We start from the raw sequence: 144,179 nt of genomic DNA on the forward strand, positions 1-144,179 counted from the left end.
GCCGAAGTTACGCTGTAGCGCAGACAGGCGAGCAGCAGCAGGATGTGAACGCCGGAAGCGCGAACAGACGGCCCGCACTTTATGCAGCAGCTCTGACATGTCGGGGTAGTTGTGAATGAACTTCTGCACCACCAAATTCAGCACATGCGCCAAGCAAGGGATGTGCGTCAAATTGGCTAGTCCCAGAGCTGCAACGAGATTTCGCCCATTATCACACACCACCAGGCCGGGCTTGAGGCTCACCGGCAGCAACCACTCGTCGGTCTGTTGTTCTATACCCCGCCACAACTCCTGTGCGGTGTGGGGCCTGTCCCCCAAACATATGAGTTTCAGAATGGCCTGCTGACGTTTACCCCGGGCTGTGCTGAAGTTGGTGGTGAAGGTGTGTGGCTGACTGGATGAGCAGGTGGAAGAAGAGGAGGAGGAAGCCGAGAAGGAGGAGGTGGCAACAGGAGGCAAAGAATGTTGCCCTGCGATCCTTGGCGGCGGAAGGACGTGCGCCAAACAGCTCTCCGCCTGGGGCCCAGCTGCCACTACATTTACCCAGTGTGCAGTTAGGGAGATATAGCGTCCCTGGCCGTGCTTACTGGTCCACGTATCTGTGGTTAGGTGGACCTTGCCACAGATGGCGTTGCGCAGTGCACACTTGATTTTATCGGATACTTGGTTGTGCAGGGAAGGCACGGCTCTCTTGGAGAAGTAGTGGCGGCTGGGAACAACATACTGTGGGACAGCAAGCGACATGAGCTGTTTGAAGCTGTCTGTGTCCACCAGCCTAAATGACAGCATTTCATAGGCCAGTAGTTTAGAAATGCTGGCATTCAGGGCCAGGGATCGAGGGTGGCTAGGTGGGAATTTACGCTTTCTCTCAAATGTTTGTGAGATGGAGAGCTGAACGCTGCCGTGTGACATGGTTGAGACGCTTGGTGACGGAGGTGGTGGTGGTGGTGTTGGTGGTACATCCCCTGTTTGCTGGGCGGCAGGTGCCAACGTTCCTCCAGAGGCGGAGGAAGAGGCCGAGGCGGCAGCAGCAGAAGAGGCCGAGGCGGCAGCAGCAGAAGAGGTAGCAGGGGGAGCCTGAGTGACTTCCTTGGTTTTAAGGTGTTTACTCCACTGCAGTTCATGCTTTGCATGCAGGTGCCTGGTCATGCAGGTTGTGCTCAGGTTCAGAACGTTAATGCCTCGCTTAAGGCTCTGATGGCACAGCGTGCAAACCACTCGGGTCTTGTCGTCAGCACATTGTTTGAAGAAGTGCCATGCCAGGGAACTCCTTGAAGCTGCCTTTGGGGTGCTCGGTCCCAGATGGCGGCGGGCAGTAGCAGGCGGAGTCTCTTGGCGGCGGGTGTTCTGCTTTTGCCCACTGTTCCCTCTTTTGCTACGCTGTTGGCTCGGTCTCACCACTGCCTCTTCCTCCGAACTGTGAAAGTCAGTGGCACGACCTTCATTCCATGTGGGGTCTAGGACCTCATCATCCCCTGCATCGTCTTCCACCCAGTCTTGATCCCTGACCTCCTGTTCAGTCTGCACACTGCAGAAAGACGCAGCAGTTGGCACCTGTGTTTCGTCATCATCAGAGACATGCTGAGGTGGTATTCCCATGTCCTCATCATCAGGAAACTTAAGTGGTTGTGCGTCAGTGCATTCTATATCTTTCACCGCTGGGGAAGGGCTAGGTGGATGCCCTTGGGAAACCCTGCCAGCGGAGTCTTCAAACAGCATAAGAGACTGCTGCATAACTTGAGGCTGAGACAGTTTCCCTGGTATGCATGGGGGTGATGTGACAGACTGATGGGGTTGGTTTTCAGGCGCCATCTGTGCGCTTTCTGCAGAAGACTGGGTGGGAGATAATGTGAACGTGCTGGATCCACTGTCGGCCACCCAATTGACTAATGCCTGTACCTGCTCAGGCCTTACCATCCTTAGAACGGCATTGGGCCCCACCATATATCGCTGTAAATTCTGGCGGCTACTGGGACCTGAGGTAGTTGGTACACTAGGACGTGTGGATGTGGCAGAACGGCCACGTCCTCTCCCAGCACCAGAGGATCCACTAACACCACCACGACCATGTCCGCGTCCCTTACTAGATGTTTTCCTCATTGTTATCGTTCACCACAACAACAAAAATATTATTTGGCCCAATGTATTGTATTCAAATTCAGCTGGATATAAATTTGAGGCCTAGTATTTAGGCGCTGGGTGACAGGTATGGGTTTAGTGACAGAATTAGACTTGGAAATGCACAGTAGCGGGTGTGTGAAGTTATTCTGAATGACCCTATGTGCACCTTCAATATGATTTACCCTTTTAGGGCTAGATTTCAAATAGCTCTGATACAGCAGAAACCACTAAATTTTTAAATTGCTAAATTGGGAATTGTATTTCAACCCAGAACAAAAAATGTGCTTTGACGGACACTAAATAACTTTCCCAGCCACAACAGGACAGCGGTAACGAGAGATTTAGCGGGATATCAATTTGAGGCCTAGTATTTAGGCGCTGGGTGACAGGTATGGGTTTAGTGACAGAATTAGACTTGGAAATGCACAGTAGCGGGTGTGTGTGAAGTTATTCTGAATGACCCAATGTGCACCTTGAATATTATATACCCTTTTAGGGATAGATTTCAAATAGCTCTGATATAGCAGAAACCACTAAATTATGAAATTGCTAAATTGGGAATTGTATTTCAACCCAGAACAAAAAATGTGCTTTGACAGACACTAATTAACTTTCCCAGCCACAACAGGACAGCGGTAACGAGAGATTTAGCGGGATATAAATTTGAGGCCTAGTATTTAGGCGCTGGGTGACAGGTATGGGTTTAGTGACAGAATTAGACTTGGAAATGCACAGTAGCGGGTGTGTGTGAAGTTATTCTGAATGACCCTATGTGTACCTTGAATATTATATACCCTTTTAGGGATAGATTTCAAATAGCTCTGATATAGCAGAAACCACTAAATTATGAAATTGCTAAATTGGGAATTGTATTTCAACCCAGAACAAAAAATGTGCTTTGACGGACACTAAATAACTTTCCCAGCCACAACAGGACAGCGGTAACGAGAGATTTAGCGGGATATAAATTTGAGGCCTAGTATTTAGGCGCTGGGTGACAGGTATGGGTTTAGTGACAGAATTAGACTTGGAAATGCACAGTAGCTGGTGTGTGTGAAGTTATTCTGAATGACCCAATGTGCACCTTGAATATTATATACCCTTTTAGGGATAGATTTCAAATAGCTCTGATATAGCAGGAACCACTAAATTATGAAATTGCTAAATTGGGAATTGTACTTCAACCCAGAACAAAAAATGTGCTTTGACGGACACTAAATAACTTTCCCAGCCACAACAGGACAGCGGTAACGAGAGATTTAGCGGGATATAAATTTGAGGCCTAGTATTTAGGCGCTGGGTGACCGGTATGGATTTAGTGACAGAATTAGACTGGGATATGGCCAAAAAATAACCACACTATTGCTGGTTAAATGCACTTGGTGACGGGCGCAGCTTGCCCCTGATGTAGTATATGGCCAAAAAATGAACAGACTATTGCTGGTTAAATGCACTTGGTGTCACAGCTTGACAAACCACACTACTGAGGGTTAAATGCACTTGGTGACGGGCGCAGCTTGCCCCTGATGTAGTATATGGCCAAAAAATGAACAGACTATTGCTGGTTAAATGCACTTGGTGACGGGCGCAGCTTGCCCCTGATTTAGTATATGGCCAAAAAATGAACAGACTATTGCTGGTTAAATGCACTTGGTGTGATAGCTTGACCAACCACACTACTGAGGGTTAAATGCACTTGGTGACGGGCGCAGCTTGCCCCTGATGTAGTATATGGCCAAAAAATGAACAGACTATTGCTGGTTAAATGCACTTGGTGACGGGCGCAGCTTGCCCCTGATTTAGCATATGGCCAAAAAATGAACAGACTATTGCTGGTTAAATGCACTTGGTGTGATAGCTTGACCAACCACACTACTGAGGGTTAAATGCACTTGGTGACGGGCGCAGCTTGCCCCTGATGTAGTATATGGCCAAAAAATTAACAGACTATTGCTGGTTAAATGCACTTGGTGTCACAGCTTGACGAACCACACTACTGAGGGTTAAATGCACTTGGTGACGGGCGCAGCTTGCCCCTGATGTAGTATATGGCCAAAAAATAAACAGACTATTGCTGGTTAAATGCACTTGGTGTGACAGCTTCACCCTGATGTAGGCTTTAGCCAAAAAACAACCACACCATTGAGGGTTAAATGCACTTGGTGACAGGCGCAGCTTGCCCCTGATTTAGTATATGGCCAAAAAATGAACAGACTATTGCTGGTTAAATGCACTTGGTGTGACAGCTTCACCTTGATGTAGGCTTTAGCCAAAAAACAACCACACCATTGAGGGTTAAATGCACTTGGTGACAGGCGCAGCTTGCCCCTGATTTAGTATATGGCCAAAAAATGAACAGACTATTGCTGGTTAAATGCACTTGGTGTGACAGCTTCACCCTGATGTAGGCTTTAGCCAAAAAACAACCACACCATTGAGGGTTAAATGCACTTGGTCGCAGCTTGGATGCACTTGGTCGCAGCACCGCACAAGACACAAAATGGCCGCCGATCACCCCAGAAAAAAGTGACTGACAAACGGTCTGGGCAGCCTAAAAACAGTGAGTGAGCATTTGAATTTCAGCAGCTCAATGATGCACAGCTGCAGATCGATCGATTAATCAAGTGAAGTCCTTTGGAGGAGTTAATCTGCCTAATCTCGCCCTACTGTCGCATCCGCAACCTCTCCCTACGCTAATCAGAGCAGAGTGACGGGCGGCGCTATGTGACTCCAGCTTAAATAGAGGCTGGGTCACATGGTGCTCTGGCCAATCACAGCCATGCCAATAGTAGGCATGGCTGTGACGGCCTCTTGGGGCAAGTAGTATGACGCTTGTTGATTGGCTGCTTTGCAGCCTTTCAAAAAGCGCCAAGAAAGCGTCACAAAAGCGCCAAGAAAGCGACGAACACCGAACCCGAACCCGGACTTTTACGAAAATGTCCGGGTTCGGGTCCGTGTCACGGACACCCCAAAATTCGGTACGAACCCGAACTATACAGTTCGAGTTCGCTCATCCCTATTGATAACCTTTAGTGATACCTTTATCCAAACTATGTGTCATGAGAATCCAATCCGATAGAGAGTGGTTGTGTGAAATAAAGCGAAAGTTTCTTGGGGATTGAAGTAAGTGTCTTATTCTTAGATACTTATAGAAATCTGAGTTGGGGATGTTGAACTCTTTGTGTAGGTAAGCAAAATCAACAAAAACATCATTTTTCCTCAACTGACCTATATCAGTAATACCCAAGGAAATCCAATTATTAATCCGTATGTCTGGAATGGCTAACTCACAAATTTCCAGAGGCAAGGAAGAGACTGAAGTGGTAATAAATTTTTCTATTCTAGCAATGGAATACCAGATGTTATGTATTGCATTCAGAGTTGATAGAGAAGAAATATTTTTGATACCAAAGACCGCTGTAGCAGAAAGACGTATACTTAAATCATGCGATCCCATTATGTTTTTTTCAAGTAAAACCCATTTTTTTGAAATGTCATTTTTAATCAAGTATCTCATTTGATCAAGTATAGAAGAGGCATAATAATGTTTAATAGAAGGGACATTAAGGCCACCTGTATTTGAGTAAATTTCCTCCAGATGTGATGGTTGATTAAGGCTTGCAGTTTTGTTATATAACCATTGGGAATAGCAATTGGGATATTACGGAACATATAAATAATTTTAGGTAGAATCACCATTTTAATTGCAGCTATTCTTCCTAACCATGAAAGCGAGTCCATTCTTAGGTTGTTTAAAGAGACGCTAATTTTATTGTAAAGTGGCCAAAAATTAACTTTAAATAGTTTGCTAGTAGGGAAGGCGAGTTGAATGCCTAGATATGTCAACGATTCATCAGCCCAGGGATATTTGTACGAGTTGGAAATCAAACGCTTGGTAGTTCGAGATAAACCCAGGTCAAGAATTTGGGATTTATTGATATTAACTTTATAAAAAGAAGCTTTGCCAAATTTGGAAATAATATTATTGATAGCATTTAATGCAGTAGTTGGGTTTGATGTTAAAATTAAAACATCATCTGCAAAAAGTCCTATGCGGTGATCTGTGTTTCCCACCGTTATCCCTTTAATAAGAGGGGAGGATCTGATATGTTCCGCGAAGGGTTCCATTGCCAGGGCAAATATTAAGGGTGACATGGGGCAGCCTTGTCTTGTTCCATTCTTGATATTGAATGGAGCAGACAAAAAACTAGATGAGTATATAGAGGCACTGGGGTTAGAATATAAAGACATTACTGCGGATAGGAAGAAATCTCCAAATCCAAACTTTTTCAAAGTTGCATGAATGTATTTCCAATGTATCCTATCGTACGCCTTCTCCGCATCCAAGGAGAGGAGCAAAGAAGGCGTTCGGCTGGCATATGCCACATCTAGAAGATCTATGAATCTCCTAGTACCGTCTGATGATTGTCTGTTAGGAACAAAACCAATTTGATCATTGGCTATTAAGGAAGGAAGAATGCTAGATAATCTCTTTGCTAAAATTTTCGCAAATATCTTTATATCAGAGTTTAATAGAGATATAGGTCTAAAGTTAGCCGGTTTATCTGCAGGTTTACCAGGTTTTGGGAGCGTAATTATCAGTGCATTTAACATATCCTTGGGGATTGAGTTTTGTTCTGCTATTAAATTGAAGGATCTAGTTAGAAAGGGGTTTAAAATGTATGAGAATTTTTTATAATATTCGTTTGTAAGTCCATCTGGGCCAGGAGACTTATTATATTTTTTTTTTTGTATATTCTTTATTTCTGAAGAATTTTCAATAGATAACAAACATGAAAAGATCTACACAGAAAAATAAAGCACATGAGATACATGAGATGCCTTAGGCACAATAAGATAGTCAGGTCACCGTTGGATTGAAAACAAGCATGACTCTAAGTGTAGAGAAGGAGAGCAATAAAAGCATATGTAGAGTAGATAAATTGACTATATTCTCATGAATCCTGTCCTGTAAGGCAAAATGTGAGTCTGAACGCCAAACCTTGTCTTGCTCATACAAGGGTCATTACCTGGTTTGGCTAACAGCAAGTATCTGCATAGTCTCTTCAAAACATAACACATAGAACTGAACATAACTGATGGGTTGTTCCAGCTCAGAATTAAAGGGCCGGGAGCACTCTAGTAATAAATGCGTAAGGAAAGTTGTAGGTCAAGTTAACCGAAGCCACGTTAGAGTGTGTTAATTGGAGCACGAGTAAGTAGGGGGAGGTGCTCTAAACGTAGCACTTTGAGGTATAGAGAGGAAATACCCTTATGTTTAGAAACTTATGTGTCTAAATATTAAGCCAGCGAGAGGGTGGTTATTAGTTTTATATACATGAAGGGTGGAAGCGTTCGACCTAACTATAGTTCTTATAGAAGTCCAGCCATGGTTGCCATGTTTTTAGAAAATGTTTCCTATTTCCCCTTACCCAGCCAACCATCTCTTCCATGAGGCAGATCTGGTGCACTTTTTCTAGCCATTCTTTAATGGTAGGAGGATCGGTATTTTTCCATTTAGTAGGAATAACCAACTTAGCTGCTCCTATCATATGCGTGGCTAAATTGTTGGGGGAGGGTTTAAAGCCTCCGTGCGGCAGCCATAGAAGTATGAGTGCTGGTGCTAAAGAGACATGGGAACTACAGACGCTGTTAATAGTTTGTTCCACTTCTGTCCAGAAGTTGGAGATAATTTTACAGGACCACCAAATGTGTGAAATGGTTCCACATTCGTCTTGACAGCGCCAACATTTGTCTGAAGGCGATAGATGGGCTCTATATAGAAAATCTGGAGTTCTGTACCACCTAGATACAATCTTAAAGGAGTTCTCCCGGATACGGACACACCTTGAAAATCCGTGAGAGTGCTTCAAAACCGTATTGACGTCCTCATTTGAGAGAGTCAACTGCAGCTCCCGTTCCCAAGCTTTTAAGTATGTGGGTTTATCACCTGAGGAGTCTGATATAAGTTGGGAGTACAGCTTGGAGAGGGTTTTTGTGGGAGGATGTGGAAGTAGGGTGTAATTCTCAAGCCAAGTAGGATCTACATGGGACTCCGCATGTATCTTCTTATATTTTTTGCAGCTGAGTTCTAGGTCTAATTCAACTAATCTAGAACGAAGGGGCATGGGAATGTAAGCTTGAATCTTAGTGAGAAACTCCTGAAAATCTTTGGCCTTAACCATGTCGGATATTTTGAGTTCTGAAAGAAACGACCAAGCTTTATGAAAGTCGCTTCCACCTCTGTTAAGAAAAAACGGAAGGACGGAGAGTGGGGCTACAGGGGATAGCTTGTTAGCTGACAGTGAAAGAGCTGTCGATCTGTTACAGTATTGGAGCATGCAGTATGTTAGGGCACTAAGAGGATATTTTTTCTTCTTAGTTGGGAGGGCAACCCAAAAATTATGAGTAACGTCCTCACCCAATAGAGCTTTCTCCAAAGTTACATGTAGTAGATCGTTATGGGGTCTGGCCAATTCAATCCATCTCTCCAACTGGATAGCATGTAGATAAGTCTTAAGGTCTGGTAATGACAGGCCTCCTCTATTGGTTTTCCTAACAAGTAAGGGGTATGCTAGTCGTGGTTTTTTATTAGACCAGAGAAAATTACTGAAGAGGGACCGGAAATCGGAGAAGAACTTGTTTGTTAGCGGAATGGGTAGACATCTCAGGGTATAAAGGATCTGCGGAAGAACATAAGTAGCTAATAGATTTTTCCTGCCCAACCATGAGAGAAAGGGTAGTTTGATAGAGGCCAGGAAGGACTTGAATTTACTAAATAATGGGATATAGTTATGTTTAAATAAATGTGAGGGGTTTGCCGGGATCATGATACCCAAATGTTTAATAGCTTCTTTGGGCCATTGGAAGGAATTGTGCTTTTTAACTTCTATCATATGTTTTTCCGGTGCTGAAATGTTAAGTATCTCAGATTTGTCATAGTTGACCTTGAAATTTTAAACTTCTCCAAAGTCCGTGAGAATTTTTATCACCTCTGGGATTGCAACAGCTGGGTTCGTAATAAAGAGGAGCAAATCGTCCGCGAAGGCTGCCAGAGAATGTGTTTTCCCCTTCACTTGAAGACCCTTCATGATTTCAGAAGATCTTAATTTGCAAAGGAGGAGCTCAAGGGTTAAGATGAATAGAGCCGGAGAGAGAGGGCAGCCCTGCCTCGTACCATTGGAGATGTTAAAGGGCGGGGATAGGGAACCATTAATTAGGACTCTGGCTGATGGATGCGAGTAGAGCGAGAAGACGGCAGAGATAAACAGAGGGGGAAAACCAAAATGGTGCAGAGTACTTTCGATGAAAGTCCAATTGACCCTGTCGAATGCTTTTTCAGCATCGGTTCCTAGCAGGGTCAAAGGGATCTTGTGTGTTTTTGCGTAATATATGGCATGTACAACTCTGCTAACGTTATGTTTACCCTCCCGTCCATTTATAAAACCCACTTGTTCCTCACCTATTAATTTAGGGAGTAGTTTCGCTACTCTAGAGCTTAAAAGTTTGGCCCATATTTTAACATCTACATTAAGTAGGGATATTGGTCTATAGCTGCTGCATTTAGCGGGATCCTTCCCTTCTTTGGGGATCACTGTTATGTGGGCGATTAGTGATTGCGGAGGGAGGGAGGTGCCCTTTAATAAGGAATTACATAAATCTGCTAGCTGTGGAGCAAGAGTTTTCCCAAACTTTTTGTAGTATATTACAGGTAGCCCATCTGGACCTGGGGATTTCCCCGATGGAGTGCTTGCTAAGACCTCTAGTATCTCCTCTACCGTTACCGGAGACAATAACCTTTCTTTTTCTATTGAGTCTAGAGTCGGAACTTTGGTTGTCTCGAGGTAGGACTTTATATTGGCCAATGTAAGTTCTGGGCTACTGGATTCCAGGTTATAGAGGGAGGAGTAAAATTTTGTGAATTCCTCTGCAATCGCTGGTGTGTTGGTAAGCTGATATCCCTCTTCGGACTTAATGCCCTGTATAAAGGTTTTCTCTCTTTGTCCTTTGATCATTTGGGAGAGTAGCTTAGAGCCCCTATCACCATGCATATAGATCTTATATTTAGCAGTCTTGAGGGCCTTGGCTGATTGAATGTTTAATATATCTTTTAGCTGTGTTCTTAGGTTTGTGAGTTCCTTGTAATGGGTATCTGTGGCATCTCTCTTAGAGATGTTCTCCAAAACAGAAATTTGGGTCAGAACCGAGTCCACTTGAAGCGTCCTTTGTTTGCACACCCATGTGCCCAAGGATATAAGCTCACCTCTCATATACGCTTTATGTGCCTCCCATATCATGGCTTTATCCATAAGAGGGGTGCAGTTCAATTCAAAGAAGGCTTCAAGTTTCCCCTCTAGTTTAAGTCTGTCTCTTTCATTCTCCAGGAGGGTCTCATTAAGCCTCCATGACCATGCTTTAGGAGGGAGGCCCTTCAGCTGGAACACCAGAGAGACAGGGGCGTGGTCAGACACTGTGATCTGCCCAATAGATGAGGATTTAATCCTCTCCAAGACATGATTGGAGAGAAAGAGGTAGTCAAGGCGCTGGAATGACCCATGAACAGCTGAATAAAACGTGAAGTTTCTGACACTAGGATGGGACAATCTCCAAGCATCTGTAATTTGATGGTCAGAGAGTGACCTCCGCAGTTTACAGAGTTGTGCAGTAGAGTATTTGGGGGCTCCGGAGGTAGAGTCCAAGGGGTGATCTAGAGCCAAATTCAAGTCACCTCCCAGTATCAATATTCCTTCTCTAAAGTCTTTAAGAAGCTTTAATACCTTAAGTAACCAGGGAATTTGTTTGGTGTTAGGGGCGTATATGTTGACTAAGGTCATCTTATTACCAAAGAGCGTACCCTTCAGGAATAAAAATCTGCTCTCAGGATCTACATATTGCGCCTGAATTTGAAAAGGAACATTGACACCAATACCTATGGACACCCCTCTGGAGGCAGAAGAATGGGAGCTGTGGATCCATTTTGGGTATTGTTTAGTGAAAAGGGTAGGGATATGGTTGTGCCTGAAATGTGTCTCCTGCAAGAACAGGAGGTCTGCCCTCTCTCTCCTAAGCATCTGATAGACCTGGCTTCTCTTTTGGGGAATATTAAGCCCATTTACGTTTAGTGAAGTTACCTTCAAGGAATCCATGAGGTCTGATAGGTTATGCCAGATGTTGCATCCCAGAGGATCAAAAATTGCTGAGAACAATACCCATCTGGGAAAACTATAAACAAAACATATAAAATCGAGATTAAGCATATTAATACTCAAAGAGAGCAGGTACTTAGTGGCCCTCTGTAGGAGAGGGTACTCAGAAAAGAATAAAGAGAAAGTTAGGAAAGAGAGGTAGGAAGGTAGGTAGGTAGGGGGGAAGAGAACTGTGAAATACACAAAGCCTGTATGGGCCTCTCACAGCACAGGTATATTATTGAGGCAGTGGGGTTCCACCTAAATAAAAGCTAGGTGACTCGTCTTAAATACGGGTCTCCCTTGCCATAATTAAGCAATGGGGTATTAACAGAAAGAGAAGCATTCCTGAAACAGGTAGAATGCTATTGTACAGTGACATATTAATGCGGTATATGGAGGTCCTGTGAAGATCAGAAATATATAACACCCCATTACCCCCTCACCAGTATTAGGACGCGCCTTGACTAAGGTCTAATGAGGATACCGCTTCAGGGGGCGCTATACCATAGGAGGTAAGTATTAGGTGAGAAGGTAATGGCAGTACTATGGACCTCAATATGGCAACCCAAAACATGAAAACATATACGATACTTGAAAGTCTATTTAACTGTCATTCGGACTAGTGTGGATGCCGGCTTGATCTCTGGACATCTCCTGAGGGGAGTTAAATATTCTTGACTGATGGTGAGGACCTTCAAGTGTCCAGAAGTTCCGCCTGCCGTTTCTTCGCTTGCGGCGATTTGAATTTTTTAGCTAGTTTCCATTCTTCAAGTGCGGGAAGCGAAGGTAACTTTAAGTCCCCTGTCATAGGCAGCCAGGAGGGGATATCCAGAGGGTCGATCTGTAAAGCGTCCCACATTTTAGTGAGGTCTGCTGGATGCCGGACCGTGACCTGTTTTCCATTTATGGTAGCACACAGACCAAAAGGAAAGAGCCAGCGCAGAGGGTGTCTTCTCTCCCTAAGGAGAACGGTAAGTGGCTTGAGTTGCCTGCGCTTCGCCAGAGTGCTTGCTGCAAGATCTTGGTATAGCTGTATTTTGGCGTTTTCAATTGTCAGGTCGCTTTTATGCCTGGCGGCAGCTAAGATGGCGGCTGTGTCAACAAAACTCAGCAGGCCGCAAACAATGTCTCGTGGCGGCGCTTCTGGCGGTGGCTTAGGTCTGAGGGCTCTGTGGGCTCTCTCTATAACTATTTTCTCTGCCCTTTCCTGTCCCAGTAAGGAGGAGAAGAGGTGACTGACCGTGTCTAAGATGTCCTCTCTTTGCACGCTTTCAGGAACACCCCTAATGCGAATGTTCTTTCTACGGCTTCTGTTCTCCTGGTCTTCCAGGTACAGGTAAGTGGTGTTCAAATGCTCTTGGATCTCTTCCACCGTCGACTGCATCGCTCGGCTATGATTAGTTATGGCGAGCTGGGAGTCTTCTAGGGCTGCAACTCTGTGTCCTGTCTGTTTAAACTCCGTTTTGATAGCGGATAGTTCTCTCAGGACTGGTTCAAAAGCGAGGGCCAGTGACTCTCTAAGGAAAGCCCTGGTGATGGGTGTCGAGCCACGCTCGCTGCGTCCCTCGGACATTGCGCAGGAGCCCTCATCATCTGAGTCTTCAGTGCAAGTAGCGGCGGCGGCGGCCGCAGCATCCAGCGCCATCTTGGATCTAACTGCCGGTGAAGATAACTTCTTCCTTAGGAACTTATCCAGGTCGGATTGTCCTCTGGCATGTTTGGGCGTCATCTGTGTCTCTCTAGACTTGTCTCTGTTAGATTTCCCCATCATAGAGCAGGGTGGGAACCCGTTAAATAGCTTTAAATAAGGTGCTGCTGTGAGGAGCTCTCAGCTCAGGCGGCCATTTCCTTCCGCGGCTAGCTCCGCCCCCCCGAGACTTATTATTTTTGAGGGAATGAATTGCTTCGGATATTTCCAGATGTGTGATTTTAGAGTTAAGAAATTGACTTTGGGATGAGGTTATAGACGGAAGGGAGATGCCATTAAGAAAGTCATTAATATATTCATTAGTTGGTTGAACAATGTCAGATGTTTTTTCCAGATTGTATAAATTTTCATAGTATTTAGCGAATTCCTCTGCTATGTGTTTGGGATTATATAGTTTTTGACCCTGATTATCATATAAAAAGGGGATTCTTGATTTGACTTCTCTTTTTTTAATTCTATTAGCCAAAATTTTTGATGCTTTATTACCTTGAGAATAATGGTCTGATTTGACTTTACGAAGGTGGAATTCATGTTTTTCATGAAGATGGAGGTATAGATGATGTCTGGCTGTTTTTAGTTTGCTGAGAATTTTTGGATCTAAAGAGGTCTTAGAGGAGTCCTCCAAGGTTTTGATATCAGCTAGTAATTTATCTAGGATTTTCCTTCTATTTTTCTTTTGAATAGCTGCATGTTTTAACAATACACCTCTTATAAATGCCTTGTGCGCACTCCGTAGTGTAATATCTGATACCAAATTATTGTCATTAGTTTTAAAATATTCTTTTAGTGAATTTTCTACGTCTATGCGTATAGAGGAATTTTGCAGTAAAGAATTGTTGAGTCTCCACGGGGAATATATTCTGTTGCTATACATGTCGTCTAGTGTAAGAGTAATGAACGCATGGTCAGACCACGTTATATTAGAAATTGTTACCTCTGGCACTTTTTGAAGAAGCCACTTATCTGAGACAAAGAGGTCAATTCTAGAGTAAGTGTTGTGTGGGTGTGAAAAGAAGGTGAAATCTTTTTCATTGGCACGATGAGCCCTCCAGATATCAAGAAGTCCTTCCTGAAATAAGAAATCTCTGAGGTGCGAGTTTTTAGGAGAGGGGGGAGGAGAAGGAAGCCTATCAATTGAGGAGTCAGGGCACATGTTAAAGTCGCCACAAATCAATAAGGATCCTTGTTTAGAATCCTGAGCTAATTTAATGGTACGTTTGATAAAATTTATCTGATCAGCATTAGGGGCATAAAGATTAACTATTGTGTATCTAGAATTGTTTATGTCACATATAATGATAATATATCTACCCTCTTCATCTAATGTTATATTATGACATTGAAAAGCAACAGAATTCTTAAAGCCTATAATCACACCTTTTCTTTTTTTTTAAGCTGGCGAGAAAAAAGTGTGCGGAAAGGAGGGATGAGAAAATCTGTAGGAGTCTTCCTCATTAAGGTGGGACTCTTGAATACAGATAATGTCAGCTCTCTGTTTCCTCACCTCATTCCAACATGCTGAGCGCTTAAAGGGACTATTAAGACCCTTAACATTTGCAGAGAAGACTTTTATACCTTTACTGGCCATCTTGAACTTTAAGGCAACATGCTAAAGTTTCTGATCTGAATTGATTAACTAGTAGTGTGTGAATAACATAATAAAGTACCCAAATGTTACCGTATAGTAATTGTGGGGATCGTAGAATTGTACCTTTGGTTTCAGTTATTTGAGAAGGTAGAGGTAGACCTTTTTTGTGTAACCTTGCAAAACAATAAGTTAAAACATAGAAAATAAAGTAAGTGATAAATAACAGTGACATAACAATGGTCTAACAGTGACCACAAGTTGTGATGTATCTCACTTAGTATGGGAGGCGTTAGGGAGACAATGGATTAGGGAATGTGAACACTTAGATGGACTATGTGTTCTGAAAGGTAGAGCAACAGGGTGTGGAACCCGGTAAGAATAGTATAACATGGAAGTATACTTAAGGTAATATAGATACTGTCCAGAATAGATATCATGGAGGATTTCTTCCTACTTTGGTCCACTCTGGAGTTAGATTAAGATGGCTTCTGTCCGAGAAAGGCCTGTTAGGAGGAGAGTTCATTGCTTTGTCTTTGACTTTGGCGCCCTCCGGTGGCACAGTAATGTTCCATTTGGCAAAAGCTTCTGACACTTCCTGAGGAGAAACTAGAACAGTTGATGAGTTTTGATATCTCACAATCAGCTTAACAGGGAAACCCCATTTGTAAGGGATATTGTTATCCCTTAATGCTTTGGTGTATAATTGGAAATCGCGCCTCCTGCTCAGTGTCGCTGGCGAGAGGTCGGTGAATAGGAGGACATTACAAAATCTTTCAGGTATATCCGTCCTCTTTTTTTGAGCTTCTCTCATCAGGGAGTCTTTTAGATGATAAAAGTGAATTCTGGCTAGAACGTCTCTGGGAATAGAGGCTGGTAGAGCTTTGGGTTTAGGAACCCGGTGTACCCGGTCTATAATTAACTCTGACCCTGGGGTATTTGGTAAATATGACACTATAAGATCCGCAATAAAATCTTGCAGCTGAGAGTCCAGAACGCTTTCAGGAATGCTTCTGAATCTAATGTTATTTCTTCTGGAGCGATCCTCCAGATCAGCGATTTTAAGTTTGATAGTTGCTATGTCGTCTTCAACCGCATTATGATTATCTACTAGTGAGTTATGCGCTGAGACAAATTCCTCCATTTTTTCTTCTAGGTGTGCGGTTCTTTCTCCTATAGCGACTATGTCTGCATGAATGACAGAGATTGTCTCTTTAAAGTCGCCATGGATAGATCTTTTTAGATCTGCCAGCATGTCCTGCATTGTGGCAACTGTTAATCCAGGATCTTTACCTGGTGAAGCAGGGTAAGTATCAAGGGGAGGGCTGTATGGCTGTTGTTCACTCACCCTCTTTTGTTTTTTAGGTTCCTGTGAAGCTGGAGAACCGGATCCTGCTGAAGAGGGAGACCCAGAAGATCACTGGTCGGGTGTCGCTGCAGAGGACGGACAGAGCTCTCCCTCTGTGTGGCGGGAGCCAGCGCCATCTTGTGAAGATCCTGGAGCTGGGTGGAAGAACGCCGTCATCTTCTGAGGCTGCGATCCCTTCTTCCTTCCTCTGGTCATCATCGGCAGGTCTGCCGGGTCAAGGTCCGTCCTGGGGTAGGTAAGTATATTAAATATTTGCTGTAATTAAATCGCTTTGTGCCGCAGACGGAGTTCCACAGCCCGAGCCCTGGCACTATGCGACCTCTCCTCCCGGCATCCGGCCACGCCCCAATCAATTTCTAATTGCAACCAGTCCGTCTTTTGACTGGGACAGAAACTAAGACCTTTGGACAGAATATTCAATTGATCTACCTCACAGGGTTTTTTTTTTTGCCTTCCTCTGGATCAACTTGCAGGTTAACAGGCCAAACTGGATGGACAAATGTATTTTTTCGGCCTTATGTACTATGTTACTATGATCATCTGATAAAACATGAGATGAGATATTTACCACTGTCTGTTGTTCACATTCTTTTTCTTTGTTTGTCTCTTGCTTCTGGTTCTTCCGTTTTCTATGTCTCCTTCGTCCGCCTCTCCTGGTTGGTTTCCTGTATCCACAGCTGGGGGAACATCTAAAAAAGTAGATGGTGAAAATGTTTCATTCCTGTCTCTAACATGTGTTTTCTTCTGGGTTCTTCTGTCCAGGTTGTTATTGTATTGTGGTAGGTTCTTTGAGATAGTCCAGTTGTACACAGCTCCGGCAGTATAATCTCTCTTGTCCCTTTGCCACTTGTTACGTTTGGTATCTTGCGTTTCTTTATGCAACTTCTCTAAATATGGGGTAAATTTGGAAAGATAAGCCTCAAAATCTCCCCCAGACAATAGTGACTTCAAAAGGGTTTCTGCTGTATCCTCTTGTTTGATGGTATCCATCAGATCTCGCTGAAGATATTCCATATTTAACAATATGAGGTCTGATGAGAATTTATTGGCAATTAGTTCATACTTAGAACGGAATTCATTATCCTGCATATACATAGTCGGTTGACAATGAGTGCGCAATCCTCTAGGAATGCAGTGGGCTTTATAGTACTCACTTAATGTTTATTATCCATAGTTGTCCAGCATCCTCATGTGTAGCAGGGATCCGAACCAATTTCTCCGAATCAGGTTGCAAATGTTCAACTATTGGTTTAAATCATGTTTTTTATTATATCACCTGGGTTTTAATTAGTGGTTTAATTAGTATGAAATATGACTTACAGTCTCTTATGTATATGTATTTTTATAGGATGCATTCATTCATGTCAATGCTTTTGTTCTATATGGGTCTAGAATCATGTATTATTGCTTTTTGATATACACTTTTATGAATTTTATCACAATTTTCACTTAATTATGTTATTGATTAATTGACACTGAATATGCTATATATATGCTGTGTGCACTCCCTTTTTGTATCACAGCATAAGAAAGGTTCCAGTGTGCGAACCGAAACGTTGCTACTGGTGAATAAAACGATATGTTTTACTGGAGGAAGTCTACATTTTCTTGCAATATATTGAGGGTAGCTCCTCTTTTAGACTGAACACGCCCATCTACCTGGGACTTCTGAGCAGAGTACTTTTGTAGCTGTTTCCTACACTGCCCTGAATATGTAGGTTTAAGTAAGTCCAAAGTGAGGCAGTATGTTTAGTGTTAGGGACCCATCTGCGAAGCCACCTTGACGCCTGGTAGATGGGCCCGACATGTATCTGTGCTAAGAGCTATCATTATTCATTTATAGTCGGTATTGTACCACTTTTATCTAGAATGACCCCCATTTCTTTCTATTGTTTGTATATATAATAGTGTGCAGCCATCTTGTTTTTTGTTACTGGAGGAAGTGCCGTGGATTTTCTGGGATTAATATATATATATATATATATATATTTGTGGACGTGGCTAAAAGTTAGACCCGGGCAGGCGTGCCTGTCTTGACACCTAACCGGCTGAGTTGTGCCTGAGCCGGGTATGAGGGCAGCCTATAAGGGGGCTGCCCTTGGGGAGAAGATTAGAAAAAGGGGGAATGGGAGGGTGGGTCGATGACCAGAGCACCTGCCGGGTAGCGGTGAGTTAGGCTGATATAGGGTCAAGCCCCTCCCACAAATGCAGGCTGAGGCTTCAGACTTCCTAACTTGTGGTCGTGGCTAAAAGTTGGACCCGGGCAGGCGTGCCCGTCTCGACACCTAACCGGCTGAGTTGTGCCTGGAGCCGGGTACGAGGGCAGCCTATAAGGGGGCAAAAAGGAAACTAATGCAGTTAATGCAAGGTCTTTATTGAATCACAATACCAGGGAACGAAATCTTGCAAAATCTGTGGGTTTGGTATGTACCTGGCAAAGCATGACGAGTGCCAGCGTCCCATTCTACCGATGACATGTGCGGGGACCTTGTGCTTAGAGGCTGCGGATGCTGCTCCGATACGGAAGGAATGGCCAGAAATTGTGCTAGGGTCGAAGCCTAAACCTGATGCTAGTGTACGGATGTGGAATATGAATTGTGCAGAGGTGAGAGGGGCATTGAGATGAGGTAGCAGTGGGCTGTCAGGAGGAGCTTCATGGATAGCATTCATGAGCTGCCTGAGGACTTGCACCGGGCACCAATAATTGCTAGTTTCGAAGAATTTCATCTCGACTAGAGGACCAGACTGGCTTGTCTTAGTGGACTATAACCTGAGCGTATAGTGATCCTGGCACCACACTAGTTGTTCATTTAACAGACCGCCGCGCCCGGCTGAGCTGCAAGTGAATTCACCTGGCCTAAGGAACCAGTAGAATCCAAGGTACATGGCAGCTTTGATGACCAAGCTGGAGAAGGGCCCAAAAGGGTTGCCATCAAGGGCTGATAAAAATCCTTCTAAACATCTCACCCGTAACCGCCTGTCTGTGGGCAGGGGGGGTTGACCCTGCTTTTATGGACCCCACGCAAGGTGGCCCTAACTGCATGCGCTAAAAAAATGGAGCCCCCTCCCGGGTTATGGAGCATGGCGTGGTGTTGGACGCCAACAAGGTACAACTTGATGGTGTTGTGTGAGAGATTTAGGTGATGATGACAATGAGCGATAAAGGCCATGATGTACGAGATATCAGCTAGATCGCCCTGCGGGTGGAGCCTGGAAAAAATTCTGGTAGGTTCTTAGGCCAGATTGGTAGTTCCTGGCCATATTTGGAGCGAGGGACTGCAGTGCCAGGCCTCTTGCTGAGGAGACGAGAGCACTCAGACCATGGTCAGGGAACTGAATACTGGGGTAGTGCCTTGGTGAACTGATCGAACAACCAAGGGCTGCTTTTGGAGCCGAAAGTGAGCGTGTTGGCGAAGTAATATCGTCCGGCCCACTTAATGCCATAGTACTGCCACAACTGAGGTTGGATGGGGAGGAGCTTGAATGCATCCGCGATGTCCGCTTTTGCCAACCAAGCGCCTCTGCCATACAACAGAATGGCTCGTATGGCCTCGTCTATGGAGGAATATTTCATGGAGAACTCCTCCGAAGGAATGAGTGAATTAAGGCTAGGAATTGCAGAAACATGAGGGGCAGACAGGTCGTAGATCAACCTTTATATTAGTGTTTTTCTTAGAGACCAGGCTGATAGGGTTGATGCGCCACGAATGAAAGGGTATGGATGGAAAGGGACCTATAAGAAAACCTTTATCTACTTCGGATTGTATTAACTCTCCTGCTGCTGCTGGATCCCCGGTGGCTGACAGAAGATACCTGCCCTCCCAAGAGACCTGCGGTAGTGTGACGAGCCCGGTGTGGAATCCTTCCGAGAAGACTGCCAACAGGAACGCCACAAAGTTCTCGTCGTGGTGGCCCCAGAGGAAAGCCGCCAGGAGGTCCACGTTAATGTGGGCTAGTGAGGATTGTTTAGCCGCCCTCTTGGGACAGGAGGAACGAGGTTGGGCCCTAAAACACAAGGAGCACACGTTAAGGGCTCTGCAACTGCAATAGGAGCAACCACCTGTGTTGAAATTATTACAAGCTTGGCTCCTTCCCAGGTAGATGATGGGGCGACCGAGCTTTTCGGTTGAAGGGGTGGCCTGCTGGGTCCCGGGAGAGCGTGGGCGTGGGCGGTGTTTGGACACCACTCGGAGGTATGAAAAATGGACTGACACACCGCGCCGGTGGGTGTCCTGAGCCCCGTGAAGTGACATCAGAATAGTTCTGTATCAATGCTTGCCCATCTGGTGACATACTGAAATTGAGCCAAAGCTGCTGCCGCTTTTGCCGAGAAAGATCGATGGTAATCGTAGAAGGCTGAACCCCCATACTTGTGACCCAGGTCAGTGACCAGGTACAAATAGGTGTCCAGTTCTTCCCTTCTCTCCGGTTGTGCGGTGCAGACAATGTCCCTAAAAAGGCCCTAAGGACCACAGACACATCTCCACAATTGATCACCCTGTTTTCGGGTACATCTTGGGCGGCAATGAGAACTGACGCAAGATTAACGTCTTTCCCTGCCAGTATGTCTCGTTTGAGATTTTATGGGATAAAATGCGAGGGGGCCACTTGGGGAATAGGCCTGGGTGTACCTGGCATCAGATAAACGGAAGTGGAGGGGGTGGCCGGTGGGATGGGTGCCGGGGGCACCACGGAGGCCCGTGACTCCAGTTCTGTTACTCTAGCTTGGATGTCAGCCACCGAGTCGACCAGTGTGTTCAAGGTGGACTGTAGCTGAACCAGCGAGAGCTGGATGAATTATGTGCCCGGCTGATCCCCGGAAGGTTTAGGGCTGGTCATGAGCAGCTTAAACAGTTCTGCCTTTCTGGCGGAGGCTGGGTGCGGGATGCCCCTCTTGTCAAGTCCCGCGATTAATTTTGGAACAGTCCAATTCCTTAGGGACGAAGCACCTGCTTGGCCTGAAACGAACGTTTCAGGGACAGAAAGGCTGTCATCTATATCAGAGGCTCGAGACATGCTTTACCCGAATACAGAACACCGTAACACGGACCAGCAGGAGAAAATCGACCTGCCTGGATAGATGAAGAATCTGATTAACCGAGAAACATTGACCTGTTAAGGTCGCCGAGGATGTCAGTGAGCATTTACCTGGACAGGTCTGACTGGAACCTGGAAATAGGCTAGAACCTGAAAGGAAAACAAGTGCTGTACGAGGAATGACCCCAGGCCTGTTGAGCCAGGCGTACTGGCCAGGATGGGGCGCACCCCTGGAGCCAAATAAACCATCTGAGCATATCAGATTGGCTATTGACGGAAGAAGGCAACCTGAGCGTACCAGGTGGTCAGAGAGAGAGATGCAGCGTTGCCATGTGACGAGACAGAGGCTGCGTGTAGCAGCGGCCCGCAGAGGGCCGGGCGACATTACATAACGGACCTGTGAGCCAGGCGGACAAAGAGCGTGGCTGAACCTGAGGACCAGACGGGAAAGTGGCCCCGTGGGCTGTGCTAGACCAGAAAGCACGACTGCCAGCTGGCGGAAAGGTGGGGAAGTGAGAGGAGACCCAAGTACCAATTGAAGGTGAGTAGGCATGGAGGACCTGGGCGTACCAGGAACGAAACTGTGCCCTGGGCGAACCAGGGGACAACAATGAGACAATGACAAGACAAGCGACCGTGCCTGGTGAACAATCCGAGGCCCAGGAAGTGGCTGAGGACACAAGGACAAGAGTGACCTGGGCATACCAGGCAGACGATGACAAGCCTGGGCATGACAAGGAGGAGAAAAAAGACGTAGAAAAAAGACGGCCTGAGCGTATCAGGGATTTTTTAAGGCAGGGATTCATCCGGCAGGAAAAAGCGGACGCTCAATGCGGTCCTCTGGTCGAGTCATCCCGGGCCCTGAGGAGTTTTTTTTTTTAAATGACTTACACGGGCTTACATGGCTTGCAGCTGCTATTGCTCCTAGGAGCATACTAGCTCATACCTGCTGCCCCTGTCTATAATGGGTTGTCAGCAGGCAGGACAGCAGGGTGAATAAGCGTAATGACATGCCCAATGCCACCACCTGCTGACAAGATACTCGCAGCAGACGCCTGAAAGCGGCAACCCGGAACCCAGCGCAACATGACCCCCGAAGGAGGCAACGAGTCCCACCAGCCACCGTGAGAAGTGCGGCGGGCACAAAATGTGGTGCGCGGGATCCGAACCCCTCCGGGAGTCAGCCCGACAAGCGGAATTACAGGGGTCAGGAGGCAGTGCTGCTGCCCCCCCCTGAATCCCTCCTTAGTGAAGGTGGAGCGCCGCGTGCGTTCCACAGTGGAACGCACTCAGAAGGCCGTGGCATTGGTGGTTCGGTGGTGCGTTACCTGCGATAGCTGGGGTGCTTACCCTCGTGAAATGCAGAAGCTGCTGCGTGAAGAAGTGGACGGGATGGCCGAGGGGAGCAGAGACGCGACTCCTCCTACCCGGAAGCGATGACCAGAGCGCCTGCCGGGTAGCGGTGAGTTGGGCTGATATAGGCTCAAGCCCCTCCCACAAATGCAGGCTAAATATATTTAATTAGGACCTAACCTGGGTGAGGTTATTTCACTAATTTATTTACAAATGCCTGACCAGGCAATAGAACCTATCTTAACCCAGGTGTAGATTAATACTTCACTTTTATTGAAATAAATATAAAATATATACTACATACGTGCGACGTGCACTCTTTAATTGAACTTGGACAGAACCAAAAAATAAAGGGTGTTAAAAGCACAGTGCACCACTACACTGATGAGAGTGTTAACTGGACAATTAGAAGGGATAAAGAGATGTGCACTATCTCTCACCCTGTGTGCCTACTGGCGTGTGCCCGCTAATATCACTAGGAGGGCAGATCACTACCGTAGCACCGTCCGTGGTGTAAGTGCCAGCTGAGAGTGGTTGTCATACCAACCATAAGGAATATGGGAGAATAGAGATATCAACCCACTATGCACATGGCGCATTAAGCGTCTCAATTAATCTCAGACTGGAATTTGTGGCAACTGAAACCGCAACAGGGACTCAGTGAACAGCAGCGAATGCCCAAACTAGCTTGATTATTGAACTGATCCAAGCACCGTCAGCCAAACTGACCTCTAGATGCTGGTTAACAGTGGAGTGGTGCGCAGCAATTTAAAAACTAACACTGCCCCCTGACATGTTTCGCCAGTATTCTGGCTTCTTCAAGGGTGAATGGGCAGCCATGAGTGACCCCAGCCACCTAGAGGTTTAAGTAGTATGTGAGCTGATTGACAGATAAACCATCCTGTCAGACGCAATGTACATCACACTACCGACCAATCAGGGCCATAGGCACTCCCCCACAACAAACTGATTGGAGTTCCTGACACCGTCGCCCACTGAACGCATCATTAGTGACGCGCTGCGCCCAAAGTAACTGCGCAAACACTTAGACTGTGTCCGCTGATACTACAGTACTACGCATGCGCTGCGCCGCATATGTCTGTGCACGGACTCTAACTATACCGAACGCCGTCGCCCGCTAGACATGTCATTGAAAACGCGCTGCACCCAAAGTGCCTGCGCGAACACTTGGAATCCATCCACTGATTCTGTGAGACTGCACATGCGCTGCACTGTGTGTGGATGCGCACGGACTCGGACCTAAAGAGGGAGAAGAGACCTGCCCGAATAGATGATGCGCCAAGACTTAGGGCTGAAAACTAATGTTAGTAAAAACTGACACATACCTCACAATACAGTGCTATGCAAGTGAGTGCCATACTATGAGTAACTGCGCATGTGCCTACTGATAGGCAAAAGATGAAACAAGACATAGTTACTCGTCTGCTCAGCTAATTCCTTTAGTGTGCAGACTAAGGGGCAGGAAAGACCCTACAGCGCAGGCATAAGAACTATTGGCCATAATACAGTATCAAGCATATCACTAGCTATAAATTGCCCAACTAAAGGTAGCATTACCTGGTAGTGATACGTCGTCTGAATAGACAGAACAAAGTGATTAGTGAGGTACATGTGTATTGGTGGCTGTGGATGTACATTTTGTCCAGGACAAGTGTCAGTGTTTATATTTTGCTGATAACCTGACACTAGGTGTTCCAGCAGGGCCCTTTTGATCAGATCAATGGTTGAGGTACACAAAACTTCTTGGCTCGATGTCTAGAAAATTGACAAATAGGCAAACAAAAAAACACATAACATAACAAGAAACTACAAAACCTCCTTAGTCATCAAAGAAAGGCAGTGAAGGCAAATCCTTCATTAAGCCCTTTAGGGCTGAGACTATCTAACCGATAGATCCACCTAGTTTCTTCTTGCAATAAGATGTCATCCAAATCTCCCCTTCTAGCACCCAGGGTTTTCCTACAGATTCCCCAAAATTTGAGTACCTTATAGTCACCACCATGATGGGCTCTAACGTGCCTGGAGATCGAAGTGTCTGCCTTAGTATTGATACTGCTAATATGCTGACAGATCCTTCTCCTGAACTCTTGGGACGTCTTTGGTCTTGCAGTTGATGTATTGCCTTATCTGATATTCTCTTTTGTCCACAGGATTAACGAAAGATCGACATTTCTTGACGAGAGGGCAGAAAACACAGTCCCCACAAGGGTAAGTACCCACTATGTTAGATTTAAGCCAAGTGGTTTTAGGCGGTTCTGGGCGAAAGAAACTGTGGGCCAAAAAGTCCTTCAAGTTCCTACCTCGACGGTAAGTTACACTGGGGTTCTGCGTGATAGCTGTCCTTAGATCGTTATCCGCCCACAAAACATGCCAGTGTTTCTTCAATATACGAAAAACCTGGTTGTTTTGGGCGTCATAAGTGCCAATACATCTAACAGTATGTGTTTTAGGGTCCTTAGATTCAGCTCTTAGCAGTTCCATCCTATTGGTGTTCTTTGCCCTAGTGTAGGCCTGATGCAGAACCTTCTTAGGGTATCCCCTAGTACGAAATCGATCGTATAGGGTGTTACACTCTTTGACGAAGCTTGCCTCGTCAGAGCAGTTCCTGCGGGCCCTAATGTATTGACCCACAGGAATTCCCTTCTTGAGGGGTCTTGGATGGTAACTTCCCCACTGCAATAGGTTATTCATTGCAGTGGGCTTGCGATGGATTTCAGACTGGATGTGGCCATCAGAGTCCAGGGTGAGTTTAAGATCCAGAAAAGTGATAGTGCTATCGTGTATCTCAGAAGTAAATACCATACCTATAGTGTTTTGATTAAGTGCTAAAACAAATTGGTGAAACTTGTCAGTGGGGCCTTCCCACAATATTAGTACATCATCAATGTACCTGCCCCAAAAAAGTATATATTGTGTAAATTAAAAAAAATCCGGTGTAAAAACAATAGTGTCCTCCCACCACCCTAAAAATTAATTTGCATATTTTGGTGCACACTTGCTTCCCATCGCGGTCCCGACCGATTGTAAATAAAATTGTCAGTCGAAAAGAAAGTAATTGTGTGTGAGTAAAAAACTGAGGAGAGTCAAAAGAAACTCATTATGTGCACGGAACTGGATGCTCTTAGTGGAAAGAAAGGAAGAAACTGCCTTAATCCCTAATTTGTGTCTAATATTAGTGTACAGTGCCTCAACATCGAGGCTAGCTAGTTTGGTGTCTGAAGTAACCTGAATGTCCTGGAGCCTGATGACCACATCCTTAGTGTCCTTAATATAAGAAGGTAAGCTGGGTACAAATGGTGCTATAAACATGTCGACATATTGACTGATGTTTTCAGTCAGACTATTATTGCCAGATATTATAGGTCTTCCTGGTACTGGTCATCTCTGTTTATGCACCCTGAGAATGGCGTAGATGGTGGCAATAGTGGGATGCATCTTAAAGAGGTACTTGAATTCCTCTTTTGAAATTAAATTGTCCTCTTTTGCTGTGGAGAGTATTTCTTTTAGTTCTCCCAAAAACTTTTCTGTCTGATTATGATCCAGTCTCTGATAGGTGTCCATTTGTTTAACCAGGTCATCAACCATTTTTTGTAATCAAGTTTGTCCATTAGGACATTTCCACCCTTATCCGAGGGTTTCACTACCAATTCATCATTAAGGCTGAGTTCATCTAATGGCCGTTGTTCGTCCAACTCAAGATTAAATTGTGTGGTAGGTATTCTAGTGCTCAAGGTTTTTAGATCTCCTGTCACTAGTTGGACAAAGGTGTCAATGTTTCCATACTGGGCAAATGAAGGTGTATACTTAGACTGTGGTTTCAGAGTCGACAGCGGTGCCTCAACTAAATCCTGGGCACCCTCATCGAGAGTGTCCAGTGACTCGAGAATGGCCAGAGCTTCTTTTTCTTTGGCCTGCACCCGCTGGAATTCCACACAATTCCACACAATCTAATACTGAATGATGTTTGCAGTTTAGGTATATGTTATAGGCAAATGGCTATTTGCCGCATTTGTGTGAGGGGAGGCGGGGCTATACTGCTTATAAGCCGCAGCCTCCTCGTCACCTTACCGGCTCGTTTCTGCGTCACTTCCGGGCGCCGGTCCGCACGTTAGTATATGGTTTCTGCCTCTCATCAGCATCTGTGTCTATATCCCAGCATTCACGTCTTCCAGCGGTAAGATGGGGGCCTTGCGGCTTCATTCCTGGGCAGGGGGGGAGGGATCGGCACCGACATGCCGCACGTTGTTACCTGTACTTCTCGGCGGGCGGCAGAGCTGACTTCCATGTGTTCAGAGCCGCGATCTGCTGCCTTAGGTTGTCCCAGCATGCAATCTGCTGGTCGGTGGTGTCATTACAAAAAAAAAAAAAGGGGGGGGGAGGCGTGTTACAGAAAAAAAGAAAATAATAATAAATTAAAGGGGTTAAAAATGATGAGGAGTGTTTTATATGTACAGTCGTGACCAAAAGTTTTGAGAATTACATAAATATTGAAAATTGGAAAGGTTGCTGCTTAAGTTTTTATAATAGCAATTTGCATATACTCCAGAATGTTATGAAGAGTGATCAGATGAATTGCATAGTCCTTCTTTGCCATGAAAATTAACTTAATCCCCAAAAAACCTTTCCACTGCATTTCATTGCTGTCATTAAAGGACCTGCTGAGATCATTTCAGTAATCGTCTTGTTAACTCAGGTGAGAATGTTGACGAGCACAAGGCTGGAGATCATTATGTCAGGCTGATTGGGTTAAAATGGCAGACTTTCCCTCTTGAACTTAGATTTAAAATTATGGGCCAAGATTTTAGCCTGCAGACTAAGTAAGTTGCTACCTGGCTTGATAGGACAGGAACAGTCTGGTTTTGTTCAGGGCCGGGAGGGAAAAGATAACTCCCGCAGGATATTCCATGCTATACACCTAGCACATGATAAGAAGATACCCTTAGCCCTGTTAAGTATCGACGCTGAAAAAGCGTTTGACAGGGTTAACTGGTTGTACATGAAACAGACGCTACAACGTTTCGCCTTTCCAGAAGTTTTTATAAGAGCAATATTTACGCTATATAAAAACCCATATGCCAGGTTGAAGGTGAATGGCACGCTTTCTCCATCCTTTGACATAACTAACGGAACTAGGCAGGGATGTCCCCTGTCCCCCTCACTGTTCATCCTGGTAGCAGAGTCACTCCTACAACTGGTTAGACAGTCTCCCGATATTCAAGGAATTAAATATGGAGAGAGAGAACTAAAATGTACCGCGTTTGCGGATGACTTATTGTTTCTGATAAGGGAACCAGAGAAGGGATTGACCGCGCTGATAGAGAGAATAGAGGAATATAGTTCTCTATCAGATTTCAAAGTCAATCACTCGAAATCAGAAATAATGAATATCTCTTTACCCAACTCCAAGATTCCCCCTTTGAAAGCTCGACTCCCATTCCAGTGGACCAAAGGTCCAATTAAATACTTAGGCGTTTCAATACCGAGTGACACCCGTGACTTATACCAACATAACTACGTTCCACTTTTGAAGGTCATCCAGAACTTACTACACACCTATAACCTCCCCTATCTCTCTTGGATGGGTAGGAAAAATGTCCTAAAAGCGTACGTAATGCCGAAAGTCCTGTACACCATGCAATTGGTACCGATATGGCTCCCGAAATCTTACCTGCAGAGTATTAGGAGTATGTTCTCCAGGTTCCTATGGAACGGTAGAAGGCCTAGGATATCACACGACATGCTAACTAGACATAGGGAGAAAGGAGGACTGGGGCTACCAGATATATCTAGATACTACAAAGCGATACAGATTAATAGATGGCTTGAAATGGTTGATCCCAAAAGACAACCAGATGTCCAAGCAATATGTAAGCATAGTGTAGGAAAAGGTTTCCAGAAACATTTGTGGCTACCAGATAGAAACATACATAATGACAAAACAATGGACCCTTTGATGTGTGGCCTCAGTAAGGTCTGGAAAGAACTGAAAGGGAATCTGGCCCCTGACCCATCCCCTTTGCTCCCTGTGAGCCTACTGCCTGATCTCCTAAATCATGACGACTTGGGAAAGCTGCACTTGTGGAATTCCCTAACATTAGTCAAATTAGGTGATATCACTCCAAACATGGAATCCTCTATTTTGGCTGCCCTCCCGCGCTCGACCATTGAATCCCCAGGTTTTTTCCTAGCAAAATCCCATATCAAAGCTGTGTGTGGGGAGTTGACAGTGAAGTACCCTTCCCAGAGATCCTTAACTGAATTTGAAAAACTGGTACTGTCGCCGCTCTCTTCTACAAAGAAAGTGTCGAAGCTCTATCCGGTAGTTGGAGGGGAGGGTGAACAGTCGAGACCTCAATATATTAAGGATTGGGAGAAGGAGCTGAACAGGGTGCTGACCGATGCAGAGGTGAGACAAATATTAAGGAATTCTCATGGTTTCTCCCGTTGCTCCCGGTTGCAGGAGAACCATTTTAAGCTCCTCTCAAGGTGGTATAAAACGCCTGAATTCCTGTACAAAAGAGGCCTGTCCCCTACCAGCGAGTGCTGGAGATGCGGTAATGAGGTAGGCTCACTCTCGCACATCTGGTGGAATTGTCAGAAAATCAAGGCATATTGGAGTGAAATAGAAGCGATGGTCAGAAAACTTACATCTCCCAGTTTTAACCTTACCTTAGAAATGGTGGCACTGGCACTCCCGACGCCTCAATATTCCCCTTCCAAGAAGAATCTGGTCTCACACGTTATAGCGGTAGCAAAAGCATTGATCCCCTTGCATTGGCTTGATGCCAACCCCCCTTCTGTACACGAGATGAAAGCTAAGATGGCTCAAATTTGTAAGTTCGAAGAAATGTCCAGTTGGATTGAGAGGACACATGATAAGTACGAAAAACTATGGAATCCTTGGAAATCTCTGGCGAGGGTGAGCTCTGAGTCCTGACCGACGTTTACTTTAACGCTAGAACTTGAACAGTGATATACCTATCCTCTTTCCCTCCCCCCCTCCCCCCCCCCCCCCCCTCTCTACACCTTTCTTTTTTTTTTTCCCCGCTTTTTTACTTTTTCTTCCTCCTTTTCTTCTTTTCTCTCTTTCTCCTCTAATCACTCTATCTATTACTGTATTGGACATACATAGTCTTGATAAAAGGCGCTCTGGATACCTTCTAGAGAAGAATATATATGATTTTACAAGTCTCCCAGAGCACGGAGAGAAGATAACTCTCCTTGCTGTTAGTATAACAGACTATTGTATGCTCATGCATTTGTAATTGAGTATTATGTTTGACTGTAAAGATACGACTTTACATTATGTAGTGCTAATACATACCTCTCTATTGTCATATCATTGCATATATGTTGTTTACTCTATAAAACTGAAAATAAAGAATATATAAAAAAAAAAAAAATGGCAGACTTGACCTGTTAAAAGGAGGGTGATGCTTGAAATCATTGTTCTTCCATTGTTAACCATGGTGACCTGCAAAGAAACGCGTGCAGCCATCATTGTGTTGTATAAAAATGGCTTCACAGGCAAGGATATTGTGGCTACTAAGATTGCACCTCAATCAACAATTTATAGGATCATCAAGAACTTCAAGGAAAGAGGTTCAATTCTTGTTAAGAAGGCTTCAGGGCGTCCAAGAAAGTCCAGCAAGCGCCAAGATCGTCTCCTAAAGAGGATTCAGCTGCGGGATCGGAGTGCCACCAGTGCAGAGCTTGCTCAGGAATGGCAGCAGGCAGGTGTGAGCGCATCTGCACGCACAGTGAGGCGAAGACTTTTGGAAGATGGCCTGGTGTCAAGAAGGGCAGCAAAGAAGCCACTTCTCTCAAAAAAAAACACCAGGGACAGATTGATCTTCTGCAGAAAATATGGTGAATGGGCTGCTGAGGACTGGGGCAAAGTCATATTCTCCGATGAAGCCTCTTTCCGATTGTTTGGGGCATCAGGAAAAAGGCTTGTCCGGAGAAGAAAAGGTAAGCGCTACTATCAGTCCTGTTGTCATGCCAACAGTAAAGCATCCTGAGACCATTCATGTGTGGGGTTGCTTCTCATCCAAGGGAGTGGGCTCACTCACAATTTTGCCCAAAAACACAGCCATGAATAAAGAATGGTACCAATACACCCTCCAACAGCAACTTCTTCCAACAATACAACAACAGTTTGGTGAAGAACAATGCATTTTCCAGCACGATGGAGCACCGTGCCATAAGGCAAAAGTGATAACTAAGTGGCTCGGGGACCAAAACGTTGACATTTTGGGTCCATGGCCTGGAAACTCCCCAGATCTTAATCCTATTGAGAACTTGTGGTCAATACTCAAGAGGTGGGTGGACAAACAAAAACCCACTAATTCTGACAAACTCCAAGAAGTGATTATGAAAGAATGGGTTGCTATCAGTCAGGAATTGGCCCAGAAGTTGATTGAGAGCATGCCCAGTCGAATTGCAGAGGTCCTGAAAAAGAAGGGCCAACACTGCAAATACTGACTCTTTGCATAAATGTCGTGCAATTGTCGATAAAAGCCTTTGAAACGTATGAAGTGCATGTAATTATATTTCACTACATCACAGAAACAACTGAAACAAAGCTCTAAAAGCAGTTTAGCAGCAAGCTTTGTGACAACTAAACGGGGCAGTACATAGGCTATATTCAGTCCCATCAGGCTATGTCTGGCTGCACAGGGACCTTGGTTGCATTGCTTTTCCTGATTCATGAATGTAAGTGACTTACTGCGGTCTTTCGTCCTCTCAGTCTGGCCGGCGGTGTGTCAGCTCCTTTAGGTAAGGGAGCACCACCGCACCGGAACGTTTCTGCCTGGCAGCATCGGCTCCCCACGCGGCAGTCTCTCAGGTTGCAGGAGTCAGCGTAACTCCGCTCTCGACACATTGTAATGTATTGCACGTGCCGCCGTGCTCGTAGTGAGGCAGGGGTGCATGCAAGTCTGTTTTGCTTCTGGTAGGCTCTTGATTCATCTGGTCTGCTGGAGCCTCCAAAAAAAAAAAGTGGGAGTTTGGGTTGTGGAAAAAAACAAAAACAAAACAAAAACAAAAGGGGCAGTTTGAAGAGAAAAAAATATAAAAAAAATCAAATACAAGGGGACTCTTTAAGGTTCTGCAGCGTGTGTCGCAAGTTTCCCATCATCTTCTCTAGTGGGGTCATCTCAAGCAGTGCATTACTTGTCAATTATTGGGTCAATTGTCTACAGGTTTTTCTTTCATATATGCGTCCATAGGTTCGTGGCTCCTTCTATCCACCCGATGCACGGCTTCGTACCAGCAGACGCAGCTATTCTTAGTAGACACATTTAGCATCAGGGTCAAAGTAAGCTATTGTGCATCACGGGAGTAGATTTAAGACTAGGGGGTTGGTACAGTTGCTAACATTCCGTTTTTAACATGTTCAGCTACGTTCAGTCATTTCATCAGCAAGGTAGCAGTTGCCAGGTACAGTAGCATTGTGGGTGCGTACTCACATTCCACTTACAAAGTTGGTTATGGCAAGTCTGTCTGTCGGACAAGTCTCTCACATATCTATTATATCCTCGGTTAGGCTCTAGCCTGTCACGGCCACAGACTCGATAAAAGTCCTGTCACGACTACAGGCATCAATTCGATACGTCTGTCACGTCTACAGACACATTTAAGTCCTGTCACGACTACAGGTATCAATTCGATCTGTCTGTCACGTCTACAGACACGTTAAGTCCTATCACGACCACAGGATACGGTCCTACACTGTATGCCTCGTCCACTCTCATGTCTCAGTCTACACTAGTTCGGGGCTTGCAAGGTTACTTAGGTCACATACTATTCCGCTATGTACACATCTTCCCATATTCAGTCACTTCGGGGAAGGGGTGCTCCGCATGCTGGACGGCATCTCATGTGCTGGTACGGTGGTTCTTGGCACATCAGTGGTCCGTGATACTGGTGAATGGCACAAACTGTTGTTGGGTATTCATCTTCTGCATTAATCATGTTGTGTTTTAGTAGGATGTCTCAAGCATCATTGATGGGCGATACATCATCATCCCGTGGGAGCATGGTGTCACATTCCACAAGAGACTCCACACCCTCATTAAGGTCATGGACTGCGCTCAAGTTGATGGCAGAGTTATCCAAAGAGGCATTCCATCTCCAGCTTCTGCAAGGAAGGCGGAACTGTTCCGTCTTCTGTCTTCAGTTCCGGAGGTCCAAAATCCGCAGGTGGTGTCCATGGACACTATTCAGACCTTGCTTACGCAACTGCACGTGACCATCAACTCAATGGCGTCATCAATGTTGAACCTTCAGGCCAGGCTAGAGTCGGTTGAGGCAGGCGATACAGCTGCTCGTTTGGTGTGCCAAAGTCCGGCAAGTTCTTCTAGCCTCCAGGCTAGTGTTGCTGGTGGGTCAGGTTCTTGTACCCCCTATCGCTCCATTCCACTTCGTTCCATCCAACATTTGACAGGAAATTATTGACGGCAAGGACGTGAACTTAGCGTCCTTACTCATAACAGCTCATGAGGTGCCAGACAACAAGCCCATAGTCTGTGGAGAGTTCTCGGTGGTCCTTAAATCTAAGGACGTGAGGTTGAATAGAAACTCAGAATACCAGAGTTTGTCTTAGCCTTTAGTCTGTACAGGGATGTTGTATTATCCTGTTAGGGTCCCATCCACATGCAGACTGGTCTTTCCGCAGGTTTCCATACAGGGCTATTGGCTCTTCTCTTTTTGCAGGTCTCTCCACAAGCAGACCGCGCACCATCACCAGTGCCCAGGCTTGACCAGCTAGTGATGGACTAACGGTTCATCTCGTCACTGCCAGGTCCCTAATGACTAAAGCCCTGTCCTGTAACACCCTGAGGATTTATAAGAAGGCATGGAACTCGTTCTGTAATTTTAAGAGAACCCATTCTTCGGCAGGAGTGGGCAACATCTCTTACCTACTGGCCTTTGCCGCATTTTTTGGCCACTCTCACCACAAGCTGTCATTTAGCCCTATTAAGCTATACCCGGCTGGGATTCAACATCATTTGCATCTACGGCATCCTAATCAACCCTCCTTGTTTTCAGCCCATCCGATTAGAATGCTACTGAAGGGTATCCAGAAGGGGTCCGCTGTGGCCCGCCCTATGCGACAGCCATTTACAGGGTCAATGTTTAAATTGCTTTCAGATAAACTATGCAAAACCCCTTCAGTAAGCACACTAGTTTATTGATCAAGACAACCATGTACCTAGCGTTCTACGGCTTCCTCAGACAAGGCGAGTTCACCTGCGCCACAACATTCAAGAGCTATCTGAGGAAGGATCAGCTGTCATGGGATGGGTCATGCTAAGTTCTTACTTTAACGTCCACAAAGACGAGCGGTTAGATACTTCCCCACTGGTAATAAGTGGTGCCCAGTTATGGCAGTGCAGGATTGGACGCGCTTTACCAAATCAACCCCAGGGGATGCTCTTCTGCTAAAGCTGGGTTCTGCGCCTTTGAGTTGTCAGAACTTTCTCAAATTCATCCGAATATTATTAAGGAATGTTGGGGTCAGTCCCAGTTCCATCACAGGGCATTCCTTTCGCACTGGTGCGGCTTCGCCGCCTCCAAGCACAACGTCAGTGCATGTTATTAAGAAGTTGGGCAGATGGCAGTCGGCTTGTTATGCACGATATATACCAAATCCGCAGTGTGATATGTTTAATGCTTTCAGGAATCTGGTATTGTAATTTTGTTAATAACACTATTGCCCTGAGCTATGTTTGTTATTTTTGGCCCCTTTAGCCTACCCTCCGTACAGCAGTCTCGGCATACCCCTACTGCTTAACATTGTAGGTAGGTGGGTAGATAGGCGTACTTATCTTGAGCCGACCCGAATACAAGTTATAGGCAAATGGCTATTTGCCGCATTTGTGTGAGGGGAGGCGGGGCTATACTGCTTATAAGCCGCAGCCTCCTCCTCACCTTACCGGCGGCTCGTTTCTGCCCCACCCTCCCAAGTCCCCTTTTTATTCTAACTACTCAATGGGGTGGGCCCCTTTAGCCTACCCTCCGTACAGCAGTCCCGGCATACCCCTACTGCTTAGCATAGTAGGTAGGTAGGTAGGCGTACTTATTTTGAGCCGACCCGAATACAAATAAACAAAAAGACCTACAGTATATATATTTATGTGTGTGTGAAACGTATGAAATCATCCGGTGACATCATACATCTGTACCGCGCTGTGTGTATAACTATATATATATACACTTACAGCGAGGTAGAGATGTATGATGTAACTGGATGATTTTGTACGTGTCACACCAGGTATTAAGTAATCATTTTTAAAGGAATGAAATACGGATGCAGTAGAGTTAACACACATTCTTTAGGAGATGTGTTATGTAAACTAAATGCAATTAAATGCTTTAAGCTATTTTTTAAAAATGGCTTTTGTTTCAACATAACGCGATGAGTTAAGAAATTTGAGTTAAGAGGTTGTGTGTTAACCCTACTACATCTGTATGGATTAGCAGCATAATTGAATATACAGGGAGTGCAGAATTATTAGGCAAGTTGTATTTTTGAGGATTAATTTTATTATTGAACAACAACCATGTTCTCAATGAACCCAAAAAACTCATTAATATCAAAGATGAATATTTTTGGAAGTAGTTTTTAGTTTGTTTTTAGTTTTAGCTATTTTAGGGGGATATCTGTGTGTGCAGGTGACTATTACTGTGCATAATTAGTAGGCAACTTAACAAAAAACAAATATATACCCATTTCAATTATTTATTTTTACCAGTGAAACCAATATAAAATCTCAACATTCACAAATATACATTTCTGACATTCAAAAACAAAACAAAAACAAATCAGTGACCAATATAGCCACCTTTCTTTGCAAGGACACTCAAAAGCCTGCCATCCATGGATTCTGTCAGTGTTTTGATCTGTTCACCATCAACATTGCGTGCAGCAGCAACCACAGCCTCCCAGACACTGTTCAGAGAGGTGTACTGTTTTCCCTCCTTGTAAATCTCACATTTGATGATGGACCACAGGTTCTCAATGGGGTTCAGATCAGGTGAACAAGGAGGCCATGTCATTAGATTTTCTTCTTTTATACCCTTTCTTGCCAGCCACGCTGTGGAGTACTTGGACGCGTGTGATGGAGCATTGTCCTGCATGAAAATCATGTTTTTCTTGAAGGATGCAGACTTCTTCCTGTACCACTGCTTGAAGAAGGTGTCTTCCAGAAACTGGCAGTAGGACTGGGAGTTGAGCTTAACTCCATCCTCAACCCGAAAAAGCTCATCTTTGATGATACCAGCCCAAACCAGTACTCCACCTCCACCTTGCTGGCGTCTGAGTCGGACTGGAGCTCTCTGCCCTTTACCAATCCAGCCACGGGCCCATCCATCTGGCCCATCAAGACTCACTCTCATTTCATCAGTCCATAAAACCTTAGAAAAATCAGTCTTGAGATATTTCTTGGCCCAGTCTTGACGTTTCAGCTTGTGTGTCTTGTTCAGTGGTGGTCGTCTTTCAGCCTTTCTTACCTTGTATGTCTCTGAGTATTGCACACCTTGTGCTTTTGGGCACTCCAGTGATGTTGCAGCTCTGAAATATGGCCAAACTGGTGGCAAGTGGCATCTTGGCAGCTGCACGCTTGACTTTTCTCAGTTCATGGGCAGTTATTTTGCGCCTTGGTTTTTCCACACGCTTCTTGCGACCCTGTTGACTATTTTGAATGAAACGCTTGATTGTTCGATGATCACGCTTCAGAAGCTTTGCAATTTTAAGAGTGCTGCATCCCTCTGCAAGATATCTCACTATTTTTGACTTTTCTGAGCCTGTCAAGTCCTTCTTTTGACCCATTTTGCCAAAGGAAAGGAAGTTGCCTAATAATTATGCACACCTGATATAGGGTGTTGATGTCATTAGACCACACCCCTTCTCATTACAGAGATGCACATCACCTAATATGCTTAATTGGTAGTAGGCTTTCGAGCCTATACAGCTTGGAGTAAGACAACATGCATAAAGAGGATGATGTGGTCAAAATACTCATTTGCCTAATAATTCTGCACGTAGTGTATATGCGCCATGCTCTTCTAGCCTTTAACGCGCCCTTCCTTTACAAAGCCCCTATGGCTACAATAGCCAATGGGACCATACAGGGTGCCCTCTATCCCTCTCGGTATTTATCTTAGTCATGGAGACCTTACTGCAGAGCCTGCGGAGTGACAAGCTATTGTGTGGCCTTGTTGTGGGTAACTCCCCTTCATTTGGCCGCCGCATTTGCCAATGGTTTACTTTCAATATTGGCAAACCCTTATAAGACTCTTCCTCACATACTCCACCAATTTAAGCTCTCTAATTTCAAAGTCAATTACTATAAAGTGGAGATTTTAAATGTTTCTATACCAGAGGACCACGTAGGACTTCTTGAACCCTCCACACTCTTTAAATGGCTTCAATCACCTACTTGGGCATTCAGCTTCTGCATTTTATTTCCTAAATGAGATGCAAGAGTCTCCTCCAAACTTATGTAATGCCTTATTTATTCTACATTATGCAGATGGTTCCAATCCATTTACCAAAACACTTTTTCTTGTCCATCCATAGAGGATTTTTCTCCTCTCTATGGAAACAGAGAAGATTACAGCTTCCCCTCTGCCTCCCAATGCAAAACAAAATGGTTGATGGCCTTGGGCTACCCGATTTGGAAGGCTATTATGAAGCTATACATCTTCAAAGATGTTTGGATATTGTCTCTTCTGTGCCTTCTGTATTGACTATCCTTTGGTTACATAAGCAGCCTGATGTCACCCTACTCACAAACCCCTTCCTCAGAGGCACCTTAGATGTCTGATCCCGCTTGGAGAAATCGCAGACCTTATTCCCACCATCCTCGCATTTGACTCCGGCTTCCTCAAATGGTGGGTGTGGACACTTAGTGAACAGGTGAAATATGGATTCTCCTTTCCACTCATACATTATCAGATCTCACTCTCTCTAATAATATGGCTACTGCAGACCTGGTAAGTACACTCACTGGCTCTCCCTCTGTTTCCTTATTACATATCGACCATTTATTTGGAAAGCACACAGTTAACTGGAACTTACAGTGTTTTGAAAAACTAATACTCACCCATAAGTCCTCCAGGCACAGGATTTCAACACTTTATGACCAATTCATGGTGCCTCCCCTTCACCTCACTTCCTTAGCCTTTGGGAGGAGGAGCTGGTGATTAGCAGAGCAGAAGACACTTGTTCTTAGTAGTAATTATGTTACTTCTCTAGATGCATGAAACTTTAGGAAAGTCATTATAAGTTTCTGTCCAGAAGGTATTGGACATCATAACAATTGTATCAACTTGGCTTCTATTACAGTCAATTATGCTGGAGATGTGGCTTGGGAGTGGGGTCATTGTATCATATCTGGTGTACGCTCAACTGTTCACCGACATTCACCACATCCACGGAAATAACAATAGGCTTCCCGACCACCATTTTGCCCTTCCATGTGTAACATAATTACGCACCTTCTGTCTAGAGCCAAATGTTTTATCCTATTGTTGTGGCTACAGAAGCAACTACCTTTGATTGCTTTATGGATAGAAAAGATTAACCAGATCTAACGCCTGGAGGAACTGACTAGCTATCAAACACAAACCCATTAGTCTTTTCTACATATTAGGGGTCCCTGGCAGCAATTTATCTTAAAAAAAATTATGATATACTCTTTCATAAACGTGCCCTTTCTCAGGTGACAGTTGGCCGGCCTGGTACACGCCTTTAGGAGTTATATAGTTACATAAAATTGAATACCTCACTTGTACACTAACCCTCCACAATTGTTCCTTGTAGTTTCATTGCTTCTTGGATTAATGTATGTTGTTGGCCTAATCCAACTTCATATGGGAAAATTTCAAAGTATACATTTCTTATATGCTTAAATCGTTTGTTATACACTGTAGAGGACTTCTCTAACACCTGTTTTTTTAACTCCTAGTACTGAGATGTTTGTTATGTACATTCTTATATTTATTTTAAATAAAGAAAAAAAGGTTTATGACTTTTTTGTACTGATAACCTATCCTGAGAATCATCAGTATCTGATTAGTGGGGATCCAACACCAGGACGCTTGCCAATCAGCTGTTTGAGGAGACTGCAGCACACCGTTGAGCGCCGCTGCCTCCTCACAGCACCTCACATTGTAAACTGGCTGTGCTTGGCATCGCAGCTCAGCCCTATTCACTTAACTGGGACTGAGCTGAGCCATATGACCAATGTGGCCTAGTGTTAGAGGGGTCATCAGTATAAAAAAGTTGGAGGGTCCTTTTAATAAATCTGCCCCTGTATATATCATGTGTGGTTCTTGCAATCAGTTCCAAAGTGAAACCATTCTGATAATTCTAAGAATGCTTTGCCTGTTTTTATATCAGTCAAGATTTACATACATACAATCCTACGAGTTCATATTTTTAGCCCTGCATAGAATAAGTGCTTTACATTAGTAGTGTAAGTGACTTTTTAATCATAATGGAGAAAGGCAAGTTAAAAAGTCAGTTTTAGCTATCTTTCATAGCAAAGTTGGCATTGGCATACCAGGCAAGGTGTCCCAGATAGTGGTAGAATAAAATGCTGGCATTCCATTCTTTATTATTCTGCATTTAACCGTTTTAGCATTTAGCTATTCTTATTTCCATTTAGCAGTTATTTCCCTTTTTTCTGACTATAAGACATACTTTATCCCCCAAAAGTGAGGATAAAGTGTCAGTAGTCTTATAGTCCAAATGCTAATGAGCATGTGCATTATGGAAGTAGTCATCAGCATGCAGGAGGCACGGGGAGCCGGGAGGCTGCACAGTACTCACCTACCCTGGTCTTCCTCTGGGCCCTGCTCTGTATTCTGTCCTGACGGCGTACAGGTCATAGTGCGTTCCTACATGCACTATGACCTGATGCTATGCAATATTAGGTCACAGTGCAGAGCGGGCCAGAAGAAAGACAGGGATCGGTGAGTGACAGCGCCCACTGGAGCAAGCGAGTTACAGTAATTTCAAAATAAACTTATTTCTCACTTTATAAGACGCACCTGATAAGATGCACGTAGATTTTTGAGGAGGAAAAGAAAGAAAATATTTTGAACCAAAAGGTGTGCTTTTGAACTAATGGTGGTCTGTGGATGACACTTATGGAGAGCATCTGTGGATGATGCACTGTTATGGGGGCATCTGTGGATGACGCATATTGTCACGGCCTCTGTGTTGTGCGTGTGACACCTTGCTGTGCATGCCGGTTGCCAGAGGCAACGCGTTGATGTTTGCTTGTACGTGCTTTTCTCCACTTCTCCTGGTTCCTCCCCTGTCTGGTGCTTGAGGGGTTAACTTCCTGTCTAGTTGTGGCCACTAGGGTTTTATATACTATGGCTCCCTGAATGGGGTCAGTTGTACTTCAGCTGTCGTTTGTGCTGGAGCTCTGCTGCAGTCCAGGGTGTTCCATCTGCCCAGTGCTTTGGGGCCACTTAGTGGGACATCAATGTATCCAGCGATGTCTTCCTTATGTTTCTTCCATGTTCTCTACCTTACCTGTGTTGATGTTTGGTGTGGGTTTATGTTTAGGGTGTGGTGTACGTCTTGTTGTTGTTTCATGTCTGGTCAGTTGGTGTTTTATGTCTTGCATGAATGCAAGGTGTTTCCCTGTCTGTTGTACCATCGGAAGGGGGTCTCAGGGTTCCCCAGCAGGGGTACCAAAAGTCAAGTCAGTGAGCTGTTGCTGGAGTGCTGGTTCCTTTGTGTTTCAGTACGTACTGAGTCCAGTGTTTGGATTGCAGTCCGTTTGCATAGGTGCCAGTTTACCTTTGTGTGTCTACTGTTGTGCCGTCCAGCAGCTGCAGCAGGTAAGTTACCATGCATTCCGGAGTTCTTGGTTCAGTGGTTATTCATACCATTGGATACTTACCTGCTGTTCCACTTGGCTTTTCTCTGCTACTAGGCCGGTTGAGACTCCTGTTCATCCGTTTCTTGGAAGAACAGGTCGTCTCTCCCCTGCTCCTATGTGAGGGATTATCAGGACAACTCAGGGTCCTAGGGTTCCTGGGTATTAGCCGTCCTACCATCAAGGTCCGGTCATACGGTAAGGAGTTAGGGTGTGGATCAGGGACACTTTAGGAGGTGACCTGCTCCCTGATCCCAGCATCCAGGCCTCGTTGCTTTCCCAAATTCCCGACATCGTACGGTGGGGAGTTTCCCCCACTCCCCACCGTGACACATATATATAGCATCTTATGCTATACGAGTCATCCACAGATCTCCCCCCCCCCATACCAGTGTCCCTGTGTTAATAGTGACCCCCAATACAGGGAGTGGAGGCCGGTAACTGCTGTTGGAATCGCAGTGGGGCCCGATGCAGTCACTGTACTCTATTACACCGAGCCCCACTCACAGCAGTCTTTATATGTAAAGTGTAGTCATGGGAGCTTTGTTAGAAGTAGGACAATCCTCTTTAGTACTCACTATTAAAACTACCGTAGCAGGCAGGCCGGCCGGCCGGCCGGAAGCGTAACTTCACTCACTCAGTCATGCGCCTGCTCCTCCCACTTTATTAATGAAGCAGGCGGATCAGGTGCATGACGTTATACTGCTGACCATGACTACACTTAACATATAAAGACTGCTGTCAGGCGGGGCCCGGTGTAATAGAGTACAGTGACTGCAATTCCAGTTGCCGACCTTCAGCCCCTCCTCCCTCCCCACTGATACATCTCAGGCCGCGCTGTGCAGCATAGCGGCCTGCAATGTACCAGCATCACCAGAGTACAAATGGCAGCATTCTCTTTATAAGACGCACTGCCATTTTCCCCCTTATAGTGTCTTATAAAGCAAAAAAGACAGTATTTATTTTTTACCATCCAATCTGAGGCCTGACAGGGGTCCGATATGAGGCCTGATGAAAAGTATTTCTTATTTTTCTCCACCAAATCCTAGGTGCTTTTTATAGTCCGAAAAATATGGTACACTGCACAATTCTTCTACACCAATTCTTTGTTATAATAATAAAAAAAATAAAAAAAAACACATTCAAAGCTAAGTAAGCAGACTGTTATGGCAAGGGAGAATGCCAGTAGGGGGAGTATGCCCCATATTTTTTGCAGAATAAAAAGACAATTTTCTACAAATCTATTCTCTCTTGTGGTATTTTTGGTCACTCCATACCAAAGGTATGCTGCATTTGTAAAAGAAAGGCCATGGATTAAAAAAAAAACTAAACAATATGCATGATACCTCATGCATAAAATGAAATCAGAACACAACACATTGAGTCAGCATATGGAAGGTCAAAAAGTTGTATTTGTTTAGCGTATAACTTTCTTCATGATCACATTAAGAAAATCATAATATCTTCTGAATGTACATATATTTGCTGAGTTTTTATGTGGTAATAACATGTAGGTATAAAGTTCTACAAGCAGTACTCAGGTTAACAGATGGCAGGACATAGTAATGTAAACTGTATACAAACATATTTAAACTTTTATAATTGCTTTGCCGGTATTCTCTCCACTGAGCATTCCTATGAATCCAGCCGGCATGTTCTCAAAACCTTTGGTGATGTGTTCATGGTATTTTACCTTACCCTAAAAGAAAATAATGAATGTTACTGTATCTTATAAAATAGTGTACATCTATATTAAACCACCATATTCGGTGATGTCTAAACCAACTATATGTAATGAATTTTGTAGTTTTATGTGGAAATTTCACATACAAAAATAGTTTTTTTTTATTTTGTTTGTTAATTTGTTAAATTTACATTGATAAACCCCATATAGAATATCACAGGTAGGGATAAGCGAAGCGAGCTTTGGATCCTAGATCCGAAGTTGCTTCGCTCAAAACTGCCTTTTAATGCCGTGCGGAGATCCGTCTCTGTACAGCATTAAAATGTATTGGCTCATGAGACTTCCGTGAACAACTTAGGCATTTGATTATTAAACTTATAAACCATTTTAAAACAGGTATTCAAAGTCAGCTTCAGTAACGATACCAACTTTGGAGCCAAGTTTAAGGCTGAGTTCACACGGGCGAGATTTCCGCGCGGGTGCAATGCAGTAGGTGAACGCATTGCACCTGCACTGAATCCTGACCCATTCATTTCAATGGGGCTGTGCACATGAGCGTTTTTTTTCATGCATCAGTTCTGCAATGCTTTAAAAATCGCAGCATGCTCTATATTCTGCGTTTTTCACGCAGCCCTGGCTCCATAGAAGTGAATGGGGCTGCGTTAATAACGCATTGCATCTGCAAGCAAGTGCGGATGCAATGCGTTTTTCACTGATGGTTGCTAGGAGATGTTGTTTGTAAACCTTCAGTTTTTTATCACGCGCGTGAAAAACGCATCAAAACGCATTGCACCCGCGCAGAAAAAACTGAACAACTAAACGCAATTGCAGCCAAAACTGACTGAACTTGCTTGCAAAATGGTGCGAGTTTCACTGAACGCACCCTCAACGCATCCGGACCTAATCTGTCACGTTCGTGTGAACTCAGCCTAAAGTGGTTTTTAAGTTTACAAATCAAATCCCGAAGTTATTCACCATATTCAGTCATATCAATTAAAGATGGCCATTTCTGCTACTACAAGCCAAGTGCTATTGAAGCTAGTATTACATGCTGGCTATTTGAAGGGAAGCTGTCACCACCACAAAATGCAGTGCAATCGGCAGGCAGCATGATATAGAGCAGGAGGAGCTGAGCGGATTGATATAAAGTTTTGTAGGAAAATATTCAGTATAACTTGTAACTTATACAACTGTGCATTTTCTGACTTCTGTTGCATACAGGGGAGATGTTCTCAGTGATAGCATTCTCTGTGTAAGCATGTATACAGAGATAGCTGTCAGGCACTGATAGCTGTACACAGCGCATTTTCTCTAGCGTATATGCACACTATCTACCAGAGCGCACTACTCCTTGTTTTCAATCTACATCTCTAAGAAGCAACAGTTTGAAGGAGGTGACCTGCTCCCTGATCCTGGCATGGTTGAAACGTCATGATTTGTACAGCCGCCTTCCAATAAGTATCACTTTGAATTGCACAAGTTATGTTTCGTTCTGGAGTTCTTATTGCATAGCTGTACACTGAAGCAGTCTTAAAAGGGGTATTCCCATCACATACAAAGGGGGCATAATGCTAGGATATGAACCCAACCTCTGGGACCTGCACCTACAATGAGAACGGAGCAGGGAGAGCTGTGGCTGGAGGACCCTGGATTTCCCAGTGATATGCCCCCATTGTCTGTGATGGTAAAACCCCTTTAAGTAAGAAAAAGCAGAGATAAAGGTATTAAATTACAAGTTTTACTAAATCTTTTCCCATAATGTTATATCGCAATCCAATCAGTTTATCCTGTTTAACATGCTATCTGAAAATTGTGCTGCATTTTGTGGTTAAAAGTTCTTTTTAAAGAGGTTGTCAGACCAAAAATATTCTGCAGTTTTCAAACCAGCACCTGGATCTGAATATAATTATATGCAATTATAAAAGTAATTTAGTGCAGCCACTGAGTTATTCAATAAAATGTACCTGTATTAGTGCCACCTGCTCTTTGCTTTTTTTATTTCTCTGTCCACCTTTCTTAGGTGGACACACATGCTTAGTTCCACCCTACAACTGCCTTTTAAACTGTGATAGGGAGAGAGTTACAACAGAAGGTACATGCTCCCTGAGCTGCTTGCTTGATATAAATCCTGCAGAGTGACTGGAACAATGAATAGGGAGAGCTCGGGATCCATGGGAGGTACAGGGCTGGTTCTAGTTTGATAGAAATAAATTGTCATGTACTATATGATGTCTGTTTTTTATTTTTTTACATTAACCATGGGATAACTCCTTTAACCAGCTCAGCTCCCCTAGCTTAGACCCTCTTAATGACCAGACCACTTTTTACAATTCTGCACTACACTGATTTCTCGGTCATACAGCTTCCCCCCTAAATGAATTTTACCTCCTTTTCTTCTCCTCACTAATAGAGCTTTCATTTGGTGGTATTTCATTGCTGCTGACATTTTTAAATTTTTTTTTTTATATTAATCGAAATTTACCCCCCCAAAAAAAAAAAAAAAAGACATTTTTCACTATCAGTTGTAAAATTTTTCAAATAAAACTACATTTCTATATAAATTTTTCTCTAAATTTATTGTTCTACATGTCTTTGATAAAAAAAAGAAATGCAATAATTGTATATTTATTAGTTTGGGTAAAAGTTATAGCTTTTTTCAAACTATGGTACAAAAATGTGAATTTCCGCAATTTCAAGCAGTTCTGACTTTGAGCACCTGTCATGTTTCCTGATGTTCTACAATGCCCAGACAGTAGAAACACCCCACAAATGACCCTATTTCGGAAAGTAGACACCCTAAGGTATTCGCTGATGGGCATAGTGAGTTCATGGAAGTTTTTATTTTTTGTCACAAGTTAGCGGAAAATGATTTATTTATTTTTTCTTACAAAAGTCTCACATTCCACTAACTTGTGACAAAAAATTAAATTTTACATGAACTCACCATACCCCTCACGGAATACCTTGGGGTGTCTTCTTTCCAAAATGGGGTCACTTGTGGGGTAGTTATACTGCCCTGGCATTTTAGGGGACCTAAAGCTTGAGAAGTAGTTTGGAATCCAAATGCGTAAAAAAAAATGCCCTGTAAAATCGTAAAGATACTCTTGGGCCCCTTTGTGCACATAGGCTGCAAAAAAGTGTCACATGTGGTATCGCCGTACTCAGGAGAAGTAGGGAAATTTGTGTATTTTTACATATACCCATGCTGTGTGAGAGAAATATCTCTAAAAGACAACTTTTCCAATTTTTTTTATACAAAGTTGTCATTTTAGAGAGATATTTCTCTCACCCAGCATGGGTATATGTAAAAATACACCCCAAAACACATTGTCCAACTTCTCCCGAGTACGGCGATACCACATGTGTGACACTTTTTTGCAGCCTAGGTGTGCAAAGGGGCCCAAATTCCAATGAGTACCTTTTAGGAGGGCATTTTTTGGCATTTGGATTCCAGATTTCTTCTCACGCTTTAGGGGCCCTAAAATGCCAGGGCTAGAGTTGAGCGGACACCTGGATGTTCGGGTTCGAGAAGTTCGGCCGAACTTCCCGGAAATGTTCGGGTTCGGGATCCGGGAATCGGGTTCGGGTCAATGGGGACCCGAACTTTTCGGCACTAAAAAGGCTGTAAAACAGCCCAGGAAAGAGCTAGAAGGCTGCAAAAGGCAGCAACATGTAGGTAAATCCCCTGCAAACAAATGTGGATAGGGAAATGAATAAAAATAAAAATAAAATAAATAAAAATTAACCAATATCAACTGGAGAGAGGTCCCATAGCAGAGAATCAGGCTTCACATCAGCCACCACTGCAACAGTCCATTGGCATATATTTAGGCCCAGGCACCCAGGCAGAGGAGAGAGGTCCCGTAACAGAGAATCTGGCTTCATGTCAGCAGAGAATCAGTCTGCATGTCATAGCAGAGAATTAGACTTCACGTCAGCCAACATTGGAACAGTCCATTGGCATATATTTAGGCCCCGGCACCCAGACAGAGGAGATGTTCATTCAACTTTGGGTTGCCCCGCAATATAATGGTAAAATTAAAATAAAAAGAGGATTGAATGAAGAAGTGTCCTGGAGTACAATAATATTTGGTTAAGGGGAGGTAGTTAATGTCTAATCTGCACAAGGGATGGACAGGTCCTGTGGGATCCATGCCTGGTTCATTTTTATGAACGTCAGCTTGTCCACATTGGCTGTAGACAGGCGGCTGCGTTTGTCTGTAATGACGCCTCCTGCTGTGCTGAATACACGTTCAGACAAAACACTGGCCGCCGGGCAGGCCAGCACCTCCAAGGCATAAAAGGCTAGCTCTGGCCACGTGGACAATTTAGAGACCCAGAAGTTGAATGGGGCCGAACCATCAGTCAGTACGTGGAGGGGTGTGCACACGTACTGTTCCACCATATTAGTGAAATGTTGCCTCCTGCTAATACGTTGCGTATCAGGTGGTGGTGCAGTTAGCTGTGGCGTGTTGACAAAACTTTTCCACATCTCTGCCATGCTAACCCTGCCCTCAGAGGAGCTAGCCGTGACACCGCTGCCTTGGCGACCTCTTGGTCCTCCTCTGCCTTGCCCTAGGGCTTCCACTTGTTCCCCTGTGAGATTTGGGAATGCTCTCAGTAGCGCGTCTACCAACGTGCGCTTGTACACGCGCATCTTCCTATCACGCTCCAGTGAAGGAAGTAAGGTGGGCACATTGTCTTTGTAGCGTGGATCCAGCAGGGTGGCAACCCAGTAGTCCGCACACGTTAAAATGTGGGCAACTCTGCTGTCGTTGCGCAGGCACTGCAGCATGTAGTCGCTCATGTGTGCCAGGCTGCCCAGAGGTAAGGACAAGCTGTCCTCTGTGGGAGGCGTATCGTCATCGTCCTGCCTTTCCCCCCAGCCACGCACCAGTGATGGGCCCGAGCTGCGTTGGGTGCCACCCCGCTGTGACCATGCTTCATCCTCAACCTCCTCCACCTCCTCCTCATCCTCATCCTCGTCTTCCAGTAGTGGGCCCTGGCTGGCCACATTTGTACCTGGCCTCTGCTGTTGCAAAAAACCTCCCTCTGAGTCACTTCGAAGAGACTGGCCTGAAAGTGCTAAAAATTACCCCTCTTCCTCCTCCTCGTCCTCCTGGGCCACCTCCTCTTCCATCATCGCCCTAAGTGTTTTCTCAAGGAGACATAGAAGTGGTATTGTAACGCTGATAACGGCGTCATCGCCACTGGCCATGTTGGTGGAGTACTCGAAACAGCGCAACAGGGCACACAGGTCTCGCATGGAGGCCCAGTCATTGGTGGTGAAGTGGTGCTGTTCCGTAGTGTGACTGACCCGTGCGTGCTGCAGCTGAAACTCCACTATGGCCTGCTGCTGCTCGCACAGTCTGTCCAGAATGTGCAAGGTGGAGTTCCACCTGGTGGGCACGTCGCATATGAGGCGGTGAGCGGGAAGGCCGAAGTTACGCTGTAGCGCAGACAGGCGAGCAGCGGCAGGATGTGAACGCCGGAAGCGCGAACAGACGGCCCGCACTTTATGCAGCAGCTCTGACATGTCGGGGTAGTTGTGAAATGAACTTCTGCACCACCAAATTCAGCACATGCGCCAAGCCGGCTAGTCCCAGAGCTGCAACGAGATTTCGCCCATTATCACACACCACCAGGCCGGGCTTGAGGCTCACCGGCAGCAACCACTCGTCGGTCTGTTCTATACCCCGCCACAACTCCTGTGCGGTGTGGGGCCTGTCCCCCAAACATATGAGTTTCAGAATGGCCTGCTGACGTTTACCCCGGGCTGTGCTGAAGTTGGTGGTGAAGGTGTGTGGCTGACTGGATGAGCAGGTGGAAGAAGAGGAGGAGGAAGCCGAGAAGGAGGAGGTGGCAACAGGAGGCAAAGAATGTTGCCCTGCGATCCTTGGCGGCGGAAGGACGTGCGCCAATCAGCTCTCCGCCTGGGGCCCAGCTGCCACTACATTTACCCAGTGTGCAGTTAGGGAGATATAGCGTCCCTGGCCGTGCTTACTGGTCCACGTATCTGTGGTTAGGTGGACCTTGCCACAGATGGCGTTGCGCAGTGCACACTTGATTTTATCGGATACTTGGTTGTGCAGGGAAGGCACGGCTCTCTTGGAGAAGTAGTGTCGGCTAGGAACAACATACTGTGGGACAGCAAGCGACATGAGCTGTTTGAAGCTGTCTGTGTCCACCAGCCTAAATGACAGCATTTCATAGGCCAGTAGTTTAGAAATGCTGGCATTCAGGGCCAGGGATCGAGGGTGGCTAGGTGGGAATTTACGCTTTCTCTCAAATGGTTGTGAGATGGAGAGCTGAACGCTGCCGTGTGACATGGTTGAGATGCTTGGTGACGGAGGTGGTGGTGTTGGTGGTACATCCCCTGTTTGCTGGGCGGCAGGTGCCAACGTTCCTCCAGAGGCGGAGGAAAAGGCCGAGGCGGCAGCAGCAGAAGAGGTAGCAGGGGGAGCCTGAGTGACTTCCTTGGTTTTAAGGTGTTTACTCCACTGCAGTTCATGCTTTGCATGCAGGTGCCTGGTCATGCAGGTTGTGCTAAGGTTCAGAACGTTAATGCCTCGCTTCAGGCTCTGATGGCATAGCGTGCAAACCACTCGGGTCTTGTCGTCAGCACATTGTTTGAAGAAGTGCCATGCCAGGGAACTCCTTGAAGCTGCCTTTGGGGTGCTCGGTCCCAGATGGCGGCGGTCAGTAGCAGGTGGAGTCTCTTGGCGGCGGGTGTTCTGCTTTTGCCCACTGCTCCCTCTTTTGCTACGCTGTTGGCTCGGTCTCACCACTGCCTCTTCCTCCGAACTGTGAAAGTCAGTGGCACGACCTTCATTCCATGTGGGGTCTAGGACCTCATCGTCCCCTGCATAGTCTTCCACCCAGTCTTGATCCCTGACCTCCTGTTCAGTCTGCACACTGCAGAAAGACGCAGCAGTTGGCACCTGTGTTTCATCATCAGAGACATGCTGAGGTGGTATTCCCATGTCCTCATCATCAGGAAACATAAGTGGTTGTGCGTCAGTGCATTCTATGTCTTCCACCGCTGGGGAAGGGCTAGGTGGATGCCCTTGGGAAACCCTGCCAGCAGAGTCTTCAAACAGCATAAGAGACTGCTGCATAACTTGAGACTCAGACAGTTTCCCTGGTATGCATGGGGGTGATGTGACAGACTAATGGGCTTGGTTTTCAGGCGCCATCTGTGCGCTTTCTGCAGAAGACTGGGAGGGAGAATGTGAACGTGCTGGATCCACTGTCGGCCACCCAATTGACTAATGCCTGTACCTGCTCAGGCCTTACCATCCTTAGAACGGCATTGGGCCCCACCAAATATCGCTGTAAATTATGGCGGCTACTGGGACCTGAGGTAGTTGGTACACTAGGACGTGTCGCTGTGGCAGAACGGCCACGTCCTCTCCCAGCACCAGAGGGTCCACTAACACCACCACGACCATGTCCGCGTCCGCGTCCTTTACTAGATGATGTTTTTCTCATTGTTATCGTTCACCACAACAACAAAAATATTATTTGACCCAATGTATTGAATTCAAATTCAGGCCTTTTTTTAAAGACAACTAACACTATCTGGCTATCTATTTAGGTACCGTATTACACTAATACAGGCACAACAGTAACGACAGATTTAGCTGGATATAAATTTGAGGCCTAGTATTTAGGCGCTGGGTGACAGGTATACGTTTACTGACAGAATTAGACTGGGATATGGCCAAAAAATAACCACACTATTGATGGTTAAATGCACTTGGTGTGACCGCTTGACCCTGATGTAGGATTTAGCCAAAAAACAACCACACCATTGAGGGTTAAATGCACTTGGTGGCAGCTTGTGCTGGCACACCACAAGACACAAAATGGCCGCCGATCACCCCAGAAAAAAGTGACTGAAAAACGCTCTGGGCAGCCTAAAAACAGTGAGCAATTCAATAGCAGCAGTTCAATCATCCACAGCTGCAGATCGATCTCTGAATTAAGTCTTTTGGAGGAGTTAATCACTGCCTAATCTCGCGGCTGCAACCTCTCCCTATGCCGATCAGAGCAGAGTGACGTGCGGCGCTACGTGACTCCAGCTTAAATAGAGGCTGGGTCACATGGTGCTCTGGCCAATCACAGCCATGCCAATAGTAGGCATGGCTGTGACGGCCTCTTGGGGCAAGTAGTATGACGCTTGTTGATTGGCTGCTTTGCAGTCTTTCACAAAGCGCCAAGAAAGCGACGAACACCGAACCCGAACTTTTATGAAAATGTCCGGACTATACAGTTCGGGTTCGCTCATCCCTAGCCAGGGCAGTACAAATACCCCACAATTGACCCCATTTTGGAAAGAAGACACCCCAAGGTATTTCGTGAGGGGCATGGAGAGTTCCTAGAATATATTTTTTTGGGCACAAATTAGCAGAAAATGATTTTGTAAGAGAAAAATCTAATAAAAATCATTTTCCTTAACTTGTGCCAAAAAATAAATATTCTAGGAACTCACCATCTCCCTCACGGAATACCTTGGGGTGTCTTCTTTCCAAAATGGGGTCACATGTAGGGTATTTATACTGCCCTGGCATTTTAGGGGCCCTAAAGCGTGAGAAGAAGTCTGGAATATAAAGGTCTAAAATTTTTTACGCATTTGGATTCCATGAGGGGTATGGCGAGTTCATGTTAGATTTTATTTTTTGTCACAAGTTAGTGGAATATGAAACTAAGAAAAAAAAAAGAAAAAAAAAAAAATCTATTTCCGCTAACTTGTGACAAAAAAATAATAATATTCTTCTATAAACTCGCCATGCCCCTCAAAAGTGATCTTTTTATAGCACCGCAGCGATTTTACTGTGTTTTTGCAGTGATCAGAAAAAAATGAATTCTGTCACTGCGGTGGGGCGGACTGAACGCAAGTGTGCGCACAAGATCAGGCCTGATCGGGCGAACACTGGGTTTTTTGTAGAGCCTATAGAACATGTCCTATTCTTGTCCACAATTGCGGACAAGAAAAGGCATTTTCTACATAGTTCGGGCAATGTGAGGAATCCGCAAAATGCGGAAAGCACATTGCCGGTGTCCGTGTTTTGCAGATCCGCAAAACACATACAGACGTCTGAATGGAGCCTTACAGGGGGGTGATCAGGGAGTCTATATGGGGTGATCAGGGGTTAATAAGTGACAGGGGGTGGGGGGGGGGGGGTGTAGTGTAGTGGTGTTTGGTGCTACTTACAGAGCTGACTGTGTGATCTGGTGGTAGATCCAAGCAAAAGGGACCACCAGAGGACCAGGTATATCAGACCCTGTTAACAAAACAGCGTCCGATATACCTTTCAAGGGTTTAAAATTATATATATATATATATATATATATATATATATATAAAAATCTACAGCCTGCCAGCGAACGATCGCCGCTGGCAGGCTGTAGATGAACTAGTTTACCTCCAGATCCTGTGGACGCGCGTTCACAGGAAATCTTGCGTCTCGCGAGATGACGCGTGGGAGCGTCAAGGAGGAACAAATAGACTGCCTCTGGAACGCAATCCTGCGTTATGCTGTCCGGAGGAGGTTAAAGAGGTTATCCTATGCTATGGTAACTGATCCTGTGAATAGGTCATCATAGATGTATCATTAGGTATCTGACACCCAGGACACCCTCAGATTAGCTGCTTACCATAGGCAAGTGACATCATGACCATCGGTCATGTGGCCTAGTCTCAGCTCAGCACCAATCAGATGCTGTTGACCTATCCAGAGATTATCAGTTACAGATAGCTGGATAAACACTTTAAGTGACTGGCAACAAGCAGTGCCGCTCTTTATTAACATCACTCAACTCTAGATCATAGTGTATGTTACCATGGAATAACATTATTTTAAATTACCATATATAACAACATTACCATATACCATATGTATAACTACCTCTAAAACCCATTGCAGGAGCTGTTTTTGTCCTTCTTGATATTTGTCTGACCAGCGCGTCACAAGGAAACCTTCCATTCGGAGTTGTTTGAAGAGAATGGTGGGTTGTATATAAGGTCCTATAAAACGCATGAAAAACAAATTGAAACTAAAAGACAAAGTAAAAAAAGTTGTCTGCAGATAAATTACACATTAAGAATATACATCATGGTGACTGCCATATAGCGTATGGGCACTGCAATGCTTGACATACTTTTCACTGTGTTCCTTTTGGGAACTGCTATGTGCTGATATTGTGACCTTAAATTATTTTAACCCCTTCGCCCATATCCATTAGGCACTTGTCACGGGGCGCTGACCGTGCAGTCCGCTTCCGCTGTGACGCCGGCGCCCTGTGAATAGTTCGGAGCGAGGACTCGCACAGCGTCCTTGTCTCCAGGACAATGAAAAGTGGGGAGGACCCGGCCACGCACTTCCTCTCAGTGTGGCCGGCGTCCTCCGCTCCCATGGGAATCATTGTAGGTCTGAGCGCTGAGCTGATCACTCGGTAGCAGTGGGATAGGTCATGTGATGCTGGCCACGTCACATGACCATTTCCGTCCTCTATTTAAAACTGGCAAACTGCTGGCCACAGGTTGCCTGTGATTTAGGTCCTCAGCTAGGTGATCATTTCTGTGGTCTCCTAGTCTAGGTGTGGAATCTCAGCTCGTGTTTTGAATTCTGGTTTTGCCTTCTTCTTGGATCTTTGCGTATCTCCTGGTATCGACTCACTTGGCATTTGGACTCCCTTTGTTTGCTTCTTTTGGTCTGGTTTGTCCCTCCTGGTTTTGACCCTCTGCTTGTCCCGGTTATTGGTATTGTATACTCCCTGGTACAGTCTTTACCTCCTGGCATTTGACCTAGCTTGTCTGACCTTGTTGTTTCTGGTCTGTCTCGTTTGTCGCCTCTGCACTTACTTAGATCAGTGACCGCCGCCCAGTTGCGCTCTGTTAGTTAGGATAGGTAAGTGCAAGTAGGCAGGGACAGTGGTGTGGGTGGAGCCAGTTTTTTAACTTTCCCTTACCACCTGTCCGTGACAGCACCTTAGTGACGATGCAGTAGAGATGGCCTTGCGGTTCGCACGGTGGTCGTTTCACGTCAAACTTTGCTCATTCGCAGTTCGCCGAATGGGCAAACTCATGGGCGCCATATTCTTTTACATTGTGAAGGACTTTGACCCATGACACATCCATCAGGTGGTACAGGACAGCCAATTGAGACGTTTCAGCACATGGACATAACCCCTACCTTATAAATAAACCCGATCTGGCTGCCATTTTACATTCAGTCTTTTGACAGTGTAGGGGGAGGTTGCTGTGTGGAGCAGGGACAGACTGTTAGGGACACCAAACGCTTGCTGATAGGGCCACAAAAGTCCTTTTAAGGATTGGTATACAGTAGGTGTGCCATCGATAGGTGTGACATACTTATAATATAAAGTATAAAAGTTACAACTTGAGAACGTTGGCTCACTCTGGGCGAATTATGGATATGGTGCTGCAAAGCCCAAAATGGAGGGACACCCACCCTTTAATTGTGAATATTATAAAAAGAACTAAAGCATTAGGTGAGCACTCTACATTTGGTCTTAGTAGTAAAACAGTTTAAAACATCATAAAGTCTAATTCTTATATAGCATAAAATGAAATAAAATTCACATAAAATTGGAAAATCGTGGGTAAGTAGTCTCTTGTATCCAACAACAAATTCGCTATAAGGAATTCTCTGCTGCAACAGAATAGTAATAGTGCTTTATAGTTGATATATAGATAGATAGATTATATATATATATATATATATATATATATATATATATATATATATATATATATATATATTATAGATATATATAATTTTATATAATATATATATATATATATATATAATTTTATATAATATATATATGTCCAGTCTGATCTCTGGCAACCGCCGAGTGTTGCGTTTTTCCAGCTGTAATCACTCTTGTGCCAGTAATTTACAGTCTCATATGAGCTGGTTCCTCTTACCTTCCTTTTATTCTTTCGTGCCTCCATTTAGTTTGGCGAGGGTCGGGCGGCGCGGGACAAAGCCGGCGTCTCGCTATGTACTCCTCGAGCCACTTACCCGAGATATCGCAGGAGTTGGAGCGATGTCTCGGATTTACCTGGATCACATGACTTTCATCCAGTGTAATAGGAAAAGAGAGTGTCTGTCTCGATTCTTGATATTGGTTATTGTGGCAGGGGCTGAGGTGTACATTGGCGTGGAGTTGGGAGGGATGCCTATCACCCTCCATGATCCATCTGGCTGAACTGTGCCCGGAGCCAGTGCGGGGTAGGCCTGAATAAGTGGGCAAAAAGACTACCCACGCTGTAGGAGGGAAATAGTTAATTGGACCGACCGACACGGGAAGTAACAAGGGCCAGAGTGATTCAGGCAGGAGCTGGGCTGTTAAATGACCTGAGCGAGCCGGGAAGGCACTGGGTAGTTGGTAAAGTGACAGTCCAGGATAACAGCGGAAGGGCAAGCTTGGGCGATCCAGGATGAGAGAGGCAACGTGGGCCTGGGCGATCCAGGATGAGAGAGGCAACGTGGGCCTGGGCGATCCAGGATGAGAGAGGCAACGTGGGCCTGGGCGATCCAGGATGAGAGAGGCAGAGTGAGCTTGGGCGATCCAGGATGAGAGAGGCAGAGTGAGCTTGGGCGATGCCGAATGACAGACAGGGCGAGCCTGGGCGATCCAGGATGACAGGAGCAGCGCGAGCCCGGGCGAGCCAAGATGACAGGAGCAGCGCGAGCCCGGGCGAGCCAGGATGACAGGAGCAGCGCGAGCCCGGGCGAGCCAGGATGACAGGAGCAGCGCGAGCCCGGGCGAGCCAGGATGACAGGAGCAGCGCGAGCCCGGGCGAGCCAGGATGACAGGAGCAGCGCGAGCCCGGGCGAGCCAGGATGACAGGAGCAGCGCGAGCCCGGGCGAGCCAGGATGACAGGAGCAGCGCGAGCCCGGGCGAGCCAGGATGACAGGAGCAGCGCGAGCCCGGGCGAGCCAGGATGACAGGAGCAGCGCGAGCCCGGGCGAGCCAGGATGACAGGAGCAGCGCGAGCCCGGGCGAGCCAGGATGACAGGAGCAGCGCGAGCCCGGGCGAGCCAGGATGACAGGAGCAGCGCGAGCCCGGGCGAGCCAGGATGACAGGAGCAGCGCGAGCCCGGGCGAGCCAGGATGACAGGAGCAGAGCGAGCCCGGGCGATCCAGGATGACAGGAGCAGAGCGAGCCCGGGCGATCCAGGATGACAGGAGCAGAGCGAGCCCGGGCGATCCAGGATGACAGGAGCAGAGCGAGCCCGGGCGATCCAGGATGACAGGAGCAGAGCGAGCCCGGGCGATCCAGGATGACAGGAGCAGAGCGAGCCCCGGGCGATCCAGGATGACAGGAGCAGAGCGAGCCCGGGCGATCCAGGATGACAGGAGCAGAGCGAGCCCGGGCGATCCAGGATGACAGGAGCAGAGCGAGCCCGGGCGATCCAGGATGACAGGAGCAGAGCGAGCCCGGGCGATCCAGGATGACAGGAGCAGAGCGAGCCCGGGCGATCCAGGATGACAGGAGCAGAGCGAGCCCGGGCGATCCAGGATGACAGGGGCGGAGCGAGCCCGGGCGATCCAGGATGACAGGGGCGGAGCGAGCCCGGGCGATCCAGGATGACAGGGGCGGAGCGAGCCCGGGCGATCCAGGATGACAGGGGCGGAGCGAGCCCGGGCGATCCAGGATGACAGGGGCGGACCGAGCCCGGGCGATCCAGGATGACAGGGGCGGAGCGAGCCCGGGCGATCCAGGATGACAGGGGCGGAGCGAGCCTGGGCGATCCAGGATGACAGGGGCGGAGCGAGCCTGGGCGAACCAGAATGACAGGAGCAGAGCGAGCCTGGGCGATCCAGGATGGCAGAGACAGAGCGAGCCTGGGCGATCCAGAATAACAGGGGCGGAGCAAGCCTGGGCGATCCAGGATGACAAGAGCTGAGCGAGCCTGGGCGATCCAGGATGACAGGAGCTGAGCGAGCCTGGGCGATCCAGGATGGCAGAGACAGAGCGAGCCTGGGCGATGCAGGATGGCAGAGACAGAGCGAGCCTGGGCGACCCAGGACGACAGAACGGGCCAGGGCGATCCTGGATGACAGGGGTAGAGCGAGCCTGGGCGGACCCGCCAGGGGACTTCGGATGACGTGAGAGTGTGTCAAGAAGCAGGGAAGACAGACAGAAGAGGTATGCATGATACCTGAAGAGTTCGGGAAGCTGATGAGCGGCTACTTGGCTGATCGGGAGGACTGAGTATCAGACAGTACCGCAGCCGTGTTTGATTTAAGAAAATAGTGTCCAAAATGGTACATTAGGAAACCGGAAAATAGCACGGCAACTGAACCCCACTACTAAGACAACCTTCATGGGGTTAGCTACACTTTTTTTCGTTCTGTTCCCAGGAATAGAAGCTCTGGCATACACTCCCTCCCCTCTCTGTCTTCATACTTGAACTCTCCCCCCAGCAGAAGCAGGACCAGCCTACTCCCACCGGAATGGAAAAACAGGCCGACAAGCCCCGTGCCTGCCAACTGATGCCAACCATGGCTCCTCGGCTGAAATGCACTGTGAAATAAATAAAAAAAAAAGAAAACAATACATGCAATTATACCTGATTACAGTTGGAGATGCCCCCAGGTCCGGTGTACTGAGGAAGAACTTGTACCAATTAGATTTTATTCTTATTATTTTAATAGACACCGCTTTAGGAGAGACAGGAAGAGAAGGAAGATGGGGGAACGGAGGGCCGTGGACAGGGAGCGAGGAAGGATGACAGAGGCAGCGTGGGCCTGGGCGATCCAGGATGACAGAGGCAGCGTGGGCCTGGGCGATCCAGGATGACAGAGGCAGCGTGGGCCTGGGCGATCCAGGATGACAGAGGCAGCGTGGGCCAGAGACAGCGTGTACCTGGGAGATCCAGGATGACAGAGACGGAACGAGCCTGGGTGATCCAGAGAGACTACAGATGAAGTGCGAGAGTGAGACAAGAAGCATGGAAAACGGACAAAATGACGTGTGAGTGATACCTGAAGAAATTCGGGAAGCTGAGCAGCAACTTGGCCGAACCGGAAGACTGGATATCAGACGGTACTGCAGCCCTATTCATTTTGGAAAAATTTATCAGCACCTAGATGAAGACAACAAACTCATGAAGACAGCCCCGAGCCCGAAATGGCACATAAGACAACCGGAACAGCTGCTGCACCTGAGAAAGGAAGGGCCCGTTTAAGGGTTATCGCGCCCTCCCCCATACATGTGGCAGGGCGGAAAAACATGGCAGAGCCACACGCATGTGCACAGGAGGGCGGCACGAGACAGCTGTGCCAGGTACCCGAGCATGGAGGGTGGCACAACACCGCAAAGCCGTGTAATGCGCCCGGAGGGTGGCATAAGATAGGGGTGCCGCACACGTGTGCACAGGAGCGTGGCATCACACCACTGCGCTATAACCAAGTGCTCAGGAGGGTGGAATGGAGAAACAGGCCGGCCAGCCCCGTGCCTGCTAACCATGGCTTCTCGGCTGGAATGTACTGCAAAATAAATGAAAAATAGAAACAATACATGCAATTATACCTGATTACAGTTGTAGATACCCCCAGGTCCAGTGAACTAAAGAAGAACTTGTACCAATTAGCTTTAATATTGTCATTATTCTTAAACATTGCTTTAGGAGAGCAGGGAAGAGAAAGAAGATGCGGGACCGGAGGACCGAGCGGGGAGCGAGGAAGGATGACAGAGGCAGCGTGGGCCTGGGCGAACCAGGATGACAGAGGCAAAACGAGCCTGGGCGATCCAGGACGACAGAGGCAGAACGAGCCTGGGCGATCCAGGACGACAGAGGCAGAACGGGCCTGGGCGATCCAGGACGACAGAGGCAGAACGGGCCTGGGCGATCCAGGACGACAGAGGCAGAACGGGCCTGGGCGATCCAGGACGACAGAGGCAGAACGGGCCTGGGCGATCCAGGATGACAGAGGCAGAACGGGCCTGGGTGATCCAGGATGACAGAGGCAGAACGGGCCTGGGTGATCCAGGATGACAGAGGCAGAACGGGCCTGGGTGATCCAGGATGACAGAGGCAGAACGGGCCTGGGCGATCCAGGATGACAGAGGCAGAACGAGCCTGGGCGATCCAGGACGACAGAGGCAGAACGGGCCTGGGCGATCCAGGACGACAGAGGCAGAACGGGCCTGGGCGATCCAGGATGACAGAGGCAGAACGGGCCTGGGTGATCCAGGATGACAGAGGCAGAACGGGCCTGGGTGAGCGAGATAAGAAGCATGGAAAACAGACCCAAGTATAGACAACAAGCAATAATCAGCACCCAGGTGTAACACGGCGGTGCCACACGCATGTGCACAGGAGGGCGGCGGGGCAGCTTGTGCCAAACCTGAGCATGTGAGGACGGCACTGCAATGGTGCCAGACGCATGCGCCCAGGAGGGCGGCAGACACAGCCGCCAGACCTGTGTGCACAGGAGGGCGGCACCACGCTGCCGCGCCATGAACCAATGCCCCGGGGCGGAAAACATATGGAGTGATGCACAAGCACGGAACAAAGGTAGAATTCGCAAGAGCAGTTGAATTTAAAAGAAAACATTTAGAAGGAAATCTTTAAGGAAATAAACTCTTGGCTCCGAATCAGAAACCCTTTTCCAGAATATGAATGTATTATTCAATACTCAATTACTTACTGTACTGACGGGATAAAAAAAAAAAAGCAACGTTATTATCAGTACAGGAAATGTTTTATCCCAAGATGGCTTGCTTAATAGGCCGATTTAGCCTTCTTGTGACTAATGGACAGAGAAGGGGCGTTCACACTCTTCCAAGTCAGTTACCTCCGGCCATTTATATCCATCAATTACAGAGGCCAACCTGTTGTACCCACGATTGTAGTTGTGGTGGGGGGTGACCATGTGGACGGGTGGACTGGGGAACAGGGCCCCCCGTCCCAAGTCGCAGGGAGAGCAGGAGACCCAGATGTAGGAGCAGGTATCGGCGTGTGCGTTCCACACTGGAACGCACGCCGATCCGACCACAAGAAGCCCGGAACATGGGGGCCCGGACAGGATGCTTCTGGGATGAGGGACCCGGGGGACCCGCAGGCCGGACCCCACCCGTCCTGCCGTCCCTGACTAAGAGCTATACGCAAGGGATGCGGAGGTGCACGCGGCGGCACGACAGGTGTCATGGACATGGCAAAGAGTCAGATGGGGATGGCATTGGAACATGCCTATGGCATATAGGGAACCACATAACATTTGAGGAACCTGCTGGATAAAACAAAAGCATAAGAAAATAGAACACGGGCAGCAGAGCAGTGTGTGCTTTTTTTTTTTTTTTTTTTTTTTTTTTTTTAACATACTCCAGCTCTGCTACACCGCTGAAGACCTGAGGCGCAGGGGGAGACGAGCGGAACAGTGCGCCCCCACCTGAAGCGCTGCAGGCGCCGGACCCGCCGAACCCTGCTGAGGACCAAAACAGACCTGACAAGAGGAGGCTCCCTCGGAGCTGGAGGGAAGAGAGAGACCGGCCGAGCCCGGCCGGGCGACGGACGGACGCTGCCCCCAGCCGAGAGTCAACCGGAAGTGACGCGACCGCGAACCGGAAGTGACAGGGCGGAACGGAGAAAGCCTGCATGAAGCGACCGTCCTCAGGGGGAGGTCGCGTGGGAAGATATAGCCAGCAGCCCCGCCCACAAATACAGGCTGTAACCAGCCTTAATACTAGTCATTGAGGCATTATTTTTGTTCAGTTATACAGCATGGCCATGCTCGTTATTGCGGAGGTGCTTCTAATCAAGTGTGCGATCCAGCCCAGACGCGTTTCGGAAACTCTCCTTCCCTTCATCAGTGGTACCGCACTACCTGTTTGCCTCTGCCTTTTATTTCCAAGATCAGCACCAATCTATGGATAACTGGATTTCCTTTTGGATGGAAGATCATATGCGTTTTTTGTGCGTCTCTCATGCGTCTTTTTTTTTGGCATATTTGTGTTTTTTGCAACATATATTCATTAAGTCCTCCTGAGCATTTTGTATAGAAAAAAATCTAATATTCGAGATTGCATGTAGAAGTTATTGGTATTTCAAGTAGGTAGAAACTACCTATACCCGCAATTTTCCAATTTTATGTGAATTTTATTTCATTTTATGCTATATAAGAATTTGACTTTATGATGTTTAATTAAACAGTTTTACTACTAAAGACCAAATGTAGAGTGCTCACCCAATGCTTTGGTTCTTTTTATAATATACTTTCTAACATAGAATGTATATTATAGTGCATTTGTATTGTGCAGTAGTTGTGTGCGTTTCTGCTGCGTTACCACAGCTACACAGTGACAAACGCTATTGGAACAAATAACTTCTACTGGTGTGATATTCCAGTTGGCCCCCCCCAAAAAAATTTGATTGAAGCAGGGCTGTGATATACCAATAATATACTTTCTATATAGTGCATTTGGGTAGTGCAGCATTTGTTTGCGGTTCTGTAGCGTTACCGCAGCTACACAGAGTGACAAACACTATTGGAACAAATAATTTCTACCAGTTGCCAGTCCAAAAAAAGTGATTGAGGCAGGGGTGTGATATACCTTCTTCCACAAATACTGCTCTTCTGTAGGGACTTTTGTCACAGGGTAATTTTAAAAATGACAGGCGGAGGAAGAGGCAGGCCATTCCGCAGGGGTAGTAGGGGTCAAGCATGTGCACCAGGCAGGAGCTTAAGTGGGAAGTTGCAGAAGGTGCGTGCAATTACGTCAAAGGACGCAACAGACTTGGTTGAGTGGCTCATTCAGCCTTCCGCTTCTGCACCTTCCTCATCCTCTCTATCTACACCCTCTTCACTCTCTGCTGTGTGCACCCCAAAAGACGCCACCACCACCATATCCCCTCTGCTCAAGTAAGAGGAATTATTTTCCCATCCATTCCAAGACCTTACTGATGCACAGCCATTCTTGGCATCAGATCAGGAAGAGGAGGCATCAACGGTCGCCACCCAGCAGTCTGACGACAGTACCCAGATCAGCCCAAGTAGGGTGGTCCCCTCTGTTGCTGCATACTCAGAGATCTCTAACGTCAGTGATTGTGAAGGTGACGATAGAGATCACGTGGGTGCCCACAAGAGAGGAAGAGGAGGGGAGTTCAGAGGGAGAAACGGAGCATCAGATAGGGAGGAGAAGCCGGCAGAACATACAGTGCACAGGAGGCAAAAAGCAGACTGCTAATGTATCTGGAACGAGCCATTCACCATGCACGGTCACATCTGGTGCACCCAGGATGCCGGCGCACGGGTCCGCAGTGTTTATTTATTTATTAACGTGTCAGCTGCTGACAATAGAGTTGCCATCCGCAGCCTGTGCTGTCAACGTATAAGTCGTGGTAAGCCCAACAGTCACCTTGGGATGAACGCCTTAATGCGGCACCTGGCCTCCCATCACCGAGCCCAGTGGGAGCAACACCATCAGAACCCGCAAAGCCACACTCGACGCTCCACACCCTGCCTTTTCTCCATCTCCTCCCATTTGTCCTCCACTCCACCTTCCACCGTGCCGTTGTCACATTCATCTGGCAAAAGGCAGGCTTACGTGGCCCAAATGTTAGAGCATAAAAAGATGATTATGCTGGATAACTCTTTTCCAACGGCTGACTGTCGGAACTGCTAGTCTGCCAACTACTGCCATATAAACCGGTGGACTTGGAGGCCTATAGAAAATTTGTGGCCATTGGCACACCGCAATGGAAGGTCCCCGGAAAGAAATATTTCTCCCAGAAGGGCATCCCAGAGCTATATGGGCACGTTCAGCGGCAAGTGAATATATCTCTGGCACACAGTGTCGGTGCCAAGATACATCTGACCACAGACACGTGGTCTAGCAAACACAGGCATGGAAGGTACATAACTTACTGCCCATTGGGTGAACCTTCTGACGGCCGTCAAGCATGCAACCCGTGGCACCAGTGTTGATTTGGTGTTCCCACCATGGATTGCATGCAGGCCTGCCTCTACTTCTCCTCCTCCTACTCCATCATCCGTCTCCTCAGCGTACTCCTTTTCCACTGCTACCGCCTCTTCCACTTTGCCCCCCAAGCTCCCCAGAACCTATTCGATGTGCCAGGGAGACGTTGTCATGCTGTGCTGCGGCTGTTGTGTCTGGAAGCCAAGAGCCACAGCGGTCACAGGCTGATCAGTGGCTAACCCTGCTCAATTTGACAGTTGGTAAAGTGGTGTGCGACAACGGTGCCAATCTGCTGAGCGCGCTGAAACAGGGCAAAATGACACACGTGCCGTGCATAGCACACATCCTGAACTTAGTCGTGCAGCGATTCGTTGCCAAATACCCTGGGGTCCGGGACGTCTTGCGTCAGGCCAGGAAAATCTCTGCCAATTTTAGAAGATCTCCCACGGCCATGGCTCGCCTTGCTGACGTTCAGCGGCGACATCACCTGCCCGTCAGACATCCGATGTGTGACTGCCCAAAGCGCTGGAACTCCACCTTGTATATGCTTGATAACTGCACGTTTCTGCTAGAGCAGCCCAACGATGCCCCCTGAAGAAGCGAGGCGAAATGCGCGTCGGGTTGGTGCCATCATCCTCTCTCCTCTCCTGGTTAGTATTAGGAGCTTCATGCTCTCCCTTTCATCCATTGCCCCTTGTCTTATGGTTGCATGTATGTCAGTAAACTGTTAAGGTATTGGGACTCTTTTGTATAGACCCCATACTAACTTTTATGCAGCGGTAGTACTATGGGCAGGATGAAATGACGACATGGAGGTCAAGTATTGAGTTGCCTACTTCCTGCGTTGTTATATATGTATATTACATTGGTATCGCAGTACTGTAGGTGTTCAATCTCCTTGACAGCGCCCATAGGAGTTAATAGTATTGTAGGAGGGAGGGTGGTTGTTATACTTGTCGCAGTACACTTCTGCACTGCTGCCACTATATGCAATTGTAATTTGCTGTATCATGTACTTATTTATTCTCTTAATTAATAAAGATAGAGTTATACTATATTGTGTGTTATCTAAGAAGTTATCTAGAATCAACAAAGCGGTAACAGGGCCTCTCCCGTTTTAAAACTCATCCAATAACAGGGCATCTTAAAGTCCTGTATTGTTATTTATCGTCACTACCTCCCCGAGTCGGGAGTGGGTAATTGACGCGCCCCCCCTCCATTCATTCGATTCCTCCACTTTAATAACTTGTTCCACATTTCAGCCATTGACCTCCCTTGGATGTGGTATCCATTTCTCAGGCTCCGTCTCCGGCATGGAACCCCGATTCTCCGTTACCACCATTGTAGGCGCATAAAAGAACATTGAAAGTTTGTAGGGAAGATATGCAATTGGATCGTGGCTGTCACGGGGACGTGCGACATCGTGGAGCATTATGTGTGCACCCGCCTTCACGTACTGACTGATGGGTCTGCCCCCTTCAACTTCTGGGTCTTGAAATTGGGAACATGGCCTGAGCTTGTTCTTTATGCCTTGGAGGTGCTGGCCTTCCCTGCAGCCAGTGTATTGTCTGAACGTTTGTTTTGCATGACAGGGGGGTTATCACAGACAAGCGCAGCCGCCTGTCCACAGCCAATGTGGACAAGGTCACGTTCATTAAAATTAACCAGGCAGGGATCCCACAGGACTTGTCCGTACCTTGTGCAGAATAGACATGTATACTGACCTCACCCAGCCATTGTTGTACTCCAGCGCACTCTCTCTTTGTTTTATTTTTTATATTTCCCAATATTTGGGGGTCTACCCAAATTTAAACAAAAAAAATAAAAAATAAATAAAGTGTTGGCTAACTCCTCCTCCTCCACTGCCGCTTCCACCTACACCTCCACATACAACGCCTCCTCAACCTCCTACTCCATATGGACCTCCTCCTCCTAGATCTAGATTAATTTTTCATTTTTAAGTATTTTATGTTATTTGAAGTCATTTCCCTATCCACATTTGTTTGCAGAGCACTTGCCATGCTTTTAACCACATTTTGCTGCCTTTTGCAGCCCTCTAGTCTTTTACATGACTTTTTTAGAGCTATTTTAGTGCTCCAAAGTTCGGGTCCCCATTGCCTTCAATGGGTTTCGGTTTCAAGTTCGGGTCCCCGAAATCAAACTTTCGCGAAGTTCGGCCGAACCCGGCGGACCCGAACATCCAGGTGTCCGCTAAACTCTAATTATTACGTGTAACTCTTTCAGGGCAAGAATGCAAGAAAAACAGCAATACTGGATTTGCCTTTCTACAGTGTAAATTTTACAACATTCTTTTGCGTAATATACTGTAGGTTATTACTTTTGCACAATAAAACCACTTTAAAAAATGGTTTTGCATCTCTACATCCCAAGACTTATATCCTTTTTATTTTTCTTTATAAGGAACTGTGTGAGGGCTTGATTTTTGTGACTTGTAATTTTCACTGGTATCATTTTATTGATAGCTTGTAATTGATTTTTTTTTTGGTGTTCGATATGCAAAAATGTCTGCCTTTTTTTATTTTATTTAATAATCCTAAAGATAGCATAAACGTAGGCAAACTGTCTAGACCTGCACCAGATTTATCACAGTGGCACAGGCTGGATGATAAATCTGGTGCAGGGGCAGACACTTTTCTCTGACTCTATAACAACTATTGGTTGGCTTACTTTGAAGTAGATTTTTAAGCCAGATTCTGGCTAAATTTTGGTGCCAAAATGGCACATAATAGGCCCTTCACCCTTTCCCATGAATCTGTCCCTGTCCACTAAGCCCTGCCCCCTTGTCATGTATTTGGTAAAAAATGTAGAAACAAAGAAATCTGTCTGCAAAGATTGATGCATATTATAGCAGACATTAATAGAGTAAATCTAGGCCACTGTGCCTCTTAAAGTGTTGGTAAGAAATACATCTATTTTCGGTTGAATTTACAAAAATGTAAAAGCTTGACATTCATTAGGTCGGCAGATTTATTTTGTTAAATTGAAGGAAAGATGCCACATGTTACATATGTAAATATGCCCTTCATTTTCAGTAACCACTACCACGGTAGAGCCATGGATAGCTTGACCCTAACCATACTAACCCAGAAATTTTATTAGGCGACTTAAATGTTAGCTGAATATACCGTACAAGTTTTAATTTAAAGGTGATCTCCCACATTTGGGTTTTTCTAACAAGTAGAGATAATGAATTACATGAATGTGTCTTAGATGTCATTATGGGACTCTCTATAGGACCTTTGCTATGCAGCTGGAATGCTTTCAGGATCATTAAAGATGAATTTAGCATGCACCTGAAATTGGATGATATAACTTCCAAATGCCGAAGTTCAGTTCATTCAAGTAATTATGAAAAAAATATGTGCAGCAGTATCTTGGGTAATAAGTAGTGCAACTCAGCTTCTGCCACACAACTGGTGAAGCCTTAAATTCTGTAGTGTAGCCTAGTCCTTAAATGGGTTGTGCAAGATTAGCTTTTTTAGTCAACTCCTCCACTTGGCTGGACCTGTAAAAGTTGTGCCACTGGGCTCCCTCTCTGTAAACATCCAGTTTGACATTGGCAGCAGCCAATCAATGGCCATGGCAATGTCAAAGTAAATGTTTTCAGCATGGGAGCCCAGCAGAGCTGGAAGAGAAGGAGCAGGGAGCCAGCACCAGGGAGCAGGTAAGTAAGCTTCTCTTTATAGGTCCGGCCAAGAGGTTGCCAAAACCCTCCCCATTTTTGCAAAACCCATTTAATACATGAATTAAACTGATTAACAGCCATAGAAATTTACCTGATGGAGGCACTGCATCATTATACATGGATATCACACCACAGACAGCAATTCTTCCAAAATCCTTCATTTGTGGTAGTGCAGCATCAGAAAATTTCCCACCAACCTACAGAGCAAAGAACAAAATGTATTGGTTTAATATATTGTGTATTTGTATTCACATTTATTGTTTGTCCCACATAAAATTGACATTGCTACTTCATTCTTCAATGTTCTTAGTTATTCAAAACTAATCTAATTCATCCATAAGGTCTCACTGATATATGCACCCTCAGATATAGGAGATGATAGCTACAGGTTACATCATTACATAGAACTCCCAGAACAGTACAGACATTATTCAGCAGCTAACAGTAAATATTATATAGCATGCAAGTACTTTATTCACATCTATACTAGCCCAATACTTCTCTATGATATTCCATACTGTACTTTTGCGCGATTCTGAGTGAAACAGAATTATGGAGCCAAATTTGTTATCTCTAGGGGTATTATATGGGGAGTAGTGATGAGCGGAAGGGGCAATATTCGAATTTGCGATATTTCGCGAATATTTGGGCGATTATTCGCCATATATTTGAGAATTCGCGAATTTGTCATCTCCAGGCATTATTTTCTTGATTGCGCATTTTCGCATGAAAATTTGCATGAGCTGGTATTTAAAAAAAACAAATATTCGCGATTACGATTATATTTTGCGATATTCTAAATATTCGCGAATTCTCGAAGTGCCGATATTCGCGATTAAAATTCGCAATTCGAATATTCGTGATCAACACTAATGGGGAGCAGTTAGTTTCCACCCACCAGCTTATATCCAACTGAGATTTAGAGATATAGCCGGCAAAAGAGAAAGCTTCTAAAATATGCCAGATAAAAGTCATACTATGGTCAGATATAGCGTCATCATTCATGTACACATATGCACATTTTATTCTAAATTCGAGTGGCTTAGTTTCCCCCCTGCCTCCCCAATACAAGAGAGCGCAAAACTCACATTCTCAAAATAGCAGTCATAGCCTTCTGGAGACGCCTTCTTCAGGGCTTCTTCGAAAGAACTCACTGTTTTATAGTTAAAAGCTTCATCAAAGCCAATTTCTTTTAAATATTGGATTTTGTCATCTGAACCAGCAGATCCAACTACCTTACAGCCCTAAGGAGAAATACAAAAATTGCATATGACATTTTGATATGGGACGGGCCCACTCTCCACTTTTAGACAACCTTCAGAATAAAAGGAACAAAACACTTTGGGGTAGATTTATCAAACTGGTGTAGAGTACAACAGGTTTAGTTGCCCATAGCAAGCAATCAGATTCCACCTTTCATTTTCCAAATAAGCTATGAAAAATGAAAGGTGGAATCTGATTGCTTGCTATGGGCAACTAAGCCAGTTAAATTTTTATTTATTTTTTTTACACACACGACAAGGAGATAAGACTTAGTGGAAAGGGGTGGATCTTTGTGGGAAAGGGCAGGGCTTAAAATGCACAATTTTGCATAAAAAAAAAAAATACAATTTGGCATCTGAAAAGCCAACCATTAGTTGATATAGAGTCAGAGTAGCTAGTCCTGCTCCACATTTATCATCCTGCTGGAGCCCCTGTGATAAATCTTGTGCAGGGTAAGACAGCCTGACTAAGCTTACGCCATCTTTAGGATTAGTAAATTTGGCCACTGTGTGAGATCCTTAACTGTCCAGAATATAGCACCCAGCCAGAAAGAAATAAAGGCTCTGACTTACTGTTCTAGCACAGCCAGTACACTTTAAGGACACCAACACCCTATTGAAGAGCTCACTCCTGTGCTTAAAAGGTTTTTCCAAGTTTTTTTTTTTTTAGCTGATGGCCTATCCTTTGGATTATCTGATCAGTGGGGATCCAACACTCTGGACCCCTGTCGATGCTGTTTGAAAAGGCACCAGCACTCCCAGTAGCCCCATCACATTCTCGCAGCTTTCTCTAGGCCATATATCACGTTCATTGGTCATATGGCCAAGGTGCTGCTTAGCCTCATTAAAATGAATGTGGCTGAGCTGAGATAACAAGCACAGCCACTATACAATGGGTGGTGCTGTGCTTGTTGAACTGAGAGAAGGCCTCAGCGCTACTGGGAGCACTGCTGCCTTCTCATGCAACAGATCCGTGGGGGTCCCAGGTGTCAGACCCCCACCGACTAGATACTAATGACCTATCCAGAGGTACAGTATTAGAACGAAGTCATATGCGAATAGACTTCGGATGTTTCATCCGAAGTAGATTTGTTGATCCCTAGTCATTAGTAAAAAAAAAGTCTTGTAAAACACCTTTAATCATGTGCTTGCCCTTGGATGACATTACTATAATGACTTTGGTTTTTAGGCTGGCCACTTCCATACCTCAGCCTGTTCACCACCCTGAGGTTTAAAAAATTGAGCAAAGCTGGGACAGTTTATAAAATATATGCCATGCAACATGTAACACTTTCTTATCTAAAAATTTGCCTCAATTAATTTTTGTATTTTTTTTATTATTATCAATCATTAACCTCTCTACAGAACACAGAATCCAACATTTCAAACAGGTGATATCACAGATCCAGAGTCAATTAAGAAAAAAAAACATACAAAGAACAAAGGTGATACATCCCTCTCTTATTGCATAAACTTAATTTCTTCCAATTAAAGACAACTTTTTAGGGCATTCATATAACGCTAAACATTTAAGGATTTTCTGACAAATTGCATTTATAAACTATTTGGGACATAAAAATGTGCCATCAATAGTGACATTACATGATCGTGGCAACTTATTGCTGCCAGTTAAGGTTACTCATCAAAAGAGGTCAAGCAACAGTGTTTGGTCACAACAATGTTACAGTAAGTTGTCTGTGATGCTTGCAATGTGAATAGCATTAAAGGGGTTGGTCCATCTCACTCTTTGGTGGCATATCACTAGGATAAGCCACCAATGTCCAATAGATGCGAGTCCTATCTCTGGGACCAGCACCTATCTCTAGATTGGGGCCTGCAAAGTGAAGGAGAGTGCACTGCACATGAGACATGCTCTCCATTCACTTTTATGGAAGTTCTAAAAAGAACCGAGTATTCTTGGCTATTTCTGGAACTCCCATAGAAGCAAATTAAGAGTGCACAGTGCAGACACAGCAACCTCTACAGGAGTTCCGGAAATAACTGAGTCGGCGCACGGCTATTTTTGGTACTCCCATAGAAGTGAATGGTGGCCGCACTTGTGCAATGCACCCTCCTTCCCGTTGGCGGCGCTGTTCTAGAGATACAGGTCGCAGAGGTGGGACCCGCACGAATCGGACATTGGTGACATATCCTACTGATATGCCATCAAAATGTGAGATGGCCCAACGCCTTTAACTATTAACTAAAGGACAGTAAAACAAAATACCATCTTAAATTTTACCAGGTTTGGAAGAAAGTCATCTGAAATGCACTATGAAATAAATTAAGTTTTAATGAAAAACAGTGGGTTAGCTTTCACATTTACTTACTTTTATCTTGGCGATCTGTCCTACAACTGATCCGACTGCTCCAGCAGCACTATTGACAAGAACTACTTCCCCTTCCTTAGGATTGCAGATTTCCAAAAGGCCAAAATATGCAGTTAAACTATTAAAATACAGAATAGTGTTGATAAATCACAAAGTCTAAAACACACCAGTGGCACAGTCAGGGTCGGACTGGAAACTTAAAGTGGCCCTGGAAAAAATACTAAAAGTGGCACAGTTTTGGAGTCGGGTCCAAATTGATGGAAGGCAGGGCCAGCAATACCATATTGTGGCACATTATACCACCACCACAGAGCCAAATACCATAGTCCATCACAAAATACTGCCCGCAGCACAAAATACATCGCCAAAGACTTCCACTGGCTGGCCATGAGGAGGGCTCAGACGGCCCCCTAAGCGTCAGCCCACTGGGAAATTTCCCTGTAAAGTCTATGGCCAATCCACCCCTAGGCACAGTACAAGCAGCGCGGGTGGGGAGTGTTATATGTGGAGAGTTGCAAGCAAAGTGCTGCCTTCCCTGGCATAAAACACTAACTAGCTATAAACTTGACATATACGGTACACTACATATTCTTTTATCACATGCCCCATTGATATTTAATACGACCTATGCCCTCTACACTGTTACAGATAAAATCCGTAAATCTCAAATAGTATTATATAAGAGCTGCTGCTGGCACATGCTGAATGGATAATAGGGAGAATCTGTAAATAAGCAGCCGGCAGGGGATTTCCTGCATATTATGATCATTGTTGGACTTGCAGGCCATGAAAAAGGTTTAAAGTATCACGTTTTTCAAAGTTTGCTTACACACAAGTCAGGGGCGTACATAGAAATCATTGGGCCCTATAGCAAGAGTCTGAAATGGGCCCCCAGCCTGGCCCACTACCACCTTTTGCCCATCTCACTAACTGACCTGGCTCCTCCCCCACCACGCCCTCTTTTTCCAGTGGATAGGGGATAACTTCAAACAACCGGACTACCCCTTTAAAGCAGGGTATACGGGGTGCAGGGTCCATATATTAAAGGTATATGGAGTACAGCAGTGTATACGGGGTGCAGGGTCCAAGTATAAAGGTATATAGGGTACAGCAGTGCCCTCAGCATGTTTGTCACTACTTTATTCCGCCTTTAGAAAGGCTAGCACAAATAACCTGTCAGGTTCCCTTTAAAATTCCCTCAAAACCAAAACTGCCCTGTGTAAACCAGATCAAATCAACATTAAATAAAAGCTTACCCAGGCATGCCTACTGTTCCGAGAGCCAGTGATCTGGGCAGAGATCCAGGCCATTCAGAAGGCAGTGGACGCAGATCTTTGCCGTTAGATATAAAGTGTGTTGTCCAGCCAGAGTTTCCAACATAATATCCACCCTCTGCGAATGCTGAATTTTTGCTTTCTATTATCCTAAATTAAAAAAAGTTTAAAGTTTTTAAAACAAGCTCCTGTTAACATAATTTAGGATACCAGGAACACTTTTTTTTTTTTACAATTTTATTAATGAATGCTACTGTATAAACGGTTTCTAAATATTTTGGGTAGAAAAGATGAAGTAGACAAAGTACAGTATTTTTTGCCCTATAAGACGCACCAAACGGTGTGTTTTTGGTGGGTTTTGAACTAATGGGGGATCTGTTGATGGCACTTTTATGATGAGGGGCATCTGTGGATGGCACTTTTATGATGAGGGGCATCTGTGGATGGCACTATTATGGGGAGGGGGATCTGTGGATGGCACTGCTATATATATATGTGTCATCCACAGATTCCCCCCCATAACATTGTCCCCCAATACACTGGGCCCCGCCGCTCACCAGTATTTCTAAACAGTAATCCTTAGCCTCTTAATAACTAACTAAAGTTGCGCTCTCCCCTGTATCAGCACTTACTAACGAGCATCCGGAGCAGGCAGAGCGGCTGGCAGCGTAAACGTCACTCACGGACGTTGCGCGCCTGCTTCATTCATAAAAGTGGGAGGAGCAGGCGTGCAATGTCAGTGAGTGACGTAACGCTGCCAGCCGCTCTGCCTGCTCTGGATGCTCGCAGACCGCGATGTGCAGCATTTGCCCCATAAGACGCAGGGGCATTTCCCCCCACTTTTACAACTGTACATTTATGATTACTCTAATGTTACAGGTCTTTAAAAATGAACAACCATGTCTAGAATAATGCAAAATGTTGTACGATTCATAGTTAGCCAATTTCAATACTACTACTACTACTTAGAGTTGAGTGGACACCTGGATGTTAGGGTTCGGCCGAACTTCACAAAAAAAGGTTCGAGATCGGGACCCGAACTTGACCCCGAACTTTTGAGCACTCAAATGGCTCTAAAAAGGTCATGGAAAGGGCTAGAGGGCATGGCAAGTGCTCTGCAAACAAATGTGGATAGGGAAATGACTTTAAATAACATAAAATACGTAAAAATAAAAAATATTAATCTTGATCTAGGAGGACGGGGTCCATATGGAGTAGGAGGTGGTGAATGTGGTGGTGTAGGTGGAAGTGGGGGTAGCCTACACTTTTTTTTAACTCCTTAAGGACACAGCCTTATTTCACCTTAAGGACCAGGCCATTTTTTGCAAATCTGACCAGTGTCACTTAAATGGTGATAACTTTAAAAAGCTTTGACTTATCCAGGCCATTCTGAGATTTTTTCATCACATATTGTACTTCATGACACTGGTAAAATGAAGTAAAAAAAACAAACATTTTTATTAATTAAAAAATAAAATAATTTCCAAAAATGTGAAGAAAAATGGCTAATTTCCAAGTTTCAATTTCTCTACTTCTATAATACATAGTAATACCTCCAAACATAGTTATTACTTTACATTCCCCATATGTCTACTTCACGTTTGCATCATTTTGGGAATGATATTTTATATTTTGTGGATGTTACAAGGCTTAGAAGTTTGGAAGCAAATCTTGAAATTTTTCAGAAATTAAAAAAAATAAAAAAATTTTAGGGACCAGTTCAGGTCTGAAGTCACTTTGTGAGGCTTATATAATAATAGAAACCACCCAAAGATTACCCCATTCTAGAAACTACACCCCTCAAGGTATTCAAAACTGATTTTACAAACTGTTGCACAAGAGTTATTGGCAAATGGGGATGAAATTTGAAAATGTCATTTTTTGCCACATTTTCCATTTTAACCCATTTTTTCCACTAACAAAGCAAGGGTTAACTGCCAAACAAGACTGTATCTTTATTGCCCTGACTCTGCCGTTTACAGAAACACCCCATATGTGTCCGTACACTACTGTACGGCCACACAGCGGGGCGTAGAGCACAAGGTTTTTGGAGGGCTGATTTTTATGGACTGGTTTATTTACACCGTGTCCTGTTTCAACCGCCCTGATGCACCCCTGGAGTAGAAACTCCCTAAAAGTGACCCCATTTTGGAAACTACGGGATAAGGTGGCGGTTTTGTTAGGATTATTTTTAGGGTACATATGATTTTTGGTTGCTCTATATTACATTTTTGTGAGGCAAGGTTACCAAAAATAAAAATTCTGAAATTTCATCTCCATTTGCCATTAACTGTTGAGGAACACCTAAAGGGCTAATAAAGTTTGTAAAATCAGTTTTGAATACCTTAAGGGGTTTAGTTTCTTAGATGGGTCACTTTTGTGGAGTTTTTACTCTAGGGGGGCATCAGGGGGGCTTCAAAAGGGACATGGTGTTAATAAAAAAAGGCCATCAAAATCGGCCTTCCAGAAACCATGTCAGTCCTTTCCTTTTGCGGCCTCACTTTTACTGATACAGCAGTTTACGACCACAAATGTGGCGTTTCTGTAAACTGCAGTATCAGGGTAATAAATATTAACTTTTGTTTGGTTGTTAACCCTTGCTTAGTTACCAGAAAAAACGGATTGAAATGGAAAAGTGCCAAAAATAGCTGTTTTGGCACTTTTTTTTACCATGTTAATCTGGCGAGTTAGGTCATGGGGTATTTTTATAGAGGAGATTCTTACGGACGCGGCAATACCTAAAGTCTTTTTAGACTATATTATTCTTTTTGATGCAAAAAAAATAATGTTTTTGTATCTCTAAAGTCTAAGAGTCTTTATTTTTATTTTTTTGCCGATTATTTTATGTAGGGGCTAATTTTTTTGCGGGATGAGAGAACTTTTTTTGGCCCTATTTTGGGGGCTATAGGACTTTTTGATCTCTTGCTATTAAAAGTTTTGTTGGTTAAGGTGACAAAAAAAAAAATAATAATAATAATTTCACACTTTTTTTTGGACCATGTTATTCTGGGGGGTTAGGTCATGGGTATTTTTTAGAGAGGAGATTATTACCGACGCAGCGATACCCAATTTGTATACTTTTTTGAAAATTATTTTAGTTTTTTTGGGTGTCTCAAGTCTGTGAACCAGTTTTTTTATCCAATGTCAGTGGCTAAATTGGGATATAAATTTAGTACTCCATTGAAGTGTGATACTCCCTGAAGCAACCGTCAATACAGAGGCCCGGATGATCGGGGCACGTGTCGCACTGAGTAGTGGTGTCCTTCCGTATCCCCCACCTGTGACACACACTGCACTTTTTTTGGGTTCGTCCCTTCTTTCTAGTATGGGGGACCACACCTGAAAAGTGTTGGCCAGGGACGATCCGGGCGCCTCCAGTTACCGAGGTACTCCGGCCTGCTCTTTCCCGGTCCGAAAAGATCAGGGCCTTGAGGACTGCCTCATAGAACTGAAGGAATGTCCCTGTGTTGCCAGCGCTTCGGGATAGTACAAAAGAGTTGTACAAGGCAACCTGCACCGGGTTTTGCGCATGGCATTATATGGCTTGAGGACTTGATCAGAGTGATCAACTCCTCCCATATACCAATTGTAGTCGACGATACAATCGGGCTTGAGGACCGTTGCCGCGGTACCTCGCACAGGTACAGGGGTGATGCCGTTACCATTAATTGTGGACAGTACAAGGACATCCCTCTTGTCCTTATATCTGACCAGCGACAGGTTTTCACTGGTAAGGGCACGGGTCGCACCCCTGGGGATAGGTACCTGGAGGGGGTGGGCAGGGAGGCCGTGTTGATTTTTCCGCACGGTACCACAAGCGGACGTGGATCTGTCGGCAAGGGACTGGAACAAGGGGATACTAGTATAAAGGTTATCCACGTAAAAGGTGGTAACCCTTATCTAGCAGTGGGTACATAAGGTCCCACACAAGTTTCCCGCTAACACCCAGAGTGGGGGGACATTCTGGGGGTTGAATACGGGAATCTCGCCCCTCGTATACACTAAACTTGTAAGTGTACCCTGAGGTACTCTCACAAAGCTTGTATAGCTTCAGTCATACCTCGCCCGTAGGCAGGATCACCTTGGGGGGGACCTGCTGCATTATCTGAATAATGCAGACATTTCCGGATGGCCTCAAACCGGGAGCGTGTCATGGCCGTACTGTAAAGTGGGGCCTGGTAGAGGACGTCCCCACTCCAGTAATGCCTGACACTAGGTTTCTTGACCAGGCCCATATGCAGCACGAGGCCCCCAAAATGTCCTCATCTCGGCTGCACTGACCGGCGTCCAGCCACCGGACCTGGCCAAAAAGGAGCCCGGGTGTTGAGCAACGAACTGTTGGGCGTACAGATTTACCAGTAGGTCAGATTTACCAGTAGGTCACTGAAAAAATTGCTAAAAAAAAAAAGTCATATTCAGTGTAGCCCACTGTGGAAATCTGGATTCCCGATTGGCCTACAAAATCAGGAATCACGGGCTCATATCGCTCTGGGGTACACCAGACAGGTTCACCGGCAGGGTGCTCCAGTGGATTTAACTGGTGGGCCGGAAAACTAGTACGAGCCCCAGAGCTGCCCGTACTAGTGTGGGCCACAGGGTCCCTAGCATGGCGGTCACCTTGCTCCGCCTGGCGGCGTCTCCGCCGCCTTGGGGGCTCATCATCGCTAGATGATGTGGACCCCAGACACCCTACTTAGGGTGATGCAACCAAACTTTTTTTTACCACACAGGGCATGTCCTTAAGTACCAGGACATAAGGGCGTACCTATGTCCGGAAGAGGTTAAATTAGGGTACACCCCAAAACATTGGGAAATATAACCTGTGATAACCCTCTCCAGTCGTGCTAAACAAACGTTCAGACAATACACTGGCTGCAGGGCAGGCCAGCACCTCCAAGGCGTAAAGGGCAAGCTTAGGCTATGTGCCCAATTTGGAGACCCAGAAGTTGAAGGGGGCAGACCCATCAGTCAGTACGTGTAGGCGTGTGCACACATACTGCTCCACCATGTCGCACATCTCAGTGATGTCCACGATCCAATTGGATATCTGCTCTATCAACTTTCGATGTTCTTTTTTGCGCCTACCATGTTGATCACAGTTAGCGGCGAATCAGGGTTCCACGCCGAAGAGGGAGCGTGAGAAAGATACCACATCCAAGGAAGGTCAGTGGCTCCAATGTGATCGAGCTCAAATGTGGGACAAGCTATTAAAGAGAAAGGATCGAATGAAGGGGCCAATTAAAGACGAATTTTAGAAATTTAAGTCCCTGTCACCTATGCAGAGCAGGGGTTTTTCATTGGCAAAAATAGTTTAAATGTCACCCACCAATGGAACAGACGATTTTTGAAAATTTCGGGCCCCGTCAACTATGCAGAGCAGAGGTTTATTGACTGCAAAACTGGTAAAATGTCACCCACCAATTGAACAGACGATTTTACAAAAATTAGGTCCCTGTCACCTATTTAGAGCAGGGTTTTGTATACAGCAAAACATGGGTTAATGCAGTGCTTCTCAAATAGTGGGGCGCGCCCCCCAGGGGGGCACCAGGCTCCGTAAAGGGGGGCTCATTCAGGGCCGGCCTTTGGGGTGTGCGTTATGCGGCAGGGAGATGAGCGCTTCCATTGTGGAAGCGCTCATCTCCCTTCCTCTGATCAGAGGCCGGCGCAGGCGCTGGACGCGATGTACGGAGCGGGGGCCGGGAGAGGGACTGGAAGGAGGAGCTGGGGGCCGGCAATAGCGGTGGGGTCACTGTACTATAGCCCCGCCCCACCGCTCCCTCCGGTATACTAAATGTATTATTGAATTAAAAGTTATTAAACATGCCCCCCTCACTCCTAATAGTACCGTATATCCGAATTTCTTCTGTATAATGCCGGCAGGTGGGCCGGGTGGCCGGCGCGTCCCTCAGTGATGTCACGTGCCTGCGCCGCCTGCTTTATGAATGATTCATTAGGGTACACCCCAAAAGAGTGGGAAATATCGAAAGTACAACAATTAGCAATTGCGCTGTAGTATAACAATGACTGGGTAAGGCCGGTATACATGTCTATTCTGCACAAGGTACGGACAAGTCCTGTGGGATCCATGCCTGGTTTATTTTAATGAACGTGAGCTTGTCCACATTGGCTGTGGACAGGCGGCTGCGCTTGTCTGTGATAACGCCCCCTGCCGTGCTAAACACACGTTCAGACAATACACTGGCTGCAGGGCAGGCCAGCACCTGCAAGGTGTAAAGGGCAAGCTCAGGCCATATGCCCAATTTGGAGACCGAGAAGTTGAAGGGGGCAGACCAGTCATTCAGTACGTGTAGGCGTGTGCACACATACTGCTCCACCATGTTGCTCAAATGCTGACTCCTGCTAAGACGTTCCATATCAGCTGGTGGTGCTTGTTGTTGTAGCGTGCTGACAAAGCTTTTCCACATTTTGGCTATGCTAACCCTGCCTTCTGAGGTGCTGGGAGGTGCCCCAGCTGCATTTGTGACCTCTTCCTCCTCCTCTGCCTTCGCCTTGTGCTTCCACTGTCAGGTGGGAATGCCACCAGCAGCGCGACTATCAGCGTACTCTTGTACTCGCGCATCTTACGATCACGCTTCAGTGACGGAATTAAGGACGGTACGTTGTCCTTGTAACGCGGATCCAGCAGCGTGGCCACCCAGTAATCAGCACAAGTTAGAATTTGGGCAACTCAGCGGTCGTTGCGCTGCAGCATGTATTCGCTCATGTGTGCCAGGCTGCCCAGAGGGAACGTGTCCCCTGTATCCCCCCAGCTACACACCAGTGATGTCATTGAGCTGGTTTAGTTGCCACCCTGCTGTGAACATGGTTCCTCCTCCTCCATCTCCATCTCCTCCTCCTCCTCATGCTCCACCTCGTCATCCTCCAGAACTGTGCCCTGGCTGGACAATTGTGTACCTTGGGTTTGTGGGTGCAGGAACCCACCCTCGGAGCCACTTGTGAATGACTGGCCGGAAACCCTATGAAATGATCCCTATTCCTCCTCCTCCTGCTGTGCCACATCCTCTTCCATCATCGCCAGAAGCGTTTTTTCAAGGAGGCATAGAAGTGGGATAGTAATGCTGAGAACGGTGTTATCAGCACTGGCCATGTTGGTGGAGTACTCGAAACAGCGCAACAGGGAACACAGGTCTCACATGGAGGCCCAGTTATTGGTGGTGAAGTGGTGCTGTTCCGCAGAGTGACTCACCCGTGCGTGCTGCAGCTGAAACTCCACTATCACCTGCTGCTGTTTGCACAGTCTGGCCAGCATGTGAAAGGTGGGGTTCCACCATGTGGGCACATCGCATATGAGGCGGTGAGCTAGAAGGCCGAAGTTACGCTGCAGCGCTGACAGGCGAGCAGCAGCAGGGCGAGAACGCCAGAAGCGCGCACAGACTGCACACACTTATTGTGCACGACGTACTGTGGGACAGCCACCATCATAAGGCTTTTAAAACTCTGTCTCCATCAGACTGAATGACAGCATTTCAAAGGCCAGCAATTTTGAAATGCTGGCATTCAGGGCCAGGGAACGCGGGTGGGTAAGGGGGTACTTCCTCTTCCGCTCCAGTGTTTGGGAGATGGAGAGGTGAATGCTTCTGTGGGACATTGTGGAGATGCTTGGTGACCCAGGTGTTTGTGTTGCTGGCAGATCCTCTGTTTGAGGGGTGGCAGGTTCCACTGTCACTCCAGAGGTGGATGAAGAGGCCGAGACTGCAGCAGAAGAGGAAGCAGGAGGAGCCAGAGACCTTTCTTGGTTTTTGAGGAGTCTACTCCACTGCAGCTCGTGCTTTGCACTTAGATGCCTGGTCATGCAGGTTGTGCTCAAGTTTACAACGTTTATGCCTCGCTTCAGGCTCTGATTGCACAGATTGCAAACCACTCGTGTCTTATCGTTAGCACATTGGTTGAAGAACTGCCATGCCAGGGAACTCCTTGGAGCTGGCTTTGATGTGCTCGGTCCCTTGATGCTGGTGGCTCTGTGCGACCACCGCCTCTTCCTACGAACTAGACAGGTCACTCACATGACCTTGATGCCATGTGGGGTTGAGGACCTAATCGTCCTCCACGTCATCCTTCACCCAGTCTTCAACCCTGCCCTCCTTGTCGGTCTGCACACTGCAGAAAGCCACAGCAGTTGGCACCTGTGTTTCGTCATCATCCGAGACGTGCTGCGGTGGTCCTCCCATGTACCCATCTTGAAACAAGTGGTTGGGCATCGGTGCACTCAATCTCTTCCACTTCTGGTGCAGGGCTATGTGGATGGCCCTGGGAAACCCTGCTAGCAGAGTCTTTAAAAAGCAGAAGAGACTGCTGCATGACTTGGGGCTCAGACTGCTTGGCTGATTTGCAAGGGGGTGAGGTGAAAGACTGATGGACATCGGCTGCAGGCAACTCTGATCTTTCAGCAGGAGACAATCTAAAGGAACTGGAAGCACTGTCAGCCACCCATTCTACTATCGCCTGTACTTGTTCTGGCCTCACCATTCGCAGAGCCGCATTTGGCCTGACCAAATACCGCTGAAGGTTCTGTCACCTACTCGCACTTGAGGAAGGTGTTTCACTTGTGTGTGTAGCTGGCACAGATCGACCACATTCTCTCCCCAGGGTAGGTCATCATTATTAGTGTTGGGCGCGAATATTCGAATATCAGCACTTCGAGAATTTGCGATTATTTAGAATATAGGGATATATATTCGTAATTTCGAATATTCTAGATTTTTTTTCATAAGTAACCTCACTGCTTCTTGCTTGTGGGCCAATGAGAAGGCTGCAATGTCCTTGTTTGAGCTTAGCAACATCCCTAGCAACCAATAGGAAAGTTGCCTACTCCTTACTATATAAGAACCTCCCCAGCAGCCATTTTCTACAGTTTTTTAAAGTTCTGAGAGAGACAGCAGTGTCATTGCTATGCTCTGTGCTTTACAGATAGTTAGTGGGAAATAGTCAGTGTAGGTTATATCCGGATATTGTGTAGCTGTTGCAGTGCAGTGTATTAGGTAGTGTGATAGGTTCTGCTGTCCATACATACATGTAGACCTGCTAAAATGTGAATTTTCACGTATTGCGGCAAAATATTTGCATCATTAGTGCCGATTAGCGCATATAAAGCCATTTTTAATGTTCTGCTGTGCCAACCATTTTCTCCAGTCTCAGGAAACTTCTAGCAGCTTGGAAAAATGTAGCAAAAGTGACCTACGCCTGTATTTTACTCGCATTACCCAAATATTGCACTGCAGATTTTTTTAAATCAAGAAAATAATCTCGAATTCGCAAATATATGACGAATTTTTGTGAAATATTGCGAAATCGAATATATACCCCTGACGCTCATCACTAATCATTATCTCATTGTCAGGGGTCCGAGTTCCGGCACCTCGGCTGACTAGTTTATTCAGGGAGCCGCTGTGCTCACTGGAGCTTTGGTGAGCTAATCCGGCTCCTGGCATCTTTTAAAGCACCGCTAAGTACATCGTACAGAGTCTTTGCTTGACGTTGCACCTCAGCCCTATTCACATCAATGGGGCTGAGCTGCAATTAGGCTGATGTTACAGATCACATGGCCTCTTCTAGCGGCTGATCAGCAGGGGTTTCCAAGTGTCGGACTCCTGCAGATCTGATATTTATGACCTATCCTGAGGATAGGTCATCAATATAAAATTACCAGACAACCCCTTTTGGATGACAGAAGAGGAGCTTGAGAACTAGCAGGATCTGCAACTAAAAAGATGAAAAGAAGAACACCACGTAAGTATTCTTTTTGTTACCCAGTTCATGTGATTTTTTTTTCTTGAGATGGAGGGTTTCTTTAATTAATTACTTTTTTACTGTACAGTATCAAACATATTAAACGTATATTCTCCTTAGTTAACAGAAGAAAAATGAATAGGAATCTGGTAACCTGCTGTCTGACAACCCAAGACCCATCTGTCCTGAAAGCCATGGATTATATATATTACCTGGCAACTTGGGATCCCATCATTACATCCCCTTCTTTCATAGTCCGGCTACTATACGGCCTGTAAGATATGAAAGAATTAGGTTAGTGCTGCTTGCATGTCATCATGAGTATTCACAAAATATTGTTTTACCCTTCAAAAATGCCCATTTCTGTGGTATTTAACAATAAAATCTGACAAAAAGAAAATATGTATTACCAGTTTCTTCAGATTCAGAAATTAATAATTTTAAACAGTTTTATTAGTTTATTATCAGCCGTGTCTTTGGTTATTTAGTATGTTGTCTATTTGTAACACTATCATCCACAGTGTATTATGCCATACAAAGGGATGTAGCGAGTCATAACAGCACCTTCTGTACGCTCACTAAACTTCCACCCCTATCTTAAATGCTAAATCAGATGTACATTAATTATTATAACCGGAGGCATCTGCTGTCTAAAATCTCAAACGCTGCCCCCCCCGACATGTTTTGCCAGGGGGTACTGTCACACCAGCGTTTTTATTTTCCAGCATAGAGTTCCGTCACAGGGGCTCAATACCGGAAAAGAACGGATCAGTTTTATCCCCATGGATTCTGAATGGAGAGAAATAATTAATGTACATCTGATTTAGCATTTAAGATCGGGGTGGAAGTTTAGTGAGCGCACAGAAGGTGCTGTTATGACTCGCTACATCCCATTGTATGGCATAATACACTGTGGATGATAGTGTTACAAATAGACGACATACAAAATAACCAAAGACACGGCTGATAATAAACTAATAAAACTGTTTTATTAGTCAGTAGATAATTTACATTGAGGAATAAAAGTTATGTTTTAAATTGAATAATAGCATATGGGATAAAAAGTCTTTGTTGGTCTCATGGACCATTTGAAAATAATTTAAGTCATATATTGACCAAGTATTCCTGGCTTTAGCTCAAAAAACTGCTGCGTCTTAAACAACCCTTAACCCCTTCAATCCAGGAGGATTTTTTGTTGAGCGTTTTTTACTCTAGGCCAGTGATGGCTAACCTTGGCACCCCAGCTGTGGTGAAACTACGACTCCCAGCATGCTCCATTTATTTCTACAGAGTTCTGAGAGCAGCCAAGCAAGGGGGGCATCTTGGGAGTTGTAGTGCCAAGGTTAGCCATCACTGCTCTAGGCCTTCCCGAAAACATAAAAGTTTTTTTTTTTTTCCATTCACATAGCCATATTTAGGCTTGGTTTTTGCAGGACAAGTCGTACATTTTAATGATACCATTTACTGTTGCATACAATGTAGTGGGAAGCTGGAAAATATTTCAAATAGGGTGAATTGAAAAAAAATATTCAAAATTCTGCCACAGTTTTATGGGTTTCATTTTTTTATTTTTATTCCCCGAGTGGTAAGCTAACCGGTCCCCTTCATTCTCCAGTTCAATACAATTACTGTGATACCACATTTGTATAGTTTTTATTTTAATCTCTGAGGCTCCTTTCACACTTGCGCTCGTCGGTCCGTTCGTGAGCTCCGTTTGAAGGGGCTCACGAGCGGACCCAAACACCTCCGTCCAGCCCTGATACAGTCTGAATGGAGCGGATCCGCTCAGACTGCATCAGTCTGGCGGCGTTCAGCCTCCGCTCCGCTCGCCTCCGCACGGACAGGCGGACAGCTGAACGCTGCTTGCAGCGTTCAGCTGTCCGCCTGGCCGTGCGGAGGCGAGCGGATCCGTTCAGACTTACAATGTAAGTCAATGGGAACGGATCCGCTTGAAGATGCCACAATATGGCTCAATCTTCAAGCGGATCCGTCCCCCATTGACTTTACATTGAAAGTCTGAACGGATCCGCTCAGGCTGCTTTCACACTTAGATTTTTTTCTAAGTTATTAATGCAGACGGATCCGTACTGAACGGAGCCTCCGTCTGCATTAATATGATCGGATCCGTTCAGAACGGATCCGATCAAACGCTAGTGTGAAAGTAGCCTAAAAAAGAACAAACTTTTTTTTGGGGGGGGCTAGTTTTTATTTCTTTTTGCAACCCCCGCAACTTTACTTTTATGTCTAGGGAGCTGTTTGAGGGCTCATTTTCTGCCGAATGATCTGTACTTTCCAATTATGTCATTGGGTTGTGTAGGACTTTTTAATCAGTTTGTATTTTTTGGGAGGTGAAGCAATGAAAACAACAAACTGCCCTTCACTGTAATGCCGTAGCCATGTTGGTTACTGGCATTACAGTGATTGGCTGACCGGAACGCGATATAGCACCCGATGACACGTGTTCGGCTCAGTGTTAGTCAGGAAGAGCTGTGCTGAAGAAGGGACAGATAGTGTAGGGAGTGAATTTTTCTTTTTTTTTTCATTCGAAAAACTTGTCAGAGACCCAAAAGTCCTTTAAAGGACTATTGTGTGTGGCAGCAGCAATATATTTTTAGCGCAACCTTTACAGACCCAAAAGCCCTTTTAAGGGCTGTTGTGTATGGCAGTAATATATATTTTTAGCGCATACTGCGCTAAATAGCGTACAATAGTTAGGCCGCTGCTATCTGCGCTACATCTCCTGTGTAACGTGTGCGCATCCCCAAAATATCTGCGACATCCAGTGTCCTTTTTCCGTAGACAGTGTGCGCTGCGGACAGTGACATTAGCTGCGCTACATCTCCTGTGTAACGTGTGCACATCCAAAATACTTGTGAAATTCCCTGTAATTTTATATTAGCCACTGCTGACATCAGCGACATTATCTGCAGTATTTCTCCTTTGTAACGATTTCACATCCCAAATAAATGTACGTTTTTTGCACATACACTTACAAATCCTACTCTACTGTACGTGTGACATACTTTCAAGCATATATAACATTTAATATGAAGAAGGCAAACAGTAAGGGACAGGGAAGTGGCCGTGATGCCAAGGGGTAGGTGTTCCGCAGTCCGGCGCTTTTTTTTTTAGGAAAGTGCAGACAACAAAATAATTTTTATTTTGTACCTGTGCCATACAAAAATGCGCAGGGACGTGAACACTAGCAACCTCACCACCACCAGCATAATCCACCACATGGCATCAAAGCACCCTAATAGGTGGGCCGAACGCCTGGGTGCACAATCTGTGTCTGCGGGTCACACCACTGCCTCCTTTTCCCCTGTATTACATGCTGGCCAATCCCCTGTCGAAGGCACAGGCCCGGATGCCTCCTGCCCTGCACCTGAACTTTTGCAAGCACCATCAGAAACCACATCAACTTCCGTGTCCCAACGTACAAATGTCCTTACCCCAGGCATTTGAACGCAAGCGCAAATACCCAGCCACCCACAGCACTAAATTTGCAACTTTCCAAATTACTGGCCCTGGAAATGTTGCCATTTAGGCTTTTGGACACTAAAGACCTTCCTCAGCCTGATGTCGGCGGTCGTCCCTCGTTACGCAGTCCCCAGCCACCATTTTTCACGGTGTGCCATGCCCGCCTTACACCAGCATGTGTCCCCTAACATCACCCGTGCCCTGACCAATGCAGTTACTGGGAAGGTCCACTTAACCACTGACACATGGACAAGTGCTTTTGGCCAGGGACACTACATTTCCCTGACAGCACACTGGGTGAACGTTGTGGAGGCCGGGAGCGAGTCCAGAGGCGGCTCTTCCATTAGGCCACTTAGGCCCCTGCCTAAGGCCTCGCGCTGGGGGGGCCCTGCTCTGGCTCCCACCCGACACCGCCGCAAGCACTTGCGCCAGCGTCCTTAGGTCAAAACATTCCAGGCTTGAGCCAATGCCCCGAATGCTATTCCCCACCCCCCTTGTACTTGTCCATTAATCCGCTAGGCGGTCATAAATTCAGTCACTTCAGCGCAACCCAGTAGTGCGGTGCATAATCCCGAGACCCGGGGAAAAGGGGGGGAATTTCATAATATGAAGCAGTGTGGGGGGCAAATTACTTAATGGGGGCAGTGTGGGGGGGGGGGGCAAATTACATAATGTGACTATGAGGAGCACTATTATTTCTTCAGGATAGTATTTGGGGGTATTGGGGAGTACAGCGAGCAGCGGAATAACACTGTGGGGACTCCAGGTTGGGGGATGATGATAGAAAAGTGAGGACACAGATGTCTGTGTGTCACACTCAGCAGAGACGGGGCGGCTGAGAGAAGTTGTACAGATCGAATGGAGAAGATCTACATCAGAGGAGAAGTCACCTGGCGACCCTTGATCTAAAACAAGGCCTGGATTGCCCCTGACTTCTCTACTCCACTAGAGGAAGGCACTGTAAATGTGTTGTTTATAATGTACTGAATACACTGTATTCCCATGCACCCCTTCCACCACAAACAAGGGTATATGGTTCAATCTTCCTTTTCTCGTCCTCCTCTTCCATCATATCAACATGCTTATTATCCTGACCTCACTCCTAATATTGTAGAGGGTCAGCTCACTTGCTGGCCCTCACCTACAATCTTTTAGAGGGTCAGCTCACCAGCAGGCACTCGCCCATAATTTTTTCAATCGTTACCTCAGCAGCAGGCACTCCCTCATAATGTTTTAGATGGTCAGCTCAGCAGCAGGCCCACACCCATAATGTTTTAGAGGGTCACCAGCAGGCCATCAATCAATTTCTCAAGGCTGTTTATGATGTCCTCCTTTATGTGTAATAAAAGGGTGTATTTGAGTGCCGGTTCCATGTAATTTTTGGAAGACCTTTCACTTAGTGCATAGGCTTTATGAGTGTAGGAGTCCCACTTAACTGAACAATTGTACCACAATGTAAAGGAGGCCCTCCTTTATGTGATATACAGGTTGTAGCGGAGTGCCTTTTCCGTGTAATTTTTGTCAGCACTTGCCCTTTAGATACAAGTAAATATACAGGAAAGAATGTTTCCTAACAATTCTTCCTCCAAGATCGATTTTATCTTCGGTTTGGTGTGTATTATTGTCAGTCTGTAAAAGTGGCTTACTACTCGGACAACATCGTTCCCAGCAGTGACCTGGGAGTCCAAGATGCATCCTGACATCCTCCTCATGCTGTTCCCGAACCATTTCAGTGGTGTTTCCATCAATTTCTGACCTTTTCCTATGAACCAGGCACCCTCCCCTCTTCAGAGCAGGGGGTGCCTGGTTTAATGCTCGGGTTCTCCCACTGACTTCCATTGTGCTCCACCGAGCACCCGAGCATCCCGCTGTGTTCGACCTGAACACCCGAGCACTTTGGTGCTCGAACAAAACTAATATTGAGACACATTAAATATGTTATGTGAACAGATATTTCATTTATAAGCACTACCCAGAGGTTCAGACCCCCCTCCCTTCCCCGTACTGAATAAGCCTATGAGTTCAGATATGGATAAGTATATGCAATTTGTAATCTTTAAGAGTGGGGTGATGCCTGCTGCGGGCCAGGCTGTCCCATAATCTGCATTGTCTTCTCTGAACATGCACAATGACATTCTCCTCTTCTGACAAGCAGGGAAGGCTTAAAGGGGTTGTCCAGCATTAGAGAAACATGGCTGCTTTCTTCCAAAAACAGCGCCACCCCTGTCTATAGGTTGTGTCTGGTATACAGCATACCTCTGTAGGAGTAAATGGGGCAGAGCTGCAATACTGCACAAACCTGTGGACAGCGGTGGTGCTGTTTTTGGAAGCCAGCAGCTATGTTTTTCTAATCATGGACAACCCCTTTAATCTCAGGGATCCTTCCACACCAAAGATGAAGAGTCAGAACACAGTAACAGCTGTATGTCCATTTCTGAACATGTAGAAAAGAGGGTGTACTATGGGGCTGAACTGCTAGGTGGCGCTATTATATGTCCTAAATGTAATCTCTAAATATACATCACTACAAAAGATGCTCAGAATTACGGGGGATATTTACCAAAAGTGTTGTAAAGGAAATCTGGCTTAGTTGTCCATAGCAACCAATCAGATTCCACCTTTTATTTTCCAAAAGGAGCTCTGAAAAATGAAAGGTGGAACCCGATTGGTTGCTATGGGCAACTAAGCCAGTTCTACTTTACACCAGTTTTTTTTTTTTTTTTTTAAATCTCCCACATTGTGTGTTATTTTGCTAAACATAAAATTATTGAGCTTATCCCCTTTAAAATGTAGCTTACCATGTTAATCATGGGTCTGCCTCTTCCACTACTGACTTTGAAAGGAAAAACATTATTTAACAACCACATGATCATGGTTTTACATGAGGTATAGCAACATGGTTTTCCATAAAAGCAGTACTAGGAATATTTTCCCTGGACTGCCCACGTAAAAAAAACGCAGTAGCAGAACTGTAAAGAATAAGATATATTAACATGTGGTACTGGCCATTGTTCCTTTAAGGATTTCTGCTATAGTTAGTGCTGTTTTTCATCATTTTTCGCACCACATTTTTGCACCACTTTTTTATTTTTTAATAAGAGTTTTTTGTTGTTCTGGTTTCTTTTTTTTCAAAAAGGCTTAAGCGCTGGCGTTTTCATCCCATTCTCTATAGGGGGAAAAGTCTAGTGTTAAGACGCATTGGGGAGACATTTATTAAGAGCAACATTTTAGATGCCAGTCTTAATAAAGCTCTAAGGCTACTTTCACACTTGCGTTTGATCGGATCCGTTCTGAACGGATCCGATCATATTAATGCAGACGGAGGCTCCGTTCAGTACGGATCCGTCTGCATTAATAACTTAGAAAAAAATTTATTCTGAAAGTAGCCTGAGCGGATCCGTTCAGACTTTCAATGTAAAGTCAATGGGGGACCGATCCGCTTGAAGATTGAGCCATATTGTGGCATCTTCAAGCGGATCCGTTCCCATTGACTTACATTGTAAGTCTGAACGGATCCGCTCGCCTCCGCACGGCCAGGCGGACAGCTGAACGCTGCAAGCAGCGTTCAGCTGTCCGCCTGGCCGTGCGGAGGCGAGCGGAGCGGAGGCTGAACGCCGCCAGACTGATGCAGTCTGAGCGGATCCGCTCCATTCAGACTGCATCAGGGCTGGACGGAGGCGTTTGGGTCCGCTCGTGAGCTCCTTCAAACGGAGCTCACGAGCGGACCGACGAACGCAAGTGTGAAAGTAGCCTAAACTGGCGGTGGATCCGGCGAGATTAAGAAGAGGCGCCGGCCTCCCCATAACTTCAGCAGATCCTCAGACAGTTCTAAATGTAACACAGCTTTCGAACTGTCTTACATTTAGACCTTTTTCTACCCCTAAAACAGGTGTAGAAATGGTAAATGAGATAAGCCTACCGGCCCATCCCCTTCCCATCCAAAATTTTAGACCTAGCCTGAGAAGGGAGAAGTCGCAGATTGCATCTGAAATAAACCTAATTTAGGCATATTTCAGATTGATAAATGACCCCCATTGTGTGCATAAAAAAAAAACACCAGAAAAAAACACCACATAAAACAACAAAACAAGAGGGGAAAAATGATTATTGCTGACATATTCATGTATGTAGAGAAATATATATATATTCACATTCATAATATTTGTTTTGGGCTGTTTGTGCCATTTTAGCGGCTTCTCACCTAGTACTCTACTCCGCATTTACTGGTACACCAACAACCCAACAATCAAATTAACCAACAAAGTATAGGTTAGGGCTCATGCACACAAACGTATTTTCCGTGTCCGTTCAGTTTTTTTTGCAAACCATATACGGAACCATTCATTTCAATTGGATCACAAAAAAACGGAAGTTACTCCGTATGCATTGCGTTTCTGTATGTCCGTATTTCCGTTCAGCATTACAGACAAGTATAGTACTGTTCTATTAGGGGCCAGATGTTCCGTTCCACAAAATACAGAATGCAGACGGACGTCATCTGTGTTTTTTGCAGATCGCAAAATACATACGGTCGTGTGCATGAGGCCTTACTATGATTATTATTATTAAACAAATTTACCTCATATATGGGTCCACACTTAAAAAGACCGATTCCAGCAAAATTTCTGAAAATATATACATGTAATCAAAAATTTTATTATAAATTCATGTGGAAAATATATAAATATATCCAGAAAAAAGGTACCTCACCTCTCCAACCCCATTGCGGCCATTCTGATGGTGCCTAAGTCTCCACTGTCATCTATTCCCTGCTGAGATCCTCACACAGCAGGAAATGGCTGGGAATGTCGCTCAGCCAATCACTGGATGAGGCACATTACTGCTGCAACCAGTGATTGGGTGAGCAACATTCCCGCTATGTCAGCAAAAAGCTGCACACATTGTGGACCCGGGCACCATCTGAATGGCAGCAGTGGGGTATGAATCTTTTTTTTCAAGCCATTAGCATCCTACTGAAAATCTTTTTTCCTTCTACTGACGTTGTCGAGCCCTTACTGCTGGAGAGGGGGTACAGGCTGGTGGGAGATGCAGCGGTTTCTGGATCAGGCTGTAACACTAAACAAGTGGCACGGTTTTCCCACACCACTGATGCTCCATGTGTTGGCCATCTTGCCAACATTAGCGCCCTGGCTGCGCCTCTCCTTCTGCATTCCACCACGCTAACGTCCCCCAGTGAGTTTGTGAAATACTGTGTACAATATTGTGAGTTGACCTTTTTAGAATCTGGGAGAACTGTGGCCCACTACTACTATTGGATGAATGGTTGACGTTGCGAATACTGCTACTACCTACATTCTGACTCTGGAAGGCCGAGGCCTAGGTCTTTCGTTTTGCACTCTTCCATTTATTTTAGTATGAGGCCTATACATGAAAAGCTACAAGTTCCCTATTAATTAAAAATCATAGGTTTGGTACAAGCAGATTATTAAATGGTAGTAGTAAAGTGGGTTTTCGGTCATTAAAACAGAGGCAAATTAAATGTCCCTCCCCTTCTACAAACACACTGTTAGGGTCTATTCACACGTCCGTATGAGTTTTGCGGATCCGCAAAACACGGATATCAGCAATGAGCGTCCTGCATTTTGCAGACCGCACATCGCCGGCACTCTCATAGAAAATGTATTTTCAATAGGGCATCTTCTATTTTTTTTTGCGGCACGGATAGCACATTGCGGCCCCATTGAAAATGTATGGGTTCACATCTGTTCCGCAAAATTGTGGAATGGATGCGAACCCATTTTGCGGACGTGTGAATGGACCCTAAAATGTATTTGAGCTATGCTAAAATGTCCATACTAAAATGTCCATGAAACACATGGTCTGATGCAGTAATGAGTCCGCTAACAAAGAAATAACAATGCAGTATTTGCATTGAAATGTCTTTCAAATATGCATTCAATAACATGGGTAAAACATGGCGTTATTGCCGTAAAATGCATTAGCTATAATGTTATGCATTTAATAGCATGGATTTAACGCACGGGCACTGAACAATGTACAATTACTACATAATAGCTTTTGCAGTAGAATGCTATTAGGGTGTTGCCCTGGCAACATAGAAAATTCAGGTTCTGAAGAAAAAAAAAAAAAAAAAAAGTTGTCCCCCTTAATATACAGAAAAAAATTATTTTTTTCTTTTGCCGGCCAGGGGGTTTTGTAATGCAGAACTGCCAGCCTGAGCGGTTGCAGCAGCACGCTGCTGTATTATTCCAGTGTGACCAGCCCTTTACTCCCTCAAAGCTTTCCCTAAAATCTACATAAATTATCTCTCTTCCCCTATAGTATTTCTATCACATTACATTAGTGGCTTGTGTTTATAATAATTTTTTATGAGAAACACACTCCTTCTAGGTCCCAGCTCTGCCCCCTGATTGGCTGATTAGACTGTCTTTCCACCTCTAAGTCAATCAGGGCAAGCCTCCCCCCCCCCCCCCCACTTCCTTCCAGTGTCATGGGATCCTCAGTCTTCTTCCTCCCTTGTGGTTCTAACTGCCCATATTAACAGTACAATGCACAGTTTTATACAATTCGTCCAAAGAGAATCCCAAAAGATTCGGATTACTTTGGTGGATGATTTTTTGTGAAATTTGTAACAAATGTGATTTGTTTAGTATCGATTCACTCATCTCTACATTAGTTGACAGATGGTAGACTTTAGCCCATATTCTGGAAAATGTATGAGAAGCATAAGTTATATTACAGGGAGTGCAGAATTATTAGGCAAATAAGTATTTTGACCACATCATCCTCTTTATGCATGTTGTCTTACTCCAAGCTGTATAGGCTCGAAAGCCTACTACCAATTAAGCATATTAGGTGATGTGCATCTCTGTAATGAGAAGGGGTGTGGTCTAATGACATCAACACCCTATATCAGGTGTGCATAATTATTAGGCAACTTCCTTTCCTTTGGCAAAATGGGTCAAAAGAAGGACTTGACAGGCTCAGAAAAGTCAAAAATAGTGAGATATCTTGCAGAGGGATGCAGCACTCTTAAAATTGCAAAGCTTCTGAAGCGTGATCATCGAACAATCAAGCGTTTCATTCAAACTAGTCAACAGGGTCGCAAGAAGCGTGTGGAAAAACCAAGGCGCAAAATAACTGCCCATGAACTGAGAAAAGTCAAGCGTGCAGCTGCCAAGATGCCACTTGCCACCAGTTTGGCCATATTTCAGAGCTGCAACATCACTGGAGTGCCCAAAAGCACAAGGTGTGCAATACTCAGAGACATGGCCAAGGTAAGAAAGGCTGAAAGACGACCACCACTGAACAAGACACACAAGCTGAAACGTCAAGACTGGGCCAAGAAATATCTCAAGACTGATTTTTCTAAGGTTTTATGGACTGATGAAATGAAAGTGAGTCTTGATGGGCCAGATGGATGGGCCCGTGGCTGGATTGGTAAAGGGCAGAGAGCTCCAGTCCGACTCAGACGCCAGCAAGGTGGAGGTGGAGTACTGGTTTGGGCTGGTATCATCAAAGATGAGCTTGTGGGGCCTTTTCGGGTTGAGGATGGAGTCAAGCTCAACTCCCAGTCCTACTGCCAGTTTTTGGAAGACACCTTCTTCAAGCAGTGGTACAGGAAGAAGTCTGCAGCCTTCAAGAAAAACATGATTTTCATGCAGGACAATGCTCCATCACACGCGTCCAAGTACTCCACAGCGTGGCTGGCAAGAAAGGGTATAAAAGAAGAAAATCTAATGACATGGCCTCCTTGTTCACCTGATCTGAACCCCATTGAGAACCTGTGGTCCATCATCAAATGTGAGATTTACAAGGAGGGAAAACAGTAAACCTCTCTGAACAGTGTCTGGGAGGCTGTGGTTGCTGCTGCACGCAATGTTGATGGTGAACAGATCAAAACACTGACAGAATCCATGGATGGCAGGCTTTTGAGTGTCCTTGCAAAGAAAGGTGGCTATATTGGTCACTGATTTGTTTTTGTTTTGTTTTTGAATGTCAGAAATGTATATTTGTGAATGTTGAGATGTTATATTGGTTTCACTGGTAAAAATAAATAATTGAAATGGGTATATATTTGTTTTCTGTTAAGTTGCCTAATAATTATGCACAGTAATAGTCACCTGCACACACAGATATCCCCCTAAAATAGCTAAAACTAAAAACAAAACTAAAATCTACTTCCAAAAATATTCAGCTTTGATATTCATTTTTTGGGTTCATTGAGAACATGGTTGTTGTTCAATAATAAAATTAATCCTCAAAAATACAACTTGCCTAATAATTCTGCACTCCCTGTATAAGTGTGTTTTATCCTAGTAGCAATATTAATGAATATGGGGTTGGAAGGTTCTGAGAAGTGAAACAGGTGTTTGAAACAGGGTTCCATTACCTCCCTCTTGCAGTGGTGGCAGCTCTTTTTCTATCAGTTTGAAGTCCTCAGGTTTTGGTGCACCAACAAAGTGCTTCACCATTGTCCATGACTTAGACACAACCATTTTCGTTAACCTGTAAATCAGGAGAGAAAAAAAAACAAAAAAAAAACACATTAAATGGAAATGTTTGTGGGTATACGTCAGGATCACATCTCCCTGTACTGTATGCTGAGATAGCCAAATTCCTTCTCAACCACACTGTAACCACTGTACCAAGGACACCTCTGAGGGGAGAATTGTTACTTTATTAATTAATAAGAAACCCATAGTGTTACAGAAAATGGCTGCAAACAACTTCCATGTAACATCTCCAATGGACTGTAAGGGGGAGCTGGCAGAAAACTGGACATATTTCAAATCCCATTGGGAAGAGGTGGCAACTGAGCATGGTAAGAAAGACTCTAAGGTAAGGATAGCGACATTACTCTCAAAGATGGGCGGAGACTGTCTGCATATTTGTTAGCACTGCTCACTCTCTGATGCCAAAAAGCAGGCCATACTGAAAACATTTTATGCCCTCATGTAACATCATATATAAGAGGTAGATCATTAACCCCTTAGTGACCACCCATACGTGTTTTTACAGCGGTCACTAAGGGGCATTTTTACGGCGACCCGGTCTAAGCGCTGCACGGCTCCCCCGTGCAGCGGGGAGCACGGACCCGGCTCTCACATGAGAGCCGGGACCCTGCTCTAACAGCCCGGACCGGCAGGAGTGCCGATCCGGGCTGTTTAACCCTTTACATGCCGGGCGCAATGGCGCCCGCTGCATGTAAAGTGGTGACAGAGGGAGCGGACTCCCTCTGTCTCCCATCAGCACCCCGAAAATAAGATCGCGGGGTGCTGATGTGTTGGGAAGCTTACATTGCTTCCGATCAGGGCCCCGAGCCTGTCTGTAGTTATCTCCAGCAGGCTGTGCCTCTCTGGCGCAGCCTGCTGGTCAAGGTTTGAATAGCATTGCTATTGAAATGTAATGCCTTATAGAGATAATGCATTACATTTTAAAAGCAATCAAAATACTGTATATTATAGTCCCCTTGTGGGACTTTTAAGTAGTAAAAAAAATTTTTTTAAAAATAAACATTTATTAATTAAATAAAAAAAAATATGCTTTTTTTCCATTGAAAATACGCTTTTCAATTAAAAAAATTGCAAAAAGAAAATATCCCTCATATGTTTGGTATTTCCGCGTCCGTAATGACCCGGACTACATAAATTATCCCCTATGGTGAACGCCGTAAAAAATAAAAATAAAAAAAAAGACAGAATTTCTAATTTATTCTTAGTTTCCACTGAAAAAAACGTAATAACAAGCGATCAAAAAGCGCCATTTACTTCAAAATGATACCAATGAAAAATACAAGTTGTCCCTCAAAAATAAAGCCCTCGCACAACTCCATAGAAAAAGAAAAAAAAAAAAGTTATGGGTCTTGTGAAGTGGCAATGCAAAATCATTTTTTTGGTTAATAAAAGGGGTTTTATTGGAAAAAAAAGTAGTAAAAAACTTTAAAAAAAGTATTTAGTATCACTGTAATCGTACTGACCCAGAGAAGAAAGATATTATGTTATTTGTACCGAAAAATGAACGCCGTAAAATTTATAATGTAAAAACGCAGTGGCAGTATTGCTATTTTCCCCCATCTTCCTCCCAGAAAGAGTTAATAAAAGTTAATCAGAAAGTTGTGTGTACCCCAAAATGGTGCCATTAAAAACTACAACTTGTCCCGTAAAAAACAAGCCCTCAAAGCTATATAGACGGAAAAAAAAAAAAAAAGTTATAGCTCTTGGAACGAACCATGAAAAAAGGAAGGAAAACGCTTGGTCATAAAGGCCCAAACAGGCTTGGTCACTAAGGGGTTAATAATCATAAGCCAAGGCCCATTAGAAACTATAGATATGTGACAAAGCTGAGGCAGCTTACCACAACATGCGAGTTTGGAGTATTACACAATGAACTTATCAGAGACAATAGTTCTGGGATCAAAAGACATTAATGCTAAAAAGAGAATACTCAGAGTACCAGACCTGAATCTACATAGAGCTATTGGCATGTATGGAAGCCATGAACTTACAGAAATACAAGCAATGCAAGATCGCAAAAGCAAAACTGGAGCTTTAAATTATACTGCAAAAACACCAAAAAAAAAAACAGCACATCAAAGAAAACTAGGTGAAAAGAAAAGTAGTCTTCTGGCATCAGATGTAGATCCTGTGGAAGCTACCACCCCTGGGGCAAAGACCACTGTCCTGAATATGGAGAAACCTGTTCTAAGTGCAAAAAAAACAAAACATTTTTCTAGAGTATGCAAATCACATGCCAAAGTATATATGGCTGAACAGATCAAGAGCAGCAGCTCGGAAGAATCATTATTCATAATTATTCACCAAATAGGAGCAATAAACACAGTGGTTTGTATCACTAGAACTCAGCATTGGCAAAAAAGTAGGAAAAGGTTACTTTATTAAGAGATGTCTCTTAAAAGGAATTCTCCAGGAATTTATAAAATTACTGAAAACACTTAAATAATTATTATAAACATATTCCTAATTACCTTTTATTAGCTATAATGGCCTGTTTAAGGAAAACTGGCTTGGTTACCCAATCAGATTCCACTTTTCATTTTTCAGAGCTCCTTTGGAAAATGAAAGGATCAATATGATTGGTTGCTATGGGTATTCATTTGAACCAGTTCTGATAAAACTTCCCCTTCAGTGTGCTAGAAGCTAGAACTAGGCAACAACAGTGGTGTAAATATTTCACAAATGCCTCTAATTTTGTCAGTTTGACTGTGGGGTGACCTGCAACCTTATGACATATAAAGACTTAAGTTTAAAGAAAAATGTTTATAGAGGAAAAGTCAACAGTGCAGACAAGCAATGTCAAATAAAAATTCTATAATGATTGTTCTGTCTTCTTGCACGTTGACACAATATGCTGTCTGACATTCAGCATAAACCATTCCTGTCTTCCAAATAAGAGGACTGCTCTTTGTAGTTTAACTTGTTTATTGGTCAACAGGTTGTACTCTCTTCGCGAGGCGCGTGAGAGATTGTACAAGTGTACAATTGATTTACCAAACAATCCTGTTTTGCCAATCTACAAGAATACAAATAGCAAGTATAAGTATAGATAGCATGTACTATAACAACATTTGCATTAACACTGAAGCTTATGGTAAAATGGCAGCCTGTACATAAGATTAGGCCACTTGCGTTGTCCGGATCCGGCGCGTACTCCACTTGCCGGAATTACACGCCGGATCTGGAAAAACGCAAGTGAACTGAAAGCATTTGAAGACGGATCCGTCTTCAAAATGCGTTCAGTGTTACTATGGCACCCAGGACGCTATTAAAGTCCTGGTTGCCATAGTAGTAGTGGGGAGCGGTATACTTGCAGTCCGTGCGGCTCCCGGGGCGCTTCAGAATGACGTCAGAGCGCCCAATGCACATGGATGATGTGTCCATGCGCTTGGTGCGCCCTGACGTCACTCTGGAGCGCCCCGGGAGCCACACGGACTGTAAGTATACTGCTCCCCACTACACTTTACCATGGCTGCCAGGACTTTAGCGTCCCGGCTGCCATGGTAACCATTCAGAAAAAGCTAAATGTCGGATCCGGCAATGCGCCGAAACTACGTTTAGCTTAAGGCCAGATCCGGATCAATGCCTTTCAATGGGCATTAATTCCAGATCCGGCCTTGCGGCAAGTCTTCAGGATTTTTGGCAGGAGCAAAAAGCGCAGCATGCTGCTGTATTTTCTCTGGCCAAAAAACGTTCCGGTCCTGAACTGAAGACATCCTGATGCATCCTGAACGGATTTCTCTCCATTCAGAATGCATTAGGATAAAACTGATCAGGATTCTTCCGGCATAGAGCCCCGGCGACGGAACTCTATGCCGGAAGAAAAGAACGCAGGTGTGAAAGAGCCCTTACATGTCTAGCTAACAGTAGTAACTCCCTGAATAACAATTACAACTATATGAACAGCTCTGCATAACATGTCCCTGAAACAAAGGTAGATCTCTCACCAAATATGATTTTACAAGAATGGTGGAGTTTAAGAAGGAGATATGCAGAATGACAGCTCTGCTGATGGGTCCTGATGACTAGAGGCTTCTCTATGTTCTATATTTTGCGTTTTTCATGCTACGCAGGCCCCATAGAAATTAATGGGGACGTGTGAAAATCGCATAGCATCCGCAAGCAAGTGCGGTTGCAATGTGATTTTCACACATGGTTGCTAGGAGATGACGTTAGTAAATTAATAAAAGTCAATTTACTGTATTATTTTCCCTTATAACATGGTTATAAAGGAAAATAATAGCATTCTTAATACAGAATGCTTACTAAAACGTGGCTTGGGTTAAAAAAAATAAAAAAATAAAAAAATCACCTCATCCTCTTGTTCGCGCAGCTGGCATGTCGTCTTTCTTCTTCTTTCAGGACCTGCAAAAGGACCTTTGATGACTTAAGATTTCTATCTTCATTCAGCAGGACCTGCGCTGACGTCGCTGTGCTCGCAGGTCCGCTGAATGAAGATCGAAATCTTAAGTCACCAAAAGGTCCTTTTACAGGTCCTGAAAGAAGTAGTAAGAAGACATGCCGCCTGCGCGAACAAGAGGATGAGGGAAGATAATTTTTTTATTTTCATTTAACCCCTCAAGCCACATTTTAGTAAGCATTTTGTATTAAGAATGCTAATATTTTCCCTTAAAACCATGTTATAAGGGAAAATAATAAAATGAATAGAACACCTAAACAAAACCAGAACTTCAGTTTAGAAGTCCGGGTTCGGGTCCGGGTACCAAATTCAGTTTTTTTTCACACGTGTGCAAAACGCATTGCACTCGTGCGGAAAAAACTGAACATCGGAATGCAATCGCAGTCAAAACTGCCCGCAATGCACACACGACGCATCTGGAGCAAATACAGGACGCCTGTGTGAAAGAGGCCTTAGGTGTTCCACAAGAATTAAAGGAAAATGGAGATGAAGTTTCAGAATTAAAAATTTTGGGCAGATATTCTATTTTAATTCATTGTTTTCCGTTAACAAAAGCAAGGGTTAACAGCCAAACAAGACTCAATATTTATTGCACTTATTCTGTAGTTTACAGAAAAAACGCATATATGGCACAGAAGGAAAGAAACGCCATATGGTTTTTGGAGGGCAGATTTTACTGGGATAATTTTAAGTTGCCATGTCACATTTGAAGGGGTTCCATGATGCACCACTAGAGTAGAAACTAAAAAAAAACAACAACCCCATTTTGAAAACTATGGGATAAGGTGGCAGTTTTGTTTGTACCATTTTAGGCTACATATATGATTTTTGGTTGCTCTATATTACACTTTTTGCGAGGCAAGGTAACAAAAAAATGTTTTGGCACAGTTTTTATTTTTTTGTTATTTACAATGTTAATCTGACAGGTTAGATCAGGTTATTCCCTGCTTCATGTGCATAGATAGATGCATTTCTCTCAGAAGCAGTGGGCATCTCCCTACTTTGAAAGTCTGCCAGTATATACTGGCAATGACTTCCTTTCTCTTACTTCCAACTAGCTTCATCTAGGTAGCCCACAGTGCAGATGGGTAGGGGGGGTGAGAACACACTTACAGACCAGACACACAGGCTACTCATTTGCTCTTGAAAAGCTGTGTAGATGCAGCTCTTTTTTCAGACTCAGGATCTCAACTAGCTCTGACATGCCCCCATTTCCTGTGAACAGTCTTCTATGTCTTTGTTGTTGGAGATGAATGGTGCCAATTAGGTAGAAGTGAGACCCCTAGTGGCCATGGCTTTTTATTTTTATTTTTTAGGTGGATGAGGCACACTTTTCAAATGAAGTGATATAGAATTTACACCATACTCTATTAAATTGTGTGAAAAAACTGACTCTTTAAATAAAGCACTGAAACGCTCACATTATCTAATGTCCAGAAGAAGTCCTGCCAAGCCTAACAAAAGTAAAATTTTGGCACAGTATTTTGTGCAGTATTTATTGCTTTTTGTATTCTGATTTTATGTAGATCTTCTACTTCCAAAATCTACACTGTGTGCAGGTAGTCTTACAGTGACTTGTATGGTTCTAGTGTGAGTAGGAAAGAATTTCTGACCTCATCTGTGACATTAACCTTGTTAGCAGAACACAGCTTGGCATAGCTCAGAGCCGGAATTGTTTTGCATGGCCTGGCGAAAGAGGCGCTTATTTCAGTGGGGGTTCTTAGTAAGGGTCCATTCACCCAACCATATTACTGGGTCTGCATCCGGTCCACAATGTTGCGGAACTAGAGCAGACCCATTAATTTCAATGGGGCTCCAAAAGATGTGTGTGCTGTCCACATCCATAATTCCATTCCGTGGACCCACAAAAAAGATACAGCATGTCCTATTCTTTTCCACAATTGCAGACAAGAACAGGCATTTCTATCACAGGGCACGCACATGGCTGGTACCAGTTTTTTTTTTTCTCTCGCAATTTGCGGACAGCAAAACAGCAGCCTTGGGCCTAATTCACATGTCCGTGATGAAATCCATGATAAGATGGTCAGTGATTCATCCATGAAGATGTCTGTAAAGATACCATGTTTGGTCCGTGTTCCACAGACACTGCACAGCTGAAAATTAATGGCATCCGTGTTTTTCAAGGATCCATAGATTATAAAAGACATGATGGATCTATAAACACAGAATAAGGCATGCTTCTGTGATAAAACCACGGACCAGGCTTAAAACACGGATGTGTGAATAGTAACACACATTAAATTGAATAGGTACGTGTGCTGCACATGGAGAACATAGACAGCGCACGTATGTGAATCACTGACATGTGAATAAGGCCTTTCAGTAAGTGTGCATGTGTATGGTGATGTTGGGAGGGAACCCCAACGGCCTAGGGAACATTTAGCCTTCAGCTATCTAAATTGTATAGACATCAAGGGATTGGGGGGGATGGGGTACAAGTACTGGATGCAATTTTTTTTTTTTTTCTGTCTTTTTTTACAGGATCAATTTTTTTTCTGTATTTTTCTGTTCAGAATAACAGCAATATAATGATGATGTGAACTCTCCCTAAGAGAAATTTTAGATTTACCAAAGCCTGACAATGTACAAGCCATTCAGAGGCTGCTAGGGTTTGTAAACGACGCTCCTCTTTAAAAATCTCACCACATTTTACCACAAATGTATGAGAACCACTAAGCAGACTGACAGACAAAGAAAGTGTCTGGGCCTAGTAATCCAGCTATGATGAGGCCCTCAAGCAAATAAAAGGTATTAAGAGTCATTTACAAAGAACGTCTTTTTATGCTGGTCCTTGTTTCCCCCGATGCGCTGGCGGAGAAAAGAGCCTCATTTAGTGTATGATAAGGCTCTAGTCCATGCACCTGGAGTAAAAACGACTTCATCCTCTGGCTGGAGTAGTTTTTACTCCTCTTTCCATGTGTCAGGGATAGTAAATATTGTCACAGACATAAAAAATAAAAAAAAAGACGTCTTACGACTATTTTTACACCAAAAGCTGCAGTAAAAAACATTCAGAAATGACCTCCTTTGTTCCTAAACATCCAGTGTCAATGAAGAACTAAGGCTACCTGCACACTTTGCGGATTATGCACAGTTTTTCCTCCTGGATTTTCATGCAGAAAACAAAATATAATGCGATTTAACATCTGATGTACACTTTGCTTTTCTTTCCGTACAGAAATTGACCTGCCATGCGGATTTTTAAATCCTCAGAATGTCAGTTTGTGAGTTTTTTTGTGTAGATTTCAACTTTTGCAATGCAAAGCTTGAGATCTGCATAAAATCTGCAACAAAAACCAAAGGGCTCTTTCACACCTGCGTTATTGTCTTCCGGCATAGAGTTCCGTCGTCGGGGCTCTATGCCGGAAGAATCCTGATCAGGATTATCCCCATGCATTCTGAATGGAGTAAAATCCGTTCAGGATGCATCAGGATGTCTTCAGTTCCGGACTGGAACGTTTTTTGGCCGGAGAAAATACCGCAGCATGCTGCGCTTTTTGCTCCGGCCAAAAATCCTGAAGACTTGCCGCAAGGCCGGATCCGGAATTAATGCCCATTGAAAGGCATTGATCCGGATCCGGCCTTAAGCTAAACGTCGTTTCGGCGCATTGCCGGATCCAACGTTTAGCTTTTTTAGAGTGGTTACCATGGCAGCCGGGACGCTAAAGTCCTGGCAGCCATGGTAAAGTGTAGCGGGGAGCAGGGGAGCAGTATACTTACCGTCCGTGCGGCTCCAGGGGCGCTCCAGAGTGATGTCAGGGCGCCCCAAGCGCATGGATCACGTGATCGCATGGCACGTCATCCATGCGCATGGGGCGCTCTGACGTCACTCTGGAGCCGCACGGACTGTAAGTATACCGCTCCCCCGCTCCCCGCTCCTACTATGGCAACCAGGACTTTAATAGCGTCCTGAATGCCATAGTAACACTGAAAGCATTTTGAAGACGGATCCGTCTTCAAATGCTTTCAGTACACTTGCGTTTTTCCGGATCCGGCGTGTAATTCCGGCAAGTGGAGTACACGCCGGATCCGGACAACGCAAGTGTGAAAGAGGCCTAACACAAGCAGATTTTGATGTTGAATCGTGCAGAAATACACACAAAAATCCATGCAGAATTTCTGTTTTTAAATCTGCCCTTGTGAGCAGGTCCTCTAAGGCTACACTGTACACGGATGCGGGCCGTCTTGCAGAAATTCGGAACAAATTTCTTGTGCAAGTAGTCTAAGGCCTCCATTTGCACTTCACTGCATCACGGACGTGTGTTGTCCATGTTCTCCACGATGTACCCATTGATTTTTAATGCGTCTGTTTACATATCAGTGGTTCCATCACGTGAGCATGCGCCACTTTGGTCCCTGATGTGAACCCAACACTCCCATTGAAGCCTATAGGTCCGTGAAAAACCACTGACAATACAGATGGCAATCTTCTGTAGGACCCTATTAATTAGTGACAAATCTCAGATCTGTAAAACACGGATACCGGCCGTGTGCGGTGTGCCTGCTGCATTTGGCGGAATACAACGTCTGGCCCTCAATAGACCAGTCCTATCCTTGTCCGTGATATGGACACAAAAAGGACTTGTTCTATTTTTATTTTTTTTGCAGGGCTGCGGAATGGAAGTACGGATATGGATATCACATGGAGTGCTGTCCGCATCTTTTGCTGCCCCGTAGAAGTGAACGGGCCCCAAACAACGTTCGCGTGCATGAGACCTAATAGTCATCTTCTATCCTATTGATAGGGGATAACGTCCAAAAACTTGGGTTGACCGGACCTGTATGAAAAACATCTTTTAGCTAACCTGTGAGGGGAAGACACATTGATCATTAATTACCCTTCTGACACTCCACCGATTCTGCAATCCCAACTGAGATCATGTGACCACGAGACTGTCTGTGGGCTCCTCCTCTGATGTCACAACCAGATGACCCCTGTTCAGCTACCTCTATATTATGCAGCTGAATAGGCACACATTCGGTTGCAATGTCAAAGGAAGAGCCCTCAGCCATTTACATGATCCCAGGATCAAAGAATCAGCAGAGCAACTGAAGGGCAAGTACTGCTCAATCGGGGTCAATTACAAACGGTGCTACTCCATTGTGTGGCAGAAAAATAAAATAAAATAAAAAGTTGCACTGCGGTGTCAGAGACCGGATATAGGCCTTGATAGATTTACCAACATTTAGTCCTAGATACAGGAGTAAATATTGTTGAAAAAATACTCTGTGGGTAAGTGGAGTAACCAGAAATGACTGGGCCCTGCAGAAATTTTTTGAACGGTCCCCATGAGCCCCTCCCCAAGCAACTTCTTCAGATGTGAACCCAGCCTAAAAGAGGGCCCAGAGAACCCCTTTAATAACTTTCGGGTGGATAGACCAGATGTGTGCAGACATATTGGCCACTTTTGTGAATAAGGAGAAGAAGGTGGAGACATGCAGAATCTGCTAGATCCCGATGATGTTATGATATCCCACAAAAAGCATTGCTATGCAATTAATTAGGCATTCCAAATGAAATATTGCAATACACATGAAATAAAAACATTGTAAGGTTATTGACGTACATACCATTTTCTTCAATGGTAGTGCCCCCTGCTGTTTAGGCTACTTTCACACTGCCGTTTCTGGGTCCGCTTGTGAGATCCGTTTCAGGGCTTTCACAAGCGGCCCAAAAAAAAAAAAATCAGTTCAGCCCCATGCATTCTGAATGGATAAGGATCCGTTCAGAATGCATTAATTTGGCTGCGTTTAGTCTCCGTTGCGTTTTTTAGGCGGTCACTAAAAGGCAGCGTTTTGGTGTCCGCCTGACGATGCAGAGCCAAACGGATCAGTCCTGACTTACGATGTAAGTCAACGGGGACGGATCCATTTTCACTGACACAATATGGTGCAATTAAAAACTGATCCATCCTCCACTGACTTTCAATGTAAGTCAGGACAGATCCGTTTTGACTTAGAGTATTATATTTTTTTTTTTTAAAGAATAATGCAAACGGATCCGTTCTAAACGGATACAAGCGTTTGCATTATCGGTGCAGATCCGTCTGTGCAGATACAAGACGGATCCGCGCCGAATGCAGGTGTGAAAGTAGTCTTATCCTTCTGGTCCACCTTCTCCTGCATTTAGTGGTGGAGTAACATGCTCAGTAGCTTCCCTGCTCCCCTTCTCTCACTGCTGGCATAGTGATCTCATATAAAGCAAGTGTTGTGGCCTAGACACCATTCATTTATTCATCCCTACTTCTAAATTCAGAGAAATATCTCGCGCTCTCCAGAGGAGGAAATTGTGGGGGAATTACATACCCTATGTATCTCTGGGGCTATATGAGGGACTATTTTCTATGCAGGGGAGGACGGGGTTAACAAGAGCTAACTGTAATTAATCCTGGGAGGTGCAGGAAAGGGGAGTCCTCCAAATGTGTGTAAAGAAACTGTTGTAAATGTGTGTCAGACTGGTAACCCCTTTAACTGTGCATTGGGCCATGACACACACAAGCATTATGGACACAATATACGTCTGGAATGCCATTGTGTGAATAGCCTTCAGGATAAGTTTACACACGGCAGCTTTGTGAATATCTTACATCCATATGAACGGGGTTGTTTTTGCAGCATGCATATGGATTTCTGCAAGGTCCACCTCAAATAAACAGAACAATCACAGAAAGTTCCGGTACAAATTTGTCACATGTGAACATGTCCTAAAGGCAAAATCTCTGAAACGTCACCACCTAAATTCATACTGAAACGTTACCTTTACAAGTGAAGATGCACATGTCCTGTACAGATTCAACAGACCCCATGGTTGCTATTGATTACAGCACCCCCCTATAATATGAAGGTGCAGTGTGTAGCCCACAGTTGAATGGAGAAGGTGCTGGTATCTGACTAGCATTCTCATCAGTGGTCTCCAAGTATCTGTAGATTTACCTGCAGGATGTGAAGGCAACGTGCTCAAATCCTTCTGTAAGCCTTGTGCTGCTGAAGTGTCACCACAGACTGTTCAATGTCCAAGAAGAAAGCGCTTTTTACAACCTCCCCTCCCGGTGTGCTGCCCCTCCTCTAATATGTAATCAGTTCCCCAAAGCTGAACTCAGTGGCCGCCCCCTCCCATACTGAAGGCAGCAGGCTCCAGTCATGAGTAAAGTTCACACCAGGGTTTGAGCAGTTTTTCTGTATCATAAAGAAGTTACATACAATTTTCCTTTAAAATGCAGCATTTATTTTCAGGCTGAGGATACATGATAACGTCGCATGTGAAGGTTTTTTTGCAATAAAACCCATGAAAGGCTGGGGCTACACCAGGGCCAATTCTAGCAATTAAATCAAAGGTTAGAAAAACAAGTAGCCAACTGAATGTAACCCACACATAAGGGTACATCTACATGGCAACACGGGGCGCGTCTAGGAACGCAGAGTGGCAGAGATGTCATAGAAATGTATATGATAGCAGCGCAAATCACAAAAAAATACAACACTGCTGAATTTGTTTGTGATTCTCTCTGCTATCACATACATTTCTATGGGATCACCACCACTTGCCGTGTAGCATACCCTAAATATATACAAGCAGTGAAAATACTGCACACACACCTATATACTATATATCAGCAGTGACTATATTGCACACATAAATATATACCAGCATTGAACATATCGCATGTACAAATATACTGTATACTAGCAATGAATATATTGCACACATAAATATATACTAGCAGTGAACATATCATATACACCAATACACTGTTTACCAGCTGTGGCTATACTGCACACATAAATACAGTATATACTAGCAGTGAACATATTGTACACACCAATATACTGGATAACAGTAGAGATGGCCTTGGGGTTAGCCCGGCGGTAATTTCGCGGCGAACTTTGAGCGTTCACGATTCGCCGAGCATGCAAACATATCACGATATTCACGCCCGCCATATTCTATTACATTGTGAAGAACTTTGACCAATGACACATCCATCAGGTGGTACAGGACAGCCAATTGAGACGTTTCAGCACATGGACATACCCCCTACCTTATAAATAAACCTGATCTGGGCGCCATTTTACATTAAGTCGTTTGCCAGTGTAGGGAGAGGTTGCGGCGTGGAGCAGATACAGACTGATAGGGACACAAATCGCTAGCTAATAGAGCCACAAAAGTCCTTTTAAGGACCGGTATAGGTATGCTATCGATAGGTGTGACATACTGAGGGGTGTAATATACATATAATATACTTTCTAACATAGAAAGTATATTATAGTGCAATTGTATTGTGCAGCAGTTGTGTGCGGTTCTGCTTCAATACTGCAGCCACACAGAGTGCCAAACACTATTTGAAGAAATCATTTCTACTGGTGTGATTTACCAGTCCCCCCCTCCCCCCCCAAAAAAAACGGTTTGAAGCAGGGATTTTATATACCAATAATATACGTTATATATAGTGCATTTAGGTAGTGCAGTATTTGTTTGCGGTTTTGCTGCGTTACCGCATCTACACAGAGTGACAAACACTATTGGAACCAATAATTTCAACTGATGTGATTTGCCAGTTGCCCCCCCCAAAAAAACTGATTGAGGCAGGGGTGTGATATACCTTCTTCCACAAATACTGCTCTTCTATAGGAACTTTTGTCACAGGGTCATTTTGAAAATGACAGGCAGAGTAAGAGGCAGGCCATTCCGCAGGGGTGGTAGGGGTCGGGCAGGTGCACCAGGCCGGAGCCTAAGTGGGAAGTTGCAGAAGGTGCATGCGATTACATCAAAGGATGCACCAGACTTGGTTGAGTGGCTCACTCAGCCTTCCGCTTCTGCACCCTCCTCATCCTCTCTATCTGCACCCTCTTCACTCTCTGCTGTGTCCACCCCCAAAGACACCAACACCACCACCATATCCCCTCCACTCGAGTCAGAGGAATTATTTTCCCATCTGCAACGGATCTCCTGGCACCCCGACTGGGTACCTCCGTCGATAGATGCTCCTAGTGCTTTCCGAAGACTTCAAGCACTTCACTTGACACCGTACGCACTGCAGACCCCACAAACCGCCGCAGCTTGGTTGGGGTCTCACCGTCCTCCACCCACGCTGGACCCAAGACCGGGCTTCAGCTTCCAGTGGGTGAACCTCTCCTACATCCAGAGAGCAGGAGCCATGAACAAGCTCTTACAAGAGCTTATACTCAGGGGAGTATTGTGATATAGCAATCCCCAAGAGTGTAGTTATCGCATTCCCCAAACATGAGCCAAAACTTCATGAAGGTATAAAGCAGCACCTTTATTTTAACACACAAGCATTTTATACACATCTTCCAACAAGGTTACCACCCACAGGGTTTTGTAAAAACAGCCAATAACCACGTACAATACACTCAGACACTCCCACACAAAATCCTCCCCTCTGCCCGTGATAGAATTACCTCACACTGGGTTGATGCAATCATCACAGGCAGGCGAATACACAATATCCTCTGTCCTGGAGACAACCGAGACGTAATTCAATTATCTCTCAGGACAAAGGACATCGCCAATACACACAGAGAGACAATGGAACAGACCTCCCTACTCAACGTATACAATGTCCCACCCTTTTCAATACACATAGTCATTTAACATCCCAAAATGGCACGAATTAGACCAGGGGTTCAAGTTAGTCCAAGTCATTTGTGAACAAAGGAGGCCTGGCTGATGAGAGGGCCCATAATCCTTGGCCAAGAGGCTAGTAGGCAGGCCCCTCCAAAACCCAGTGGCGAGGTTGGTTTCATCACACATCTCCCCCTCCCAGGGAAGACTAACCAGATACCTGACCTCACGGTCAGTACCTGATTTAGTCTGGCAGTCCAACCACAACCCAATACTGGACCTGTTAAATTCTGGGGCCTGGCTCTGTTCTGTATGTCCCCAGCTGTTGAGTGGGCATCTGCGACTCCTTGCTTCCTTGTGGTTCTCTAGCTTGGAGCTGTAGGTACTTGGTGGGCAGAGGCCGACTGCGCTCTGCCCGGATGCCAGCTCTTCCACTGGGGTAGCCTGTGGTAAGTCCGGCTCTGGAGAAGAGAATAGGGGAGGGCAGAGGCCAACTGTGTTCTGCCCCGATGCCAGCTCTTCTGCTGGGAAAGCCTGTGTGGAGTCAGCCTCTGGAGAAGAGGATAGAGGAGGGCAGAGGCCAACTGCGCTCTGCCCAGATGCCAGCTCTTCCGCTGGGATGGGGTCAGGGAATCCTACCCCCAGGACCTTGTTGCGGATCAGCTGTGGACAGGAGGGATCGCTTACCTCCTCCTCCTGGCATTCCTGCGGGGTTGGTGGGGACTCTGTACCGGCCGTCCAGCATCCTGGTAGGCCTGGTGCAGAGACTGCGGTCCCATCCGCGTCATTGGAGTTAGGGGTGCTGTCCCCCTGTGGTTGGGGAGAGAGACCGGTTGTCTCCTCTCCCTTCAAAGTACACTGCCGATGGGGAGAGAGACCGGCTGTCTCTTCTCCTATTAACACCCTCTGCCGCTGGGAAGGGAGGACGACACACTTCTCTCCCTGTATTACCCCCATCTGAAGTTGGAGATCTGGGCCAGCTGCCCAGCATCCCTGTAGGGCCGGCGGAGAGATCTCGGTCTCATCTCCACTTGCCATCTGTCGGTCTTCCCAGGACCAGTCTGTGAGGTCCCTCAACATTTGCGAGTAAGGACCACCTGCGTCCACACCTGGCAACTCCGGCTGCTGCTGAGGGTCTGGACCAGCTGCCCAGCATCCCAGTGGAGAGACCTCAGTCCAATCTCCACCTGCCTGTTGTGGTTCCTCACAGGACCAGTCTATGAGGACCCCTACTTCAGGTTCCTCTGGCCGCCTCAGGGGGAGACTGCTAACCTCCTTGGATGCAGCCTCTGCTTGGCTGCTGTAACACTCCTTCTGCTGAGCAATTTCTCTCTCTTTCGCCAGTCGGAATTCTCGTTCCATCCTTGCGTGTCGCTTGGCTGTGACCTGGTTCCAGATGGCCTGGTATATATCCATGGACACATTATCTCCATACTGGGCCACTCGCTGCCTCACCTCGGCCAGCCAGTCATCTTCAGAGCCTTCCATACTTGTCTGCTCCAAGTCGCTGGATACCTCTGCTCCCAGGGGTGCTGCACGAGTGCTAGCGTTGCCCTCAATTTGTAACTCCACACGTTACCGGTGTCTCTGAGCTGCTTCTCCTCGCACTAGGACGCCATCCCACTGCTGCCACCAAATGTAAAGGATCTCCTGGCACCCCGACTGGGTACCTCCATCGATAGATGCTCCTAGTGCTTTCAGAGGACTCCAAGCCCTCCACTTGACACCGTAAGCACTGCAGACCCCACGAACTGCCGCAGCTTGGTTGGGGGTCTCACCGTCCTCCACCCACGCTGGACCCAAGACCAGGCTTCAGCTTCCAGTGGGTGAACCTCTCCTACATCCAAAGAGCAGGAGCCATGAACAAGCTCTTACAAGAGCTTATACTCAGGGGAGTATTGTGATATAGCATCTTCCAACAAGGTTACCACCCACAGGGTTTTGTAAAAACAGCCAATAACCACGTACAATACACTCAGACACTCCCACACAAAATCCTCCCCCCGTGATAGAATTACCTCACACTGGGTTGATGCAATCATCACAGGCAGGCGAATACACAATATCCTCTGTCCTGGAGACAACCGAGACGTAATACAATTATCTCTCAGGACAAAGGACATTGCCAATACACACAGAGCGACAATGGAACAGACCTCCCTACTCAACGTATACAATGTCCCACCCTTTCAATACACATAGACATTTAACATCCCAAAATGGCACGAATTAGACCAGGGGTTCAAGTTAGTCCAAGTCCTTTGTGAACAAAGGAGGCCTGGCTGATGAGAGGGCCCATAATCCTGGGGCAAGAGGCTAGTAGCCAGGCCCCTCCAAAACCCAGTGGCGAGGTTGGTTTCGCCACACCATCCATTCCAGTACTTTACCGATGCGCAGCCATTCTTGGCATCGGATCAGGAAGAGGATGTATCAGCAGTCGCCACCCAACAGTCTGACAACAGTACCCAGATCAGCCCAAAGAGGGTGGTCCCCGCTGTTGCTGACTACTCCGAGATCTCTAATGTCAGTGGTGGTGAAGGTGATGAATCCGATGATGACGTGTGAATGGACATCACGTGGGTGCCCACAAGAGAGGAAGAGGAGGGGTTTCAGAGGGAGAAATGGAGCAGCAGATAGGGAGGAGAAGCAGGCATAACTTATAGTGCAAAGGAGGCAAAAAGCAGACTGCTAATGTATCTGGAACGAAACATCCACAATGCACAGTCACATCTGGCGCTCCCAGGAAGCCGGCACATGGCTCCGCAGTGTGGGCTTTTTTTTAGGTGTCCGCTGCTGACAATAGTGTTGCCATCTGCAGTCTGTGCTGTCAACGCATAAGTCGCGGTAAGCCCAACACTCACTTAGGGATGACCGCATTAAGAAGGCACCTGGCCTCCCATCACCGAGCCCATTGGGAGCAACACCGTCAGAACCCACAAAGCCACTCTCCCGACGCTCACCGTCCTGCCTCTTCTCCTTCTCCTCTCTCCTCCCAGTTATCCTCCACTCCACCTTCTACTGTGCCGTTCATCTGGAAAAGGCAGTCTTCCTTGCCCCACATGTTCGAGCGAAAAAAGATGATGACGCCGGATAACCCTCTTGCCCAACGGCTGACCGCTGGCTTATCAGAACTGCTAGCCTGCCAACTACTGCCATATAAACTGGTGGACTCTGAGGCCGTTAGAAAATTTGTGGCCATTGGAACACCGCAATCGAAGGTCCCCGGAAGGAAATATTTCTCCCAGAAGGGCATCCCAGAGCTATATGGCCACGTTCAGCGGCAAGTGAATGTTTTTCTGGCACACAGTGTCAGTGCCAAGATACATCTGACCACAGACACGTGGTCTATAACTTTTATTGCCCACTGGGTGAACCTTCTGACGGCCATCAAGCATGCAACCCGTGGCACCCGTGTAGATTTGGTGTTACCGCCACTGATGCATGCTGCATGCAGACCTGCCTCTTCTTCTCCTCATCCTACTCCATCCTCCCTCTCCTCCTCAGCTGACTCCTCCTTTTCCGCTGCTATCGTGTCTTCAGCTGGGCCCCCTAAGATCCCCAGAACCTATTTGTTGTGCCAGGGGAGACGTTGCCATGTTGTGCTGCATCTGTTGAACCTGGAAGCCAAGAGCCACACCAGTCCTGCACTCCTTTCAGCTTTGCGGTCACAGGCAGATCAGTGGCTAACCCCACTCAATTTGACAGTTGGTAAAGGGGTGTGCGACAACGGTGTCAATCTGCTGAGCGCGCTGATACTGGGCAAAATGACACGCGTGCGGTGCATGGCACATGTCCTGAACTTAGTCGTGCAGCGATTCGTTGCCAAATACCCGCGGTCCAGGACGTCTTGCGGCATGCCAGGAAAATCTCTGGCCATTTTAGAAGATCTTACACAGCCATGGCTTGCCTTGCTGACATTCAGCGGCGACACCACCTGCCCGTCAGACGTCTGATTTGTGACTGCCCGACACGATGGAACGCCACCTTTTATATGCTTGATAGGCTGCTCCAGCAGAAACGTGCAGTTAATGACTACCTGTACGAACTCTGCAGCAGGACAGGTTCTGGGGACCTTGTTTTTTTTTCACTCCGGGCATTTGATGAGATCACCAAACTGGTCAGTCGCAGCCAGGGCGCCATCAGTGAAATCGTACCTTACACCTTCTTTCTGGAGCGTGCATTGCGTCGTGTCATTGATCAAGCTGTGGAGGAGCAGGAAGATGAGGAAGTCGCAATGCTGGATGAATTCCCAGGGGGGCTGCTCCATCTGAGACAAGTCAACAACAGGAGTCTGAAGAGAAGTCAGAGGAGGATCATGCCGGGGGACGGAGGAGGAGCAAGAAGAGCATGCTTTAAACGTTTCTAGGATCCCTGGTGTTGTCCGTGGATGGGGGAGGACGACATTATCCTGGATGATGAGCAGGAGCCAGGCCACTGCACCGCTTCCAGTTTAGTGCAAATCGGGGCCTTCTTGCTCCAGTGTTTTAAGAGGGACAGCCGTATAAAAAGTAGAAAGGGCAAGGACCAGTACTGGGTGGCAACGTACTTAGATCCCCGGTACAAACACAAAATGCTTCACAGTAGTTTTAATGCATATTTTGGGTAGGTATATAACTGGAATTCAATGAAAAGTTAAACCTACTTTTAAAATTTAACTTTTAATAAATACTATTTAAGATAAATCCCAAATGACAATACAATATATATATATTAAGGTAACTGCAATTAGATATCTAGCATGGAGCATTTAAGGGTATGCAGTATCTCGGACAAATGTATCACAATGAATAAAGAAATTACCACTTACGGTTACCGATATGTAGTACTCAGCGATTCAAGGTTGGATCCCAGATCCGGATTACAATCAGCGGTTCGATATCGAATCCTAGATCTGGATTCCAGGGATGCTGGTCATCAGATTCAAAGTGCAGATACAATCTTCCCACTGCCAATGTGCCAATGGTTCAGGAAAATGGGGAAAAAAATCTAACCTTGGCCGAGACGAAATAGAGGCTATGGTGAGGATTAAAAAGGACCATGACATCATAATCAAGTCCTCTGATAAAGGAGGTAACTTGGTTATGATGGAACATCCAGAATATAAGCGTATGTGCTATGCTATTCAAAATGATAAGGACGGGTATGAGACATTAAAAGAGGATCCGACACAGAATTTCTTTGTACATTTGGAAACTATACTAGAAGAGGCCTTTGAAGCAAAATTAGTGACTAGCAATGAAATGAAATTCATGTTGAAACCATATCCCCAAATTCCTACTTTTTACACCATACCTAAAATTCATAAGGGCCTGGTCCCTTTAAAATGTCGTCCTATAGTGGCCGGTATAGACTCTCTAACCCAAAACGTCGGTATATACATTGACCGTATTTTAAGATCTTTTGTTGTATCACTCCCTTCCTATATCAGGGACACGTCTGATCTGCTCACTAAAATTGAGGGCTTACATCTGGATGAGGGCACTCTGATCGCATCTATAGATGTTGAAGCATTATATAGCAACATACCACATAATTTGGGTCTAACGGCTGCTAACCACTTCTTAAAAAGCCGGGGGCATGCAGTACACAGCACATAACCAGCTTATACTGGAACTTATGGATTTTGTCTTACGACATAACTATTTCTTGTTTGAATCAAAGTTCTTCCACCAGCTCAGAGGCACAGCTATGGGGAGCGCCTGTGCCCCTACATATGCTAACTTGTTCCTGGGCTGGTGGGAGGATACGGTGGTATTCACCGAAGAGAGTGTCTGGACACCCGGGATAGCTTTCTGGGGCCGCTATATGGATGATATCCTGATATTGTGGAGCGGCCCCAGAGGGCTGTTCTTGGATTTTGTGGCGGACCTAAACAATAACCAAATTGGAATGCATTTTACATCAGAAATCAGTGATAAAGGTCTTGCCTTCTTGGATCTGTATATTTCTCTCAATAATGGCTGCATCAGTACCAAAACTTATAGAAAACCAAAAGCTACAAATAGCCTGCTGAGATGGGAAAGCCACCATCCTTATAATCTCAAAAGTGGCATACCCAAAGGGCAATATCTAAGAATTCAGAGAATTCGCAGTTCCAATAAGGATTTCTATGAACAAGCACGGGATTTAAAAACTAGATTCAAAGACAGGGGTTACCCAGACCAACCTTTACAGAGAGCCTTTAAGGCAGCAGAAAATACCACCAGGTTGGATCTACTAAACCCAAGAAAAGGAAAGACAATAGAAAGGGAAATTGATCCTACTTGTCGTATAATAGGAACCTTTGACCACTGTAATAAGGAGGTGAGAGATATCCTGAAAAAATATTGGGAAATGCTCCGCCTTGATTCCGATATAGGGGATATGCTTCCAATGTACCCGGCTATAATGTATAGGAGAGGCAGATCACTTGGAGACAGGTTCATCCATAGTCACTACATCCCGACCCCTAAACCAGGTACCTGGCTGGATAGAAAACCTCTAGGGACGTTTCGCTGTGGCACATGCATAGCGTGCCCCTTTATCTATCAAACCAATAATTTTTCCAGCTACACAACTAATAGGACCTATACTAATAGGGACTTTGCCAACTGTAAAACATCAGGGGTGGTATATCTGATTAATTGTATTTGTGGCCTACAGTACGTGGGTAAAACTAAAAGAGAGCTCAGAAGGAGGATTGGTGACCATTTGGGTGATATAAGGAATAAAAAAGACACTGACGTTGCCAGACATGTTTGTTTATTTCATAGCATCAATGATAAGGCAATTAGTTTCTGTGTGGTGGAAGTGGTACGTCGGTCACCTCGCGGTGGCGACCATAATAAAAGGATCCTACAAAAGGAGGCCGAGTGGACTCACAGATTGAAAACGGTGAGCCCACTGGGACTCAATGAAATTCTAACTTTTGGATCCTTTTTGTGATTTTCTTTTTTGAATATTGCCCAGTAGGAGTTCTAGCCTGAGTCCTCTTGTGGGTGTGTTCATTATGAATTGACTCGTTTGAAATTAAAAATAGATATCGAACCGAAATAGGTTTAACTGAGTGTATCTTGGGGTGATCTAGGGTATCTGTGTATCTGACTATTATGAACCAATACGTAATTGTCTTAGTCCCTGCTTAATCACCCATTCCTAGTATATATATGTATTTTTACTGGTCATCGTATTAATGTAAATTTACCCCAATGGCCACTGAGGATGTGTCTGCGAGGAGCCGCATAAACATAGTTAGCTTTACTTGACAATTCATCCCCTATACCAGGGTGGAATAATTTAGAACCTACGTGAATATATGTGGTTCACATGCGTTCCACCGGGATAAAGACTCCGTCCTCCTGGCTGACGTCACTAGTACGAGGACGAGCGCCCGGAGATGCGTTCCATATGCGGTTCACGCATTGGAAACGTCACATCCTGCTGCACATGGGCACTTCCGGGACGCGGCGTGGTGACGCCCTGCGTTCCACCGCTATAGGATTATAGCTATGCGGTTCGGGACACATGGAAATACGTCACCTGCGTTCCACAATCTAATCTTTAAGCGGAAGTCGGCCCCTCGTGGAACGCACGCCGGAACACACATGGCGAACACATCGGTGAGTGATTAGACATTATCAAAAGGGGTATTTAGTGGCAGCAGGAGTATGTATCTGCCTGGACTGCTATTATCACATTCACTAAGACCAGCAGCATTATCTGGCTTGTTTTTGGCTGTTGTGCCATTTTTGCATCTATTATCCCCTGATGATTCTGCCACCAAATAGGTGACAGAGAGAAACGCGTCGGGATTACACTTCTTTCTGGGAGCAATTTTTTTATAGGGTTAATTGTCCAGGGTTTAGCCATCGATAAGTGAGGTTGCCTCATTAGGGGGTGATACCTCCGCGGTTAGGCAGAGGTTCTCTCCACTTCTAGGCAGGGACCTTTAGCATTGTAGGGTCAGACCTCCCTATTTTTCTTATCTCTTTTTTTCCCCATTTTCCTGAACCATTGGCACATTGGTAGTGGGAAGATTGTATCTGCACTTTGAATCTGATGACCAGCATCCCTGGAATCTGGATCTAGGATTCAATATCGAACCGCTGATTGTAATCCAGATCCGGGATCCAACCTTGAATCGCTGAGTACTACATATCGGTAAGCGTAAGTGGTAATTTCTTTATTCATTGTGATACATTTGTCCGAGATACTGCATACCCTTAAATGCTCCATGCTAGATATCTAATTGCAGTTACCTTAATATATATATATATATATATAATCGGAAACGGACAGCAACTCCAATGATACCAAAATTATTTATTGGGCCACAGTGGCACAGTGAGGCGACGTTTCGGCTCCAAATCCCGAGCCTTTCTCAAGCAACAAAATACAAGTGATGGTGCACAATATAAATAGGTGTACATAATTGAAAAATAACAATGATCAATAATCGTAAATAGTGTACAATACAATCAAAAAATCAATATATCATGATTATAAAGAGTGACAGTATAACGAAACGGGTCCAATGATACATAATTGTGTTTGTGATATACAATAAAATAATGTGGATCAACATAATATGAAATATAAGTATAAGTGGCTCCAATATATATCATCTGTTTCGAATCCCTTTAATTACATTAAATAAAAATAAGGAGGAGCAAAGAGGGGCCGATGACAACATACCACAGAGTTAGCGTGTCTTCACATCTCCGCAATGGCCACAGTTGGCGTCTACCTCGATAGAATGCGCAGGCGTCAAGGTCCGTCCCGGCAAGATCGCATCATGTGACGATGTGAAGACACGCTAACTCTGTGGTATGTTGTCATCGGCCCCTCTTTGCTCCTCCTTATTTTTATTTAATGTAATTAAAGGGATTCGAAACAGATGATATATATTGGAGCCACTTATACTTATATTTCATATTATGTTGATCCACATTATTTTATTGTATATCACAAACACAATTATGTATCATTGGACCCGTTTCGTTATACTGTCACTCTTTATAATCATGATATATTGATTTTTTGATTGTATTGTACACTATTTACGATTATTGATCATTGTTATTTTTCAATTATGTACACCTATTTATATTGTGCACCATCACTTGTATTTTGTTGCTTGAGAAAGGCTCGGGATTTGGAGCCGAAACGTCGCCTCACTGTGCCACTGTGGCCCAATAAATAATTTTGGTATCATTGGAGTTGCTGTCCGTTTCCGATTATATGCAAGGGTAAGCAGTGAATTCCCTGGACATAGCACCCGGTCTAAATGGTGTGAATTGGTGCTGCCATACGTTTCTTTTTATATATATATATATATATATATATATATTGTATTGTCATTTAGGATTTATCTTAAATAGTATTTATTAAAAGTTAATTTTTAAAAGTAGGTTTAACTTTTCAGTGAATTACAAACACAAAATGGAGGAAATGTTACCACCATCACAGAGGGATGTCAGAAGGCAGCACTTTCAGGCCTTGCTTCGAGAAATGCTGCATTCTGCTTTTGCAGGCGCTGTCAGAGGAATTTCCACTCAAAGAGAAACAGTTGCGGCTACCAATTTAACAGCGCATGGAAGAAGAGGGCAGTTTGAAGATGTGTTGGTCACTTCGGATATGAGATCATTCTTGCAGCCAACCCATTGACAGCCGTCCTCCGGATCCAGCCTCAGGGAACGCCTAGACCGTCAGGTTAACGGCCGATGTGAACACTCTGAGAAGTAATGAACCCCTGGACTACTGGGTGTGCAGGCTTGACCTGTTTCCAGAGCTGGCACAATTTGCCATGGAACTGTTGGCTTGCCCAACATCCAGTGTTCTGTCCGAAAGGACGTTCACCGCAGCAGGGGGGATCGTGACCAATAAGCGCACTCGCCTAGCTCACGACAGTGTGGACTACCTCACATTTCTAAAAATGAATGAGGCATGGATCTCAACACATGTGACGAGTCGACCATGTTTGATTGAAATTCCTCATGACAGCCCACAAATATCCGCCACCACCCAGAACAAATCATGGTCCCTGTCTTAGGTAAATACAGCGGCATAAAAGGCCTTTTATGTCTGTTGAATGCCTAATTTTTGGGGCCTGTACTGGACGACATTTACATATTTATCCTATGACCACCTAATGTACCTCCAGCCACAGAATCCAAAGTTCTATGCTGTCAGGTGAATGCCTATTGGCTAATTTTTGTGGCCTGTACTGGCCTACAGTTACATTTTTATCTTGTGACCGCCTAATGTTCCTCCAGCCACAGAATCCAAAGTCCTTTGCTGTCAGGTAATGCCTATAGGCTATTTTTTGGGGCCTGTACTGGAGTGGCAAGTTCTCACAACAATACTTAGTGCACCAATCACTAATATCTCATGAGACCTTATAAAATGTAAAGTTGTGTGTACCGCGAAAAAATCGCATCATTAGGGATTTTCGCAATGGCGCTTTTTTTAAACACTCGATCTGCATATACATTGATTGTTATAACATGTATGTGAAATGTAATCCAATACACTGCTTTAATGTCAAATTACTTACAGTGATCAGAAATTCTTCCTCAATGTCGCGAAAATTGTTGCAAACCATCTTTTCTGATCGCATCCAACTTCGGTCTGGTGGAAACCCAGTTGCTGTAGTAGGCCGCGCATATTTTGCGCATGTGCATAGGCGAAAATTACATTGCCGATATTTAGCATTGAAAAAAATAATGAATGGAGATCGCAGATTCGAATAATTCATCTGGTATGTCACTGTGGGACTATTTGTGTACTTCTAGTAAGTATTTGGTGGCTGCAAATATGACCTGAAGGTATTCCAGGTTCGCCTGCCTTTAAAGTGAATGGGGCCCGCCGCGAACTTTTGGTTCGCGAACATTTGATTGCGTTCGCGAACCATCCTGGCCGATGTTCATCCATCACTATATACCAGCACTGAACATACAACACACACCAATATACTATATCCCAGCAGTGACTAAACTGCACACATAAATGTATACCAGCAGTGAACATATGCAGTGCCTTGCAAAAGTATTCCTTGACTTTTTTCGTATTTTCTTACATTACAGTTCAATGTTTAGTTAATCTGAATTTTTTGTGATGGATCAGAACACAATAGTCTAAGTTGGTGAAGTTAAATGAGAAAAATATATAAATAAAACTATTGTTTAGAAATAGAAAACAGAAAATTGGCATGTGCGTATGTATTCACCCCCTTTGTTTGGAAGCGCATAAAAAGCTCTGGTGCAACCAATTTCTTCAGAAGTCACATATTTAGTGAAATGATGTCCACCTGTGTCATATGATCTGTCATTACTAGAGTTGAGCGGACACCTGGATGTTCGGGTTCGACGGGTTCGGCCGAACTTAAATAAAAAGTCACTGGGGACCCGAACTTTTGAGCACTAAAATTGCTGTAAAAATGTCATGGAAAGGGCTATAGAGGGCTGCAAATGGCATCAAAATGTGGTTAAGAGCATGGCAAGTGCTCTGCAAACAAATGTGGATAGGGAAATGACTTTAAATAACATAAAATAGGTAAAAATAAAAAATAATAATCTTGATCTAGGAGGACGAGGTCTATATGGAGTAGGAGGTGGAAGCGGCGGTGGAGAAGAAGGTAGCCTACACTGCTTTTTGTTTTAAAATTTTATTTTTAAAATTAGGGTACACCCCAAACATTGGGAAATATAACCTGTGATAACCCCCTCCAGTCATGCTAAACACACGTTCAGACAATAAACTGGCTGCAGGGCAGGCCAGCACCTCCAAGGTGTAAAGGGCAAGCTCAAGCCATGTGCCCAATTTGAAGACCCAGAAGTTGAAGGGGGCTGACCCCTGTCAGTCAGTTCATGTAGGCGTGTTCGTTTATGCTCCTACCATGGTGATCACAGGTGGCGGGGAATCAGGGTTCCAGGCCAGAGAGAGAGCATGAGAAAGAGGGACCACATCCAAGGGAGAATTCATTTTTTCAAATTAAAAATTATAGAGTTGAAATGTGGGAGAAATTATTAAAGCATAAAAGTGTGAAAACTTTTCAAAGTTTAAGCATTTAATGAAAGGATGTGGCGCACATTAATTACTGAATAATTTATTAAATTTTATTCCCTATCACCTATGCATAGCAGGTGTTTATTCACGTCTAAAAATATATAATGTCAACCCAAGAATGTAACAGAAAAAATATTCACTTCGCTGGGCGGCGCTTACTGTCCCCGACTTCACAAGATCCGGCGCATGCGCAGGGCACTGGTCAGCGCAGCGCTTCAGAGCGGGGACCGCAGAAGCCGCCCAGCAAACTGAATATTCATGAGCTGGGCGGCGCTTCAAAGCGGCAGTTGGGGGAGGCTGGCTGGGCGCAAGAGAGGTGAAACGCCGCCCCTTGGGCAGATTGAAGACCGTTGTAGCAGGACTGCAAAGGAGGAGCTGGGCACATCGCTTCAGAAAGCAAAGGAGGAGCTGGGCACATCGCTTCAGAAAGCAAAGGAGGAGCTGGGCACGAACGGCGGCGGCGGCCGGCATCTTGGAGACATGAGCGTCCTCCTGGGCACCTTAATCTGATGACTGACAGGTTAGATAAAATGTTTTTTACACTAAATGAGCCTACAGATTTAGCTTATAAGACCACATTAGGAATCACATAGGCACCATGCACATAACCATATTTTTGAATGTGGGGGTCAAAAACTGGTGACAGAATCCCTTTAAGCTGTCAACTAGGTAGAGGAGGGGTATATTACACCCAAAAATTGGTGAATTTTCACTGGAAAAATGTAACTGACTATTTATTTATTTTTTTAACCTGTCTACTAGGTATAGCAGTGGTACATCACCCAGAAAATGTAACTGACCTTTATTATTTTTTTTCGGTCTACTAGGTGTAGGAGTGGTACATCACACCCAAAAATTGGTGAAAGGATATGGTGCACATTAATTACTGAATAATATATTAAATTTGATTCCCTGTCACCTATGCATAGCAGGTGTACTAGGTACAGGAGTGGTACATCACACCCAAAAATTGGTGAATTTCACCAGAATATATAAATGACAATAATTTTTTTTTTTTTTTTTAACGGTCTACTAGCTATAGCAGTGGTACTATACACACCAAAATTGGTGAATTTTACCCGAAAATGTAAATGACAGTTTTTTTTTTAACCGGCCTACTAGGTATAGCAGTGGTACTATACACCCAAAAATTTGTGAATTTCATCCGAAAATGTAAATAACATTTTTTTTATTTTTTAAACCTGTCTACTTGGTATAGCAGTGGTACTATACACCCAAAATTTGCTGAATTTCACCAGAAAATGTAACTGACAAAGTAGTGAAATGATAGAAAATAAAATATGTACGATTAAAAAAAAATATTGATTTATGAGGTGGAGTTCCATATAGAGTAGGAGTTGAGGAGGCGGTGGACGTAGCGGTGTAGGTGGAAGCGGCGGTGAAGGAGGACGAGGTAGCCGACACAGGATTTTGGTTTTAATTATTATTTTTTAAATTAGGGTACACTCTAAAAGAGTCTGAAATATCCAAAATACAAGAATAAGCAATTGCGCTGCAGTCTAACAATGGCTTGTTAGTTCCGGTATACGTGACTATTCTGCACGAGGGACAGTCCTGAGGGATCCATGCCTGGTTCATTTTAATGAACGTGAGCTTGTCCACATTGGCTCTGGACAGGCAGCTGCGCTTGTCTGTGATGACGCCCCCTGCTGTGCTAAACACACGTTCAGATATTACACTGGCTGCAGGGCAGGCCAGCAGCTCCAAGGCATAAAAGGGCAAGCTCAGGCCATGTGCCCAATTTGGAGACCCAAAGGGGGCAGACCCGTCATTCAGTACGTGTAGGCATGTGTACATATACTGCTCCACCATGTTGGTGAAATGCTGCCTCCTGCTAAGATGTTCCATATCAGCTGGTGGTGCTGGTTGTTGTGGAGTGCTGACAAAGCTTTTCCACATTTCGGCTATGCTAACCCTGCCTTCTGAGGTGCTGGTGGTGCCCCAGCTGCGTTGGCGACCTCTTCCTCTGCCTTAGCCTTGTGCTTCCACTGTACCCCCGCTGTCAAGTGGGAATGCCACCAGAAGCGCGTCTACCAGCGTGCACTTGTTCTCGCGCATCTTACGATCACGCTCTAGTGACGGAATTAAGGATGGTACGTTGTCCTTGTAACGGGGATCCAGCAGCGTGGCCACCCAGGAATCAGCACAAGTTAGAATGTGGGCAACTCGGCGGTTGTTGCGGAGACACTGCAGCATGTAATCGCTCATGTGTGCCAGACTGCCCAGAGACAAGAAAAAGCTGTCCTCTGTGGGAGGTGTATAGTCTGTGTCCTCTGTATCCCCCAGCCACGCACCAGTGATGGCCATGAGCTGGTCTGGGTGCCTCCATCTCCTCCTCCTCATCCTCCACCTCCTCATCCTCCAGAACTGTGCACTGGCTGGACAATTGTGTACCTTGGGTTTGTGGGTGCAGGAACCCACCCTCGGAGCCACTTGGGAATGACTGGCCGGAAACCCTACGAAATGATCCCTCTTTCTCCTCCTCCTTCTGTGCCACATCCTCTTCCATTATCGCCAGGAGCGTTTTTTCAAGGAGGCATAGAAGTGGGATAGTAACTCTGAGAACGGCGCTATCGGCACTGGACATGTTGGTGGAGTACTCAAAACAGCGCAACAAGGAACAAAGGTTTCGCATGGAGGCCCAGTCATTGGTGGTGAAGTGGTGCTGTTCTGCCGAGCGACTCACCAGCGCGTGCTGCAGCTGAAGCTCCACTATCGCCTGCTGCTGCTCGCACAGTCTGGCCAGCATGTGCAAGGTGGAGTTCCACCTTGTGGGCACGTCGCATATGAGGTGGAAGAAGGCCGAAGTTACGCTGCAGGGCTGACAGACGAGCAGCAGCAGGGTGAGAACGCTGAAAGCGCGCACAGGCGGCACACACTTTCTGCAGCAGCTCTGACATATCGGGGTAATTTTTAAGGAATCTCTGCACCACCAAATTCAGCACATGCGCCAGACAAGGGATGTGCGTCAAACCGGCTAGTCCCAGAGCTGCTACGAGATTTTGCCCATTATTGCACACCACCAGGCCGGGCTTGAGGCTGACTGGCACAAACCACTCATCGGTCTGTTGTTCAAGGCCCGTCCACAGCTCCTGCACGGTGTGGGGTTTTAAAAAATACCCGCTGTCGTTTACCCCTGGCTGTGCTGAAGTTGGTGGTGAAGGTGTTACGCTGACCGGATGAGGAGCTGGTATGCAGAGTAGGAGGAGGAAGCAACAGGAGGCAAACTGAAGCGCCCTGCGATCCTTGGTGGTGGAAGGACAGGCGCCAATCTGCTATCCGCCTCAGTCCCAGCCGCAACTGCATTTACCCAGTGTGCTGTTAGGGAGATATAACGGCCCTGACCGTGCCTACTGGTCCACGTATCCGTAGTCAGGTGCACCTTGCCACAGATGGCGTTGCGCAGTGCACACCTGATTTTGTCCCCTACTTGGTTGTGCAGGGAAGGGATGGCTCTCCTTGGAAAGTAGTGGCGGCTGGGCACGACGTACTGTAGGACAGCCACCGCCATAAGGCCTTTAAAACTATCCGTCTCCACCAGAAGGAATTACAGCATTTCAAAGGCCAGTAATTTAGAAATGCTGGCATTCAGGGCTAGGGATCACGGGTGGGTAGGGGGGTACTTCCTCTCCAGCGTTTTGGAGATGTAGAGCTGAACTCTTCCGTGGGACATTGTGGAGATGCTTGGTGACCCAGGTGTTGGTGTTGCTGGCAGATCCTCTGTTTGCATGGTGGCAGGTGGCACTGTCATTCAGAGGTGGATGAAGAGGCCGCGACTGCAGCCGAAGAGGAAGCAGGAGGAGCCAGAGACCTTTCTTGATTATTGAGGTGTGCTACTCCACTGCAACTCGTGCAGTCATGCAGGTTGTGCTCAGGTTGAGAACGTTTATGCCTCGCTTCAGGCTCTGATTGCATAGCGTGCAAACCAGTCGTGTCCTGTCGTCAACACATTGTCTGAGGAACTGCCACGCCAGGGAACTCCTTGGAGCTGGCTTTGGTGTGCTCAGTCCCTTGCTGCGGCGGGCAGTAGCAGGCGTACTGTCTAGAGAATGGCCGCTTCGCTTTTGCACCCTGCTCCCTCTTCTGCTGTGCTGGAGGCTCTGTGCGTCTACTGCCTCTTCCTCCGAACTACATAGGTCACTCGCATGACCTTGATTCTATGTGGGGTCGAGGGCCTCATCGTCCTCAACATCATCTTCCACCCAGTCTTCACCCCTGCCTTCCTTGTCGGTCTGCATACTTTCGAAAGCACCAGCTGTGTTTTGTCATCATCCGAGATGTGCTGCGATGGTCCTCCCATGTACTCATCTTGAAAGATAAGTGGTTGGGCATCGGTGCACTCAGTCTCTTCCACTTCTGGGGCAGGGCTAGGTGGATGGCCCTGGGAAACCCTGCTAACAGAGTCATCAAAAAGCAGAAGAGACTGCTGCATGACTTGGGGCTCAGACTGCTTGGCTGATTTGCAAGGGGGTGAGGTGAAAGACCGATGGACATCGGCTGCAGGTGCCAACTGTGGTCTTTCAGCAGGAGACTGGGTGGGAGATAATATGAAGGAACTGGATCCACTGTCAGCAACCCAATCTACTATCGCCTGTACTTGTTCGGGCCTCACCATTCGTAGAGCCGCATTAGGCCCTGCCAAATACTGCTGCAGGTTCTCGCACCTGAGGAAGGGGTTTCACTTGTGTGTGTAGCTGGCACAGATCGACCACGTCCTCTCCATGCAACAGGAGCTCCACCAGCAGCACCACAACCTGGGCCATGTACCTTATTTCACGCTCTCCTCATATTTTACGAATTTAGGATCTTGCCCTAAATGAGTGTTTAATTAATAGTAGAATAGAACGACAGTATGTAAAGGGTGTATCTTACACGGTCTGAACCAGACTAGGCCTCAATTAAAGATTTCTTTGCCCAAAATGGCTGTATTTCAAATGCCTGAATCAAACCCCTGTATGTAAAGGGTGTATCTCACATGGCCTGACCCACTGTAGGCCCCAATTAAAGATTTATTTGCCCAAAATGGTGGCTGTATTTCAAATGCCTGAATCAAACCCCTGTATGTAAAGGGTGTATCTCACACGGCCTGAACCACTGTAGGCCTGAATTAAATATTGGTGCACCAAATGGCGGTATTTCAAATCTCTGAATCTAACCCATAATGGTATATCTCACAATGACATATGCAGCAAAGGCTGCCAAATAAACTATTTTTGCCCAAACGGGTGTTTGTTTAGTAACTCAATATGGCAGCAGTATATAACCCAGGAATTTAAAACGTGCTTATGCTGCAAGGCCTGAAATATTGTGTATTTTGCCCCAAAAAGGGTGTTTTATTAATGAAAGAATTTAAGCCCTGTACATACAGGGTGTATCTCACACGGCCTGACCCACTGTAGGCCTTAATTAAAGCTTTATTTGCCCAAAATGTCTGTATTTTAAATGCCTGAATCAAACCCCTGTATGTAAAGGGGGTATCTCACACGGCCTGACCCACTGTAGGCCTGAATTAAAGATTTCTTTGCCCAAAATGGCTGTATTTCAAATGCCTGAATCAAACCTCTGTATGTAAAGGGTGTATCTCACACGGCCTGAACCACTGTAGGCCTGAATTAAATATTGGTGCACCAAATGGCGGTATTTCAAATCTCTGAATGTAACCCAAATGTATTAAGGGTGTATCTCACAATTACATATGCAGCAAAGGCTGCCAAATAAACTTTGTTTGCCCAAACGGGTGTTTGTTTAATAACTCAATATGGCAGCAGTATATAACCCAGGAATTTCAAACGTGCTTATGCTGCAAGGCCTGAAATATTGTGTATTTTGACCCAAAAAGGGTGTTTTATTAATGAAAGAATATAAGCCCTGTATATACAGGGTGTATCTTACACGGCCTGACACACAGTAGGCCTGAATTAAAGATTGGTGCACCAAATGGCGACATTTCAAATCTCTATATCTAACCCAAATGTATTAAGGGTATATCTCACAATGACATCTGCATCAAAGGCTGCCAACTAAATTTTTTTTGAGCCAACCCAAAAACAAAACCAATAACCCCAAAGAAAAGTGGGAGACACACATATAAAATATATGTAATTTATTGAGACATGATCACATAAAAAACAATATATGAAACATAAGGCACAAGTGTACAGGAGGGTGGAGACCTCATGTAAGAAGGTCAGATACAACCTCTCTCCCAAACACCCAACTGGCAGGGAAAAAGATGTCACAGCCCTAGGTATACATCCGCATGAAAATTGTGAGAACTGTAGGTAAAGTAACATGTACTGGTTGCATGCACAGAAATATAAATAAAAAAAAATGTACAAATAGCACAAGGCAAACTAGCCCACCCAAAAACCTGGGATGGCCGCATAAGGTATGCACATGTATGTACAAGGTATGCAAGTGTGCCAAGTGCAATCTCGTTGTTTTTATCATGTATTCAGTACGTCGAGGTGCAGCCTTTGGTCACACGCTCTGGGTCCAGCATATCATGGGTTGCTCAGTTAGTTGTTACATTTCTTTTTATATCTCTATTACCACCTGCACTTGGCACACTTGCCTCTGTCTGTATTTTACAGTTCAATGGCTATGTGCATACCTTATGCGGCCATCCCAGGTTATTAGTTTTGTTTTTGGGTTGGCTCAGTATATTATACTAGACCCCAGTGTTATCTACACATTATATGTGAGTTTTTTTCTTATAGGTTGGTTTAACTTAATTTTTTTTGCCTAAACGAGTGTTTGTTTAACAACTGAATTTGTCAGCAGTATATGATGCTGTTGCTGCAAGGCCTGACAATAGTGTTTTTTGGCAAAAAAGTGTTTTTAAAACCACAGAAAATGATGGGTGTATTTCTAGCTTAAATTGCACACTGACTAATCCAGATGTTGTATATTGCCAAAAAAGTGTTTTTTTTGGTAACAGAATATGTAAGCTGTATATATTTAACTTGAATTTAACACTTGCAGATAAGGAAAATAGTGTTTTTTGGCAAAATTGTGTTTTGAAAACCCCAGAAAATGATGGGTGTATTTCTAGCTTAAATTGCACACTGACTAATCCAGATGTTGTATATTGCCAAAAAAAAAAAAATATTTTCAATGTCCCAAAAGCTCAGATGCAGTGCTGGTGCATTGAGCTTGCATAAAATGGCCGCCGCCTACCTAACTGACTTATTAAAGTTTTTTTTTTTCGATCACTGGGCTCAGGGCAGTATAAAAAAATTGTGCCCTGCACCCACAAAACACAGTGTATGTAGATCGCTGAGTTAGATTCAGATTTTGAGCAAAGTCTCTCCTATTCTCTCCCTGAAATCACCAGCAGCATCCTCTCCCTACACTAGTAACAGCAGAGTGACGTGCGGCGCTACGTGACTCCAGCTTATATAGAGGCTGGGTCACATTCTACACTGGCCATTAGTAGGCATGGCTGTGATGGGTTCTAAGGTCAGACAGTTAACCGCTTGTTGATTGGCTGCTCTGCAGCCTTTCAAAAAGCGCCAAGAAAACGCCGAACACCGAACCTGAACCCAAACTTTTACTGAAATGTTCGGGTTCGGGTCCGGGGTCCAAAAATACTAAAGTTCGGTACGAACCCAAACTTTACAGTTCGGGTTCGCTCAGCCCTAATCGAGAGCAGAATCCAGGAAGATTTTTGAATTTGATACGCTGATCCCTGCAGGATTGAATGCAGAGATGGAATTATTTGGATTCTTATAGAATTATGGGGCGGGGACACGACATAGAGGAGCGGCTGTTTACCAGCACCTCTATCTCCCCTCCCTTATGGGACTGCACTTGATGTAATGTTGAAGGCATCGAAAAAGTCTGACCTTGCCAGTGACCTGTTACTCTGTTCATCCAGAACCACATACATCTTAACTGCCTTCTCCTTTTTCCCTGTGGGGTACACTGCTGCTAGGCATATCTTGGAACATGAGCGTGGATTTGTACTGTCGCCACTGATTTCAGTGCATTTGGACATGACTGGGTAGCTGAATTATCTTTTTGCTTCCTGCCCTCATCTTTTGGCGCTTCAGTGACCTCTAGTGGTTGATGCAAAGTATCAGGGTGTAAAGCTGTAATGTGTCGGTTACTGCCACATTCTGAGCAATCCGCTTGTATTTTGCAGTCTTTGGCTATATGCTTAGTGGATTCACAACACTTGAAGCAGATGCGGTTTTGTCTAAGAAAGTCTATATTTCCTTAATAGGTTTACTTTTGAACCCTTTGCACTTGTTTAGAGGGTGGGGCTTTTTATGAAGTGGCCAAAGTCTGTCAGGGCCTTCAAAAGTGTTTACCTTGTAGCTGCTTGGACAGTCTGTGTCCTCAGAGGGAACCATTGTCTTGTGAGCAATCACTGAAGTCCTATTGTAGGATATAGGTGGCTTATCTGACTTCGGGGGGAAGGGAACATCATGTTCTTCTTTGTATTTGGCTCCGACATTTTTCTTGTAGGTTGTGAGGTAGTTTCCTCCACTATAGGCTTAGTACCGTTGGCGGTATCTAAATGTGCAAGTAGCCTTCTTCTTTGGCACACTGTACTTCCCAAAGAATATCACCCAGCTCTTTCAGTTTCAAATTGTCTTTGCTATTTAGCTTGGGGAAAGATTCAAGTCTTTTCATTAGAGCACCTTCAATTGCCTCTGGTGATCTATATCTTTCATCTAGCCTTTACAAGGCCATATCAAGTCCTGCTGAAGCGTTAAATATGTGTATCCTGCGCATCCTTCTTGCATGCTCTGCTGACTCAGTCCGAAGCCATTTTATCATCAGGTCTAGCATCTCAGCTAGTGATAAGTCTAAGTATTTGCACTCAGGAAAGAAGACTTCCATGCCCAGTAATTCTCGGGGCAGTCATCAAACTAGAGAAAGCCCGAATTAACCATTTCTTTACTGATAAGATATTTAATGACATCTTGTGTACTCTGGTTTTTGGATTGCTGCAGTGAGGATTCATCTTTAATCACTCTGGTACTGCTGACCTCATGGGTTTGTTTTCATACACTCAGGGTTTCTTCTCGTTTTGGTTTAAATTCAGTTGACTCTGGATTCGGGAACTGTTTTGTTGCATTGCTGCTTGAAAGTTCTTGGACATACTCCCTTGTGCGTTCTACTGAAGAAAGGGGTTCCTCAGGCACATCTGGGCTTTTGTAGATAGACCCACTTCCAGACCGCTCAATATCAGTAGTAATAAGCGGCAGGGGCAATATTCGAATTTGTGATATTTTGCAAATATTTGGGCGAATATTCGCCATATATTTGCGAATTTGTTATCTCAGTCATTATTTTATTGATTGCGTAAATTGGCAATTTAAAAATTTGCAATAAAAAAATGCAATACGAAAATTCACAGAAAGAAAATTTGCAATCAACACTACTCTTAAAGTCAAAGATATGCAGCCTTCTCGTTGGCCCACAAGCTAGAAGCAGGGAGGGATCATGTGTACTGTTTTAAAAAAAATCTTGAATATTTGAAATGACAAATATATATCACTATATTGTAAATATTCGTGAATTCCCGAAGTGTCGATATTCACAATAAAAATTCATAATTAGAATATTCGTGATCAACACGAAATATCAGCATAACCTGCAGCCTCTGCTGCTGCAGCGGCGGCTGCACACTGATGCTGAAGAATATGCAACCTTGCTTCCTGATAATGGCAGGAATAGGACAGGTTATATTTTTTTTGCAGACCAAGGAACGGAGTAACGGATGCGGAAAGCACACGGAGTGCTGTCCGCATCTTTTGCGGCTCTATTGGTATGCATGTAGCCTTATACTGGCTTTCTGGTCTTAGACTCATGACTAGGGTATTGCAGAGTGGGAAAATCTATCTAACTGTAAAATAACCAGTTTTGACACTGTTTGACAATGGAAAAGAATGTCCACAGCAGCCTCTTTATTAAGGAACATGTTACAAACATCATGAAACATATTAAAACCAAAACAGGATGTCAGGAGAGAAGGTCATAGTTGCCCAACATCCCCAATCGCAACACACCGACTCGGGGATGATAACTTCCGGTATCCAGAAACCGATCCCTTATACCACTCGTTGTTGGGGGGTGCCATCTCTCCAATGGTTCCCCAGCTACCACCTCAATCCTCTCAATGCATGACCTCCTCTTGGCCAGCTGCCATGACAAAATGCTGCACAAGTATAAACAAAAGACCCACACCCACAAGCCACGTAACAAGAGGGAGGGAAGGTGGGCCGTTCCCAGGTCCTGCTCCAGACGACTAACTGACCTTTGGCTGGATGTCACGTACCCCTCTCCTACTAACTACTCCCAGGCCCATGTGACCCTACTTGTCCCAATCCCTACCACCCACGGCCCTAACACCACTTCTATCAAACCATTAACCCCTTCTGCTCCTGGTGTCCCCTGCAAACCCTGTCATGTCGGGCCTGCAGTAGCTCCGCCCTTTTTGGCCCTCATTTCGCTAGGGTATTGCAGAGTGGGAGAATCTATCTAACTGTAAAATAACCAGTCTTGACACCGTTTGACAATGGAAAAGAATGGCCACAGCAGCCTCTTTATTAAGGAACATGTTGTAAACATCATGAACATCATGAAACATATTAAAACCCAAACAGGTTGTCAGGAGAGAAGGTCATGGTTGCCCTGACATCCCCAGTCGCAACACACCGACTTGGGGATGATAATTTATCCGGAAACCGATCCCTTATACCACTCGTTGTTGGGGGCGCTCTCTTTCCAATGGTTCCCCAACTACCACCTCAATCCGTTCAATGCATGACCTCCTCCTTGCCAAGAAGTGCAGACATGACCACTTGTGCCTGCGAATCCCACCACACCCTGACAGCTGTTTCAATCCCTTCCTGTATACCGAGATTCCAAATGTCCATGCCCACCTCATTTAAATGTACACCATCGGATCTCATCATAGCTCGAACAGGCACTTCAAAGTCTCTGTGCCGCACCACCACACCTCCGCTACGGGAAACAACATGGGACACCTACCTATTAATCCTACCCCTCGCTCTAATCAATTTCTCCACTGAACGAGCACACCTCCACCGCAAACGGGCCACTATTTCCGACCATACCAACAAAATACCAGGAAAACAAGGACAACAATCTCAGGATATCGAACTTGATATCCCGGATCAGCTGCCTAGAAGACCGAGCGCCAAGGTCATTCCCCCCAGCATGTAAAACCAATACATCGGGCGCTCTGTCTAAATGGGAGTAAAAATGCAACTCTGGAAGCACTCCACCCCATAACAAGCCTCGAACTCCAATCCATCGCAGGCTCACCTCACTCCTCTGGAAACAGAGCTGGGCATACATTGGCACGCAGGGCCCCCCAATAGACATAGGAGTGGCCTAAGATCCAAACTAGGCAAATTACAGAGGCTAAAAGAAAAAATGAAAAGCTTAAATCCAAGAACAGAATATACAGAAATCTACAAACTAGACAGACGCACATAGGACCGGAATCTCCCAGACTCCCACCTACCAATCTTGCGAACAAGCCCGTCGGACAAACCCATTCTAGCCGCTTCCGTGGCGGCCCCAATCCTGAATGAATGCGAAGCATACTCCCTAACATTCAGGCCTCGCCTAGTAATACCCTTTTTAAAGACTGCCACAAATTGAAAATGGGAAAGGGCCTTACCGTCGTCATGCAATAACAAGGAACCCCCCTGAAGGTCAGACCGGACCGCCAACAACTTCCGGACATATTGCACTAGACAGATGGCCGAACCATTAATAGAAACAGCTCAATCATACGCCCTCTTCCCTGCTAATCAGATTTCCTCAACCAGCACAACACCCGATTCGTGTGACAAAAAAACATCCGTCCGTTGTAAGCAATCATGGGACACACAGGTGCGACTAATCAGCTCGCTGATGCAAAAAGCTCTAAAAAACGCAAGGACAAAAGGACAATTGCCAACAAAAACAATAGACGTTCGTAAACAGACACACAAACATACTGTAAATCCGCAATTAGGGCCCTTAACAAATCAAAAGAAACCGGACGACGACCATCCATAGAAGCGACCGACTTGCGGTAGCCCTTAAAGCTTGAATTACCACAAATTTCTTTGTGATATCAGGAATATTCAAAAGTTTAAACCAGTAAGCTAAACACGCTACCCGTTTCAATATACTAGAACCCAAAAAACTTGTTTTGTAGGCAAAACCAATGAAACGGGATTAAATCCCCACTAACCCCACTAATGACCTAACCGACCACAGAAAAGCAACCATTCTCCCCAAACCGTCTGATAAGAGCGCCTCGTCGAATCACTCATCAAGGCAAAGGCGACCCGAATGCCCGACTCCAAAGATGTTCCCATGCTGTGCCGCCTCTGGTGCCAGCATACGAAAATTATCCCACTGTAATAGAGACAAGGAGTCAGCAATAGAGTTAGAAATTCCATGAACATGACAAGCACAGATCCATGTATTAAGCTCCAACCCGCGCAAAAATAGGTGGCGTAAAAAATTGACCACTCGTGGCGAAGATGCGGAGATACTGTTAATGGCCTGTACCACCGACAGATTATCACAGCAAAAACGAACACGTCTGTTCTGAAACTAAGATCCCCAAACCTCCACAGCCGCTACTATTGGAAACAATTCCAACAGAGCCAGATTACGAGTAAGCCCCGCAGCGTGTCATTGAGAAGGCCAAACACCTGCCATCCACTGACACTGCCAGTAAGCACCAAATCCAAAAGCCCCCGAGGCATCCATGAATAATTCTGAGTCTACACTGTCTGCCCTATCTGCCCTCCATAGTGACCTACCGTTAAAGGAATCTAAAAACTTTGCCCAAACTCTAAGATCTGCCTTGTGATCAACATTTAAACGGATGAAATGTAAGGGGCTCCGGATCCCTGACATAGCCAGCTCTAAACGTCGACAAAAAACCTGCCCCATCGATATAATGCGACATGCAAAGTTCAACTTGCCCAACAGCGATTGAAGTTGTCGCAAGTGAACTTTCCTCTTCCCCAATAGGTCGTGAACTAGGTTACGCAACTCCGTTAACTTGTCTAGAGGTAACCGGCATTCCATAGCAAAGGAATCCAACTCAATACCCAAAAAGGAAAGCACTGCCACCGGACCAACGGTTTTATCAGGGGCCAGAGGAACCCCGAAACGGTGCACCACCTGTTCGACAGTATAAAGCAATAGAGAACATTGCCGAGAAGCAGTCGGGCCTATACAAAGGAAATCAACCCGACGCCCTTCGCACTACACATTCCAGAAAAGTGCTAAATGCCTCAAAGTACGAACAGGAAATAGAGCAACCCATGGGCAGACATCGATCGACATAAAAACAGTTATCACACATGCAACCCAAAAGGTGAAAGATCTCCGGATGCACTGGTAAAAAAACGAAAAGCCTCTTCAATATCCGTCTTGGCCATGAGGGCTCCCGCCCGACGTACCCAGTCCACTGCCTTGTCAAAAGAGACATATACTACTAATCTCAACTCTTGTCCAATACTGGATAGGACAAATGATGGATCAGTCAGTATTTATTGGGTTCCTTTTTGGGCACCACTCCCAAAGGAGAGACCTGCAAGAAATGGACCCGCCATGCGTCCCAAGGTCACCTCCTTGGCTAACTTATCCACTACCACGTGAGGGTGCTGTCGGGCTGACTTCAAGTGCTGAGGACGAAAAACCGGTGCGTCGGGCACAAAAGGGATTTTAAAACGAAAACCTTCCTCCAAAAACTGGGTGTAACGGGGTTCCGAAGGCGCACTCAGTCTCCCATCAGCCGCAGACCTGCTGCTTAGCTTCGGGAGCGAGGATCTGTGTTTGACCTGATTCCCAGGGCGGCTTTGCTAGCTGGGAGGCTCCCTGCTCCTAGGTCTGCCTTGAGCGCCAAGCTGATCACTCGTTGCTCGACTGGTCGGTCTGTCGGTCATGTGACGCTGGCCACGTCATATGACCCTCACTCCCCACTATAAATACAGGCAGCCTGCTGGCCACAGGTTGCCTGTTAATTTAGGTTCCTGGCAGTTGTTGGATACCTGTGTACTTACCTGATCCTGTTCCCTGACGATCCTTTGCCTGCTCCCTCTGTACTGCGCATCCTTCCTGGTATATTGACCTCGGCTTCCACCTGACTATTCTTTGCGGACTCCTTTGGTACTTCTCGACTCTCCTGGTATTTATGACCCCGGCTTCTCCTGACCTTTCTTTGCTTATCCCTCTGTACTGCGTTGTCCTCTTGGTTTTGACCCGGTCCGTTCACTATCCGTTATTTGTCTTGTCTGTCCTTCCTGCACGTATTCTAAGTTAGGGACTGCCGTCCAGTTGTCCCCTCTCATCAGGACTCGTGAGGCAAGTAGGCAGGGCCAGGGGTGAGGGTGGAGCGCAGTGGTCACTATCCTCCCCCCTGTGTGTGTGTGTACGTGACTGTTACAGATTAACAGGCCCAATAACCACTGTATAATGAATCCTCTGGTGACCCTGACTGACCATGTCTCTAATTTGACGCAGATGGTGCAGGAGTTAGGGGAAAAACTCAGTTCTTTTGAGTTAGGGCAAGGTTCTTCCACTCCTCAGGCCTCCAGTCCGTATTTTGAGCCCCAGATTAAGCTCCCAGAACCCTTTTCTGGAGACCGGAAGAAGTTTCTCTCTTTTAAGGAGAGTTGCAGACTTTACTTCCGTTTGCGCCCCGTGTCCTCGAGAGTCAACGCGTGGGCATTATCATTTCCCGACTACAGGGTGATCCCCAGGACTGGGCGTTCTCTTTACCTGCTGGCGCCAGTTGTTTAACTTCTGTGGAGGGGTTCTTTCAGGTCCTGGGTACCCTCTATGATAAACCAGACAGGGCTCTAGTAGCTGAGACGGCTCTAAAGGCACTGGTTCAGGGCAATCTACCTGCGGAGGATTATTGCACCCAATTCAGAAGGTGGTGTGTCCCCTCAGGATGGAACGAACTAGCCCTGAAGAGTCAGTTCAGGTCAGGTCTGTCTGATAATTTAAAGGATCTTCTGGTCAGTTATCAACTTCCAGAGACCTTAGAGGAGATGATGACCCTTAATGTCCGACTTGACCGACGGGTTAGAGAGACGACAGGAACAACAGTTCTCTTCCCAGATGGTGGTCCAGCCAGAGGCCTATCCCAGAGACAATGCTGAGGTCTCCACCGAGGAACCCATGCAGGTTGGCATGACCCGAGGGAATCTACGCTGCAGATGTGGAAAATGTTTTTACTGTGGAGATCCTGACCATTGGATCAACCAGTGTCCTAAGAAGGCAACCTAAAGACCAGGTACACCCTGATTTTTCTAAATGTAAGCTTTTGGTACCCATTACGATTTCTCTGGGGGTAGATAAATGGGCGGGTAAGGCCTTTATTGATTCTGTCTCAGCGGCCAGCTTTATTGACTCTGAGTACGCTGTAAGATTGGGTATTCCAATGTTTGCTTTACCAACTCCTATCTACTGTATGTCATGGCTATTGATGCTACTCCTCTTATTGGTGGTACGGTGAGCTCATGTACCTCAGAGATTTCTCTAACCGTGGGTGTGTGCCACTCAGAGAGATGTTCCTTTTTTGTCCTGGAGAACCTACCGGTTGAGGTGCTACTAGGGTTGCCTTGGCTCCGACTACATAACCCCACTATAGATTGGTCCAAGGGGGAGTTGGTGAGATGGGGGCCTAAGTGTGACTCGTGCTTGTCCGTGGTACAGGCTGGGGTCTCAGTAAAGTCTGATACTTTACCCACTGTTATTAGGGAATATTCTGATGTATTCTCATCACCAACCCTGGAGGTTCTACCCCCCCATAGACCTTATGATTGTACTATAGAGCTAGTACAGGGGGCCTAGTTTCCTAAGGGGCGAATTTATAATCTTTCTAAGCCCGAACGCTAGGTCATGGAAGATTATATTAAGGAGAGCCTTGGTAAAGGGCATATTAGACCTTCTGTCTCTCCTATGGGGACGGGGTTTTTCTTCATTAAGAAAAAAGATGGTGGTCTTAGGCCATGTATCGATTACCGGAGATTAAATAAAATCACTGTCCAGAATAGATACTTCCTCCCATTGATTCCGGATTTATTTAACCAGGTTCTGGGGGCAACCTGGTTTTCCAAGATTGACCTGAAAGGGGCATACAATCTAATCCGAATCAAGGATGGAGACGAATGGAAGACGGCGTTCAATACTCCGGCAGGACACTTTGAATATCAGGTGATGCCTTTTGGACTCAGCAATGCCCCAGCTGTGTTCCAAAACTTCATGAATGACATTCTTAAGGAGTTCTTAGGTAAATTTGTTATTGTCTATCTTGACAACATTTTGATATTCTCTCCTGACTTCGAATCCCATGTGTCTCATGTTAAACAAGTATTAGAGGTGTTGAGGGAGAATCAGCTATCCGCTAAGCAAAAGAAATGTGTCTTTGGTGTACAGGAGATTCTGTTTCTAGGGCATGTTCTGACTCCTCACGCCTTCAAGATGGATCCTGGTAAGGTACTAGCAATTAAGAAATTGGTAAGACCTTTATCCTTAAAGGCCTTACAACGGTTCTTAGGTTTCGCCAATTACTATCGTAAATTTATTATGAATTTTTCCGTAATTGCTAAACCGTTGACCGACCTTACTAAGAAAGGGGCCGATTTGGAGAATTGGTCTACTGAGGCCATTTCTTCATTTGAAAAATTAAAAAAGGCATTCAGCAGCGCTCCCATTCTGATCCAGCCTGATCAGGAGAGGTGGATGCGTCCGAGGACGGCGCAGGAGCAGTCCTTTCACAAGGTCCTGCTAGCCTCACTAACCTGAGACCATGTGCCTTCTTCTCCAGGAAATTCTCTCCCACTGAGAGAAACTACGACATAGGGAATAGGGAGCTGCTGGCCATTAAATGGGCATTTGAGGAGTGGAGGCATTTTCTGGAGGGGGCAAGGCATTGTGTAACTGTTGTCACTGACAATAAAAACGTTATGTTTCTCGAGTCTGCTAAGAGGTTGAATCCCCGTCAAGCCAGATGGGCTCTGTTTTTTACTCGTTTTTATTTTCCATTACGTTCAGGCCGGGAAGTAAAAATGTGAAGGCGGACGCATTATCTCAGAGCTTCCATGCTTTTCAACCTACTGAGGTACCACCTGAATCCATCCTACCAGCAAAAATCTTCATAGCAGCTCTAACCCAGGATATCTCGGCTCGCATAAGTCTGAACAACATCTGGCACCGGTATCCACCCCAACAGATAAGTTGTTTGTTCCCGTACAATTTCGTCTCCAGCTGTTGGGTGAATGTCACGATTCTGCCTTTTGTGGACATTCGGGTGTTGAGGGCACTAAGGATCTGGTTTCTAGGTCTTATTGGTGGCCCACTCTAACTAGGGATGTCAAGTCCTACGTTTCAGCCTGTGAGGTTTGTGCCAGGTCCAAGACACCTTGGACTCGCCCTGCTTGTAACCTACGACCCCTACCCATTCCCAGTAGACCCTGGTCCCATATCTCAATGGACTTTATAACTGACCTACCGCCGGCGGAGGGTAAGATTGTAGTTTGGGTAGTGGTCGATAGGTTAAGCAAGATGGACCCCAGCTTCTCCTGACCTTTCTTTGCTTATCCCTCTGTACTGTGTTGTCCTCTTGGTTTTGACCCGGTCCGTCCGTTCACTATCCATTATTTGTCTTGTCTGTCCTTCCCGCACGTATTCTAAGTTAGAGACTGCCATCCAGTTGTCCCCTGTCATCAGGACTCGTGAGGCAAGTAGGCAGGGCCAGGGGTGAGGGTGGAGCGCAGTGGTCACTATCCTCCCCCCTGTGTGTGTGTGTACGTGACTGTTACACTGGGCAGCATCCCTGTCTGGATAATCACTTAGAAACTGGAGCATCACTTCGAGTATTCACCAGCGTCATCCCTTTTTCCCGCAGAATCGCTGTGACAAAACCTTGCGTTGCACCTAAAAGACTTCGCTTGAGAGTGCAATCCTCCGCAGGTTCACGAGGCTCCGAAGCGGCAATGTCCCTCATTAAACTGACAGCAACAACCGGGTCGCTGGTTAGCTGGGGACCCAGCCCCTGAGGGTTAAACCCCGGCCCCTGAACGAAAAGGCTGTTCAGAAGCCCGAGCAGCCACCATCAAACACATCCACAAAGAGCGAAGAACTGCCTTGCGCTGCCGGAATTGCTCATCGTACCAGAGCCAGGCCACCCCACCATAAACCCACCTATTGAGTCCATGTAACAAAAAAGGGCAGAGCAATTCCGTGGAGCACATTCACCAATAACACTGGCCAGTATGTCAAACGCCTAAAGCCAATTGGAAAAAGTGCGCAGTATCAAACGATACCGACGCGGTTCCTCCCCCTCTTTCTTACTCTCGTCCGGTTTCCCTCTGTCCAAATTAAATTTTTCAAGGGGGAGCAGGGTAAATATCTCAATATTCTCATCTTTCCATATCTTCTCCCGCACTTCCTGCTTCAAATGGGCCCCGAGCGGACCGTCAAAACAAACATAAACTTCACCATGGGCCGCGTCCGCCATACGAACCAAAGGGTTACCCGTTCCCTTTGAAGACTCTACCAATTCAAAATTAGGCTGAACCTCCCTACCGAAACCAGTCCGCAGCAGCACCGTTCTAAGAGGTTCCAATAGCACCTCATCTGGTGCAGTACCCACCCACGCCGACATCGGCGAAATCTGAGGCTGGGGAACAGGGGGCCTAAAGCTTGAAATTCCAGCAATTGCGAAAAAGCCTCCCCAGTCTCACGCCAACTCCCCGTTAAGTGCGGCGCCAGTGACAACCCTAACACATTCAGCAAAGACACAATAGAAGAGGATAGGGAAGGGGGAAGAGACACCGCAGTGGAGTCACCAGGCTGACTTGGTACAGGATCTGGAACAGCTCTCAGGCCGAACGGCAGATGTGAAGGTCGCAGCTCTCCATCTTCCAGACTGGCGTCATCGTCGTCAGGCAACGTCGTCTCCACAGCAACCGCGTGGCACTCCACAAGGGGGTCTTCCACAGACGCCATCACTGCAGGTAAACAGGTACGTCCATTCCCAGGTCCTGCTCCAGACGACTAACTGCCCTTTGGCCGGATGTCACGTACCCCTCTCCTACTAACTACTCCCAGGCCCATATGACCCTGCTTGACCCAATCCCTACTACCCATGGCCCTAACACCACTTCTATCAAACTATTAACCCTTTCCGATCCTGGTCTCCCCTGCAAAGCCTGTCATGTCGGGCCTGCAGTAGCTTCGCCCTTTTGGCCCTCACTTTCTGTCTGTGCACTGACTCCTATCTCCAGGCTTGTTGCGCTACACCTTTTCACTGTTCCGCTCTCAAAACATTGACTATGTGTGGTTCTAAATGAACAGCTAAACACTTGTCCGATACTCCAGTAAACAGAAGCCCACTGCTTGTGTTGTCTACCAAAGGAATCAAACTTTATTTTATTTTGTGAAACTGAAATACAATAACAACAAATCAGTATACATAGAATACATTAGTAAAGCATAAATAACAAATAAGGCTAGTTTCACACTAGCGTTCGTCGGTCCGCTCGTGAGCTCCGTTTGAAGGAGCTCACGAGCGGACCCGAACGCCTCCGTCCAGCCCTGATGCAGTCTGAATGGAGCGGATCCGCTCAGACTGCATCAGTCTGGCGGCGTTCAGCCTCCGCTCCGCTCGCCTCCGCACGGACAGGCGGACCGCTGAACGCTGCTTGCAGCGTTCGGGTGTCCGCCTGGCCGTGCGGAGGCGTGCGGATCCGTCCAGACTTACAATGTAAGTCAATGGGGACGGATCCGTTTGAAGATGCCACAATATGGCTCAATCTTCAAGCGGATCCGTCCCCCATTGACTTTACATTGAAAGTCTGGACGGATCCGTCCGAGGCTATTTTCACACTTAGCTTTTTTTTGCCATTTTAATGCAGACGGATCCGTTCTGAACGGAGCCTCCGTCTGCATTAATATGATCGGATCCGTTCAGAACGGATCCGATCGAACGCTAGTGTGATAGTAGCCTAACACCATAGAAAGGCACTGTTAAAAAAACTAGCAGTGTTTGTATTCTTCTTTACAAACTCAAAGATTCACTATATAAACTGAAAAATGTTTGAAGATTTTGCTTTACTTTGAATCGCTTAACTAATATTTAGTTGTATAACCACTGTTTCTGAGAACTGCTGTACATCTGTGTTGCATGGAGTCAACCAATTTCTGGCACCTGTGAACAGATATTCCAGCCCAGGAGGATTGGACTACATTCCACAGTTCTTCTCTATTTCTTGGTTTTGCCTCATAAACTGCATTTCTGATGTCACCCCACAAGTTTCTATTGGATTAAGATCCGGTGATTGGGCTGACCACTCCATAATGTCAATCTTGTTGGTCTGTAACCAAGATATTGCACGTTTACTGGTGTGTTTGGGGTTGTTGCCTTGTTGGAACACCCATTTTAAGGGAATTTCCTCTTTAGCATAAGGCAGCATGACCTCTTCAAGTATTCTGATGTATTCAAACTGATCCATGATCCCTGGTATGTGATAAATAGGCCCAACACTGTAGTATGAGAAACATCCCCATATCATGATGCTTGCGCCACCATGCTTCACTGTCTTCACAGTGTACTGTGGCTTGAATACAGCGTTTGGGGTTCGTCTGACAAACTGTCTCCGGCCACTAGACCCAAAAAGAACAATCTTAATTTCGTCAGTCCACAAAATGTCTCTTTAGGCCAGTCAATGTGCTCTTTGGCAAATTGCAACCTCTTCAGCACATGTTTTTTTTTTTTTTTTTCAACAGTGGGACTTTGCGGGGGCTTCTTGCAGATAGCTGAGCTTCACATAGGCATCTTCTAATTGTAACAGTACTCACAGGTAACTTTAGACCTTCTTTGATCTTTCTGGAGCTGATTGTTAGCTGAGTCCTTGCCATTTTGACTATTCTTCTATCCATTCGAATGGTAGTTTTTCGCTTTCTTTTAGGTTTTGGTTGCCATTTTAAAGCATTTGCGATCATTTTAGCTGAGCAGCCTATCATTTTCTGCACTTCACTATATGTTTTCACCTCTACAATCAACTTTTTAATCAAGGTACACTGTTGTTCTGAACTATGTCTGCAATGACCCATGCTCCTCAGAATTTCAGAGAGAAATGCACTGTAACCAACATGTACAACATTTGCTGCCTTCCTTCCTCAAATATGGGCAATAATTACCACCTGTTTTTCAAAGAATGAATGACCTCACTCATTGAACTCCACACTGCTATTATTTTGAACATGCCCCTTTCAATTAGTCATTTAATTACACAAAATCAGCAGAATGCATGTCATGACTGTTGGATTTCTATTACTCTGCTACACATGCTAGTAAATTATTTGCCATGTAGAAATCAAGTTAGTGATGTCTGACTGCTATTATTTTGAACACAACTGCATATATATTGTGGCAATGTGAATAGTGATGGGTGCAGTAAAGTCCTGGGGAAGGATGAAAAAGGGGTGTTGTTTGCACCAGGCCGGGCCCCTCGGTGGAGTAAAGGCCCTAGATATAGGTGGCCACTAAGGTAGTTGGTGGACACCAAGCTACTCGGCTTAGCTGGCTCCAGCTAGTCCAGGGTGGGCTTTTACTGGAAACAGGCAATGTGTTGGGTGGGTGCCTGTTCCCCATGCTCCAGTCCGGGATTTTGGAATATGTCCATGTCCAGGAATGGTATTTAATCCTGTTGCTGGACTTGGGTGTGGCTCGCAGTCTGGGGAAGGAGACAGAGTTTTTGTGAAACAGTCCTGCTCTAGGCTCAACAACCGGGTCTCAGTGGTCTCAGCTGGGCTGGCTGAGGGGCCACGGGGCCAGGTGCTAGCCAGATTGTTGGGGGACGCTGGGCACAAGTGGTCACAAGGCCGGATTCGGGAGGACTACTGGCCCACACTCCCCCATAAAGGCACTGGACTTTAGACCTTGTGTGAACGGTGCTCTGTACAGCCAGGAGGCTGATGGACATTGGGCTGGGAAAGCCGCAGGTTATGACCGTGTGTGAATGGTGCTTTAGGTGAGTCAGGTTATGTTATGTTTAGTTAGAGCCCAGCTGAGCAGGTGTTTATTTTGTATCAATTTGTTTGTTTTGCTGAGATGCCAAATAAAGCAATGTTTGGATCTGAAATTTGGTGTCTGGCAAAGATACTTGTGTGAATGACCCCCGTAGAAGAGCGCTATATATATATATATATATATATATATATATACAGTACAGACCAAAAGTTTGGACACACTTTCTCATTCAAAGAGTTTTCTTCATTTGCATGACTATGAAAATTGTAGTTTCACACTGAAAGCATCAAAACTATGAATTAACACATGTGGAATTATATACATAACAAAAATGTGTGAAACAACTGAAAATATGTCATATTCTAGGTTCTTCAAAGTAGCCACCTTTTGCTTTGATTACTGCTTTGCACACTCTTGGCATTCTCTTGATGAGCTTCAAGAGGTAGTCACCTGAAATGGTTTTCACTTTACAGGTGTGCCCTGTCAGGTTTAATAAGTGGGATTTCTTGCCTTATAAATGGGGTTGGGACCATCAGTTGCGTTGTGGAGAAGTCAGGTGGATACACAGCTGACAGTCCTACTGAATAGACTGTTAGAATTTGTATTATGGCAAGAAAAAAGCAGCTAAGTAAAGAAAAACGAGTGGCCAACATTACTTTAAGAAATGAAGGTCAGTCAGTCCGAAAAATTGGGAAAACTTTGAAAGTGTCCCCAAGTACAGTCACAAAAACCATCAAGCGCTACAAAGAAACTGGCTCACATGCGGACCGCCCCAGGAAAGGAAGGCCAAGAGTCACCTCTGCTGCGGAGGATAAGTTCATCAGAGTCACCAGCCTCAGAAATCGCAGGTTAAAAGCAGCTCAGATTAGAGACCAGGTCAATGCCACACAGAGTTCTAGCAGCAGACACATCTCTAGAACAACTGTTAAGAGGAGACTGTGTGAATCAGGCCTTTAATGGTAGAATATCTGCTAGGACAGGCAACAAGCAGAAGAGACTTGTTTGGGCTAAAGAACACAAGGAATGGACTTTAGACCAGTGGCGATCTGTGCTTTGGTCTGATGAGTCCAAATTTGAGATCTTTGGTTCCAACCACCGTGTCTTTGTGCGACGCAGAAAAGGTGAACAGATGGACTCTACATGCCTGGTTCCCACCGTGAAGCATGGAGGAGGAGGAGGAGGTGTGATGGTGTGGGGGTGCTTTGCTGGTGACACTGTTGGAGATTTATTCAAAATTGAAGGCATACTGAACCAGCATGGCTACCACAGCATCTTGCAGCGGCGTGCTATTCCATCTGGTTTGCGTTTAGTTGGACCATCATTTATTTTTCAACAGGACAATGACCCCAAACACACCTCCAGGCTGTGTAAGGGCTATTTGATAATGAAAGAGAGTGATGGGGTGCTGCACCAGATGACCTGGCCTCCACAGTCACCGGACCTGAACCCAATCGAGATGGTTTGGGGTGAGCTGGACCGCAGAGTGAAGGCAAAAGGGCCAACAAGTGCTAAGCATCTCTGGGAACTCCTTCAAAACTGTTGGAAGACCATTTCAGGTGACTACCTCTTGAAGTTCATCAAAAGAATGCCAAGAGTGTGCAAAGCAGTAATCAAAGCAAAAGGTGGCTACTTTAAAGAACCTAGAATATGACATATTTTCAGTTGTTTCACACTTTTTTGTTATGTATATAATTCCACATGTGTTAATTCATAGTTTTGATGCCTTCAGTGTGAATCTACAATTTTCATAATAAATTCAAAGACTCCAGTCAAGTTTTATGCGAAGTGCAATTTTGTTTATTTAGCAAACAGTGGATGTTGCTACGGCAAAGTAAATGGTGACGTTTCGGCACATCCGTGCCTTCATCAGACTGTAGCAAAAAGAGGAGATAAATCAATAAATAAACGTACAGTGAATATATCAGGTATTTACATCAGCATACATGATAGCGACTGTATTTTTTCAAAGTATTTGTTTCTCCCAGTTTTACAAACACGTAATTGTAGAGATAGGAATAATAATTTACTTGGGAATGATAAGCAAATCAAGAAAGTCAAAAAACAAGTAAAAAAGTAAAAAAGAAAAAGAAAAAAGAAAAGAAAATATATGAAAGGGTTCTGCTGTTGCAGTTCAAGGCCATAAACCAGGTCAATATTGGCAAGGACACAGTCATTGGCAGTCATCCTCCTATAGGAGAGCAGTCATATCTGGAGTATATTAAAGGGAACCTGTCACCTGGAAAAGACAATTTACACTAATCACAGTACCTTAAAGTATCTCTCATAGTGTGCCCAAAGATGTATTCATATCTTCTTTCTGCGTTGTGCTGTCTCATAAAATCGACTTATAAAACTGTGTTTGGCACCTTTTTGAAGTCGTGCTGAAGTCACGGGGGCAGCGGCCTCCTTGACTCAACCGTCGGATAAGCCCGCCCCTATGCCGCTCCTCCGCATATTGATGGATATTTTTCCCTGTAGCCGTGACCGCGCTCTTCTCGCACATGCGCCGTGCGCGTCCTGCCGCAGCACGATCCAGGCAATGGCTCCCGCCCTCCCTGGCATCGGCATGTTCACTGCGCCTGCGCTGCAGTGCAAGCAGACAGTGATCGCGCTCACGCCCCAGGGGAGAAGCGATGGGCGCGAGCGCGCTGTATAGGAACGGCGCAGTGAACAAGATGATGCCAGGGAGGGAGGGAGCCGTAGCCGGGATCATGCTGTGGCAGGACACGCATGCGCGAGAAGAGCGCGGTCCCGGCTACAGGGAAAAATGTCCATCAATATGTGGAGGAGCGGCATAGGGGCGGGCTTATCCGACGGTTGAGTCAAGGAGGCCGCTGCCCCCGTGACTTCAGCACGACTTCAAAAAGGTGCCAAACAGTTTTATAAGTCGATTTTATGAGACAGCACAACGCAGAAAGAAGATATGAATACATCTTTGGGCACACTATGAGAGATACTTTAAGGTACTGTGATTAGTGTAAATTGTATTTTCCAGGTGACAGGTTCCCTTTAAGTAAATACGGAAATCACTATGGTAATTACTATTAATACCACAAGTGACAGTGTTTACATCAATCTATTGCGAAATGGAGGATTCAAATAATTAAACAAAGGTTGCTGGTGGATTCTATTTATCACTATGTGCCAGCAGGTGGATACAGAGAATAGTGGTCCAGATACTCAGGAGAGACTTACCCAGTGCCGCTTGTGGTGCAGAAGATCTCAGGTGCAGACGTAGGTGTGGACGCAGTAACACGGAAAACGTGCGGTTATACCGCTGAAGAGAGGAGGCGCCATGTCTGGGGTCATTTGTGTGGGGATTTAAATACCCGCACGCCTTCCCGCTATTTTCCGCAACTCCCGAAACGGAAGTGCGTCACGTGGAACGCAAGCTAAAACCTCCATGCGTTCCACCGACAGGAAGTGTCTGGGTGGAGCGCAGGGAGGTACCGCAGATTCATTGCGATAGATAGAATACATAGAACAAAGCGCTATTTATAAAAGTGGGATATATTAGGGAAAATGGGATTGATTTTAATGTAATCTATGAGGTATAATGGAGTGAAATGGATATTAGGTAAATAAAATGTATAAACGGCCAGAACTCTATGGATATTAGGTAAATAATATGTATAAACTGCCAGAACTCTATGGGGAATGTCAGGGATAAGATTCAGTGTAGAGTGGCTTAGTGCAAGGACTATTTAGTACCATAGGGGAGTGGGAAGAATTTGGAAAAATGTTATTGGCTAAAATTACAGAAATTGGATAAAATGCTATGTGGGTACATTGGGAGAATGAAATATTATAGGGGGTGTCC

The 144,179-nt window shown here is 45.4% G+C and overlaps 1 protein-coding gene across 4 annotated transcripts; it reads right to left on the bottom strand.

The window, feature by feature from the left end:
- Positions 1-41,683: 41,683 nt before the first annotated feature.
- LOC122921419 (prostaglandin reductase 1-like) lies at positions 41,684-103,728 on the bottom strand. Of its 4 annotated transcripts, none has more exons than XM_044271407.1 (10): positions 103,605-103,728; positions 92,107-92,222; positions 88,312-88,357; positions 80,465-80,524; positions 70,488-70,655; positions 69,232-69,349; positions 66,728-66,883; positions 65,731-65,836; positions 51,881-51,999; positions 41,684-41,984 (listed from the first exon to the last, which is right to left on the bottom strand). In XM_044271407.1, exons 2-10 carry the CDS (start codon positions 92,210-92,212, stop codon positions 41,874-41,876), a joined length of 990 nt encoding a protein of 329 aa, XP_044127342.1. In that variant the 5' UTR covers positions 92,213-92,222; positions 103,605-103,728; the 3' UTR covers positions 41,684-41,873. The 4 variants fall into 4 exon arrangements, with proteins under 4 accessions (XP_044127342.1, XP_044127356.1, XP_044127335.1 ...); XM_044271421.1 differs by lacking the exon at positions 103,605-103,728 and adding an exon at positions 103,429-103,548; XM_044271400.1 differs by lacking the exon at positions 103,605-103,728 and adding an exon at positions 103,259-103,278.
- Between the last annotated feature and the right edge of the window lie 40,451 nt (positions 103,729-144,179).

Source organism: Bufo gargarizans, chromosome 1 (genome assembly GCF_014858855.1).
Source record: "Bufo gargarizans isolate SCDJY-AF-19 chromosome 1, ASM1485885v1, whole genome shotgun sequence".
Lineage (NCBI taxonomy): Eukaryota > Metazoa > Chordata > Amphibia > Anura > Bufonidae > Bufo > Bufo gargarizans.

What these genes read in the sequence shown, in the direction of transcription:
- LOC122921419 (XM_044271400.1), bottom strand. An exon ending in ATGACTGCTATTTTGAGAAT is followed by an intron (nt 65,837 to 66,727) that starts GTGAGTTTTGCG and finishes TTTGCTCTGTAG; the next exon opens with GTTGGTGGGAAATTTTCTGA. An exon ending in TGATGCAGTGCCTCCATCAG is followed by an intron (nt 52,000 to 65,730) that starts GTAAATTTCTAT and finishes TGCGTTTTATAG; the next exon opens with GACCTTATATACAACCCACC.